Below are 144,179 nucleotides of genomic sequence, written 5' to 3' on the forward strand. Positions count from 1 at the left end.
TCACTCACATAGGGATCATGAGGATAAGTTTATTCCCATACATGAAAGGAACAAGAAGAAACCTTAGTAACTGGTACAATGGGACGAACCCTCTGCCATGTACCTCAAGGTGGTTTGTGGATTGTAGATGTAATTAGAAGCCTAAAGAAGTCCATTGTATTGCTAGCAGGATTCGTGAATCTTGTTTTGTAAATGAGATGTTGGGATTCATGCTGTCTCACCTGATTAACTAATTCCATTGTCTTATCAAATATTTCAAGTGTTTGTGTATCTTCAGATGCTACACAGCCACGAAACGTCTGCAGTAACTTATCGGCAGTGAATTTACTGTTCTTTCTACTGTTTTTAATGTTGGTTGATCAGTTGCTGTTTTGAGTAATGTCCGTCAGATGACTAAATAAGAAAACAAAACTGTAGGATAAAGTGTTCATGGAGACACTGTTCTTTGTATAAACACGTGTTCACATCTAGATTGATTAATAAATGAGAGACTGGCTCATTGGTCATGGAAATGCTTGTAAGCATTAGCAGCATTGGGAAGCAATACAAAATCAGTTCTTTTGCAGTGTCAAGAGGTTGTGAACTGATGACTGTAAGTGAACATGTCTTGATACATGAAATTCTTCCCATCAGAGGTGACCCAAGTTTGCAGCCAAATAATCAGATTATTTATACAACTCAGAATTAAAGAGTACATGTTCTATGCTAATCTAAAGTCAATTGATTCTTAGAGGGCTGCCACAGTGTTATTAAAATTCTGAGCATCTTCTGAAGCATGCTTTATGAGAAATTCTCGAGGCATATCTTATCATTTCTCTATCCCTACAACTTATTGGACAACTCACTAATCACTTCCTTTCCCCAATATGTAACACTAAGTTGCCCTGACAGTCCAAAGAGTTTCAACAGTGCATTAATGAATTAGGGTCTCCTTCATGAGTATAACACACAAAACATTCACATAAGGTGTACAAAAATTTTCGCTACCAGTCACAATAAACGGTTATTTATTTGTCACACGACCAGTTTCGGGCTTGTGCCCATCCTCAGGTGTTTATACATTCATGCACATGTTTAATATAATAGAGGGAAACATTCCACGTGGGAAAAATATATATAAAAAACAAATATGCTGTGACTTACCCAACGAGAAAGCACTGGTAGACAGACACAATAAAACAAAAACACACACACACACACACACACACACACACACACAAATTTCAAGCTTTCGCAACCCAAGGTTGCTTCAACAGGAAAGAGGGAAAGACGAAAGGATATGTGTGTGTGTGTGTGTGTGTGTGTGTGTGTGTGTGTGTGGGCTTGTGTATACCTGTCCCTTTTGTCCTTTTTTTTCCCCCTAAGGTAAGTCTTTCCGCTCCTGGGATTGGAATGACTCCTTACCCTCTCCCTTAAAACCCACATCCTTTCGTCTTTCCCTCTCCTCCATCTTTCCTGATGAAGCAATCTTGGGTTGCGAAAACTTGACATGTGTGTGTGTGTGTGTGTTTTTTATTGTGTCTATCTACCAGCACTTTCTCATTAGGTAAGTCACAGCATCTTTGTTTTTTTACAAGTGCATGTTTAGATACAAGTTGGACAATTGCAAGTGGTGAGGCAGCATTTGTCGAAAATATAGCTGTACTTGTATAAAGATGAAGCATCGTTATTATAGTTACGTTGTGGTGATAGTTTTTCCACTTAGTTGCAGACTTGTTGCATTATAAAACTGAAATATGGACATAAATATGATAACAAGTGTGGTACTAAGTGGAAAAACTGTCACCACAGTGTAACTATAATAATGATGCTTCATCTTTATGTAAGTATAGCTGTATTTTTGACAAATGCTGCCTCGCCACTTACAGTTGTCCCACTTTTATCTGTTTAGTCACCAACAAATATTTTTTTTTTTTTTGTATTTATACAGATTGCCAACAATATAAACATGTACATCAATGCATAAACACCTGAGGATGGGCACAATCCCGAAACTTGGTTGTGTGACAAATAAATAACCTTTTATTCTGACTGGTAGCAGAAATTTTTCTACACTCTATAAAGGAACAGTCACGTAGTTCAACAGCTTCCACTACGCATAAAATTCACATTTATATAACTATGTGAGACTGCCGAAAAAGTCTTTTGGGATGTTATTCAACTCCTGTGTCACATTGGTTTGAATATCAGTTATGTCCTTTTAGTACTGACCCTTCATGTGAATTTCTGCACTTTTAGTTTTGTGATAGGTTCGTATTCACAGAACACTGTCTTGTTGGCCATTATGCTTTCTCCAGAAAAGAACTGTTTTCATTTCAATTAAATCCCAGCAGGTGTCAACAGTTTGTCATTTACCTTTACACACATTTTTCTCTTCTTCAAAACATTCTTTAGAATGTCTCGAACACTTGATTTAGAGAATTTTGCTCCACTGCAGTTTATGAGAACAAAGTTGACACACTACGGCTGCACGAACACTACTTAACACTGGTCAAATGCATATCTATTGTTTACAGTTGTCAGTTCAATGTGCCACTGTATAAAAGAATAAAATCGGCCTCTGAATTCTTTGGGTGGACAGTGTCAGCTGATTTACCGAAACTACTTTTTAAGAGAAGTCTGCAATAACTCTGTTACGGGCTGTATAATAATGTTAGTCTATATAACAGAAACATAAATTAATTTTAAGTGTAATTAAATAATCTGAAATCTCGACATGTCTTTCCAGAACATGACACAAATTCATTGCAGCTATTCAGTAAGTGCAGCACATGTGATATGACAGTGCACACCTGAGAGATCGACAACTTCTTAATGCTTTTGGAAAAGCATGTTGCTTAAATCACAACAGCATACAATGAGTAAAAATTGTGCTGCACTTGCTGGTGACAAAGGATAAAGGGTGCAGTGATTAAATCTGGACAAATGAAACTTTTTTTAAAAGCAAATTTAATAAAACAAAATACGAGCAAAAATGAGAAGCCTTCTACATATAAGTAGTGATATCTTTCAAGAGTAACATTAGTGGGTGTAACGCCCTTCAGCCACAATGACCACGTCCAATCTCGTCATGAAGCACTCGTATGCACTCTTTGAAACAGCGCTGTCCGTATTTGCAAATGCTGCAACGACAGTGGTGCGTAGTGATGTGACATTGGGGCGCCTCATCTTATTGGTAACTCTTTCGACTATGCACCAAACATAGTAGTCGAGGGGGCTCAAATCCAGGCTATTCGGGAGCCAGAACTCCTCTAACCAGTACATGTCAACGTTATCTCTGAGCCACTTTTGAACTAAATGGCTCATGTGAGTTCCTCTTCTACCATCTGATGCATTGTTCGCTTACTGACATTCAATACCGATGCCAATTTCCTCAGCGATTGCCCCAGGTCCTCCAAAATCAGTGCCCGAGCCTTTTCAATGACTGCCGCAGTTCGTGACACGTGTTTGCTCAAATGAGGTTTCCTCACCAGATTTGCGGACCCTTCTCCAGATTTCTCCAGGGCATTATACTTGGCCACAATATCATAAAAAGTTTATCTCGGGTACTATGATGTATCATGCAGCGTAACTTGCTGTGACAGTGCGAGAGAGAGAGAGAGACAAAGATATTGTTTATTACTCTGTGGTGGTGGTCAGTGCTCACCTAATTATTCTTAGCAGATAGAGCTTTTGTTCTTCTTAAGAGTAAATTTTACTAGAGAGAGCCATTCTTGTGGTGTAAAAATCGGCACCATTGCGAGTTTTTGATTCACATTGTAAAATATATGTGTGTATGGAAGGAAATCAGTTAATAGAACAATAAAATATTGTTCATTTCAAGAAGGTACGTGTTATTATACACCCAGCGTATACTTCTATTGTGATTTAATAATAAATACCAGCTTGAGAACAGTTCCAACGGGAGCGTTCAGTTCTAGTGAAATAGTTCGATGTTTTCTTCGGAAAAGAAGTCACTTCATGGATCATTCAAAATCCACAATAGTGCCTGGACATTTCTCAGAACTGAAAGCAATCCGATTGCTATGCAACAGAGCCCCGAAAAATATTTCTCCGTACTTTCAGCTCAACACGGTATCTGCAGCATCTGGAGCAGATTTCTACAACAGCGGAAGCGTGTAATTGCTATCAGTTTCACACATCGCCCTGTGTAAGCTGTATGTATTTACCCACAAAAGTGAACATACAGTCCCTCACACACATAGAAAGACAATACGAGGTGGTGTGGTAAACATTTCAGTATAAAGGTCCTGTAGAGCTAAACAGTAATTAGCCTAATAGTAGAAGTGGTAAACAAAAAAAAAATTTCTAGTTTTTTCAAAGGAGCCTTTATAGTACCTAAAGACTCAAATTATTTCAGTGGGCGAACACTCAGCATGAAGACTTTCAATAATCGTGGCTCTTCATTTGTACTCCGCACTTGCGCATAACATGTTGGCCTTTTGAGGTTCTGACTGTTTACAAGATGCCTACAGCTTTGAAGAATACCAATCGCAACCTCCAGTGGAACTACGATATGGCGAGAAATTCAAATTTAAATTTGTCCAGATTTAAATGCTGCATCCTGTATATATTGAAAATCAATATGCTAACTACTGCTGTCCTGAAGGAGAAGGAAATCTTTCATGATCTATTGGCAAATGATGTGAGCTCTGGGGTTTAACAGTTTATTGCAGTACTTATAACTTAAGCTTTAACATAAAAGTAATATTTCATGATTACAGTAGATAATTTGCTTTCGATGTTTAGATTGTGGTGATGAAATAAGTTGGAAGTGAGACATTAAGAAACACAAAATTCTGTCTTAGTAATTTTATATAACTGGCTTCCACTTGTTTTACAGCACCCTCTCACACAGATTTAACAGCAATTAAATAATGATGCCACTGGTTGATCAAAAATACTGTGAATTTTTATGTAGGATTTCTTTTCTCTGCAATGTAAATAATATACAGGAGAGGCCCTGCCAAGCCAAGTGACAAAATGAAAAGTAGTAGTGGTTTCCATGATAATCCACAATCATCTCCATTGCATCGCCACAATGAGCTTGTATCTTGCGCTGATACTGGTATTTCAGTTAATTCATTTATGTCCCTTCTGTCGTCACTTAGTTGTATATCACCTTTCAGTATACAGTTTGTAGACTGGTTATTTAAATGGCTCAGAGCATTGCTAACCAGCTGCTTGCTGTCAAATATTTTTAACTTTTCTTCATCTGGCGGTAAAGATGGAGGAATGCTGTTGGCCGTTAACCTGCGAGAGAGATCAGCTTCAGCATGTGTGCTATGGATCTCTGCTGTCAGTGTCAGTGAGTCATCTTTTACATTATGTTTGATATTTTCTGCCTGGAGTTTCTCTATTATGAAAGAACCAGGTTTAATTGGAATCTTCACTATTCTCAATGCATATATTTCATTTTCCTTATGAATTTTATTGATTCTTTTCAGCTCAGCAATCTGCAACAGGCAACACAGATTACAAAATAAATTGCCAATTATAATTCGGAAAAAAAACCACTTCAAATACTCACTGAGCAATTAAAATCCAGGGACAGTGATTGTAACGTGTCCCCTTGTTGAAGTTCTTTTTCAACATAATGCTCCTCTTTCTTAGAGTGTAAGGGGAAATCGTTGTCACTATCATCACTTTGATGGAAAATGAATTCAGTTTCCTCAAAATCATTTGGAGCAACACTTTTTCTGGAAATCAGAGAAGTCAGCCATTTTTTAATTAAAGTTAAAAATCTTACACCAAACATAATTAGAACAACAACTCTGAGGTCCATGTCCATCAAAACATAAATAGTTTACTTAAGGAATGTGTTGTAATATCTGCAATTGCTAAGCGTGCCATTGCTTTAGCTTAGTTTTTGTCTGACACTTCAGTAGCTAATGTATCTTGCTACAGGTCCAGTCATTTACTGGAAGTATTTAAAACTAAAATATCTCACCCATACTACATATACAAGGCGTAAAAAATAAATAAAAATAAACTATGTATAAAAATTTTACTGTTTAGAGATGGTAAAAAGAAATCCATTTTTCATGCACAAGTGTCACAGGAGCTCTATTTCCCCGCTAGATTCCATGAAAGTTTTGAGGCTAGTGATGTTCCGAGATAGTGTTCAAACTCCTGTGTGATGAACATTACTTTAGAGATGTTGTTGAAAATGTCAAAGGTCATCCATTCACATTAATTCACAAATGCCAAGTGTGTGGTAGTGATTGTCTGATATGCTCCGAACAATGTGGTGTTTCAGAAATGATGGCTGCAACTTCAGCTAAATGGGCATCCATCTCTTCTGAAGTCTCTATAGATGAGTTATGCACCTGATATTTCATTCATGTATTTAACCTGATCTGATTAGGGCCATCAGGCCCTGTCTTACACCAGACCAGGTTTTCACACGTACAGTGCATTTTTTTTACATCTCTATTACCTAAGAAATAACAATTTTAATATGGCACACAGTATTTAAATGCTTTGAGTCCCTAAAGCAGCAGTACGGATGAATTATACTGACTGTCACAAAATAGATGTTTTGTTTTCTGATCCTGGCAGCCAGACAGTGGTCACACGCATGTGTGTGTGTGCATTATCTTATTTCACAAGAAGGCCTTCCAGCCAAAAGCTTACCTGTTTAGTAGTATTTGTTCCTGTCTGTGATTCAACATCTCTGCTCTATGGTGAGTAGTAATCTATCCTTTTCATAACATTGAATCCAGTATGAAATAATGACAGTTCCAGCTTACATATTTTCAGAATCAAATGCTAATACTTCACTAGGCACTCGCCACACAATACTCATAATATGTTGAACAGCCTAAATGCTTAATAAGACCTCCAAAATTCTGGTAAATTCGTGAGGCAAACTAATGTGCACCACTCACTCGCACCATTTCCCATACAAAAAGATATCCATAGAGATGTTGCTGACCTAAAATGATATTCATCACATGGCAGTCTGAACACTGTCTCTGAACATTGTCGACATCAAAACCATCATAGGAATAGTAAGGAAATGGTGCAGACATTTTTGTCACATAAACACTCTAATAATATGAAAAAGAATGATAAAGTACCTCAAAAGTTAGGATAAGACACAGAGTGCTGTTAATGGGAGAGGGACAAACAGACAAGGTACAAGATCATTCTGAGTGTGGGTGTGCACACATCAGTTGCAAATGATAATCCTCCAGCACCCTGCAATTGTCAGCGATTTTAAAGCTTGTGATTACAGTCAAACTGGTGAGTCACATTTATATTGTCAGGAACATGAATAGGAAAGATTAGCAAAATTAAAAGATAGAAATCAAGCTTGCACTGTTGGTGAAATAATTTATGTCAATGATGAGGCTGGATTGTGAAGTGGCAATTAAGAAGTCTTACAGAAGTAGGGAACCTTAGAAAAATGGAACGTAATCTGAATGATAAAAAGCTACTCTGGATGATACTACAAGCAGCCAGAGCCATGTAGAGTGGAGTCACAAATATGACATTAACAGTAGTGGCAGTATATTCTGGTAAGAATGATACACGCATATTTGACATTCTCCAGGGAACTATTAGTCTTAAATGAATTACCTGACAACACCAACTGTAGCATTGGCCCTACTTTGTCACGTAAGAATAAACAGCTATGTTCTTGCCCATAATGTCAATCAATGTTATTTTAGCGTTTAGCATGATACCAAGCAGAGGAAATGCCTTCAAAAACAAGATGTGACAGTTAGGTGTTAACTCTGAGTTTACATGATGACCTGTTGAAGAGAAGAGCAAAAGCTGATCAAAATTATCAAGGGAGGTACTTTCAACATGCACTATTAAGTTCACAGACTGAGTACAGAAGGAGATAAAACTGATGGTGAATGGAGAAAAATAAAGCACAAACATGCAAAGATAGATGGAAGAATCCTACCACCAAATAAATATAGACAGTCATAATACCAAAAAGAACAAGGAAAGGAGTTTTCAAATCTGATCATCACCTTCTCCAAATTAAAGTAAAATTTATACCCAATAGACAAATCAAGAGAACCAACAGACCTTTCAGAACAGATCCAGAGTACCTACAAATAAACAAGAAAGTAATAATAGAAGAAATTACGAAAATCAATAGCAACAACTGGACAGAACTGTCAGAAAAAATAAAAGAACTGATAAAATTGGGGCAGCCACCGAGAAAAAGGAAACACTGATGGTGGAACATGACATGCGACAGGGCCATAGAAGACAGAATACAAGCCTGGAAAAAATTTAACAGCCATAAAACACAAGAAAAATGGGAGGACTTCAACAGGATACAGAAAAACACTTCAAAAATAATCCGAAGAGAAAAAAGAGGTTACGAAAACAGCAGGTTGAAGGAGATAGAAAAAGACTTCACCAGAAACAACACACGAAATTTTTACAGAGTATTCCGAGAAAATATGACAGGATATCAGCCACCAAGCTTATGCTTCAAAAGACAAGATGGAACACTGGAGGCAAATCCGAAGAAAAAGTGTGAAATATTAGCCAGATACTTTGACACGTTACTTAACTGTGATAAACCAAAACAGAGATTACAGTTTACAAAACCAGAACCCAACCGGGACTCCGAACCCCCAACATATGAAGAAATCGTGAAAATAATAAAATCATTGAAAAATAACAGAGCACCAGGTGAAGATGGACTGATTGCAGAAATCTGGAAATTAGACCATTAAAACATTACACCCAAAATTCATAGTATAATCAAAAACATCTGGGAAACAGAAAAGATACCAGAAGAATGGAAGTCAGCCCTAATACACCCCCTCCACAAGAAAGGAGACAAAACAGACCCTAATAACTATAGAGGAATTTCGTTACTGCCGGTGGCATACAAAATTCTATCAAAAGCTCTGTTAAAACGCCTAGAACCTCAGATAGATCCACAGATTGGAGAATACCAAGGAGGTTCAGGAAGGGAAGATCATGCAGAAAGCAGATCTGGTGTCTGAGAACATTATTAACAACGAGAAAGTCCAGAAACACCACAGTAACATTTGTTGATTTCAAGAAGGCTTATGATTCCATAGACAGAGAAACACTTTTTTAATACACTAGAAGAAATGAAGGTAGACAATAAGACCAGAAAACTAATTCAGGAAACATTAACAAATACAAAGTCAAAAGTGAAGTTCATGGGCGATATCTCAGAATCTTTCGAAATCAAGCCAGGAGTGAGACAGGGAGATGGCCTGTCACCCATTTTATTTAACGCTGTTTTAGAGAAAATAATCAGGACGTGGGACAAAGGAGTCAATGGGGTAAAGATGGGTAGAGAGAAAAATAGAACCGTCAACATAAAATGTCTGGCCTTTGCCGATAATATAGCCATCATTACAAATGACAAAAAAGAAGCCAGAGAAGCCCTAGAGATATTGCATGAAATCGCAGCCAGAACAGGACTACAAATATCATATGAAAAAACCCAGTAAGTGGACACAAAATCTACAGACAGAAGCCCATTGATAACAAAGTATGGAAAGATAACACAAGTAGAAAGTTTCAAATACCTGGGAGAGATCATACAGAAAACATGACTGAATTCAACAGCCAATGAAGAAAGGGTTACAAAACTACAAAAAGCATACAGGCTTACATGGAACCATTACAATAAAAGAAATATTTCCGTCAGTGCCAAATTAAGGCATTACAAAACAGTAGTCTTACCTGAGGCCTTGTATGCCTCAGAAACAACAGTAATCAGAGGAAGAACTAAAATCAAGGAAATGGAAAAGCAAGAGAGGAAAATTCTGAGAAAGATCTATGGGCCAGTTCAGAGACAGGGGATCTGAATAAAGAGACCAACAAAGGAATTGTACAAACAGGCAGAGACAATTACAGACAATATCAGAAAAAGAAGGGCAAAATTCTATGGGCACATTCATAGGATGAATGAAAATAGGCTGACGAAGAAGATTTTTAACATAGTGGTGACGAATAAGGTGAAAACTAACTGGGTAAAGGAAACCATGGAAGACCTCAGAAATCTAAACATCTCCACAGAAGAAATATCAAACAGAGGAAAATACAGAGAAAAAATCAACAAACAGAAATTCGAAGAAACACCAAAAGAGAAGAAATCAGGAAAGAAGTGGACAGAAGAGAGGAAGAAGAAACACAGTGAATTTATGAGAGGTTTTTGGGAAGAGAAAAGAAAGAGACAGAAAAAAGTGCCATGAATTTGAAATGTACCAATTTATGTACCATTTTGTCATTGTGAATATTGATTGTGTTTTAACGCTCTCCTTTATGGGGAATTAACGATGATGATGATGATAATAATAATAATAATAATAATACCAAAAAGAATAATAAATTTTTGTTCCTCAGAACACAGTGACCAAATGTTAAAATCTCTAACCTTTTCTTCCTATTGAATTTCCCGGTTTTATTAATATTAACTACTGTGATTCATAACATAACAACACTGAACTTTTTTGGGGTTCTAATTTTAATTTCTCACCATTTTGCAAAAGTTGTATGTTTGAGTACTGTCTGGCCCTCCAGTGGCTTTCCAGCCAACAGTACTTTTCCATAGTAACAAATAAAATTGTGTTTGAATGCACTAAGGCTACAAACAAGCAAATTTTTGGAAGGTAATTACACAGTTACTAAATCAGGGCTCTGATTTCTCTGGAAAATCTGGAATTCTCAGGGAACTACATTTTACAATGAAATGAATACCCCTTGCTGCATACAGGCGTTGATATAAGTCAACGAGGACAGTTGAAAATGTGTGCCCCGACCGGGACTCGAACCCGGGATCTCCTGCTTACAGGGTAGATGCTCTATCCATCTGAGCTTCCAAGGACGCAGAGGATAGTGTGACTGCAGGGACTTATCTCTGGCACGCCTCCTGTGAGACCCACATTTGCAACTTATTGTCCCGCACTATATTCATAGTTCCCCTGCACATTATACGCATTACTCGCGGCTTTACAGCCGTTTCCCGTAAGAGTTTGGGCATTGTTTGTGGATCCGCACAGAAGAGGATGGTGTATACCTGTCCGTTTTTCCCCCTGAAGTAAGTCTTTACGCTCCCGGGATTGGAATGACTCCTTACTCTCTCCCTTAAAACCCACATCCTTTCGTCTTTCCCTCTCCTCCCCTCTTTCCTGATGAAGCAACCTTGGGTTGCGAAAGCTTGAAATTTGTGTGTGTGTGTGCGCGCTTGTGTGTTTATTGTCTCTATCAACAAATCAACGCTTTCGTCTGGTAAGTTACAGCATCTAGACACACACACACACACACACACACACACACACACACACACACACACACACAGGGTGGTCCATTGATAGTGACCAGACCAAATATCTCACAAAATAAGTGTCAAACGAAAAAACTAAACTACAAAGAATGAAACTAGTCTAGCTTAAAGGGGAAATTCAGATGGCGCTGTTGTTGGCCCGCTAGATGGCGCCGCCATAGGTCAAATGGATATCAATTGAGTGGGTTTTTTTTTTTTTTTTTTTTTTTTTTTTTTTATAGGAATCCCCATTTTTTATTACATATTTGTGTAGTAGGTAAAGAAATATTAAGGTTTTTGTTGGACCACTTTTTTCGCTTTGTGATAGACGTCGCTGTAATAGTCACAAACGTATAAGTACGTGGTATCACGTAACATTCCACCAGTGCAGACGGTATTTGCTTTGTGATACAGTACCTGTGTTAAAATGGACAGTTTACCAATTGCGGAAAAGGTCGAAATCATGTTGATGTATGGCTATTGTGATCAAAATGCCCAACGGGCGTGTGCTATGTATGTTGCTCGATATCCTGGACGACATCACCCAAGTGTCCAGAGCGTTTGCTGGATAGTTACGTTATCTAAGGAAACAGAAGCATTCAGTCACATGTGAAACGTCAACCATGACCTGCAACAAATGATGATGCCCAAGTAGGTGTTTTAGCTGCTGTCGCAGCTAATCTGCACATCAGTAGCAGACAAATTGCGCGAGAATCGGGAATCTCAAAAATGTCGGTGTTGAGATTGCACCAATACCATATTTCTATGCACCAGGAATTGCATGGCGACGACTGTAACATCGTGTACAGTTCTGCCACTGGGCAAAAGAGAAATTACAGGACGATGACAGATTTTTTGCACGCGTTCTATTTAGCGACGAAGCATCATTCATTCACCAACAGCGGTAACGTAAACCGGCATAATATGCACTATTGGGCAATGGAAAATCCAAGATGGCTGCGACAAGTGGAACACCAGCGATCATGGCGGGTTAATGTATGGTGCGGCATTATGGGAGGAAGGATAATTGGCCCCCATTTTATCAACGGCAATCTAAATGGTGCAATGTATAACATGATGGATGTCTGGCAGCTGGCCGGGGTGACTGAACGGTTCTAGGTGCTACAGTCTGGAACCGTGCGACCACTACGGTCGCAGGTTCAAATCCTGCCTCGGGCATGGATGTGTGTGATGTCCTTAGGTTAGTTAGGTTTAAGTAGTTCTAAGTTCTTGGAGACTGATGACCTCAGAAGTTAAGTCCCATAGTGCTCAGAGCCATTTGAACCATTTTGATGTCCGGCACATAGCTCGCGTGCGGTTGAAGCAGTATTGAATAGCTTATTTCATGACAGGTGGATTGGTCGTCGAAGCGCCATACCACGGTTCGCACGTTCACCAGATCTGACGTCCCCAGATTTCTTACTCTGGGGAAAGTTGAAGGATATTTGCTATTGTGATCCACCGACAACGCCTGACAACATGCATCAGCGTACTGTCAACGCATGTGCGAACATTAAGGAAGGCGAACTACTCGCTGTTGAGAGGAAAGTCGTTACACGTATTGCCAAATGCACTGAGGTTGACGGACATCATTTTGAGCATTTATTGCATTAATGAGGTATTTACAGGTACTCACACTGTAAACATGCATTCTCAGAAATGATAAGTTCACAAAAGTACATGTATCACATTGAACAATCGAAATCAAATGTTCAAATGTACCTCCGTTCCGTATTTTAATTTAAAAAACCTACCTGTTACCAACTGTTCGTTTAAAATTGTGAGCCATATGTGTGTGACTATTACGAGGTGCATTCAAGTTCTAGGGCCTCCGATTTTTTTTCTCCGGACTGAAAAGAGATAGAAACATGCACATTGTTTTAAAATGAGGCTGCATTCGTTGTCAATACGTCCCAGATATGGCAGCACCGTACGGCAGATGGAATTTTACCGCCAGCGGCGAGAATGAGAACTGTTTTAAATACTTAAAATGGCGACGTTTTCCTTACTTGAACAGTGTGCAATCATTCGTTTTTCTGAGTTTGTGTGGTGTGAAACCAATTGAAATTCATCGACAGTTGAAGGAGACATGTGGTGATTGAGTTATGGATGTGTCGAAAGTGCGTTCGTGGGTGCGACAGTTTAATGAAGGCAGAACATCGTGTGACAACAAACCGAAACAACTTCGCGCTTGCACAAGCCGGTCTGACGACATGATCGAGAAAGTGGAGAGAATTGTTTTGGGGGATCGCCGAATGACTGTTGAACAGATCGCCTTCAGAGTTGGCATTTCTGTGGGTTCTGTGCACACAGTCCTGCATGACGACCTGAAGATGCGAAAAGTGTCATCCAGGGGGGTGCCACGAATGCTGACGGACGACCACATGGCTGCCCGTGTGGCATGTTGCCAAGCAATGTTGACGCGTAACGACAGCATGAATGGGACTTTCTTTTCATCGGTTGTGACAATGGATGAGACGTGGATGCCATTTTTCAATCCAGAAACAAAGTGCCAGTCAGCTCAATGGAAGCACACAGATTCACCGCCACCAAAAAAATTTCGGGTAACCGCCAGTGCTGAAAAAATGATGGTGTCCGTGTTCTGGGACAGCGAGGGTGTAATCCTTACCCATTGCGTTCCAAAGGGCACTACGGTAACAGGTGCATCCTACGAAAATGTTTTGAAGAACAAATTCCTTCCTGCACTGCAACAAAAACGTCCGGGAAGGGCTGCACGTGTGCTGTTTCACCAAGACAACGCACCCGCACATCGAGCTAACGTTACGCAACAGTTTCTTTGTAATAACAACTTTGAAGTGATTCCTCATGCTCCCTACTCACCTGACCTGGGTCCTAGTGACTTTTGGCTTTTTCCAACAATGAAAGACACCAGCCGTGCTGCTATTGCCTCAGCGATTTTCCAGTGGTCAAAACAGACTCCTAAAGAAGCCATCGCCGCTGCCATGGAATCATGGCATCAGCGTTGTGAAAAATGTGTACGTCTGCAGGACGATTACATCGAGAAGTAACGCCAGTTTCATCGATTTCGGGTGAGTAGTTAATTAGAAAAAAAAATCGAAGGCCTTAGAACTTGAATGCACCTCGTACAGCGCCATCTATCACAAAGCGAAAAAAGTGGTCCAACTAAAACACTTATATTTCTTTACGTACTACACAAATATGTAATAAAAAATGGGGGTTCCTATTTTTAAAAAAAATGCAGTTGATATCCGTTTGACCTATGGCAGCGCCATCTAGCGGGCCAACCATAGCACCATCTGGTTTCCCCCTTCAAGCTAGACAAGTTCCATTCTTTGTAGTTTTTTCGTTTGACACTTATTTCGTGAGATATTTGGCCCAGTCACGATCAATGGACCACCCTGTATATATATTTTACCTGGAAAAAATCAAAGAAATATCATGGAATTCCATGTTTTTAACCTAGCATTGGAATTTAATTATATTGAGTTTAATAAATTATAAATTTTAAAATACATAGTATTTAATAGTGAGTTAATTATATGAATATTATTCTGTAAAAAATTATGGATATTTAGAAACTGCAGTCAAATTACTGTTTATAGCTAGTATATCTCAGCCGCCTCAACCACAATTAATTTATCAGGAACTTCTTATGACACTCTCTTGCTCACATACCTGGAATTCTCAGGGAATGTTTCTTCGAATCTGAGTAGTTATCCTGTAAATGGAATTCGGTAGTCTTATTTTTTTCTTTGCACCTGGGAAATACTCCACGAAATAATCATTTTTGAGTTTGTCCTAGATTGAACTTTTTTTGTAGTTTATGCAAAAGTGACCAAATGATCACATTGATTTCATAATCTTACATCCTTTGAGGCATAATTTCTTGCTTTCTGTAAAATTGGATTTTGAAGCTCTGGGACTGACATGTTTTTCAGATATCCTGCCCACCAGACCTTCAGCAATATTTCTCCTCAACTCCAGAAGAGGAATCTTTCCGTACAGCTGTCTTTTTGAATCTTCTTCTTGGCCCATAAGCAGATGCAAGTCTGCCAGCATGGTTCACATCTCCCGTATTATAATTCTAGTCCTTTATATTGCAGCACTGAATGTTAGTTTTACTGCCATGTTTCTGCTTTCTGCATACAAACATAGCTCTTTCATGGTAACTGGAAATCAGACAGACAGTTTTGACATCTTTCCACAAAAATATCCCTGCGTTAGATGATGACATCCTATAATCAAAGTCATCTCTTGATTCCTTTAAAAGGTGAAGCTTTTCCCATTTATCACCATTATGCCAGAAGATAAAATCTTCTCTACTTCTAGCCTTGACATAGGGCAAAGTGAGTAAAAATGTTGACTAAGTCCAGTCTCTTGTTTGTTATATATATATATACCCTGTCTTCTAATGTGTAATTCTCAAATTCCCTCTCTGGAGATTTATTTACTTTTCAATAATTGTCAAATGTAAACATGAAGCCTTTCTGGTCTGCAATACACCACTTTGCAACCACACTATACTGGTTTCATTGTGTTGCATTGTTTCAATGAAATTCTCCCTTTGAGGAAAATGACTGATTCAGTTCTCTCCCACTTCCTGTTAATTTTGGTCTACCACACCTTTCTGCTTTTGTCATCTGACTGATCTTTGAGAAGAGCTGCAACAATTTTGTCATCTGGTTATGAATCCCCATTAATGCATGAGTACAAAATAAATGACCAGTCTTTGGAAGCGGTAACATACATCAAGTATCTGAGTGTCAGACTATCGAAATTTCTCAAATGGAACGACCTGATTACACAAGTAACAGGTAAGACTAACTCTGGATTGTGGTTTATTGATAGAATCCTGAAGCGATGCAGTCCTTCAACAAAGGAAACTGCTTACAATACTTTAGTTCATCCAATCTTAGATTATTGTTAGTATGTATGGGACCCTTAGCAGTTAGGTCTGATTCAAGAGATTGAGAAGGTCCAAAGAAGAGCAGCAAGATTCGTGGCTCGTACATTTAGCCATCACGAGAGCATTGCAAATCTCATAGAAAGTCTGAAGTGGGGCACAGTACAGTTGCAGATAGACGATGCATTAAACGGAAGGGGCAGGTGGCTAAATTCCAAAATCTGATCTTCGCCGAGGATGTAGAGCATGTATTATTACCACCAACTTTCAAATCGCACAATGTTCACCATTCAAAGATAAGGGAAATGGCTCGTACTGAGGCATTCAGGCAGTTGTTTTTCCCTCGCGTGATCCGCGAGTGGAACAGAGGAGAGGGAAATATGAATTTGGCACGAATAGTGCCCTCCACAACACACAGCTTGGTGGCTAGCAGAGTATATTTGTAGATGTAGATCAAGACACAAAAAGTGGCACTTTTCTGTGAATCAACATTTACAACAATGAGAATCACGCCAACAGTAAAAAGAGCCATACATTGGTGCAACTAGATTGACAAAGCCAGTAAAATACAATGAAAACATCAAAGAAAGGAACAAACTATTTTTGTGTAGCAGTACATAAAATGTGCACACACACCAGGCAGTTTTCTGTTTATTTCACAAAAATTTCTGTTTATTTCGCAAATAAAAATTACAGATTTAACAAAAGAGGAGCGCAAGAGGAAAACAGGAAGTAATCATCATTTCTATGCTAGTAAACACAACAAATATGGTCTCTTCAAAGCACATGTTCAGCTTTCATAAAAATATACAAACATGCTTTCTGAACAATTACAAAGTTCTAGAAGGCAGCAAAATGCTTCCAATTCAACGTAAATATGTACCATCAACCCATGATGTGGGAAGTGGGTGTGCAATTCGAATAAACAAGGATCAAAAGAGATTGTATTTAGAAGTACCAATAGGCAACAAACAGTTGAAGCATTACTAAGAAACTGACGAGTCTCTAATTATGCTGTCACGAAATCTGACCCATACAAGAAACAGCAGCAAAAGTACAGCATAACTACTGCTAAAATAAACTGTGTCAGTGATGTGAAATACTAATTATGTGGAAGCTTTGCGGAAAAGGAAAACTGAGCATTCTCGCACTTATTCAAAATGCTTTTTATGGTGCCTCGTGAACTAATATCTTTCATTTAAATTTCTTATCACAATTAAGGTTTTCCCTTTTATGGCTAAAATGAAGTGCTGCTTTACAACTGTTTTGGATGACTACATATAAATGGTAGATTTATAAGAGAGAGAGAGAGAGAGAGAGCACAAGCAAAAACTGGATGAGAATATGGAGGAAAACTGAAAGCAAACCACATTTAAAAAAAAAAAAAAAAAAAGAGAGAGAGAGAGAAGAAGAAGAAGAAGAAGAAGAAGAAAAAACAAATCAAGCATGTCCAGATGAGAGATTGAACCATGCTCCTTTTGAATGAGAATCCAGTTCCTTTACAGCTGCTTCCCTCCACATTGTAGTAATATCAATCTGCGAAAATATAGGTAGATATTCTTCATTAAAATGACTGAGATGGTGGGCCACAGATGGTATGTACATGGACACTGTGCCCTTCCAGTAGTGACTGCTTGGTAGTGCCCATTTCACGTGTATGTGTTACTGTGGTTCTTGACACGTAGTTTGAAGGTCACTTTTGGTGTTGTGTTGACTATGTGGTGGATTGGGGAGTGAAGGTATACTGAGTGATCAATGAATAAATAATGTTCTTGGTGGCACAATGCATTTTTCATGGAAGTGAACCAGAATCTTTTCACCCACAGATGGCACGGTAGCAGTCAAGGAACAGGCATCCATTGCTGCTAAAACTGTTTTACTGACAGGTAAATCAAGAAAAGAATATACACAGGCAATATTGGAATGTAAACAGGATAGTGCTGCATATCACTAAAGAACCACAACTGATTTTTACTGGCAGTACTGTGCATATCTGTCAACTCCTGGATAAACAAAAGCTGACACACAACATATCTGATGTTATTGGAATTTGATGGAGCAGATGGTTGAGGTGATTAGATGACATGAGGTAGAATCTAATAACATTTCAGAAAACACACGAGGTTGTTCCCCCTCCCCCTATCTGAAATCTGGTCCTTAGGTTGACACATTGTGAGAAGAACAAGCAGTTGGCACATATCTGAATTAACCACTGCAGAAGTTAAATCAGGTCTTTGACTGTGTTGGCACAGCTTGAACTTGTTAAGCAATATCAAACTTAATTCAGGATTGCAATCTGAATAGAACATAAGCACACATGCAGTCTTCTAGTAGGAAAATGCTACTTTGCTAAGTTTAACACGTGTTGTTTCTGTTGTTTGAAGACTTGTTTGACGCAGCTCTTCGTAATAGCTTATCTTGTGCAAGCCATTTCATATACAGCTCCTTATATTTGTTTCAACCCATTTGCTATATTCAAGCCTTGGTTTCCCTCTACAATTTTTACTGCCATGGCAGCAATTTACCAAAACAAAGGAGAGAGCAGGTTTATAAGCAGCAGGTTTCTAATTACCTGACTCAATCTGCCTGGCATATGCATGAATAGCAACAAGCAGTATTGTGACAGTTTGTTGTTAATACAGTATACAGATATGACTTGACTGTCTTTTATTAAAGTATACCTCAATGTACTCCACATCCCTGAAGATTCTCCTACTGGACTGGACCTACACAACATGATAATGTATGAACACTATAACAAAGTAACTATTCCTTAATGCCACAAAATGTGTTCTATCAACGTATCTCTTCTTTTGGTCAAATGGTGCCAAGAAACAGCTTTCTCACCAATTCAATTCATTACTTCTTCATTAATTACCTGGTGTACTCACAAACACAATCTTCTACAGCACCACATTTCAAAAGCTATTTCATTCTCGACTCTTGTTTAGCGCCCATATTTAGATTTTATTGAGTGTAGAAAGTTCTTGTTAAAGAATTTCTTCCACTTATTTTCCTCCATCTTTACGACATGAAACTTTCAATAGTAAAGCGTATGTACACTTTACAATTAATACATAATATTTAAACAGCACAATCATCTTGTTGTCAAAAGCTGATTTAGTGGTGTTGCCAAACATATTTCATGCTAATTTAGACAAACACTGAACTTCGTACAGCTGATCCAAGTTGAGTGTTATAACACACAGAAAATTAGTGAACTAGGTTCATTTTCTGAACTAAGATAAAAACTTATCCCCGGTCAGTGTCTCATCTCGTGACCCATTTTTTACTTATGTTCGTCCTAGAACATGTTTTTCATGACACTATCCATTCCGTTCCAACTGCTCTTTCCAACTTATTGAGTCATCAGCAAACCTAGAAGTTTACTTATTCTCCATAAACTTAAATTCTCTTTCCAAATTTTTCGATATTTTCCTTTATGGTACACTTAATGAACAGCCTGAATAACAAGTAAGAGGCTACAAATTTAATGCAAAGAAATATGAGTTGGACAACAACAAAAAATGTCGTAAACATGGCACTGGTGGGGAGCAAATAATAGTGGAAAGTTACAAGTATCTTGGGGGCTATAATACAAGAAAATAAATGACAAAGAGAAAGGTGAACAGACAATGGAAGCTAATATCTTTACGAGAAGTATGAGAAAAATGATATGGAACTAAAGAGTTTATCAGAAAAGTAAAGAGGTGATCTACTGAATGTTTTATATACTAATTCTACTGTACACTGCAGACACCTGTGTCATGAAAGGAAAGAGAGAAAAGGTTGGGTGAGAGGACGTTTTTGAGAAGTCAAATGTGTGTAACAAAAATGGAAGCGATGAGAAATAATAGGGTTATGGAAACAATGATTGAGGAAAGAAGATTTTACCATTTTAAACATTAGAAAAGACTGTAGGAGACAAGGATCCCTAAGAAGATGGAGAGCCAGAGGGCAAAGGCCGAGTGGCTAAAAGAAGTGGAAGAGAGGAGAAGACAGGGCCAGAATAGTGACTGAGATGTGATGGGAAGGCCACAGAAGACATAGTGGCCTCTGTTCCCAGTAGATGCTGCCAGTGGTGGGAAACTGCAGTACTGCTTCATGTTCCTCGGGAACCTAAACTGACCTTTCCACAAATCCACTTCTCCTATGTAACATGTGTTAATGTTTCTTAACCATGACTTGTTGAATTGACTGTTTTGTAAAAATCAAACCTGTCAGCACCTGTCTTCTTTGGGATTGAAATTATGACATTCTTCTTGAAGGCTGATTGTATTTCACCTATCTCTTACATTCAGAATACAAGGTGGAATAATGCTGTCGTGCTTTGTTTTCCAAAGGATCCTAATAATTTTAAAGGAACATGATCTCCTGCAGGTACCTTGTTTCAATTTAAGTCTTCAGTGCTTTGGCAAATTATCATTGTATCCCATTATCCACTTCCACTCTTCCTTCCATCAGTTTCTTTGCTTCGCTTATCCCTTCTATATATCCTATCTACCTTTTAGCCTCGTGTTTTTTGCTTGATACCGATCTTTGATTTGAGCTCTTCATGTTCACACATCTGCTTCTCCAAAGACTACTTTAATTTCCCAGTAAGCAGCAGCTACATGTCCTGTAGTCCCGAATGGTTCTCCAGCTCTGCATTACTTTTCTAGTCACTCCCATTTTCCCAATCTGCACATTTTTATATTTTCTTCTTTCATCAATAAATTTTAATATCTCCCATATTATCCAAGGACTGCCTAGATTTTTCCTCTGCTGCCATCACCATGTCATTTTCTATTTTATTCCTTTCCCCAGTTTCAATTAGTCACTGTCTAGTCCTCTGTTTGAAACTCTCAACAGTCCTTGATTGTTTGAAAGTATCCAGATTCCATTACTTAATTTCCTACCTTTTTCACCGTAAGATATTTACATTCCGGGAAACAGTCGTTATGGTTTAATTCAGTTTGAAGCACATGTATGGACACACTGATGAACCGAAACATCATGATCATCTGCTCAATAGCACCTTCGGGATGCAGTACAGCAACAAGGGATGGATTCAAAAAGTAATGGTAGGTTTCCGCAGGTGTTTGGCACTAATGTCTATTCACAGGTCGTGCAATTTCCATGTTTTGTGGGCGCGGATGTGTTCCATCTAGATTCAGATCAGGTTTATTTGGTGGCTAAGACAGCAACACAAGTTCACAAACATGCTCCTCACACCATGCAGAATTCTGTCCTTATGTCAAGGACAGTTACCCTGCTAGAAGACGTCATCGCAGTCGGGGAAGATATTAAGTATGAAGAGAGTGCCAGTGGTCCACAATAAGCCCAGGTAGTCACAGCCATCACAGTGCTTCCAATTACTCCTCCAGGTCACATGCAAGCCTGAGTGAATGTGGTCCATAGCGTAACAGAGACCCTGCTAGCCAGCATCTGTCGCATGGTGAACATTTTGAGCAGCTGTTTCCTCAGATGATGCCATATCCAACACAACTGCCGATCTGGTGTAACAACAAGGAACTTGATTCTTCTGATCAGGTAACACATTTCCATTGATACGTAGTCCAGTCTTAATAATTAATTATGTTACAGTTTCACTTTCTTCAACCATTTTCATTAAATACTCACAGCAGCAGCACACCAACAGCTTCACCATTTCAGAGAGGCTAGATTCCAGGTGACGGGCCATAACAATCTATCCTTTGTCAAAGTCACTTATGTGGATGGATTTTCCCACCTGTGACCATAGTGTCACTATAATGATTTCCCATTATCTCTGCATCACTCATATACTTTCCTTGCAGCACCACATGCCCATAATACCACAATGTGGTATTCAGTCTCAAAGTGTAAAGTTTTGGCTCATCACTGTACTTGCTACATATCCCACATCTTAAACCTTCATCACACAGGCTGCTTGTGTCCTTAACACTAACTTCCACATGTTATGCCCATTTCTGACATATCAGAAATGTGTTTTAACTTCTCACAAATGACCAACACAGGGTATATAGAGGGCACAAATAAATTCATTTTTCATCAGACACATATGTTACATTGTAAGTCCCAATATCCTTAACAATTTGCATCAAAGACATCACCAACATGTTTTAAAATGCCACAACAACCCAACCTAACATAACTGTGAATTGGTATGAAGTGTATTGGCAAAGCTAAGATGAAAATCAGCAGGTGGAATTGCCAGCTAGCCCATCATCTGAGAGTGAAATAACGTGCTTGCAAATGGGTGTTTCACAAATATGTATTGGGACATTACTGTTGTGGGGTGTTCTTCATGAAAGCTGCATGGAAACAACACAGCGTATTTTATGATTAGCAGAATGTTCAGAGCAGCACGGAGACATTTAATTAGGGGTTTATACAGACCTACTAGATGTGAATAATTGCCAGAAGGCACAAAGTAGTTTGTACAAACCAAGCAGTCCTCTCCTAAAAATTTCATTATAGTTTCCTCCCCTGTAAAATAATCTGGATATAAAATAGTTCTTCACTATAACAGGGGATTATTCAGGAAAAGACAAAATGAGAATGCTAATTAGGGGCGACACATGTAATGTTAGAATCTTAAGGCAGAGTGGAAAATTTGGCAATCTAATGGTAGAAATGGAAAGGAAAATTTTAGGAATTAGTGAGATGTGAGGGGCAGATGGGGATTTTTGGAGCGAGTGTCATAAGATTATTCACCACAAATCAGAAATGGTCCAGCATAGGTAGGAGTAAACAACAATCAGGGAAATGAACAACACAGTAAAGGGTTATCCACAGCAAACACTAGAAACGATGGTGAAACTGAATGAACATCATTGTCCAACAAGTATTGTAATCAATATAATAGAGGGAAACATTCCACGTGGGAAAAATTATATATAAAAACAAAGATGAGGTGACTTACCGAACGAAAGCGCTGGCAGGTCGATAGACACACAAACAAACACAAACATACACACAAAATTCAAGCTTTCGCAACAAACTGTTGCCTCATCAGGAAAGAGGGAAGGAGAGGGAAAGACGAAAGGAAGTGGGTTTTAAGGGAGAGGGTAAGGAGTCATTCCAATCCCGGGAGCGGAAAGACTTACCTTAGGGGGAAAAAAGGACAGGTATACACTCGCACACACACACATATCCATCCACACATACAGACACAAGCAGACACATATGTCTTTTGGTATGCAGTGTTATCTTCTTCAGTCACTCTTACACTCTTCATCAAATCATGTGGGTCTTATTGATTTTCTCTCCATCCCTAGTGTTTCCTTAGCTGAAATGTCTATAGCTCTTTTTACAGTCTGCCATTTTTGTTCTCTGTCATTACTGTCTTGCATTGTTCCCTGTCCTTGTTCTAGGGCCTGAGAAACTTTCTGACAGTATGATTCACAAGTTTCTGTTAAATGTTGTGCTGCAATATTGCACCGTTCTGTCCTAGTACGTCTTTCTTTCTGAGCATTTGATATCCTCGCTCTTAGCTTGGCCATTACAAGAAAATTATCTGAATCCACATTAGGACCATAAAAGGTTTGAACATCCAAGTTAGATTTATGCCTCTGTTCTATCAGTACATGATCAATTTAATTAATGGTTCCACCATCAGGTGACTATCATGTGCTCTTAGGTATCTCTTTATGGGGAAACCTAGTAGATCCCACTATCATATTCCGGGAGGCTGTGAAGAGGATAATTTTTATTCCTTTATCATTAGTGGATCCATGTTTCCTATGGGCTCCAATTATGGGCTGGAACATGTCTTCTCTTCCAAGTTGTGCATTAAAATCGCGCAGCATGATCTTGATGTCATTCCTTGGATACTTATAATAAGCTTTTTGAAGGGCATCATAGAAATCATCTTTTAGGTCTCCAATAGACTCTTCTTTTGGTGCATGTCCATTAATTATACTATAGTTAAAGAATCTTCCTTTAATTCTAATTACTGATAGCCTTGGATTAATGGGTGTAAAATTCATCACCGAATGTTTCAGATCTTTATGAACAAGGAAACCTGTACCCATCTCATGTCTGTTATCATCACAGCTATAGAACATAGTGCCCTCATTCTTTTCCGGTACCCTACTCCCTGTCCATCGCGTTTCTTGAATGGCACAGTGCTCTCCTTGAGCTTCCCCTGCTGGGCTATATAAAGAGCAAACATTCCAGGTACCAATACAAAGACCAGTTTTCAACTTTTTAACCATTCATTGTCCAAAATCCCTGCCTTGTCATTGTATAGTAATCCGTGTGGCTTCTGATCTTTAGGTTTTTTTAACTTCTCTCTCTTTTTTTTTTTTTTTTTTTTTTTTTTTTTTACAGGAAGGGGGTGTTAGCATCAAGCCCAAGCTAAACCCCCAACCTGGAGGACCAGGATTTGTCTTAGGTTCACTCCACTAGGGAAGCTGGCTTCACTATGTGTCTAGAGCCCTCCCTGCCCTTTGTTGTGGGGCACACTTCATCTGGCTCCTCAGTCGAGACCATTCTGACTTGGGTGACCCTGCCAGTAGCTATGCTACTGCTAGCACAGCTCTCGACTTCACGAAAGCATGCAAGCCCTCTCGCCCAGCACTGAAGCTGCCTACTACAAGGCGGTATCCCCTGGGAGGGCTATGCTGTGCTGTAAAAATGTAGTTTTCCCCCTGTCTGCAGTTTTAGCTACAATAGCAGGATATGTAAACCTTAGACAAATTTTTTCTCCCATATATACTCTCTCTTCTTATATATAATTACAAACAAAACTGTATACTTTAGTTTTCTTCCTTGCCATTGGTTTAACAGAAAAAGTATAGTTATGGATTACAAGCAGAAAACTACTATGGAATCTTAACCATCCGAAACTTTGTAATCCTACCCGTTTGCAGATTAAAACTTATGAAAATAGTGTCCATATCCAGTTGCTGGAGAGGTCTCACTCATACCCTGTATATCAACCATCCCAACCGATTTACCCATTCATTTTAAGTGACTTCAATTACCAAACAAGGTTTAGTTTGTAGTAACAGTAAAAAAAAGCATCAAGGTCCGAGGGTGAGGGGGGAGGAGGTTGACACAGAGAAGGAGAAGAGGAGATGCCCAGAGATAGGGGGAGATGGTGATGCAAAGATGAGGAGGAGGAGGAGATGGATAGCATTGGAGGGGGGGGGGGGGTTACTTTGGGATCTGTGCCCAATTACCATGCATATTAAACAATTGTGACTCATTGCCAGGTTCCCTTCTGTAATATAAAGGCTGGGTGTCATAATTCTTGCTAATTTACAGAGAGCATGAAGGAACTTTAACAGTAGGTCATAAGAGTGAACTCAGGCAGTGGTGAGAAAGAAAACTGAAATTAAATTTGAAACACTATATTTTTCTCAAACCACATCTTTTACAGTAAATGTTCAAAATTGCTGCCTCCAACATCATTTTGAACTTCACAGAGCACCACTGCTAAAATTTTTATTATTTGCTATCTTGCATGTTGTCATCATTTTAATGGCCAGCAGTGTGTTAGTATACACATTTGTGTTTGGTGTATATATGATTACAATACTTATATTTAAAAACAAAGATGAGGTGACTTACCGAACGAAAGCGCTGGCAGGTCGATAGACACACAAACAAACACAAACATACACACAAAATTCAAGCTTTCGCAACAAACTGTTGCCTCATCAGGAAAGAGGGAAGGAGAGGGAAAGACGAAAGGAAGTGGGTTTTAAGGGAGAGGGTAAGGAGTCATTCCAATCCCGGGAGCGGAAAGACTTTCCTTAGGGGGAAAAAAGGACAGGTATACACTCGCGCACACACACATACAGACACAAGCAGACATATTGCAGCACAACATTTAACAGAAACTTGCGAATCATACTGTCAGAAAGTTTCTCAGGCCCTACAACAAGGACAGGGAACAATGCAAGACAGTAATTACAGAGAACAAAAATGGCAGACTGTAAAAGAGCTATAGACATTTCAGCTAAGGAAACACTAGGGATGGAGAGAAAATCAATAAGACCCACATGATTTGATGAAGAGTGTAAGAGTGACTGAAGAAAATAACACTGCATACCAAAAGACATTACAGGCGAACTGCACGAGAAGCTTGTTGGAGGATTATCGAGAGAAAAGGAGGACCAAAAAGATGACATCACCGAGGGGGGGGGGGGGGGGGGGGGAAGGAGAATGGACCAAGGCTTAAATAGGATGTGTGCTATTGTTCAAGAAGAAGAATGAAAAAAGTACGTTCTTTATAAAAGTAAACAATGCTAGAAGACAATTTGCTCCAATAACCAGCTTGATTAGAGATGAAGAAGGAAACATAATAAGTAAGAGTAAACAGACTCTGGGAAGATGGTGAAGATACTTTAATGACCTGCTGAATCGCGCGAGAGAGAGAGAGAGAGAGAGAGAGAGAGAGAGAGAGAGAGAGAGAGGGAGGATATCTCTAAGGACTGTAAGCAAGGATTGGATTGATGAACAGCTACTGGATTGTGTTGCTCAGGCAACAGAGAGCATTGAGGTGCTTCCAGCACTTCTGCTTAAACTCACGAAGATGAGGAAGACAAGTCAATCGAATGTTGAAAACCAGTCCTAAGATACTCAGCAACACCAGTACTGGAGCAGCAGTACGAAATGAAGAAGTTGTCTGCAAACAGAGAAGATGAGATGGAGGGCCCTGCTGCTGCTGCTGCTGCTGCTGGACCGTTAATGGCCACTAAAAATAGACAGACACTCAATAAAGAGTCCTGTGGGACTCCATTCTCCTGGATATGGATCGAACTATGAAGGCACCAACTTGGACATGGAAAGTACGGACCAGCAGGAAGTTTTGGATAAAAATCGGGAGTGGGCCCCAGAGACCCCACTCATACAATGTGGCAAGGATATGATGTCGCCAGGTCATGTCATATGCTTTACGCATGTCAAAAAAGACGGCAACCAGGTGTTGGCATGTGGAAAAGGCTGTTCAGATGGCAGACTCGAGGGATTATCAGTGGTAGAGCAACCCTTGAGGAAGCCGCTCTGATGTGGAGCCAGTAGGCCACGTGACTCCTGGACCAACCCAACCGCTGACATACCAGACGTTCCAGCAGCTTACAAAGAATGTTGGTGAGGCTGATGGGCCGATAGCTATCCACATCAAGCGAGTTTTTACCAGGTCTGAGCACCGGAATGATGGTGCTCTCCTGCCAATGCAATGGAAAGATGCCAACGCACCAGATCCGGTTGAAGATGATGAGCAGATATTGCTTGTAGTCAGATGAGAGATGTTTAATCATCTGGCTGTGGATCCGATCAGGCCCAGAGGAGCTGTGTCGGGGCAATGTGCAAGGGCACTGAGGAGCTCCCTTTCTGTAAATGGGGCGTCATACGATTAACTGTGGCTTGTAGTGAATGAGACGACATTCCCTTCCAGCCACCATTTCAGAGTGCGAAAGGCTGGGGGTAATTCTCCGACACAGAGGCTCAAGCAAAGTGCTCAGCAATCGCGTCTGTGTCGGTAGATAACACGCCATTTATGGTAATACCGGAACACCTCTTGGGGTCTGGTACTCGAAAAAACACCCTTCAGGAGCGCACAGGGAGGAAGAAGAAAAAAAGAGGACCCTCGAATGCCGAAGTGGAGGAACACGAGGAGAATGGAGACAAAGAAACGAAAAAGGAGTCAAAAAGAAAGTTGAGACTGTTTGCAGGTCAGTGACAGAATGCGGAACATTCCAATTAATACCCCAGAAATGTTCCCCAAAGGAGGCAGAAAAAGAATGGCAAGAGGATAAACATACAGCATGGAATGGAAAAAGTGCTGGAAAGGCTGGGGCCCCATGGTAGCCAAGCACGAACCTGCCAAAGAGTGGCGAGCCCCTTGGGCAGTGCATCGGTAGAGAGCATGCCATTGATCTTAACGCCAGGGACACCTTCTGGGGTCTGGTACCCAAAAAGACGTCTGATCTTCGTCCAGAGTTGCAAAGGTGATGTACAGCACTCAATACCCAATGGTCGAGACGTATCTCTCCCAACGCTCCTGCCTGCGTCATTTGGTAAGTTGGTGCCCGGCCATGGAGCCGTTTAAAGGCAATAAGGTGCTCCAGGGAATGGTGCTGCTTATGTCACTGTGGAACTCGCCGACACTCCTTAATTGCTTCAGCAACTTCTGGTGACCACCAAGGGACTGCCTTACTCCTCAGGCACCCTAAAGAGCATGGGATCGCATTTTCTGTCACAGAAATATTTGTTGTAGTCACCTATTCAACCATCACATTGATGTTACCATGTGGGGAGATTCAACGGTGATAGCAGAGGTGAAAGTTTCCCAGTCCGCCTTGCTTAAAGCTCATGTGGGCAAGCGTCTGTGGGCTTGACGCTGGGGCAATCAATAGCTGAGTAACTACCATGAGCCACACTGAAATGTGTGGTGGCCCCAATATTTAAGAGGCAGAGGTCGAACTGAGACAGTAAAGTTTCGACATCTCTGCCTCGGCCAGTAAGCACAGTGTCTTGTACTCCATGATTTTCCTTCCTTTCTGGAGAATCCTGCAGCCTGGTGAACAAGGCGAATGGTGCTCTCCACAGTTGACACAGTTGGGAGGCAAGGTACATGGAGTATTGGGATGTGATGGGCGTCCACAATCTTGACATGTGATGCTGGAAGTACAGCGGGAAAACATATGGCCAAACTTCCAGCACTTAAAGCACCGCATCGGGGGAGGGATATAGGGCTTTACATCACACCAGTAGACCATCACCTTGGCCATCTTGGGCAATGTATCACCCTCAAAGGCCAAGAAGAAGGCACCAGTGGCAACCTGATCATCCTTCAGACTCCAGTGGACATGCCAGATGAAATGTACACCTCGTCGCTCTAAATTGGCACGCAGCTCATCGTCAGATTGCAAAAGAAGGTCCCTGTGAACTATGATACCCTGGACCGTAATTAGCTCTTATGGGGCATGATGGTTACAAAAATATCCCCCAGCTTGTCACAAGCAAGTAGCGCCCGTGACTGGGCAGAGGATGCTGTTTTGATCAAGACTGACCCAGATCTCATTTTAGACAAGCCCTCCACCTCCCCAAACTTGTCCTCTAAATGCTCAACAAAAAACTGAGGCTCAATCATCACGAAAGATTCCCCATCAGCTCTCGAACATACAAGATACTGAGGCGAATAAGATCTGCTGCCATTCTTAGCCTGATGTTCCTCCCATGGTGTTGCCAGGGAGGGGAACGATTTGGGGTCATACTTCTGTTCACTGAATTGAGGTCGTGAACACTTAGAGACAGCTGGTTTTTCACCACCAGCAAGATATGATGGACTACGCTTCATCGCATGTCATCCACTCTGATGCCACCCACTCTGACCAGGGGTCCTCCCCACGGGCACCACCCAGCACAGCAAAGGCCACCTGGCAGAGTGTCCATTGCCTCAAGTACAGATGCCCCAGGGGGATGGGCACAGGCATCAGCAGAGCGATCCCTGTGTGGTCAGGGGCTACAACCAACAGGATACAAGGTGGTTCCCAAAACAACGGATTGGCTACGGTGCTGGATGTCAGGTGCAAAGAAGTCCACGTTCATCGTCGACGCATAAAGCGATACTGCATAGTGCGTGATGGAAAACACCCAGGAAGGTGTCCTCACCCAAGAGATGGAGAATGGGCGGGACTGCAATGTGACGAAGAGAAAGTGGGCTTAAGATCTCAATGCACAACGGACACAATGCACCATGTAAGGCGCCCTTCCCCAATTGGCTCGCTCTTCGGGAAAATTTTGAAAAATGGAGGTCAAACTCTACAGGCGACCATCACATAAAGGCTGAAACAGGTGAAACTACTTTTAGTCGCTCTTACAACAGACAGGAATACCTCGGGCCTATTCATACCCCTGGACCTGCAGGGAGGTGGGTGGGGGGGATACGACCCAATGTACACAAACTTTTGGATAACCTATAACCTAAGTTATGACTCATTTCTTGCACTGCATTGTGTCCTACTGCAAGCTTAGCAGCAATTTCCTTCACCGGACATGCCTCTCTTCTCTAATGAGCTCACCAACTCTCTTCTTGTTACATTCTGTGGTGGCAGTTTGTGGGCAACCACTACAAAGCTGATCTTGGATATTTGTTTTTCCATCTCTGAAATTCCTCACCATTTCCTAAAGCCACTAGCTCCCATGCAGACATCTCCACATGCACGTTAAAGTCAGATGTGAATTTCAGCAGCAGCTTTCCCTCTTTAACAAGAAATTTAGTGGCAGCACACTATTGAAACAAAGGATTGATGTCTGCTATTTTGGAAGTACTGCCTGTTGTCATGTGACGGAAAGTCTGTAGATTGTCCTGCAGTCTTTTTTTTTTTTAATTATTGCTGGAATTTCAATTTTAAGAATGCTTTGCTCACGGCTTTCGGAACTCCCTTATCATGGTCACCATGTGATGTAGAGGAGGAAGGAAGGTTAGTATTTAAAGTCATGTTGATGATGCACTCATTAGAGATTAAGTATGTACTGGAATTGGGGACAGCTGATGAAAGGATATCTGCAGTTTACATTTTGAAGGGATCATTCCAATATTAGCCTCAAACAATTTAAGAAAACTTGTGAAAACCTAAATATGGATGACCAGGCAAATGTGAGTCCAGTATCTCACTGCACAACATCTCTGGGTACCATGAGATGTAGCAATCTCAAATAGTGTCCTGCATGCAGCATGTAATGGTGACAGCTTCAAGTCTGCAAATATTGGAAGGAAGACTCTTTCCCATAGGATCTAACCTCTACCTGTTCTAATACAGTAGCAAATTTATACTTGTAAATTTGGTTCTGTAGGTTCCTCTGTGTTGTCTACTAACAGGACCTCTCTACTTTGGAAGCAGTAACTAAACTAAAACTTCACACAATCTCATGTCATGCACTTGGTACCTCCAACATTATGTAATTTTGCATCACAGATGACGTGCTGAATTGTCCCTTATTTACATCCTCCAAACTTACAGTGGAATGCGCTCCTGTTTGTAATACAGTGCGTGACCAAAAATTTTCAAACATCCATTATTTTTCATTCCTGAGGCTGACTGTTGTGGCCGATCAGTTCTAAGTGCTTCAGTCTGGAACCGCGCGACCGCTACGGTCGCAGGTTCAAATCCTGCCTCGAGCACAGATGTGTGCTATGTCCTTAGGTTAGTTAGATTAAAGTAGGTCTTATTATAGGGGACTGATGACCTCAGACGTTAAGCCCCATAGTCCTCAGAGCCATTTTCATTCCTGAGGATTGTATAGCTAGTAGCAGGTAGGAAATTCTTTTACTACTATTTCAGTGCTTTAGCTTTTGCGAAAGATTATAGGTAATCACTGATATACTGCAGATACAACTAAGGAAGAATGGACCAAATTCTAACATACAGCAGTTGCTGATGCATCTGAAAATTGGTATAACAGTTCCACTCCCCAGATTTCACTACCATTGCAAAAACCTCTAACGATTATTGCTCACTTTGACCATCCGAGTGTCAGACCAAACACTGTGAATCTTCACACCATGAGATCATCTCCACTGCTACAGAAAACTGCTTGCATTCACCAATTGGTGATGTGCATTTGTCACTGGACTCAGTTGCTATTGGACAGCAGCAACACGACGTCATTGAAACGAAGAACGTTGTATTGGGCAGCATACTCATGAACTGGGTGGTCCAGCTGTTTCTTGACCACAATATATTGGTGGCATTCATGTGTACAGACACCCTGTTGGTTTTCATGCTCACATACAATGAAACACAGTGGTTGCAGCTTAGTTTGTTGATCATGTGACTGGTTTCACAGGTAGCCTTGCTTTTGATGGGACAGGTGATACTTGTGACTGGACTGGAGTAGGAGGTGGTGGAACGGTGTATAGGGCAGGTCTTTCATCTAGATCATATTACAGGAATATGAGCCATGAGGCAAGGGATTGTGTGGGGATGGACAAGGGTATTGTGGAGGTTTAGTGGACGATGGGACGCCTGTGTGGGAGCAGTGGGAAGGATAGGGAGTAGGACATTCCTCATTTCAGTTCACAATGAGAGGTAGCCACAACCCTGATGGAAATATGATTTGGTTGCTCCAGTCCTGGGTGGTACTGAGTCAGGAGGGGAATGCTCCTCTGTGGTCAAACAGTGGGACTTTGGAAGGCGGTGCATGACTGGAGTGATAAGGCATATGAGAGCTGCTTCTGCACAAGACTGGGAGGGTAATTATGGTCAATGACGGCCTCAGTGAGACCTTTAGTATATTTAAAGAGGGCCTGCTCATCACTTCAGATGTGATGGCCACGAGTGGCTAAGCTGTATGGGAAGTTTTCGTTGGTTGGTTTAAAAGAGGGGAAAGGGACCAAACTGCTATGTCATTGGACCCTTGTTCCGCATAAAACAATGCCACAATGGTGAGAATAAAACAAGTGAGACTGACAACACAAAACGAAGAGAAAAGAAAAGCCACAAGAACGATGGAAGGGCCACAAACACTTAACTGGACAAAAGGGGACAAGAAAACCACAGAAACGCAAGAAACAGGTAGAAGAGATTAAAACGACAAATCAGATTACCATGGTTGGCTGACCATAAGAGTAAAAAAGGACAAGCCAGCCACTCTGCAACACATTAAAATGTCCACCTAAAAGCACTAGGGTGGAGGACACAGAGGGACAAAGGACATGCGCTAAAACTAAGGTAAATTGATACAACCCGCCCTCACGAATAAAACTTAAAACTAAATCAGCCGATGAGGCATTGTCAGACAAAATTAGGGGCAACGAGTCCGCTAACTGAAGAATTCGTCACAGGGCAGTCAAAGTAGGACAGTGCACCACAATGTGGGCCACTGCATCGACACAGGTGGGTATTCACAGTGCAGGAGGTAGCCGTGGGTCACCCAAGCATGGCCAATGCAGAGCCGACAGAGAACCACAGAGTCCCTGCGATAGGCCTGCATGGAGGACTGCCACACATTTGTAGACTCCTTAATGGCATGCAGTATGTTGTGCGAACCGAGACTATGCCATACCATCTCCCAAAGCCGAAAAACCTAGCAGCATAAAAATGAACAAAGGTCAGTTATTGGAATACCAATCTCCATAAGCGGTTTCCGTGTAGACTGTTTGGCCAACCTGTCAGCAAGTTTGTTGCCTGGGATTCAGATGTGTCCTGGAGTCCACACAAACACCATTGAATGACTGCACTGTTCCGGGGCACGATGGGCTCCTGGATGGTTGCTACCAAAGGATGACCAGGCTAGCACTGGTCAATAGCTTGTGGGCTGCTCAGGGAGTCAGTACACACAAGAAACGACTCCCCACGGCGTGAACGGATGTGCTCAAGAGCATCAGATATAGCCACCAGCACTGCAGTGAAAACACTGCAGCCATCAGGCAAGGAATGCCGTTCAATATGTCCTCCATGGACATATGCGAAGCCAACATGACCATCAGCCATCGAGTCATAGGTGTAAACCACATCATGGCCTCCGTACATGTCAAAAATCAAGAGGAAGTGACAGCGGAGAGCTGCGAGGTGAACTGAGTGCTTTGGGTTGTGAAAGGTCCAGGCGAAGCCACGGCCTAGGTGTACACAAATGGACCTCAAGTATAGGTGGTAAAGGCAGGGACTCCAGTTCAGATAGAAGGGATTGGACGCGTACTGCAATTGTAAGCCCTGACCTGGGCCGATAATGCGGGAGATGAACTGCCATGGGTGGGAAAAGGAGATGGTAATTCCGATGCTCAGGAGAACTACGAATGTGTAAAACATAACTGGCAAGCAGTTGCGCATGCCTGACCTGCAATGGAGGGACTCCAGCCTCCACCAGGATGCTAGTCACTGGACTCATCCTAAAAGAAAGCTCCCATCGCTAGTTGAAAGCCACAGTAGTGCACTGAGTCGAGTAAACACAATGCTGAAGACACTGTCAAACCTTAAACCAGACTCCCATAGTCAAGGTGGGATTGAACAAGGGCTCTTTAGAGCTGCAGTAGTGTAGAGTCATCTGCACCCCGGTTGGTGATGATCAGGCAGCAGAGGGCATTGAGGTGCTGCCAGCACTTCTCCTTAAGCTGATGAAGGTGAGGAAGCCAAGTAAATTGGGCATGGAAAACCAGTCCTAAAAATCGATACATCTCCACTACAGTGAGGGGATCATCATGAAGGTAAAGTTCTGGTTCCGGATGAACGGTAGGACGCTGACAGAAGTGCGTAACCCAGGACTTTTGCACCCGAAAACTGCAAGCCGTTGGCTAGAGCCCATGACTGCACCTTGTGGATGGCTCCCTGTAGGTGCCGCTCAGCAACACCAGTACTAGTGGAGCAGTACAAAATTCAGAAGTTGTCTGCATACAGAGAGGGTGAAACGAATGGCCCTACAGCTGCTGCTAGACCGTTAATGGCCACTAAAAATAGAGTTAAACTCAATACAGAGCCCTGCAGGACTCCATTCTCCTGGATATCAGGGGAACTATGGGAGGCACCAACTTGGACACGGAAAGTACGAAGCGACAGGAAATACTGGATAAAAATTGGGGGCGGACCTCGGAAACTCCACTCGCACAATGTGGCAAGGATGTGATGTGGCCACATGGTGTCATACACTTTTTGTAAATCAAAAAAGACTGCAACAAGGTGTTGGCATGTGGAAAAGGCTGTTTGGATGGCACACTCGAGGGGGGACAAGATTATCAGTGGTAGAGTGACCAGGAGCCCTGGCACTGAGCCAGTGGACCATGTGACTCCAGGACCCAACCCAACTGCCAACACACCACACATTAGAGCAGCTTACAAACAACGTTGGTGAGGCTGACTGGCCTATAGCTATCCAAATCAAGCAGGTTTTTGACGGGTTAGGATCATACCTGTCAGCAATGTATTCGATCTTGCCCTTCTTAGAGACTGCTGGTGCCGTACAGTCACCAGCAAGAGATGACTTAGCCCACTTTATTGCATGATTTTGTGTGTGTGTGTGTGTGTGTGTGTGTGTGTGTGTGTGTGCCTTCTGACCGAAAACTTATGAGTTTAGTAGTCTTTTTGTTGTGCCTGTCTGCGGCTCAACATGTCCACTACATGATGAGTAGCAATCTGTCCTTTTTAGGATATTGTCATTGTACGATGTAGAAATCATTTTCATGCAAGACATTGCTTATCCTCACCACCTGGAGTGGATCGTATTCTATTAAGAAACCCATATCTCCTGACATGTAATTTGAGAGCTGTCCTCAGGTGTTTGGAATTTGTTCTGCATTTTATCTTTATTCAGTGGAGGAGAAAGTGAGGTAAGTTTAAATCTATTTGTTTACTTTCAGAGTATTTCCATTGTTCCTATTATGCATATAGAGTTAACCAGGAATTACCAGTCACAACCTCTGTAGTAGTGCAAGAGAAATTAACCTACACAATGGTGTAGAAGAAGAGAAGAGTTGAAAAATGGGCAAAGGGGTATAGGAAAATATAAGAATCGTATTTCAGTGAAAATGAAAGGTCTCTTAGACAGTGCATTGTTTCTCTTTAAATGATAACCTATCCTGTTGTGCATGATATATGGGACAGACACACACAAGGGAGGACTCAAACCTCTGACTGGGGAGAGGGGGGGAGCCGCTCAAACTGTGGATATGTGCCTGAGACCACGCGAATCTGACATTCAAAACAGAGTCTAGTCACCTGTGAATGGATAAATTCGGATCCTGTACGGTTTTCAAGGGAATCTTATACAGTTCTTCCTGCAAAATAGTGGCAAGTTCAGGTAAGGATGAAGGAGATGTACAGTGATCACACGCCCTTCTCTCCAAAGTACACCAAAAAGGCTCAATAATATTGAGATCTGGTGACCAGGGGAGTTGCGAAAATTCGTCCTCGGGCTCACAAAACCAGTCCTTGACAACACGAACTGTGTTAGCAGGGGCCTTGTTGTTATCCAACTGGGAACAAGCATTGTATCACAGGATGGACCTGATCAGCCAAAACGATCACATACTCCGTGGCAGTAAAGTGACCTTGCAGAGTAACTATGGGGCTCATGGAATACCATGATAGGGCTGTGCAAATCACTCAACCCCCACCATGTTTCACTCTTTGAGCATAAACGTGGCCAGAAGTTGAAAACAGCGTGAAACAAGACTGAGCCAGCTAAATGACATTCTTCCATCGCTCCATAATCCAGCTCTTATGGCTTTGACACCACATTTTCCTGTCACACGCATTTCCAACGCTGATGAGGGGTTGGTTGGTTGGATTCAAAGGGAGGGAAAGGGACCAAACTATGAAGTCATTAGTTCCTTGTCCCCAATAAAACAACGCCACAAGTGTGAGAATAAAACAAACGAGACTGACAACTCAAAACGAAATGAAAGGAAAAGTCACAAGAACGATGAATGGCAACAAACATGTAAATGGACAAAAGGGGACAAGAAAACCACAGAAACGCAAGAAGAGAGATGAAGAGATTAAAACAACAAAGCAGATTACCATGGCTGACTGACCATGAGAATAAAAAAAGGAGAAGCCAGCCACTCTGCAACAAATTAAAACCTCCACCCTAGAAGCACTAGGGTGGGGGACACAGAGGGACTTGCGCTCATACTTAGATCAGATGATAACACCCTCCCTCACGAATATAACATAAAACTAATCAGCCGATGAGGCGTGGTCAGATAAAATTAGTGGCAACGAATCTCCGGTAACCCAAGATTTCGTCGCTGGGCAGTCAAAATGGGACAGTGCACCAGAATATGGGCCACTGTCAACCGGGCACTGCACCGACACTCAGGCGGGTCTCCACGGCACAGAAGGTAACTGTGAGGTCGCCCAATCGTGCCCAATGCAGAGCTGGCAGAGAACAACTGATTCCCTGCGAGAGGTCCATATGGAATACATCCGCACATTCGTAGTCTCCTTAATGACATGCAGTTTGTTGTGTGTACTGTTATGCCATTCCATCTCCCATAGCCAAAAACCCTACGGCGTAAGCCAGCACGCAGGTCAGGTTCAGAGATGCCCATCTCCAGAAGCGGTTTCCACATAACCTGTTTGGCCAGCCTGTCGGCAAGTTCATTGCCTAGGATGCCGATGTGTCCTTGGGTCCACACAAACACCACTGAACGATGGGACCAGTCCAGGGCATAGATGGAGTCCTGGATGGACGCTACCAGAGGATGGTGAGGGTAGGACTGGTCGATAGCTTGTAGGCTGCTCAAGGAGTCAGTACACAGAAGAAACGATTCCCCGGGGCGTAAACGGATATACTGAAATGCATGAGAGATGGCCACCAGCTCTGAAGTGAATACACTGCAGCCATCGAGCAAGGAATGCTGTTCAAAATGGCCTCTGTGTACGTAGGCGAAGAGACATGACCATCAAGCATAGAGCTGTCGGTGTAAGCCACTTCAGGGCCCCGGAACGCGTCAAGATTCTTGAGGAAGTGACAGCGGAGAGCAGCAGGAGTAACTGAGTCCTTAGGTCATACGAAAGGTCCAGACAAATTTGTGGCCTAGGTGTACACCATGGAGGTGTATGCGGACAGACCTGGATGGGTGGTGGTAAAGGGAACGACTCCAGTTCAGACATAAGGGATTGCACGCAAACGGCAATCGTTAGCCCTGACCTGGGCCGCCAATGTGGGAGGTGAACTGCTGTGGGTGGAAAAAGGAGACGGTAATTCGGATGCTCAGGAGACCTATGAGTGTGTGCAATGTAATAGGCGAGCAGTTGTGCACATCAGATCTGCAATGGAGGGACTCTGGTCTCCTGAAGGACGCTGGCCACTGGACTCGTCCTAAAAGCTCCTGTCACTAGACGAACACCACAGTGGTGCACTGGGTTGAGTACACGCAACACTGAGGGCGCCGCCAAACCATAAATCGGCCTCCCATAACAAAGGCTGGATTGCACAAGGGCTTTGTAGAGCCGCAGCAGAGTAGAGCGATCTGCACCCCAGTTGGCACTCAGGCAGCAGAGGGCATTTAGGTGCTGACAGCACTTCCACTTAAGCTGATGAAGGTGAGGAAGCCACGTCAATCTGGTTTCGAAAACCAGTTCTAAGAATTGATATGTCTCCACTACAGTGAGTGGATCGTCATGAAGGTAAAGTTCTGGTTCTGGCCGAACAGTACGACACCGACAGAAGTGCATGACACATGACTTAGCAGTCAAAAACTAGAAGCCATGGGCGAGAGCCGATGACTGCACCTTTTGGGTGGCTCCCTGTAGGTGCCGCTCAGTAACAGTGCTGGTGGCCACTAAAAATAGTAATACACTCAATACGAGCCCTGCGGGATCCCATTCTCCTGGATATGGGGACAACTATGGGAGGCACCAACTTGGGCATGGAAAGTACGGAGTGACATGAAATTCTGGATAAAAATTGGGAGCGGGAGACTCCACTCATACAATGTGGCAAGGATATGATGTCGCCAGGTCTTGTTGTATGATTTACGTAAGTCAAAAAAGACGGCAACCAGGTGTTGGCATCTGGAAAATGCTGTTCGGAAGGCAGACTCGAGGGACAAAAGATTATCAGTGGTAGAGTGCCCCTGGCGGAAGCTGCCCTGATATGGAGCCAGTAGGCCACATGACTCCAGGACCCAACACAACCGCCAACACACCATACGTTCTAGAACCGTACAAACAACGTTCGTGAGGCTGCTGGGCCAATAGCAATCCATATCAAGCAGGTTTTTGTCAGATTTGAGCACCAGAATGATGGTGCTCTCCTGCCATTGCGATGGAATGATGCCATCGCACCAGACCCAATTGAAGATGACGAGGAGATGGCACTTGTAGTCAGACGAGAGATGTTTAATCATTTGACTGTGGATCCGATCTGGCCCAGGAGCTGTGTCGGGGCAATGTGCAAGTGCGCTAAGGAGCTCCCACTCCATAAGTGGGGCGTTATAGGATACACTTTGGCGTGTAGTGAACAAGAGGACTTTCCTTTCCATTTGCCATTTGTGGGTGCAAAAGGCTTGGGGGTAGTTCTCTGAAGCAGAGGCTGGAGCATAGTGCTTAGCAAACTGCTCGGCAATCACGTTTGCATCGGTACATAGCACACCACTGATGCAAATGCTAGGGATTCCTGTGGGGGTCCTGTACCTAAAAAGACATCTGGTCTTTGTCCATACTTGGGAAGGTGACATATGGCACCCAGTAGTCGACACGTACATCTCCCAACACTCCTGTTTCCGTAGTTTTATAAGCTGGTGTACATGGGCACGGAGCTGCATAAGGGCTATCAGATGCTCTAGGGAAGGGTGTCCCTTATGTCAGTGTGGAGCTCGCCAGTGCTCTGTAATTGCCTCAGTGACTTCCGGCCACCACCAAGGGACTGTCTTTCGCCGGGGGTACCCTAAAGAGTGAGGGATCGCGTTTTCTGCCGCAGAAACGATTGTGGTAGTCACCTGCTCAACCATCACATCAATGTTACCATGTGGGGGCAGAGTCAACGGTGACATCAGATGTGAAAGTTTCCCAGTCTGCCTTGTTTAAAGCTCATCTGGGCAGGCGTCCATGGGCCTGGCGTTGGTGCAGTGACAGGAAGATGGGGAAGTAGTCACTACCACACAGGTCGTCATGTGCTCTCCAGTGGATAGCTGGGAGAAGTCTTAGGCTGCAAATTCATAAATCAATGGCCGAGGAACTACCTCGAGCCACACTGAAATGTGTGGCGGCCCCAGTATTTAAGAGGCAGAGGTCGAACTGAGACAGTAAAGTTTCGACATCTCTGCCTCGGCCACTAAGCACAGTGTCATCCCACAAGGGGTTATGGGCATTAAAATCTCCCAAAAGTAGGAACGGTTTAGGGAGTTGATCAATCAGTGCAGCTAATACATTCAGGGGTATTGCACCATCTGGAGGAAGATATACATTGCACACAGTTTATTTCCTGCGTCGTCCGTATTCTGACAGCCACGGCTTCAAGAGGGGTTTGAAGGGGCACAGGTTCACTACAGACTAAGTTTAGGACACAAACGCAAACTCCACCTGACATTCGATTATAGTCGCTACGGTCTCTGTAATATCCCTTATAGCCGCGGAGGGCAGGGGTCCGCATTGCTAGGTACCAGGTTTCCTGGATTGCAATGCAGAAAGCAGGTGTAATGCATAACAGTTGCTGTAGCTCAGCCAGGCGGTGGAAAAGACTGCCGCAATTCCACTGGAGGATGACATCATTGTGCGACTGGGAAGGCATGGAACATTCAATGAGGTAGTTTACGCCTCAGGGTCACCTGCTGCCACCAACGTTTTGCCTGAGCAGTCTATATCCATTGTGTCTGAGCGTCTGGCGAGATCTAGGTCCTCAGCGGACGTCAGAATCTCCACACCATCCTCAGACGCAGAACTTGTAGGTAACGGTGGTGTGGGTGGCACCACAAGTTCCTCGTTCTTGGGGGTCTTCTCTTTCGGTTTCTTGCACTGTTCCTTGGGTTTCCCTGGCTGGGAGGACTTTGCTGAATCAGTCTCCAGGACTGAGGATGAGCATGAAGCCCTATGACCAGCTGCTTTTGGGCTCTTCAGCCGCTGGCGGGTGTCATTTTTCCCACTAGCAAAAACCTGGGAAGGGAGTGACCCAAGGGACCCCTTCCTAGTGAGAGGGGCCAAAAGCAGCTGGTCGTAGGGCTTCACGCTCATCCTCAGTCCTGGAGACTGATTCAGCGAAGTCCTCCCAGTCACGGAAACCCAAAGGAACAGTGCAAGAAATCAAAAGAAGACCCTCAACAACAAGGAACTTGCGGTGGCACCCTCACTTACGCATCTCTGGCTTCTGAAATCTCTGATGGTTGGGGGGAAAGGGGGGGGGGGAGCGGTTGTTGCTCTCAAAGTAGGTGGTGCGAAAGCAAGATTGAGGGAAGTGCCCCCCCCCCCCCCACCTTCAAGGAGGCAGCTGTAGTCTCCCGGTTCTGAGAGGTGACAGGAATTGGAGGAACTAATGGGGCGAGAACTGTTCTCGTAGCGGTGGCTTATGAGGTGGTCATAGCCACAGGATGTAGGTGCACAAATTTCTTCTTAGTCTCAGTATAGGTCAGTCATTCCAGGGTCTTATATTCCATGATTTTCCTCTCTTTCTGTAAAATCCTGCAATCTGGTGAGCAAGGTGAATATGCTCTACCCAGTTGACACAGATTGGAGGTGGGGTGTAAGTACAGCAGGAAGACATATGGCCGAAGTTCCAGCACTTAAAGCACCGCGTCAGGAGAGGGATATATGGCTTAACATCACAACGATAGACCATCACACTGACCTTCTCGGGTAATGTGCCTCGAAGGCCAAGATGAAGGCATCGGTGGCAACCTGGTTATCCCTCGGACCCCAATGGACGCGCCAGATGAAATGAACACCTTGCCTCTCCAAATTGGTGTGCAGCTCGTGGTCAGACTGCAAAAGAAGGTCCCTGTGGAATATAATACCCTGCACCATATTTAAGCTCTTAAGAGGTGTGATGGTAACAGAAAAATCCCCTACCTTGCCACAAGCGAGTAATGCCCGTGACTGTTTTTATCAAAACTGACCCATAGCGCATTTTGGACAAGCCCTCAACCTCCCCAAACTTGTCCTCCAAATGCTCCACATAAAACTGAGGCTTTATGGACATGGAAGATTCCCCATCAACTCTTGTACATATGAGGTACCAGGGTGAATAAGCTTCACTGCTGTCCTTAGCCTGGCGTTCCTCCCTTGGTGTGGCTAGGGGCGGGGGGAATGACTTGGGGTCATATGTCTTAGCATTTAAGTTAGACTTTGCCCACTTCGAGACTGATGGCAGTGGACCACCATCAAGAGATGACGTACTATGCTTCATGGCGTGGCTGCCCCGATGCCACCCACTCCGACCAGGGGTCCTCCCCCAGCGCCACCCAGCCGCAGAAGGCCACCTGGCGGGATGGCCATTGCCAGGAGTCCCAATGCCCCAGGGTGATGGGCATCTACTCCTGGCATACGTGGGGAGTTAACAGTGCAGGCATCAGCATAGCGATCCCTGTGTTGTTAGGTGGCTACAACCAAACAGGGTACATGGCAGCCCCACCACAACAGACTGGTTGCTGTGCTGGATATGAGGTACAAAGAAGTCCATGGTCATCATCGGCACAGAAAGTGACACTGCATAGTGCATGGTGGAAAACACACCCAGGAAGGTGTCCTCACCGACGAGATGGAGAATGAGTGGGACTGCAATGCGACAACGAGAAAGTGGGCTAAAGATCTCAATGCACGATGGACACTATGCACCATGTGAGGTGCCCTTCACCAATTGGCTTGCTCTTCAGGAAAATTTTGAAAAATGGAGGTCAAACCCTACAGGGGACCATCACATAAAGGCCTAAATGTGTGAGACGCCTTTTAGTCACTCTTATGACAGGCAGGAATACCTTGGGCCTATTCTTACCCCCGGACCTGCAGGGGGGACTGGTGAGTGGTTTTGGGACTAGTTCACCAAACAGTTCCTTGCTTATGGAACTCCCTTTGTGTTGTTTTGGTGCTGGCAGGGGTTGCAAGTGCGACATTTAGTTCTGAATTGAGTTTTGCAGCTGCCTCCCTCTTATTTTACAACACTGTCCTGTGCGATGACCGTCTGTGGCACTCACTAAACACACACTTTCATCCCCATTGTGACTTAGAGGATGAAGGTTTTCCACTTTCCTTTTATACAGTATAAATCTTTTATTCGATGTCTCTCAGAATACCACCCACCCACAAGTACCAACAAATTGCTCGCATTGAGTTCACTTGGCTATGACATAATGCATCCACAACTACACAGGATACTGTTTTGACCACGACTCTCACTTGCAACGTGTTGAGGATGGCATGCACAGGTGTCATTCAAGATCATATATGAGGTTCATTCAAATGAAACCTGGTCAGTGTGTCTGCCTTTGCCTTACACGTAAGGTGACACCACGTAACTGAAGTTATGGTGGTGCTATCTATTGGTAGAGAGACTGATGCATGCAATCCATTTGATGTTGCATAGCACCAGTGTGGTTTCACACCAAAGAGAAGGTGGTCACACAAGTTATTGTACACTACCTAACATGCTGGCGATTAAGCAGGCACAACAAAGAGTGATTCAATTTTTGGCGGCGGTGGGAGTTGGAGGCTGTGAAATGTATCGATGGATGAAGGCTGTGTACGGTGAGTACAGTCTGAGTCGTTCAAGTGTTGTGGAGTGGCGCAAACAATTCCTCGAGGGGCACAGGTCACTTGAAGACAATTCTCGTCCTGGATAGGCTCATCATGTCAGCACACCAGAAATGGTTGCGGAAGTGAATGCTATACTCTTGGACAACCACAGAATCAGCATGGACAAGATCCATCACAGTTGTTGGGTATTAGTGTGGGCACCATCGACACCATAATGCGTCAACACTTGAATTTTCGAAAAATCTGTGTGCAGTGGGTTCCCCACCAATTGACCACTGAACATCGCAATACTCGAATGGTGCTGTCTTTGAGTCATCTGCAATGTTATCATGAGGAGGAATACAGCTTTCTGTCGCATATTGTCACAGGTGACGAAACATCGTGTCACCATTTTGAACCGGAAAGCAAGCGTCAGAGCAAGCAGTGGAAACATGGAACTTCACCACATCCAAAGAAATCAAAGGCCACGCACAGCAATTCTTGTTAGGTCATGATGTCCTCCTATTTGACCACAAGGGCTCACTGCGTGTCGAGCTCCTGGAACGGGGAACCACCATCAGTGCCCAGCGTTATCAAGTCACTTTACAGAACCTTAGACAAGCCATCAAGTCGAAACGCCGAGGCACGTTGTCCAATGGCGTTATTCTCCTGCATGATAATGTCTGCTCATACACAGCCAATGCGGTGAATATGACATTGCAGCAGTTTTGCTGGGAAACTGCTGGAACATCCACCATACAGTCCCGACCTTTCACCGTGTGACTTTCAAGTGTTTGGACCACTACAACAAGCTATTCACGGACATCAATTCGCAATGGACGATGAAATGTGTGACTGGGTCCAGGCCTGGATCTGACAGCAGCTTACTAGCTTCTTCAAGGATGGAATCGACCGGCTAGTGTCATGGGATAAATGTGCAAACAGTTTTGGTGACTATTTTTTAGTATGTGTACTGTGCATAACTAATTTTTGAGTTAATAAATTTGTTATCATTACTTTACACTAGTGATCGGGTTTAATTTGAATACCCCTTATAGAACAGCACAGCCTGCAGACTCAGTTAGCATCTGCATTTACATCTGACCGTGTATTTTTTGCAACTTTTTTGTATTTTTGTCCAACACCTGTGTACCGTATGCCTAAAAATCTTCAGACAATCCATATAATTTGTATTGTGCGTTGTGGGATCATTCATCTGTGGATATATTTGTGCAGGGTAATGCATAAATATCACACACATTCCTTGTCAGAATGCATAGACATATAGAACTGAGTGAATTCAAACAGGACTCAAGTTCCCGCATTTTCACAATACTCCTAATTTTTCAGGTCCACTACAGAAATTTCCGTGAAGTATTAAATTGAATCCTCACCCTGATAGTATAAAAATTTAACAGATAGGGACAAATGAATTACAAAGTGTACTGTACAAATTGATTATCAAATAAACTTTTACCTCTTGCAAAGGACTTGTATTACAATTTAGGGGAGGGGGGGGGGGGGGGGGGGTGATGAGGCGATTGTATGGTGGTAATTGGGGAAGAATAGCTTTTTGGAGAGATGATGCTGTCCATGTGAAATTCATTCCACCAATTGGCAATACTGTACTAATTTGTAAATTTTTGCTGTGTATTTTTAACGAGAAGACAGCAGCTGCAATCTCTCTGACTTGTTTTGGAAAGAAAGTGCTACATTATTGCAGCACTGGTTCTGAGATTATCAATAGAGGTGGCTGAGATTAGAATGAACAGCAACAATTTTAACAGAGACCAGGGGTACACACTGAGTAGGGCATGAGGATGGCCTTGGATGTCAAAAGGAAGCAACAATGGATGCTTAACAGTTGAAGAGAGGCAGGAGATGCAGTTTCAAATGTGGTGCCAGCCCCTTGTGCCAGTCATACACTGAACGACCAAGCCAGCCTCCTGCCTTCCACTCAACTAAAACGTCCAAGAACGGTAGCTTGCCATCCTTCTCCATCACTATGGTAAATTTGGCTCTGAATTCTGCAGTATTGTATCCATCTTGCTTCCTAAGGTACTCTGATGACACCTTCTTCATGGCGAAAATACATTGCAGCAGTTCTTGGATCAATTAATGGTGTCCATCCCCAGATTAAATTTACCACAGAAATGGAGAAGGATGGCAGGCTATTGTTTTTGGATGTTTTAGTTGAGTGGAAGGCAGGCTTGGTCATTCAGTGTACAGGAAATCAACACATACTGATCAATACTTTAACGCTGATAGTCTTCACCACCCTGTGAACAAGAATGCCATCCTGAACATGTTAATACACTAAACCAAAGTTATTTCTGATGGCAACCGCCTACAGTCTGAATTGCAGCACTTGAGATGCATGTTCAGAGAAAATGGTTATAGCAAAAGAGACACCGCAAAAGCGTTCAGGTGTCACAGGAGAAGGATGCCTTGTGAATCAGCAAAAGAAGCCAAGCCGGCAGCTTTCCTGCTTTACTGTGGGGCAGCAAGCAGGAAGTTAGGACGTGTACTCCAGAGACATGGACTGACAGCAGTGTTCTGGCCCGCCCCCACGATATGAGATTTTGTGCCCTGTTAAAGGCTACATAGCTCTTTGTGTGTATGGTGTCCCTTGCGAGTGCAGCGGCATCTATATAGGCCAGACAATTAGCACAGTTGCAGAGTGTTGTATTGAGCACAAAGACATATTAAACAAATGGAGTTTGACAAGTCAGCCACAGCTCAGCATTGCCTGGGAAACGGACACAAAATACTGTTTGAGAACGCGATTCTTGACTCGTGCATCAACATACTGGGATTCCATTATAAAATAAGCAGCTGGGATTTGAACAAACAGCAACAATTTTAACAGAGACCACGGGTACACACTGAGTAGGATGTGGGGGCAGGCTTTGGATGTTGAAAGGCAGCAACGACAGATGCTTAACACTTGTAGGTAGACAGGAGTGGCAGTTTCAAATGTAGCGCTGGCCCCTCGCACCTACAGATGTCACTCGGTCCCACAGTGGGCCGGAATGCTACGAGATAGCCATTGAAAGCTTGAGAATTTATTCAAATTGATGTGGCTTGAAAACTGAGAACATCTTATTCAGATGTGCTAGGTTCACACAGCTGCCTATAAAACTTGCACATGTTCAACTATGGAGCCATTGTTGCAATTTCACTACAGCATTGTAGGATCTCAAACACTGGTGAGTTGATGCCAAAGCAAATGTGCTATTTGACAGAAGGCATCCAATTTTTGCTGACTGAGGACTAGAGTGAGACTGAGTTAGAGTGCTTTAAAGTATTTAACAGAACAATAACTGCAATTCAGAACAGATCTCACATGAACCAGAACATTTCACCTGACAAATTTCCTGTCAGGGAATGCCTTAAATTAGAGCTCACTCTCTCGAAAAATGTGCAGGTGTTTTGGTGGCAAATATAGTAGAGATACTAATACAGTGTAGGTAATTAATATAACAGCTGCCTTCAAGTTCTAGGTGAAAGAGCAGATTAAAAACACCAAGACAGATCAACCCTTGTATATATTGAGTTTTTTTTTTTTTTTTATGTGTGAATTAAGTGATACTCCATCCAAATATCAAAATGGCTGTGCTTCCTTTGTTAGCCTCTTTCACTCAACAATATCACTGACATATTTGACGTGTCTGATGATCATGATTTGTGATTTCGTGTTTAATTTCTGAACATTAAATTTAGTACAGATCAACTTCTTTGAGGACTTCTATGTTATTGCTGCAATTTAACTGTCCGCTAGCATCATTAAATTGTCTGGAAAAGCTAAGCAAGAGATATTAATGTCCTGTTTGTTCATCCAAGCAGAACAGGTTTCCAAAGATTTTGATTTTTTAATTTTTTTCCTATTCCCTAAGGACTTTTTCTAAGATGAAACTGAAAATGTATTGTGGCAATCTATCTCCTAGGCAAACAATTGTTTTAACTTCAAAAGGTTCAGATATTTCCCCATCTTAATTTCACTTTGTACACTGTGTCCATGAGCATTCCGTTAATGATGCTTACTGCCTTTGGGTCTAGATCCTGGCCTTTTAGTGTATCAAAGAGGTTTGTAACTGTTTCCAGATGACTGTCTTTTCTTTCCTCCATTCCTTTTATATTAGTTTCCTGGATTCTTTTTGTGTCAATTTATGAAGGTGTGTCCTTTTATATTAGTTTCCTGGATTCTTTTTGTGTCAATTTCATGAAGGTGTGTACTCCTGCAGTGTGCTCGTTTGGAGAAAATCTAACTTTGATGTGGGTAAGATAGTGATCCAAGTCACAATTTGCACCTTTACAGATTTATACACTGTGAACTTATTTCTGAGAATGGCATGTGACAGCAACGTGATGGATTTCATACTCATCTAACAATTGTATGGGTTACCTCCAGGTCTTCTGTTTTTGAAAATTTTTACTCAGTAGGTCAATGTGATTACAAATTTCTTTTACTGACATAATGCAATGAATCTTGTGCCATTCTTGTTAGTGGGACATTGCTGACGCCACCCCCCCCCCCCCCTCTTTTTGTATACTTTATCTTCACCAAGCTGTTTAAACATCAACTAGTGGGATTTTTATATTACTTTATTATAAATCATACTTAAACCAATCTACAGATTACTTTACTTCTTTTTATAATAATAAAGTGTACTCAACTTGTGCTCTATTTACTACAAGGATACATTTAATTTCCCCCCCATGAACCATGGACCTTGCCGTTGGTGGGGAGGCTTGCGTGCCTCAGCGATACAGATAGCCGTACCGTAGGTGCAACCACAACGGAGGGGTATCTGTTGAGAGGCCAGACAAACGTGTGGTTCCTGAAGAGGGGCAGCAGCCTTTTCAGTAGTTGCAAGGGCAACAGTCTGGATGATTGACTGATCTGGCCTTGTAACAATAACCAAAACGGCCTTGCTGTGCTGGTACTGCGAACGGCTGAAAGCAAGGGGAAACTACAGCCGTAATTTTTCCCGAGGGCATGCAGCTTTACTTTAGCATGGAGAGCTGCATCAGACCAGTCTCAGGACTGAAGACCACAACAACAACAACATTTAATTTGTTTTGTGCCCAATTTTATATAAATATGGTTCAATTAAATAACTTTTTTCAATTACAGAAATAGCTAAACCTATGCAAAAAATTCAAAAATGTAGTTCAAGGAGGGGATGGGGGCACAGATTTGACAGTTGTGCTAAGGGTGCATGACCACCTAAGTTTAGTTCTGATGTCGTGTGTTTATAGCAAGTGATTCAGCAGTCACCCATGAAACCCAACAATTTCACAGCATTTACACCGTTAGCTATCCTTTGTCACTGAGGCTACATACCAATTTTTACATTTTGTCTCCACTTTTCTTCCATTTTGTTGATAACAAACCATTCCTTTGCCCTATCAAATGAAAAATCTGCTGGTTCTTGGGCCTTTCTAGTATTCATGCCTTTTACATACAAAGTTGCATTCTCCACAAACTACAAGAACTGTCCACAAGAGCTTATATCATTTATGGAACCAGAAACAGGAATAGGAGGGGGGGGGGGGGGGCCATGGCTGATCACTGTGGCACGCCATGTTTTCACTTCTGTTGACATGATGGTGCTCCTTGGGCAGATACACTCTGCTGCTTTTTTTTTTCCTAAACAAGATTTGAAGGTTGCCAGTACAGTGCCTCCAATTCCATATTGACTGACAAGGGAATGTACAGACTCCCCCTCACCAGTTCGATTCATACTGACAAGATATGTATGGCACAACTAGGAAAATTGGAAATTTGTGGTAAGTTCCTGTGGGACCAAACTGCTGTCCCTAGGCTTACACCCTACTTAATCTAACTTAAACAAACTTATGCTAAGGACAAAACACACACACACACACACACACACACACACACACACACACACACACACACACACACACGCCCGAGGGACGACTCAAACCTCCGATGGGGGGAGCCGCACGAACCATGGCAAGGCGCCTCAGACTGCACGGCTACCCCGCACGGCACAGCTAGGACTTAAACATATGTAAACAGAAAGACACAACTCTCAACCATTTTCAAGAAAATCATGCTTGAAAATTTTATGTGTGCTCACATACTTCGTATTGTCGCTACTGTTCAAGCAGTCAGCAGCTGAGTGAGTAAGTGCTTAATTTCAAAAGTACGAAGTCTGGATCAAATCACCCTGCCAGCACATTTTTTCCCCATTCCTACATAATACTAACAGAATTATTGTGACTGTGCCAATTATCAATATTTAATGGTTCACTTATTATTTTCGTAACCTTTATCTTGAAAAAAAGGAGAAATATGTCATAAGGAGATTGGAAATTAAAAACAGGATACCCAAGAACTTTCAATAAAATCAGTGTCATCATTTTATTTATATTATTGCACCTCTACATTTGTGACAAGTATCATGTTTAACCTATGAAGCACTGCACAAATTAAGATGATACTGATCATAAAAACATGCAAAACAAAAATTGTTGTGACATACAGTATTAGTAGGGAACACCTAATTTTTACTTGTGCATGGTTCTTGGTAATCACACAATGTCAGTGCTAAAGATTCTTTTTCTTCAAAGCTGTGCTTTACACTAGTACAAAGATCTTGTGCTACCGTAGCTGCAACTTTGCCTCTCTGGAAACCATGCTATGCATCTGTAAAGATTTTATTAATTTCAAAGTAATTTGATATTTGATCTTTCACTGCCTGTCACCATACCTGGGTAACGCTTTGTATAAAATGGCACTGTGTTTCAGAAAGTCCAGAAATACACCAACAGAGAAATACTTATTAATTACAGTAATTAGTGGTTCAGCAGCTCTTGAGGATATTAGTGGACATTCAACATATGTCTTGACTACCAGAAGGCTTACAATACAACATAATACAACACTATCTTTACTTTTTCCAGTTTTTTTTCCCCTCAATTCACCAAGGTGCACTTTTTGTCATTTCTTACAGCAGCTGCAGGATCTACGAGGGTTTGAACTTTAACGGTGGCCACTATTTATTTACAGCTTGTACAAATTAGATACGTGTTTTGAAGTTTTATTGACCTTCAGAGTACTCACCAGCATTGTGTATAACCCGTTGCCAGTGATGTGGAAGTCGTAGGATACTCTTAGCAGTACCAGTTGTTTTGACAGTTCGAGCAGCGCGGTCTACTGCCCGACGAATTTGTAGCAGTTCTGAAGCAATTGCTGTGAAGTGTTTCCTTCACTTTACAAATCGAGCTGAACTTACAATGACTTCAGTCAGGAGAGTGCAGTAGGTGGTATTGCACTTAGCAGCCCCATCAGTCAAACAAATCAGTAACAGTTTGCACTGTACTTGCTTGAGTATTGTCCTGCAAAATGACGGTCAAGTCCTGCAGAAAGTATCATCATGCTGTTCATTTTTGGCACACAACCTACGACCAGCTTAGAGACAGAAGTTATCACACTTTCTGCAGGACAGTGCTCAAGCACGTACAGTGCAAGCTGTTACTTATTTGTTTGATTGATGAGGCTGCTCTCGTAAGTTTTATTCGATTTCTAAACTGAAGGAAACACTTCATGGCATTCACTTCAGAACTGCTACAAATTCGTCGGGCAATACACTGCGCTGCTCGAACAGTCAACAAAACTTGCACTGCTAAGAGTATCCTACGACTTCCACATCACTGGCAACAGATTGTACACAATGCTGGTGACTACTTTGAAGCTCAGTAAATCTTTGAAACACATATCTATTTTATACAAGCTGTAAATAAATAGTTGCCACTATTAAAGTTCCAATCTTCGTATATTGAGGTCTGGGGTTGCACTTACAGTGCTTATCACAATGTCAATAAAATAATTGTTAAAGAAATCCTGGCTACACAAACTGAGAAAGAAGTAGGTTTCTTTGTGTGTTCACTGATCATGCCCCCAGCTGCCTTACATGGGTTGTGAGCTCCTTCAATGAACAAATCAATGTCCTCCTTAGCTTCTTCAACATCCCTTTTATAAATTCTTCCTGCCTGTAAATATCTGCTGTGAAACATTTCGAAAAATCCTCAAAACCCAATACATCACCGAGCACTGTGAGGTTGCACAGTAGGGGTGAAAGACCAAATCCATGTCTTACACCCTCTCTAATCTAAGCATTTCGTTCTTGGCCTCCCAGTCTCTTTGTTCCCTCTTTGTTCTTGTATATATTGTATATTACCCATTTTTCCCTGTAACTTACCTCTATCTCTCTCGAAATTTTGAACATCCTGCATCACTTTACATTGTCTAAAACTTTTCCAAGTCAACAAATTCTATGAACAGTCTTGATTTGTCTTCACTCTTGCTTTCATTATAAACTGCAACATCAGAAGTGACTTTTTAGTGCCTTAACCTTTCCTGAAGCCAAACCAATTATCATCCAACATATCCTCAGTTTTCTTCTCTGTTCTTCTGTATATTATTCTTATCAGTAATTTGAATGCATGAGACATTAAGCTGATTGTGTCATAATTCTCACACTTGTCGGCTCTTGCAGTTTTCAGAATAGTGTGGGTGATTTTTATTTCCAAAAGTCTGATGGTATATCTCCAGTTTCATACATTCTGTATACCACCGTAAATAGTTGTTTTGTTGCCACTTCCCCCAATCATTTTAGAAATTTCGATCGAATGTTATCAATCCCTTCTGTCTTCTTTGCTCTTAAGTCTTCCAGAGCTCTTTTATATTCTGATTCTGCATCCCCCCTCTCTTCCCCATCAATTCCTGTTTCTTGTTCTATACACCATCAGACAAGTCTTCCCCCTCATAGAGGCCTTCAATGTGCTCTTCGCACCTGTCCCCTCTCCCCTCTACCACCTCTACTTTTAAGAGTGGAATTCCCATTGCACTTTTAATGTTACTGATCTTGCTTTTAATTCCACCAAAGGTTGTTTTGACTTTTCTATATGATAAGTCTGTCCTTCCAATAGTCATTTTCTTTTCGCTTTCTTCACATTTAGACTATATAAAACCTAAAATACAAAGTCAGTAGGTTTAGATGAAGTACCGCCTTGTTTCAAACTGACAAGGATCGGCATAAACCGAGGAGGGTGGTCCGATCTGCTCCTCAGGACACACCGCTCAGGACACACACGATATTGAGGGACAGTGAACAGTGTGCGGCCAAGCACAATACGTGGGATGACTAAGAAACTTTCAGAGTTTCCTATCAAACAAGAGCCCCAGGAATTTTGTAGTTTCAGTGAATGGAAGAGCAACATGCCCAAGACAAAGATGGCGGAAGAAACCCATTGCACCGCCAGAAACTCATACAAACAGTTTTGCAGTGGAAAAACGAAAGCCACTGTTGATGCTCCACGAGTAAAGACAATCGAGAAATCAGTGAAGACACCACTCAGAGAGACAATTCCTTTGAGAACTGCAATAAATCACAGAGTCATCAACGAAAAGGGAGGCTGAGATGCCCGGCAGGATACAGTCAATAATAGGATTAATGGCTATAGAAAAGAGAAAGACACTCAGCATGGAGCCTTGAGGCACACCCTTCTCCTGGATACAAGTGTCTGATAAGGCAAAACCCATAAGGACTTTGAAAACTCTATCTTTATAAATTCCTGAAAGAAATAGGGCAGGCAGCCTCGGAAGCACCGTGTGTATAGAGTATGGAGAATACCAGTTCTCCAGCAGGTGTCGTAGGCTTGCTCTCTCCAAATCAACAGACATGGCCACGGTCTGGTATTCCACAGAAAACTGTTCGTGACATGGGTTTACAAAGTGATGAGATGGTCAACTGCAGAACAGAACACACAAAATCCACATTATGCAGCAGAGATTGTGAGACTAAAACCTCTGTACCAGCCAGCCATGGATCATGTTCCATCATCACACTCTCTCTGGTGAGAGAAATTGTGTGGTAGCTAGAAAGAACGTGTTTGTCCTTACCAGGCTTAGGTATGGGTATGACAGTGGCTTCATGGGAGTGTCTGGAAAACATGCCACCTCAGGCGGAAGGTCAAAGCGGACCAGAAGGGAAAGTGGGAGGTCCAAGTGGTTGCAAGCAGGCAATTTCATTTGCTGGAGGCAGAAAACAACCAGACGCTGTGATTCCAAGATTAGCCGCAATTTCTCCTTGTCAGATCTAATGCTCCATCATAATGGGGAATGAGTAGGAGGGAACAAATAAAGGGCAGTCACCTCGGCAGCTGCTGAGTGTGTCAATCTTGGAAAACTCCCTGCTACAGGGCATAAAGACTTGAGAATCCTGTTCCATGAAATCTATGGAGATGTCTGCATTCTCCCTGGGTTGGCCTGCCAACTCCAGGGCAGAAATATGTTGGGCAGTGTGCACTGGCGAAATGGAGGTCGGCCGGATGAGTGTATCACATGGTGAAACCACTGAAGAGAATCTCCGTGTTGGGGAAGGAGAAGACCGTTTGCACTTGTTCAATTTCTTGGAGCCTTTACAGTTGGCAGATGAAGACTCAAATGTATGTTTGCTGGAGGGATGAACAAAATCTTCATGGGAATGTTCCTTTTGTCCTTTCTGGTATCATGATTGTGTAGCAGGTGATTTCGCCACCAGGGGTGAAGATTTGGTGGCTTCTTGTGCAGCTTTAGGAGAATGAGACGGGGATTCTACTGTGGTGCTGGGAAATTTCACAATTGCAGCATTGGAGGTTCGTTGTTTGGTTTAAAAAGTGGAGAAAGGGACCAAACTGTGAGGTCATGAGTTCCTTGTTCCCAGTAGAACAATTACCCAAGGGAAAGAAGAAAACAATGATGATGTACGGCACAATAACAGGAGAAAGGAAGAACCAGAAGAACAACAGAAGGGCAACAAACACTACAATGGACAAAACAGGACAAGAAAACCATAGAGAGATGCCAGAAACAGGGAGAACAGATTAAAAACATGAAATAAGATTACCATGGCAGGCTGACCATGAGAATAAAAAAGGAGAAGCCAGCCACTCTGCAACACATTAAAACCTCCACCCTAAAAGCTCTAGGTTGGAGGACACAGAGCGATAAACGACACGCTCTAAAACTCAGATCAAATGATGAAACCCACACTCATGAATAAAATGTAAAACTAAAGCTGCTGTTACGCCATTGTCACCCAACACCAAAGGCAGGGTGCTGGGAAAGTTAAAAGACCGCGGCAGAGCAGCTAAAAGTGGGTAGTCCAGCAAGAGGTGGAGGACTGTCATCTGGGAGCCACAGTGACACTGAGGTGGATCCTTGCGACGGAGGAGGTAACCATGTGTGAGCCACGTATGGCCAATGTGGAGCCGACAAATGACAACTGATTCCCTGTGAGAAGCCCGCAGCGAAGACTTCCACACATTTGCAGTCTCCTTAATGACACGCAGTTTTTTGTGCATACTGTCATACCACTCCATCTCCCAAAGCCGAAAAACCCTGCGGTGTAAGACAGAACGCAGGTCACTTGCAGAGATGCCCATCTCCAGGAGCGATTTCCATGTAGCCTGTCAGCAAGTTCGTTGCCTGGGATTCAGTCGTGTAATGGGGTCTACACAAACACCACTGAATGACTGGACTCTTCCAGGGCAGAGATGAACTCCTGGATGTTCGCCACCAAAGGTTGGCAAGGGTAGCACTGGTCAGTAGCTTGCAAGCTGCTCAGGGAGTCAGAACAGAGAAGAAACCAATGACCAGAACAGGAACGGATGTACTGAAGTGCACAATACATTGCCACAAGCTCTGCAGTGAATACACTGCAGCTAGCAGGCATGGAATGCTGTTCAATATGACCTCTGTGGACATAGGTGAAGCCAACATTAACATCAGTAATCGAGTCGTCAGTGTAAACAACTTCAGAGGCCCGAATCACGTCAAGAATCAAGAGGAAGTGAGCGAAGAGCGGCGGGGTTAATGGAGTCCTTACGGCCATGCAAAAGGTCCAGATGAAGCTTCGGCTGAGGTGTACACCATGGAGGTGTACATGAATGGACATAAAGTAGAAGTGGTAAAAGGAAGAACTGCAGTTCAGGGAGAAGGGATTCCACGTAAACTGCAATCATGAGCCCTGACCTCAGCTGCCGATGCAGGAGATTAACTACAGTGGGTGGGAAAAGGAGACTGTAGCTCAGATGCTCAGGAGAACTACGAATGCGTGCAACATAACTGGCGAGCATTTGCGTCCATCGGATCCACAATGAAGGGACTTGGGCCTCCACCAGGATGCTGGTCACCGGACTCTTCCTAAAAGCTCCCGTTGCTAGGCGAACACCACAGTGGTGCACTGGGTCGAGCAAACGCAACGCTGAGGGCGCCGCCGAACCATAAACCAGACTCCCATAGTCAAGGCGGGATTGAACAAGGGCTCTGTAGAGCTGCAGCAGCGTAGAGCGATCTGCACCCCAGTTGGTGTTGCTCAGGAGGCGGAGGGAACTGAGGTGCTACCAGCACTTCCACTTAAGCTGACGAAGGTGAGGAAGCCAAGTCACTCAGACGTCGAAAGCCGGTCCTAAGAATTTACATATCTCCAGTACAGTGAGTGGATCATAATCAAGGTCAAGTTCTGGCTCTGGATGAATGGTATGATGCCGACAGGAGTGCATAACACATGACATTGCAGCTGAAAACTGGAAACCATGGCTAGAGCCCATACTGCACCTAGTGGATGGCTTCCTGCAGGCGCTGCTCATCAACACCAGTACTGGTGGAGCAGTACGAAATGCAGAAGCTGCCTGCATACAGAGAGGGTGAGATGGATGGCCCTACAGCTGCTGCTAGACCATTAATGGCCACTAAAAATAGAGACACACACATCCACACTCAATACAGAGCCCTGCAAAACCCCATTCTCCTGGTAATGGGGGAGGGGGACTATGGGAGGCACCAACCTGGACACAGAAAGTACGAAGTGACAGGAAATTTTGGATAAAAATCGGAACGGGAGACCCCACTCATACCGGGTGATCAAAAAGTCAGTATAAATTTAAAAACTTAATAAACCACTGAATAATATAAATAGAGAGGTAAAAATTGACACACATGATTGGAATGACATGGGGTTTTATTAGAACCTCCCCATATTGCTAGACAGGTAAAAGATCTCTTGCGTGCGTCGTTTGGTGATGATCGTGTACTCAGCCGCCACTTTCGTCATGCTTGGCCTCCCAGGTCCCCAGACCTCAGTCCGTGCGATTATTGGTTTTGGGGTTACCTGAAGTCGCAAGTGTATCATGATCGACCGACATCTCTAGGGTTGCTGAAAGACAACATCTGACGCCCATGCCTCACCATAATTCCGGACATGCTTTACAGTGCTGTTAACAACATTATTCCTCAACTACAGCTATTGTTGAGGAATGATGGTGGACATATTGAGCATTTACTGTGAAGAACATCATCTTCGCTTTGTCTTACTTTGTTATGCTAATTATTGTTATTCTGATCAGATGAAGCGCCATCTTTCGGACATTTTTTGAACTTCTGTATTTTTTTGGTTCTAATAAAACCCCATGTCATTCCAAGCACGTGTGTCAATTTGTACCTCTCTATCTACATTACTCCGTCATTTATTCAGTTTTCAAATTTATACTGACTTTTTGATCACCTGGTACATTGTGGCAAGGATATGATGTTGCCAGATCGTGTCGTACGCTTTACATAAGTCAAAAAAGACAGCAATGACGTGTTGGCGTCTGGAAAAGGCTGTTTGGATGTCAGATTTGAGGGACACATGATTACCAGTGATAGAGCGACCCTGGCAGAAGCTGGCCTGACACGGAGCCAGTAGGCCATGTGGCTCCAGGACCCAACCCAACTGCCAACACACTATACGTTCCAGCAGCTTACAGATAACGTTGGTGAGGCTGATGGGCCAATACCTTTCCACATCGAGCAGATTTTTACTGGATTTTAGCACCAGAATGAAGGTGCTCTCCTGCTATTGCAATGGAAAGGCACCATCGCACCAGATCCAGTTGAAGATAATGAGGAGATATCGGTTGTAGTCAGACGAGAGATGTTTAATCATCTGACTGTGGATTTCATCCGGCCCAAGAGCTGTGTTGGGGCAATGTGCAAGGGCGCTGAGGAGCTCCCACTCTGTTAATGGGGCATTACAAGGTTCACTGTGGCGTGTAGTGAATGAGAGGACTGCCATCTGCCATTTGAGGGTGCGAAAGGCTGGGGGGGGTAGTTTTCTTATGCAGAGGTTCGAGCACAGCGCTCAGAAAAGTGCCCAGCAATCATGTTTTGTTTTGTTTTAGGGTGCAAAAAACAACTGATGTCATACGCGCCCAAGTCAAAACTATAGAACACAAACACAGAGATAAGGGAAACGACTATATGTCAGACCCAATGGACAGAATAGGAGACAGCTAAACAAGGCATGTGAAAGAGAGAGAGAGAGAGAGAGAGAGAGAGAGAGAGAGAGAGAGAGAGAGAGAGAGAGAGAGAAACAACCATAAAAAAATTGAGATCCAAAGCTAAAAATGAAATGGCCTTCGCTATATTGCTTCGGCAGATAAAAAGTAAAATGCGGTCAACAGCATGCACGCCATTCGCTAAAATGGCTGATAAATCAGATGGCGAACGCAAGCTGGAACATAAAAAAAAGGGCATTCCAGCAGGCAGTGGCAGACAGTTAAAATTTGGGCAAAATGCGTACAAATTGGTGAGGCAGCGCCACTAAGCAAATGATGATGGCTAAAAAGGCAGTGCCAAGTTAAAATAATCTCCTCCCGACGGGAGGGCTGAGAGGAGGTCATATAAGGTGCTGGGTGAGGCTTAATAAGCCAAAGCTTATTCCTGTGAAGGGAGGACCATTGGTGATAACAAAGGCACACCACCTCCTGACGGACTGCAATGCAGAGATCATCGGAGGGAATAAAGGTACTCGTGGGCTGAGGGACGAGGACTGCAGCCTTGGCAGCAGCGTCAGCAGCCTCATTTCCTGGCAGATCAACATGACCCAGGGACTCACAGAAACACGACACTGGTTTCACCAAGAGTGAATAAGTAACAGTTTTCCTGGACCTGCTGCACTAAGGGATGAGCAGTGTACAGTGCACACAGACGTTGGAGGGTGCTGAGTGAGTATGAGCAGAGGACACAATTGGGAAGGCTGTGTCACCGGATGTATTCCAGGGCCTGATACAAGGCGAAAAGCTCGGCTGTAAATACTGAGGATTGTGCCAGAAGCCGATATCGAGAGATTCGGGTGCCAATGACGAAGGCACACCCAACCCCAAGGTCAGTCCAAGAGCCATCAGTGTTTACAAACGATCTAAAGAATCATCAAAGGAGGAGACATTGGAAGGGTGGCCATTATTGGCAGACAAACAGCATGTATATCTGCTGCGGAGAAAGTCACGGCGGTACGACAGTGGTAGTTCTGCAGCTTCAGCATACAGACTCTCAACCAGGCTGGTGTAAAAGGCGCCCGTGGCCAAACAGATGCCATGATGATGGATAGTGTGGAGACAGCGCAAAAAGGATAGGTGTGCAGATGCATAAACAAAGCCCCCATAGTCAAGTTTCGAATGGACAAACCGAGGAGGGTGGTTCGATCGGCACCCCAGAAAGTACCATTAAGGACACACAGGACATTCAGAGACTGTGTACAATGGGCTGCCAAGTAAGAGACAGGGGAGGATCAAGAGAGTCTCCTATCAAGCATGAGCCCTAGGAATTTCGTAGTGTCAATGAATGGAAGGGCAACAGGCCCAAGGTGTATAGATGGTGGGAGAAACCATTTGCGCCACCAGAAATTCATAGACGGTTTTGTCAGTAGAAAAGCGAAAGCCATTGGCGATGCTCCAGGAGTGAAGACGATCAAGACAGTACTGAAAATGCCGCTCAGTGAGACAGGTCCATGGAGAACTGCAACAGATGGCAAAATCATCGACAAAATGGGGCTGGAGATGCCAGGCTGGAGATAGGTCATTATAGGGTTAATGGTGATAGCAAAGAGGATGACGCTCAGGACAGAACCCCGAGGCATTTTCCTGAATAAAGGTGTCCAACAAGGCAGAAGCCACACATACTTTGAAAACTCGGTCTTGTAAAAATGCCTGAAGAAAATAGGGCAGGCACCCACAGAAGCTCCACGTGTGAAGAGTATGGAGGATACCAGTTCTCCAGCAGGTGTCATAGGCCTTCTCCAAATCGAAAAACACGGCCACAGTCTGGGAAAACCATTCATGACATGGGTGGACAAAGTAATGAGATGGTCAACTGCAGAATGCTGTGCTCGAAATCTATACTGTGTAGTCATGAGTAAATGGCGAGACTCGAGCCACAACAACAGCCGGGCATGAATCATACATTCCTTCACCTTGCAAACGCAGCTCGTAAGAGAGATGGGGCAGTAGCTAGAAAGAAGGTTTTTGTCCTTACCTGGCTTAGGTATGGGTATGACGGTGGCTTCACGCCAGAGTCCAGGAAATGTGCCCTCAGCCCAGATGCAGTTGTATGTGTTAAGCAGAAAGCGCTTGCCCACAAGAGAGATGTGTTGCAACATCCAAATGTTGATAGCGTCGAGCCCCGGGTCGGAGGACCGGGATGAACTGAGAGCACGATCCAGCTCCCTCATAGTGAAGGCGGCATTGTAGCACTCATGATTCGAAGAGGAGAAGGATATTGCCCAAGCCTCCTTCACTCGTTTCCGATGGATGAAGGCAGGGTGATGGTGGGAAGAGCTCGAAACTTCTGCAAAATGGCGGCCCAAGGTGTTGGAGATAGCAACAGGATCCACGATGACATCAGCACCAACTGTCAGGCCAGAAACGGGGGAATGGATCTGGGTTCCAGAGAGCTGTCGGAGGTTAGTCCACACAACAGAGGAAGGCATGGAACTGTTAAAAGAAGTTGTGAATGAAACCCAACTAGCTCTTTTGCTATCCCGAGGAAGTCAACCACACTTTGCGAGCATCTGTTTATAATTAATGCAGTTTTCCAGCGTAGGGTGATGGTTAAAAATGTGGAGAGCACGTCTCCATGAGCAAATTGCGCCACGGCATGCCTCAGTCCACCAATGAATTGGGACACGACGTAGTAAAGGAATGGAACATTCTGCAGCAGTAAGGACAACGTTGGTGAGATAGTCCACCTGGTCATCACAACTGAGGAAATCTTGTTCTGTGAAGGTCACCCGGGGGGAGTAAAGCTGCAGTCAGCCCTAGTAAGCTGCCATGTGGGCATGCATGTGGATGGGTTAGGAGTCTGCAGACAGAGAGCACACAGGAAATGGTTGCTCGAGTAGATGTCAGAAAGAACGGACCACTCAAGATGATGGGCAAGCTGGGCAGTGCAAAAGATTAGGTCCAAATGGGACTAGATGTGCGAGGAGTCAGCAAGGAAAGTGGGTGCTCCAGTGTTAAGGCAGAAGAGGTTGAGTTGGTTAAGAATGTCAGATAAGAGGGCACCTCTCTCGCAGGCCCTGGGAGAACCCCAAAGGAGATGATGCGCATTAAAGTTACCGAGTAGCAAAAACGGTGGAGGTAGCTGCCCAATAAGCTAAAGGAAGTCTGCCCTGGAGACATCGAAGGATGGAGGTACATAAATGGTACAGAGGGAGAAAGTCAGGTGGGGAAGGAAAAAGCGAACAGCAACAGCTTGAAGAGTGGTAGTCAGGGAGATGGGTTGACTATGAAGGTCATCCCGTACAGGCAGTATGACGCCCCCATGAGATGGGATGCTGGCCTCAGGGGGAAGGTCCAAACGAATCAGTAAGTAATGTGGAAGCCCAAAGTGGTCTCGAGGGCACAATTTCGTTTCCTGAAGGCAGAGTACAAGGGGATGCTGCGATGCTAGAAGCAGCCGTAAATCCTCTTTTTGGGAGCGTAGCCCACGAACATTCCACTGGAGGACAGTCATGAGGAGAAAGATGTGGGGATGTCAACTCGGTGGCCACCGAGTAACAGATGGTGGAGAGTCGCTACTACAGGGCACAGAAGCAGGAGGATCCTGCTCCATGGGGTCCACAGAAGCATTGGCGTGCTTGTGCAGTCGATCTGTGGAGTCTGACGCTGAAAAACGGTTGGTGGCACGCACCGGCAAGACAGAGACCGGCCAGGCTAAGTGACCATGTGGCGTCACCGCCAAGCAGGATCTTCAAGTGAGTGAAGAAGACCGTTTGTCTTTAGTGGACTTCTTCGAGCCCTTCTGGTAAGAGGAAGACTTGGGTGTTGTTTCTGGAGGGATGGAAAAAGTCTTCTCGGGAGTACTCCCTCTGTCCTTTCCTGCCTGCCAGCTGTGTAGAGGGTAGCTTCGCCCCCTTACGCGAGAGTGACCATTTGTTGCACAGCGGGATGGGGGGACAGCAATGCTACCTTGACACTGGGTGACTTCAAAACCTCAGAGGCAAATTTGAGGTTGCGTGTCTGCGTAGCCATGTCCTTCATGGAGTGAGGGGTAACAACAACTGAACTATAAGTGCCAGATGGGAGAACACAGGGTTTGCGACTAGCCAGTAACTTGTGAGCTACTGGGTAAGGCACTTTTTCCTTTACCTGAATCTCTTGAGCAGCCCACTCATCTAGGTACATAGGACAATCCCAGGAGGAGGCACCGTGGCCACCATTGCAGTCGATACAGCGGGTAGAAGGAGGTGGACATTCGTCCTCGTGTGCACCCCTGCCACAGGTTATGCATTTGGCTGGGTGTCACCACAACGTTCTAGTGGGATTGAACCAATGACACTGGTAGCAGCACATCGGATTTGGTGAGGAAAAGAGTGCAGGTGGGCACCGAGGAGGAATCGACCTTTTTCATTACATGATGGACAGCAATGGCACCCTGATCAGAGAGGTAAGATTGTATTTTTGCCTCAGTTAGACTGCCAAGCATCCTGATGTAAATTACACCACGGGAAAAATTTAAAGTTCTATGTGCCTCGACACTAACAGGGTAGCCATGAAGAAGCAAGTAGGTGCTGTGCTTGAGAATCAGAAGCCACCTCCAGAAGCAAAGTGCCATTCCATAAACGAGAGTAGGATTTCACAGGGCCAGCAATGACAACAACACCTTTCTGAATAGTAAACAGATTGACCATGGCGAAGGACTGGCCGTCTTCAGTACATAATACCACACAGAAGAACTGCGGTGCAGCGGAAAGGGTCTTCGAATCAGTAGCCTCATTACGTTTACGTTTCATTGACATCAATGGAGAGGATGATTGACTCATCACGAAGAAATCCCCCATGATTGCCAGCGTCTCCAATGGCAGCCTCCTTCCAAATGGGAGCCCCCTTCACAACCACCTGCATTAGGTGGTTGTTCACACCTCAGGTCACTCCTCCCAAACACCTGACGGAGGGACCAATGGGCAATCTGGGAAGGTTACAGATCAGGCAATCACCCCTCCCTGCGCCTGCCCTGTACCAGGGAGTACATGCGAACCCTACCTGTCGACCCAGTGCTGGGAATTACTCATTACCCAGTCAACTTTTAAGCATCAGACACATGGGCCAGCCTTCAGGAACGCACAGGGAGGAAGAAGAAAAAAATGAGGATCCTCAAACATCGAAGTAGAGGAACAAGAGGAGAAGGGAAACACAAAAGGAAGAAGGAGCCAAAAAGAAAGTTGAGTCTGTTTGCAGGTCAGTGACAGAAAGCAGAACATTCCCAATAATACCCCAGAAATGTTCCCCAAGGGAGGAGAAAAAGAATGGCAAGAGGATAAACATATAGCATGGAATGGAAAAAGTGCTGGAAAGGCTGGGGCCCCATGGTAACCAAGCACGAACCCGCCAAAGAGTGGCAAGCCCCATGGGCAGTGCGTCAGTAGAGAGCATGCCATTGATCTTAACGCCAGGAACACCTTCTGGGTTCTGGTACCCAAAAAGACATCTGATCTTCATCCAGACTTTGGAAGGTAATGTGTGGCACCCAATGGTTGACACATACCTCTCCCAACACTCCTGTTTCCACCGTTTTATAAGTAGGGGAACATGGGCACAGAGCTGCTCTAGGGAAGGCTGCCACTTATGTCGCTCTACAGCTCACCGATAGCTCTTTAATCGCCTCAGCGACTTCCGGCGACCACCAACAGACTGTCTTTTACCGGGAGCACCCTAGAGAATAGGTATCACGTTTTCCACCGCAGAAATTATTGTTTTAGTGACCTGCTCAACCACAACATCGATTGCACCATGTGGGGGAGATTCAATGGTGACAGCTGAGGTGAAGGCTACTCAGTCTGCCTTGTTTAAAGCCCATCAGGGTAGGCGTCCGTGGGCATGACGCCGGGGGCGTGACAGGAAGATGGGGAAGTGGTCACTTCTATACAGGTCGTTAAGTGCTCTCCAGTGGATAGATGGGAAAGTCATGAGCTGCAAACCGATAAATCAATGGCCAAGTATCTACCATGAGCCACATTGAAATGTGTGATGGCCCCAGTATTTAAGAGGCAGAGGTCGAACCGAGACAGTAAAGTTTTGACATCTTTGCGTCGGCCAGTAAGCGTGGTGCTACCCCACAAGGGGTTATGGGCGTTAAAATCTCCCAAAAGTAGGAAAGTGCAGCTAATACATTCAGGGGTACTGCACCATCTGGAGGAAGATATACATTGCAGACATTTATTTCCTGCGTCATCCTTATTCTGACAGCCACAGCTTCAAGAGGAAGGGGCACAGGTTCACTACATATTGAGTTCAGGACATAAACGCAAACGCCACCTGATTCAATATTATATTTGCTACGGTTCTTGTAATATCCCCTGTAGCCGTGAGGGCAGAGGTCCACATTGCCAGGAACCAGGTTTCCTGGAGGGCAGTGCAGAAAGCAGATGTAAAGCTAAACAGTTGCCATAGCTCAGCCAGGTGGTGGAAAAAACCGCTGCAATTTCACTGGAGGATTACGTGATCACGAGACTGGGAAGGCATGAAACACTCAATAAGGCAGACTACACCTCAGGGAAACCTGCTGACACCAACATATTTCCTGAACAGGCTATATCCATTGTGTTGGAGGGTCTAGCGAGATCTAGGTCCTCAGCGGATGCCAGAATCTTCACCCCATCTTCAGACGCAGATCTTGTAGGCAGCGGTGGTGTAGGTGCCACCACAATTCCCTTGGTCTTGGGGGTCTCTTATGGATTTCTCTCACTGATCCTTGGTTTTCTCTGGCTGGGAGGGCTTCACTGATTCAGTTTCCGGCTTTCGGGCACTTCAGCCACTGGCAGGTGTCATCTTTCCTACTAGCAGAAACCTGGCAAGGGAGTGACCCAAGGGACCCCTTCCTAGTGAGAGAACCCAAGAGGACTTACACTTCTCCGGCTGAGAAGTGGGGACTGGTGTCCTTGATGGCTGGGGGGACTGTGATCCCGAAGTAGGTGGTGCACGAGCAACAGGAAGGGAAGTGCCCCCCACCATCAAGGAGGCCGGTGTAGTCTTCCGGCTCTGAGAACTGACTGGAACTTGCAGAACTGATGGGGGCTACAACTGTTCTTGTAGTGGCGGCATAAGAGGATTTCACAGCCACAGGATGTAGGTGTTCAAATTTCCTCTTGGCCTCAGTGTAGGTCAGTCGATCCAGGGTCTTTTATTCCACGATTTTCCTTTCTCGCTGTAAAATCCTGCAGTCTCGTGAGAAAGGGGAATGATGCTCTCTGCAGTTGACACAGATGGGAGGCTGGGCACATGGAGTACCGGGATGGGATGGACATCCACAATTTCGACGTGTGATGCTGGAAGTACGACGAGAAGACGTGCCTTAACTTCTAGCACTTTACAGAGCGAGGTGGCGCAGTGGTTAGACACTGGACTCGCATTCGGGAGGACGACTGTTCAATCCCGCGTCCGGCCATCCTGATTTAGGTTTTCCGTGATTTCCCTAAATCACTCCAGGCAAATGCCGGGATGGTTCCTCTGAAAGGGCACGGCCGACTTCCTTCCCCATCCTTCCCTAATCCGATGAGACCGATGACCACGCTGTCTGGTCTCCTTCCCCAAAACAACCAACCAACCTTCTAGCACTTAAAGTACCACATTGGGGGAGGGATATATGGCTTGACATCACAGCGGCAGACCATTACCTTGACCTTCTCGGGTAATGTGTCACCCTCGAAGACCAAGATGAAGGCACCGGTGGCAACCTGGTTATCCCTCGGACCCTGATGGATACGCTGGACGAAATGAACTCCTTGTTGCTCTAAGTTGGCAAGCAGCTCATCGTCAGACTGCAAAAGAAGGCCCCCGTGTAATATAATACCCTGGACCATATTTAAGCTCTTATAAGACGTGATGATAACAGAAACATCCTCCAACTTGTCACAAGCGATAAATTCCCATGACTGGGCAGAGTGTGCCATTTTTATCAAGACTGTCCCTGACCGCATTTTGGACAAGCCATCCATCTCCCCAAACTTGTCCTTCACCCACCTTAGGTGATTGTTCACACCTCAGGTCAGACCTCCCAAACTCCAGAGGGACCAATTAGCAATTGGGAAGATAACAGCTCAGGCAATCACCCCTCCCTGGACCTGGGTTGTACCAGGTGGCATATCTGAACCCTATGTGTCGATTCATGGCTCGTAATTGTGTGTTACCCAGTCACCTGTTATGCGTCAATCACGAAGGACCGGTCTTCAGGAGCACACAGGGAGAAAGAAGGAATAAAGACTTCAAACGCTGACGAGGAGATGAAGAATAAAGAAAGAGGGGAAAAAAGCAGACTAAGGACTGTTCCGATGCCAGGCTCGGAAAATTCAGAATGCAATCCCGAAAATATCCAAGACATGTTCCCAAAGGGAGAGGAAAAAGAAGAACAGGAGGATAGGCATGCAGTAACGGAAAGGAAAGAGGTTGGTTGGTTGATTGGAATTGAAGGGACCAGACAGCAAGGTCATCAGTCCCTGGTTTCAAATGTGGTCCATTGACATCTCAGAAAAATCAAAACGATAAACGGTAAAATGCTAAAAAACATAAAAGTGCAGTCATGTTGTCAATGGTGTAAACAAAATGAGGGAAGTCAGCACGTGAGCAACCCCAAGGCTATGCTAGACACAGGAAATACCCCATCTCTGATGCAGTACAGGCAAGACCACCTGCTATTCAAAAGCATTCAACCGCTAGAATGTAGAAGTGCGCATTGTAAAAGGAGACTAACCAATTCTAAAAAGTGATAAAAACAGAGTAAAAGGGAAAGAAAAGATCTTGGCCAGGGAGGGGAGTCAGGAATCTCCAAACACAGCTTACATTTGGAGACACCCCAACCCTCACCACCCTGCCCCTACTCTAGAGGGAGATTAAAAACCTTAAAACTGAGAATAAAAACCACTTTCAAGGAGGAAACTGAGAACCAGTTCGACCATCCGGGAATCGTCTGCCAATATTAAAGGTAAAGTGCGGGGAAGACTGTACTTAGTACACAGAGCCAAAAGAAGGGGACATTCCACCAAAATGTGGGCTACTGACTGGAAGGCTCCACAACCACAAAGTGGGGGTGGCTCATTACACCAAAGAAAACCATGGGACAGCCTGGTATGGCCGATGCGGAAATGACACAGGGTGGGGTTGAGTCCTTTTGGGAGAGGCGCGAGGAAGAACGCCAAGGGACAGGTGTCACCTTAGTCACACAAAGTTTATTAGACAGGGAGGTAGCCTCCCAAAAGTTGGTCCACGATTGTGCGAAGTGGGATTCGATATGAAGCCGTAAATCCACCGCAGGAGGCGTTACTGAGAAGGGGGCTAAGTGACTGCTCCCCCAACCAAACAATCAGCAAGCTAATTACCTGAGATACCCACATGGCCAGGGACCCAAAGGAAAACAACGGAACCAGCAGCATGATGAAGTTCGGCGAGACAGTCACAGATGGCAAAGACCAAGGGATGGTGGGAAAAACACCGGTCAATAGACTGAAGACCACTAATTGAGTCCGTACATAGCAAAACGTGGTGGAGTTGGGACTGTTTAATAAAGGTAAGGGGAAATTGCCATCAAACACCCCACATGTAATTGGCATGTGATTTTCCATGCCAACAGAGGACGTGAAGGCATATCCCACACGATCAGCAGATTTAAAGCCATCAGTGTAAAAAACAACAGCAACTCGAAACTCCCATAAAATTCGGTGGAAAAAACAATGGAATACCATCGGGGGAATGGAATCTTTTGGACCTTGGCAGAGATCGATCCGAATCCGGGGCCGAGGAACTAACCAAGGGGGGGTGTTGGGGAGGAAACATGGGAGACAGGACAAAGAAGGAAGCTGAAAATCACGGCGAAGAGACGTAAGGTGGAGCCCAACCAGTAAACCCACCCGAGGGCGAGAATCGGATGGGCGACGTCCTTGGTCTGGGAACAGGATAGCATAGGAAGGATGAGTGGGAGAGGAATGGGCAGCGACTGCATAAGAAACCAGAAGCTGGGACCGCCGAACAAAAATGGGAAGGGGGAATATCCCAGCTTCAACCAGGAGACTATCAACAGGGCTAGTAGGGAAGGCACCAGTGGCCAAACGGATACCACGATGGTGGACTGGATCCAGGAGGTGGACTGTGGAAGGAGCAGCTGAACCATAAACTTGACAACTATAGTCCATGCGAGACAGCACTAAAGGCCGAAAAGGCAGAGAAGGATGGAGTGGTCTGCACCCCAAAAGGTGTGGGCAAGAAAGCAAAGAACATTGATTTTACGGAAACATCCATGAACAAATGAACAACAGGTCAGAATCATGTTGCAAAGGTGGGGACAGGACCTCTGGCTACACCAGAGGCTCCTTGACCCAGGACTTACGTTTCTTCTTCTTTTCTGTTTGAGATCGAGGAGGGCTGTGCGGGACGGCTGTGTGGCAAAAAGAAGCCAGCTGCAGCAAGATCTGGAACAGAAAGAGATCAGGCGACCTGGGGGCTCACAGACTGTGGTTCTCGTGGTCGTCGTGCAGCAGCAGACCTTTGGCCTGGAAGGTGCCGGGAAGGGGTATCCCGGTAGGGGCACCCTTGACCGGCAGATACCAAAGAAGTGGGACACTCCTCCAGCTGGGGAGGGGGAGCGGTGCCCAGAGGGGAGGGTGTGGGAGTCGCAGGGGAGTGGGGGGAGGAGAGGGGTTAGGGACTGGGGTAAGGAAGGGGGAGGAAGGGATGAAGATGTAACTAAAGCATAGCTAGAAGTCATGGACAGAGGATGAATACGTGCATACTTCTTACGAGCCTCAGTGTAGGTTAGATGATCAAGGGACTTATACTCCTGTATCTTCTTTTCCTTCTCATAAACGGGGTAATCCGGTGTATGTGGAGAATGATTGCCACGACAATTCACACACACAGGAGGGGAAACACAGGAACTCTCCTCATGGAGTGGACATCCACAGTCACCACAGAGCTGCAAACAGCGGGAAGACATGTGTCCAAAACGCAAACACTTAAAACACCTCATAGGTGGTAGGATGTACGGCTTCACATCACATCGATAAACAATAATCTTGTCCTTCTCAGGGAGGGTATCCCCTTCAAAGGCCAGGATAAAGGCACCAGTATCAATGCAAATATCCTCCGGACTCTTCTGAACATGCCGAACAAAGTTAACACCCCGCCGTCCGAGGTTGTCCCACTTGAACCATATTCAAAGTTTGGTGGTGGTGGTGGTGGGGGGGGGGGGGGGGACAAATTTTGCCAAGATGGTTACACGCACAAAGGGCCGCAGACTGGGCAGCTGAAGCAGTTTTTATCAACAAAGAACCCGACTGCATCTTACTCAGAGAGTCCACATTGATAAACTTGTCTTCAATGTGTTCCACAAAAAATAAACGTTTGGTATTGGTGAAAGTATCCCCATTAGTCCTGGTGCAAACCAGATAGCGGAGGAAAGGTTTCGCCCCTAGCCGATGAGCCTGACCCTCTTCCCAGGGGGTAGCAATGGAAGGGCAGGCCAAAGGGGCACAAGAAGCAGCACTAAAAGAATCATTTCCATGCAAAGAGACGGCCGTACTGATGAGGGGCTCTTCCCATGGGCATCACCCAGCCACAGCAAGAGCCATCTGGCACGGTGGACATTGCCAGGAGTTCCGATGCTCCAGGACGACAAGCAACCACTCCTAGGCTTACATGAGGAGGTTACAGCTCAGGTATCAGAAGTGTGATCCCTGCGTTTTCAGGGGGCTCAACCGAAAAGGTACATAGCGACCCCCACCACATGGGCTGGCTACCGTGCTGGCTATGCACCCTAGCACCAGACAACAACGTGAAAGAAAAGGTGGAATGTACTAGGAGGGCACACGTCGGAGACACTAGGTAAGGTGCTCTTCCCCAAATGGCTCACACTACGGAGGAGAAATTTTGTAATGGAGGTCAAACCCCAGAGGGGGACCAAGGAATGCCAAAAGGAGGAGATGATTACGCAACAAAGTCGGAGTGTAAAACCAACAGAACCAGGAGGACAGCAGGGCCAACATAAACAAGGACACCAAGAGAGGGAGAGAAGAGGACGAAGGGGAAGGAGCAAGGAGAGGAAAGGAGGAGAAGGGCAAGGAAATGCAGCCCGGGAAAGAAGGAAGGCTGCAATAGCTCGGGGCGCTGTGCTTGCCACGCACATACTCACAAAAGGACCACCAGCCCCGCGCTGCGTGTGCATGGGGGGGGAGGGGGGGGGGAGAATGGTGTGCTTTAGTGTTGGCTCTACACATCGCAAGTATGTCCTCTAATCAGTGCGCCGAGAAAAATAATACTTCCACTTTCTACCACCAGATAAAAATATGGTGCTGAAACCAGTAACAATGTGAAATGCTTTCTGTTTTGATTCAGTATGCCATTTATCACTTGGTGAGACATGTTTATTTCTTTTGTGTAGTGTTGGTGTAAAGCATTGGTAGTCAACATGGTCCCTGCCGCCTGCTAGTGGCCATTCCTGCTTTTATGGTTGGCAGTTGGTGCTAGTGGTTTTAGAAATATTTTTATTTGGTTTTCACAAAATTTTGACAAAATATTTGACAAGCAATTATTATTATAGTTTTAACTTGCTGTAACTCTGCTTTATAAATTTTCTAACTTAAAGTTACTTCCCTGCTTTATAAATCACCATTATTGTGAAAGCTGTGTGTAGTTCAAAAATTTTACTACTAACACAGATACAGACGTGGGCAGTAGGTAGAAAATGCTGACTACTATTGGAGTGAAATGTAAAGAAGGTTGGATTTTTTTTAATACAATACGGAATGGCTGTCAAGAAGGAAGGCGATGCACTGCTGGTAAAAGTTGTTTTATCAGAACAGCAGCAATAGCAGAACTCCACTGCAGGAACATCGCCAACAAAAACAGATGTTAAGAGCCCCATGTCAATAAATCGGCTAAAGAATATGATCAAGAAATTCAAAGAAACAGGTGAATTAGATGGAGCAGCAGGAAGAGTGAGGCAGCCTATTCCCATGGTAGTATTTGATGAAGTTGCTGTAGCTATAGCACAGTGCTCAAGCTGTTTCATGGGAATTCTCTCTCCCCTAACCGAAGGTTCAAAAGATTTTGCAGCACATTTTACAGTGGTATCTGTTGTAGACTGGCAAGACAGCCAATCCACAATGACGGGTAGCCGAAAGGCACGCGTTTAAGCTCACGCAGGATGGCGTGAGGTCTGGAACAGGTCAAGGTAATGAATATAGCAAGTAAAGTTCGTAGCTTCTTGAATACTTAACTTCAATCCATAATTGGTGAACATCTGTCTGATGGTACATGCATCACAAGATAAATAGCAATTGATAATGGCGCCTTGCTAGGCCGTAGCAAATGACGTAGCTGAAGGCTATGCTAACCATCGTCTCGGCAAATGAGAGCGTAATTTGTCAGTGAACCATTGCTAGCAAAGTCGGCTGTACAACTGCGGCGAGTGCTAGGAAGTCTCTCTAGACCTGCCGTGTGGCGGAGCTCAGTCTGCAATCACTGACAGTGGCGACACGCGGGTCCAACGTATACTACCGGACCGCGGCTGATTTAAAGGCTACCACCTAGCAAGTATGGTGTCTGGCGGTGACACCACAGTATCCCTGCAAGATTCAGAATGCACACCAACTGAAACCCCAAGATAGGCTACAATGCTGTACTTTACCGCTCACTTTTTGGCATGGATGGAAACGGATGACATGTGCGCAGGGAATATGCTTCGGATGGATGAGGCACATTTTAGTCTCCATGGTGCCGTGAACACATAGAGCTGTTGCACATGGAGTCCTACTCCACTCCATTACAGACATCTACTGCACTCAGCTTACGTGACTGTGGTGAGGTTTGACATGCTCCTTCATCCTCAGTCAGTTTTTCGTCGAGGAGATGACACCTCACACACCTGTTAGGTGTACAGTGACGCCTGCATGTTATAAGGACCTCCTCGTGCAACATGTGATTCTTGCAAGATTGGGCGACACTACATGTCATTTGTAGGTGAAAGATTTGTTTTGATAAATCTTCAGTAATGACTGCATCATCTGCAGGCAATTTCAAGATGCATGGCCTTCCACATTCCTGACGTAAATGCATGTGACTTTTGGTTGTGGAGATATGTGAAAGACTGATGTATCCAGACTCTTCCTGACCTGCAGGATAGCATATGACGATATCGGTTATGCTGTGAGCAACTGCCAACTATGCCACATTACAGAGGGTGAGTTGGGAGACCATTTGAACACATGTTGTGACAATATCCTAATAAATGTTCCAGAAGCATTGTTATTGCATGTCTGGTCTTTCCTCTCCTTTTTGTACACCCACACCACATTTTGACTGCTTACCATGCATTTTCACCTGATGCAAAAACTGGAACCACTATTTTTTCCAGCATACTCCTTGTGCATACCAACTAATGGATATACCTATGATGTTTCAGTGTCTCGTGCTGTATACAGCCTGAACTGCAGCACTGTGAACACTGTCAGTTAGATCGCCGGGAAAGCCTGAAGAGTTACATCAAAAGTCTCTACTGTCAGTTTAATTACTTAATTTGAATATGGAGAAGAGTTATACCTCTGCTAAAGAAACACAATTCAAATGACACAGAAAACTACTGTACCACTCTTTTTCCTGTTGTCACCATTGTCAAAAATAAAAGGATCAACTATGAAAGACAGATTAATGAATTACTTGAATAAATAAAAGCTTTTAAGGGAATCACAGTTTGGCTTCTGAAGTGCTAGAAGTACAGAATTGGCCATATTATAATTCAAAAAAGTAATACTTGATGCTTTTGATAAAGGTAAGCTATTACAGACTTATTTTTAGAGCTAAGATATTTGATGCTGTTGGCCACAAGATTCTACTAAATAAACTACAAGCACTAGGAATAAGAGTCGTAGCATGTAGGGTACAATAATATATACCTCAAATTAGTTTAAACCTTTAATGGAACACTTATCAGAAACAAAATACTTTAATATAGGAGCCCCTCAGGGTAGCATATTAGGGCATATTCTGTTCCTGATATACATAAATGACTTTCCCAAAACACACACACACACACACACACACACACACACACACACACACACACACACACACACACACACACCACCTCATGCACGTATGAACACTACCACCAACCAACCGGAATTCCCAATATTGTTAGTCAAGGGGGGAAAATTCTCTTTGCTGACGACAGGAAGATTAGTTACTGAGAAAGCAAGACAACTCCTTGCAGAAGAAGCAAATGAAACCCTCAGGGAAGTTTTCAACTGGTAAGGGAAGGAAGGAAGATTGGGTTTAAAGTCCCGTCGACACCGAAGTCTGTAAATACGGAACACAAGGTCGGATTGTCACAGGATGGGGAATGAAATCGCTCATGCCCTTTCAAGCAAACAATCATGGCATTTGACTGGAGCATTTAGGGAAATCACAGAAAACCTAAATCTGGAGGGCTGGACGCAGGTTTGAACAGTCGTCCTCCCGAAGGAGAGTCCAGTGTGCTAACCACTGCACCACCTCACTCTACGTTTGCAATTGGTCAATGAGCAATACAGCCACAGTGAACATAAAGAAAACAAATGCCATGCATCTCAGATTGAAGAGAAAAAATGATGGTCTTCAATCAAATGTAGATGACACCTCTGTAGACTGTGAACAAGTACAAAATTTCTGTTCTATTCCTATACTGATTTTCAGTTGAAGTTTTGTGAGCATGCAATGATACTTGCACATGGAATGTCATTAGCCTATTGTGCCTTTACTGTCCTGTCATTAGTACGTAACAGCCAGTGTCTTTTAGTAGCACATTACATGTACACTCAATTCTTAGCCATGGGATTCTTTTCTGGGGAACAAATGCACAAAATATGAACAGTTTTCAAACTACAGAGAAGAGTCACAATGATAACAACCTAAAATAGTCGAGCTTATTGTAAATGTCTGTTCTAAACAGTGGGGACTTCAACTAAACCACATGAGTACATTTACCTATCAATTGTACACGTAAAATGAGGATGAAAATTACTGCACAAACAACTCTGTTCATGACTTGGAACAAAAGAAGACCGAGTTCATGTTTGTCAACAAAGAACAAACAAACTCCAAACAGCATTTTTAACAAGCAATAGAACTATACAATAAATTGCCAAAGGAGATTAAAGACATTACTAAAACAAACTTATCTGTTAAGAAACACATCTTTGCATTGAAGGATCAGACTACTCAGATAACAGAGTAGGGGTTTGGTAAGAAATATAACACATCGTGTAGCACTAATGTTTTTCATTGTTTAATAACTTCTGTGTAAAATACTATTGTACACTAGAGATAAACTGAATGAGGCAACACCGTTTTAAACAGACTGGCCTTGTATTTGGTAGGGTGGAAGCTCCAGTCTTCACCCAGCCACTACAATTTTGCTTCACTGTGGTTTTCCTTCAGGCAAATACCGGGATAGTTTCCTGGTATAAAGCCACAGCCAAATACCCATCCTATCCTTGTCAAAATAAAGCTCTATTATTTAAATGCCTGTAAACACAAACCGTGTTATTTTTTGTTGTTCTGAAATTGTGATACCAAAACATGACCAATATCCTTGTAGAAGTGATCTACAGATGAATTAAAAAGCACCATGTTTCTTGTTTCTTTCATTACATTTTACCTGTTTTGTGACATGGTCGAAGGTTTTTCCTCCTTTTTGTCTTCTATTAATAGATACAGTCAAATTTCAGTTTTATTGGTTTTATTTAACACTACAGTAGATAGTGCTGTTTGGAATTCAATGTTTCCTTATTTATACTGCTGTCTGTCAATACATAAGTAAAATGTCTGGAAATGGCTGGGTGCTTCATGACCACAGCTCTGTGGTCAGAGATCATTGGTTCAACTATTGTCATCTCATAGACCCAAATATAGAGGTTAAAACAAAATATTGAACCTTCTTCCTGACAAACTATTAACAGTGGCTCAGTCTGGATCCTGTAATGGCTTCTCTTCTGGGAATGCAATATACAATCTCATGAACTCACTCATAGTAGAAACACGGAATAGAATTACCCTGTTAAGAGTGCGGGTTTACTAAGTCCTCTCTTATCTTCCTTTCTTCACTTCATCCAGCTCTTTTATTCTTCTCCTTACTATTTTCTTCCATCTTTCCACTGTACCTTCAATAGCCGTTGTCAGAACTCCTTACCTTTAAGTACATGTACCACCCAGTTCACTTTCCTTTCATTAACCAAATTTAAGAGAATTCTTTTTTCCTTTACCATTTGTTACTTTATTTTATCCATGTTTTTTTCCTCACTTCTTCAGCATCCAGCTTCCTCAACTCTACAGAAAAATATTCCGTGCAAAGCATCTAATCAATAGTTTATTTAACTCAAGCCCCACTATTTGATAATAAGCATTGCTGTGGAACCTAAAATGGTATGGAATTTAATATCTTTCCTTTGTATAGATGGAGTTATATCTTACAAAAAAGATGGTCACATTAGCAAACGATAGAGCACGAATATAAAATAAATTGACAGTGGGTGAACATTAAATATGGCATAATCACAAGGTTCAGTGCTCTGTCCACCCCCTTTCTTGGTGTACCAGGAACATTAAAGGCATCTTCAGAAACTTTTATGTTTGCAGATGACAAGTATATGGATAACAAGTCTAACGCATCAATATCAGGCACAGTCTGGAGACTAATGGAATGGCTTACGACTGGTTCAGAGCCAATAGGTTAAGTCAATCTTACGAATCTCATACTATATCAACAAAAATATTCAATTTTTGAAATTATAACGTAATTGGACAGATAAAAAATCTACTCACCAAGTGACAGCATGAAAACACAAATATAAAGGTACTGAAGCCTGCGAGCTTTTGGAGCCAGTGGCTCCTCCTCCTGGCAGAAGGAGTTGACGGGGAAAGAAGTGGGGTGAAGGGTAAGGACTATATCCTTTTCCTAAACCTCAGCAGTCATTTCATCCCTCTTCCTTCCCCTTCAACCCTTCTGCCAAAACAAGGAGCCACTGATTTTGAAAGCTTGCAAACTTTAATATCTCTATACATGTGTTCTCCTCCTGCCCCTTGATGAGTAGATTTTTTTATCTGGTCAATTGCAGTAAATCTCATACTATACAGATTCAAGAGGATAAAAATTATTTAAAGGTACCAAAAGTCAATGGGCATACATTGGATGGACGTGTGAAGGTCCTAAGCACTAGATAGATAATAATCCAAGATGGTACAAGCATGTGGATAAGTTAACAAAAAAGCTCTGTTCTGCTTGCTTCACACTCTTAAATCTCACTGTGGTAGTCTGCAGATGGAACTGCTAGCATACCTGACAGTTTCACTCAGTTCTATCCTATGGCATCATCTTCTGGGGTATTGTAGCTGTGGTGAGGAAAGTATTTATTCTACAAAACTGTTCAATGAGACTATTGTGTACAGTCGATAACTGAATACTTGCATAAGGCTCTTCAGCAACTAATGACTCTCAACACTTACCTGCCAGCATGCAGATCCCTAATGGTATTTGTGATTAATAATGAGAGTGAACCTAGAATGAAATCGGCAATTTAAAACCACAAAACTAGAAGCAGAAATAATTTCTGCATGGACTATTCTTCCTTCTCAAAGGTTTAGAACAGTTTTATATTTTGGTGAAAAAGACTGACAGGTTGGCAACAAACATCGGGTGATGCACTGAAAAATCACCAAATATTTAAACATAAAGTAAAATAATATCTCATTAGCCAATCGTAAAATTTATCAGAATATTTGGCCTCAGCATGCACATTGCACGTAGCTCTAATATTTGTATCAGGTGTGTGTGTGTGTGTGTGTGTGTGTGTGTGTGTGTGGGGGGGGGGGGGGGGGGGGGGGGGGGGGGTGCGCGCGTGCGTTTACATAGATGCTTTATTTGAAGTATTAAACAGCAGCTGAGTAGTAGAAGAGGAGAAATAGTTCCCCCCCCCCCCCTTCCCAGTTTATTTGGCATGATCAAAATAAATGGGACACCACATTGATGGGCATTCACTAATTAAAGCGACAAATTGATGCAGGAAAAACCTCTCCAGATAATCGTCACCAATATTAATACGTTTTTTTGTACCTGGTGAAAAGAAGTATCTCTCATTTTGTTTGAGCCACTTTCCCATACATTCTTTTATCTCCTCATTGGGCTGATTCAAAATGGTAAACCAAAGTTTGATACCACATTAAAATATTGTTTAGAAAAGCATCACCTTCCCTTTAGTAGTGTTCTTTCAAGCCTCCATACACTCTGAGTCTTGTTTCCTTGTGGTGTACTAACTCTTTCATGACCCACTTTCCACTCATTTTGCTGTACTTGAGCTTGTTACTGATAATGTTATGTAGAGTGTGAACACTTACTGCAACTGCTTTTTTTCCCTGTATGTTCAGATGTAATATGTTCGCCTCAAAGGATAATGTCGTCTGTGTAGGTTTCAAGCAAAGGAGCTGACACTTCAACTGAAAGGCCAGCACACTACTTGTCGGTCACCAAGATTTGACCATTTTTGAACTGTTCACCCACTTCTGTTTTTCATACAACTTTCATCATACTATAAAATCATTCAAGAAAATATTTTTGCCAGTTTTTCACTTTCAGAGAGCACAAACCAGATCACTAATATGGGAACTTCAATACAACACAATACTGTTAAATGCAACACTGAGTTTATAAACAAAATAACTTTTAGCTGTCAGCTGTTCTCAGCTCATCCCAGTGATACCAATCTGAAGTCATGAAAGAACAAAACTCCTTGTACAAACTGTTAAATTTCCACATAAATTTGTCTCTATAATTACTGAATGTCCCTTATATGTAAAGCAATCTAGAAGTAAATTACATAATTATCAGTTTGACTGCATCAGCACTAATTACAATTTGTAGTTGGTTTACTTTACAGAAGTAGCCAGAACCAGCAGTACTGCTTGTTAATGTGTAACTTAACTCATTCCACATCCTTCACAGCTCTAGTTCATGAGGAAACAGATGGAACACAATGTATGAATGAATCAATAAGAAGTATATGATGGACACTATATAATTATTTCACCTGTAAACATTGGTGGAAATTTAACACTGTTCAACCCACAACATTACCTGCACTGGGACATGAAACATGTTGCTTCTGCACACGCACAGTTATTTTCCAATCACAAACAGCAATTGTCCAAAGCAGTCAATGGTTTATGTAATATTAAAACTTAATATAAATGCTCACACACTTGTCTGATATGACAGTGAAGCATTCATCAGCATTACAAACATTCAAGTGTGTGCACAATCAGTGTGTGCAAAGATTTCATTAAATCCATATTAAAAGAATATTGGTAACATGCTTCAGTTCGGAAAGTCACTCTGAAATAGCTGTGGGCCCACTTCAGCAAGACAGGGATGGGGAAAGATAGCTAAATTGTGAACAGCTATTCCCTGATACACTAATGGTTCCCTGCCTTCATAGCCCAAAGTGAATTTTCGATGGCACATATACAATTTTTAATAAGACCTCACTTTTTAGTAATTAATAAAATAGTGAGTGGGTGCTAATTTAAAATAAGAGCTGCACTCTTCTTAGAAAATTATATACACTGGTAAAATATGGTGTACTTAAATACATAACTTACATACAACACCAGCTTTATAGCTGATGGCTTCTTCCTTTAATTAGAGCATCAGAGCACAATTCCATACCATTGGTCAGGTTTGATATCACATGTATGCCACAACCTAATTTCTAGTTACAAATTGTTGCTATTTGTTAATGCTGTTGACTTCACAACAAAGTCAAAGTTTGCAGGTGGATGGAGCCTAGTTTCCACAGTAAGTTTCCTTCACTGATATCAACTTGGATTCCAATATGCCACTGCACCCAGGCAGATGATATATTCTTTCCCTGTTATTCCACAATCTGTACAACAGAAACCAACTAAATTGTGCTCGTAAATGTTAAGACACCGACCTTGTATTTGGGAGGATGGAGCTGCTCTGCCTGGCCATCCTAATTTGGGTTTCTATGTTTTTCCCAAATCACTAAGGCAAATGCTGGGATGGTTCCTTACGCAAGGCCACAGCCAACCACCTGTCCTATCCTCAAAGAATGTTATGGGTCATTCCATGTCAGTTCAACCAGGGGCTCCAGCTCAGTCTCAGATTTGACTGAAATTCAGTACACTAATTCTACCACGTGTGGAACACTCATGTACAAAGTATTAGTTTCCCCTGCCAATTAGTTCCAGAATTACGGCTTGTGAAAGAAGGTGGCATAAACGGAAATTGCAACCCGCATCTGCCAATCTATCTTCAGACCCAACTTAAGGTCTTAATAACTTAAATCATCTTGTGATGCAGTTTTTCTTGTTGTATTTGGTGATGTGGCTATTGTTCCACAACACAATTTTGTAAAAACATATTGTAAACTGTTCTGCATCTTCTTATCCTCTCCCACAACTGTTTAATCACTAAGCAACATGGACTCGCATTCGGGAGGACGACGGTTCAATCCCGCGTCCGGCCATCCTGATTTAGGTTTTCCGTGATTTCCCTAAATCATTCCAGGCAAATGCCGGGATGGTTCCTCTGAAAGGGCACGGCCGACTTCCTTCCCTAATCCGATGAGACCGATGACCACGTTGTCTGGTCTCCTTCCCCAAAACAACCAACCAACCAACTAAGCAACAATATATAGACAGATTAACACAACCTATTATTAATGTTTACTGCACCTTAACTGCTAAAAACCAGTAGATTTTGCTTGGAACAGAAGTTCTCCCACACTTTAGCTACTGTACTCCGTACATTGAGTGCCAAATTGTACTGTCTTCCTGAGACTGTGGTAGGAACTGGAACGGTCATAAGAATATGTTCAAAAGAAATCCAACACCTGTCTGCCAAATGTGGCCAATGAAATGATCTTGCTGGTCCTGCTGGTGCCGTGAAGTTCACAAATACATCACCTTTTGCTTCACAGCACTCTGCAACACATCTTAAGTACCATTTGTCATCATGAACAGCAATAACATAGCAACCTGGTTGTATGTTGCTGCTTTTGCTCCTGAATCCTGAGTCAGACACACTGTGAAGACACATGTCGTGCATGACAGTCTGCTCATCTGCACATTGTCAGAGGCAGCTGGAGAGAATTGATGATGGCTCCTTGTGCCTGCAACAGTTTTAACATGTTCTAGTCTGCTTTTCAGCAACTCTTCAACTGATTTCACCTCATATTTCGAAACACAGAATGATTGTATGCCAGAGATATTTTTCTGTACCCAGCTAAATAATTGAAGTGGTGTTAGAATGTGACCTTCTGTAGGTTACTGTAGACTACCTCGTGATGCCATGAGCTTAATGGTAGTACCAATACCACCACACATATTTTTACCATGACTTATTGCGAAAAAATTCCATTCTGTGTGAATCTGAAAATCATGGTAATGCATGCATAAATTTTTGAGATTTTTACAGTTTTTGTACTGAATAGCTGCCCTATCACTGAAGTATTTTGCAAGATGTATGTGAGGCAGCTTGTTTTTCACATATGCCATGACAGTGTGAATGTGGGCATGAACTGCAATGGCATCATGAACTAAACAGTCACTAAAAACGCACAGGTTCATGACAGACACATCACCTGATTCACCCCTATAGTAAATCGCAAATGGCTGGAGAGTTGCTTGACTGTTGTCCCAATGATATCCTTGGATGGCATCTTTAACTATAAATGCATAATTTTCAGAAAAGTCTAGTATTACTATGATTTCATCTTGTTTCAAATAATCCTTACCAAACTGGAGATAATACGTTTGTGCTGTTGCTGTGAAGCTGTGTGTGGTCAGTTTGTCCATTTTTTGACAACACATTTCAACAAAATCTTCCACCGTACATTGCTTTGTTTCAAGACTAGTACGATCCATGTGTGTCCATTGTTTATAAGAAACAAGTTTATCGTCATCCATAAAGAGTTCACCATACAGTTTGTTATTCATGTGTTCTGCAAGATTTGCCTTACCAGGACACTTTTCACACCTGTGTACCATGCACTGGTAGGAACTGATGTCACACACTAGCAGCTTCTTTGCACCTTTGTAATACAGATCAGAATTCTTTATAGCAGCAAACATCAGCTTAGCATTTTGATGGGTCTCACATACACAAACATTGTGTGTGCCCCTTGCACTTACAGGCACAACTCATTTTGGCCAAAGATTGAAAAAAGATGATAAACCTACTTTGGTATTGGGATACTTTTCCTTGAATTCTACATATAGTTCTGATATGTTGCATAGCAACAGTCTTTTTTGCATCTGTACACCTACATTTCCCATTTTCACTGTTACATAGTATTTTTTTCAAGGCATTATTTGGCTGTAGTCATTATTTTCATAAAACTCCGTCACTAGCACCTTTATTTCTGAACTCAATTGCTTACCCTGAGCCTGCTGAAGGTGTGGAAGCACTCCTTAGGTTGCTTTTGTTTTCCTAGCTTGCTTTACCATATATGTAGAAACATTGAATTCCTTTCCAGTGTAGTCAATAGACCAGCTGGAAGGTGCAACGGTAAGAATAGCTACTTTTTTCTGGCATGTGGATGTGACACATTTTTCTTTCAAATCATGCACAATTTTGTCCAAATCAGAGCATTTCTGGCATGATTTCTGTTCCTTTGGAGCAGATAGTTCTTCCTCTTCCAACATCAGTGTGTCAGCTATATTGTGTTTTAATTCCATTCAAACTTCTTGTAGTTTTTTTCTACCATAGTCTCTTTTCCCAACTTTGTGTGTCTTCATGGGAGACAAATCAAGAGCAGTCACTGAAGTATTTAATTGCTTATCTGCTGTGGTTGTAGATGGCTCATACTCTTCGTCACTGTCATGTAAATTATCAGAATATTTTTCATTTTTTAGCAGTGTAACACACCTGGAACATAACTTTTGTCCTGGTTTCATGTTAAGACCCATGCACTGATTCACTTTCAATACTGATTTTATATCAATTTCTCTGAGGCTACACTTCACTGTCTTCTTATGAATCCAAAATGGATCAAAGAACTTCTTTGAAGGAAAGTATACTTATCTAGAAACACTTTTATATGATGATAACAAACACCAAAGTTTCCTGGAACTATACTTCTTGTGCCCACAGGGTGTATCCCGGATCTCCATAGCAACAAATCTTGGTCCGATTCATCCAGATCATACAGTACAAAGTGGATGCCACATTTTGTTCCATATGCTGTTTTATGATATTCAGATGCTTGTGCTCTACCAATACTGCAACTTGTTTGAACAAAAGCACCACAAGTACACTCTTCTGTTGCCATACTGACTTTCCACAACAGTACTGACCAGTCTGAACTAGAATCTTAAAAACATGAGTAACCTGTAATTGTAGCTTGTTTCCTTTGTTGTTCCTGCCTCACAATGACTCATTCTGTCCCTGAAAACTACCATTGTTTAATTTTCTGTTGCCTAATGGTTTCCAACAATTGCTGCAGCTTTATCTGAAACAAGCTGTCTGCATCATCACTATTACTTGCTAAATTGTGTTAAAAGAAACGTAACCAAATACATCGCTGTCAACTTTTGTTGTACACAAATGCCTTGCAATAACAAGTTAAAATTCTGCCACATATTATATTATGGTCTACTTATGCAGTGTTTGAAATTTGGCTTGGATATCACTTGTCCCTTTTGTGCTACCACACTTAGAAAATCCATGATTTTCAGGTAATTTTTCAAATTTTTGTATTTTCATATGCTTTTAACTCTGTGTGACTGATATAGGCAAGATGAGTTCTGTATGTGTGTGTTTCGGCCACATTAAGCTTACCACAAAAAAATTTATAGCCTACCCTTTTTGAGTGAATTATATTTGGCATAGAAGGCACCTACAATATGTACCTTTTAACGTACTGCATTTTTTAATGACAATTGGGAATTTTTTATTTTCCCTCAGAAATATGTTGTTGGTGTTTTGATCCATAGAGTGTGTTCTCCACGTGGATGTTACTGGGCTGTAAAAATTTCACTGGGCTGTGCGGAATAGTTTCAAAGTTATTAAGACCTGAAGTTGGGTCTGAAGATAGATTGCCAGATGCAGGTTGCAATTTCTGGGTCATGTCACCTTCTTTCACACGCCATAATTCTGGAACTATTTGGCAGGGGAGCTTAAAATTTTGTACATGAGTGTTCCACACTTGGTAGCATTGGTGTGCTACCAAATCTGTGACTATCAACTGGAACATTTTCTCAAATTTGTTGAATTGACATGGAATGACCCTTACGTATTCTGTGAGGTGTACATTTGATCTATTTATCTATATTGTACTGTCCTGACAATCCCTACATCATTATGAGATAATAATTGGATGAATTAAGACAATGACAACAAATGAGCAGTTTTCTCCTCTACATTTGAACACACAATTCCTCAGAGAGGGCCAAAAAGTGAAGCAGACAGGAAAAATTCTTCCCACTGACATATCTCAAGAACTACGTAGGCCCTAGAGCTGTGTATTTTCAGGCCTATCCAGTAAATTACAGTATTAAAGTGGAAGGAGAATCCTGACTATCTCTAAAAAGAATTGTCCTCCTCAGAGGATAGGCAGGGATCTGCTCCTGCCTTGGTGTAGGATGTCAAATCTTACATTTCTACAATGCACATCCATGTCTCAATGCATCATTAATTCCTTATGATCATTTAAATTTTGTTCCACTGATTGCTGAATAATAGTGTAAAATACAATGACTCAGGTACAGAATATATTATGCACTTGTTTCATGATGAACTGACAATTGGTATTGACTGTTAGCTCACTACGCTCAGGATTCAAATTAGGAACGGAGCTATTACCACATTAATCTATGTCTAGCCCAGTTCATTTTGGAATACATCTAGTTTTTGAAAACAAATCTGGTCTAATTGATACCAAGATTATGCCCAATAATACAAGGATCTGCCCCCTGAGACTTCAAAACCTCTTCTATTTGAGTGTCTTGTTCGGTTACCTCCCTTGTCTGTGCAGACAAGAATATTACACTTCACTCATAACTACTGAAATACGAGCAAAACATGTGGATGCTGTTTTATTTCCTTTACCTGAAACTATTGTGCTGTGTGTAACTGCCCCTAATAAGTAGCAACATATGAATGTAAGAATGTCAAAGACCTCCATAATGCTACTACACGGGAACATCTCTTTTGATAATTTAGATCTGACAAGCCAGTATTGGGTGCAAAATACCATATACAGATTGAACAACCAGCCATACAGTTAAAGTACGTGAATTGCTTTCGAACAGCAACGTAGCAGATACCATTGGAGTTTGAGCTGAAGCGAATTATACGGATAAATCATTCAAAATAAATATCATGCAACGGTGACTTAAGGCTGTTTCCTGGTATTCATGATACTTTTGACATATGTTGTAAATTGTTTCTGACACGATTTCTCTACAACGCAGATTTGTATGAAAAAGTATTTGCTATACCTATTTTCTCTTTAACATTGGATAAAAAACGTTATACATAGTAACTTGGTGACTGCAGAAAACGCAGTAACAACATCAAATACATGTTGGACGCCTGTCACAGAACACTTTCCGTCCCTATCCTTTTCCACTGAGTTTCTCTCGGTATATAACCATCGCAAGATAAATGACAAGCGTTATGCAGAAATGCCTCGACGGGAAAAGTCATGACATCGATATGCTATCAAATGTCAAATAGTAAACAATGGGCAAACGAAGTAACGACGCACGTCACTGCCGTAAGTATAAATAGCTAAAGGTAGAGGAAATACAAAGAAATCCTTCACAATGTTAATAATATTTCATTTACCACGCCACTCACCTTTGTCTTCGAAGCTCAGTTCCTGACTTCTGTTTATAATAACTCTGTTTCATTATACATTAACAACTAAACTTAGGTAGGCGTCCCTGCAACAAACCTTCAGTACCTTGTATATTACTACTATCCCCTATGCATACAGCACTCTTTATAGAACACTCATAGATGCTCCATCATCGCTTCTTTTCGCTTCCAATCTCTCTCGGTCATACTTTGACTCTGATGCGGACCTAGTAAAAACAAGCTTTTTTGAAGCTTTCACGACCAGCGAAGTAAAATGTTTTTGAAATTCCGCTACGATGATCTTATAACACACGAGTTTTTACTGCGTGTAGAAATGAGTATTTATTTATTTATTTCTTGTTTCACCATATGCCAAAAAAATCGTAATCCGACAAAATAAAGTTCTGAAGGTTAAGGTCTCTCGAACGGCTCTGGCAACAATGTTGTGTACATATCTGCAAGGATCTGTCAGCTAATTAACCAAGGCGATGACGCAAAACGTTTTTTAGAGGAGCTTCCAAATAATATGGCTGCGAATGAAATTTTCACTGACGTTAATAAATGGTTTAAAGCTAATTCACTGTCTTTGACTTCACTTTGAAAAGACCCACTATAAACAGTTCAGAACCTGTAAGAGATTTCCTTCCCGTATATGTATAACATATGAAGACGAAGATTGAACAGGTTGACAGCGTTAAATTTCTGGGTTTATAACTCGATAATATAATCAGTTGGGTTGGTTGGTTTTGGGGAAGGAGACCAGACAGCGTGGTCATCGGTCTCATCGGATTAGGGAAGGATGGGGAAGGAAGTCGGCCGTGCCCTTTCAGAGGAACCATCCCGGCATTTGCCTGGAGCGATTTAGGGAAATCACGGAAAACCTAAATCAGGATGGCCGGACGCGGGATTGAACCGTCGTCCTCCCGAATGCGAGTCCAGTGTCTAACCACTGCGCCACCCCGCTCGGTAAATCAGTTGGGAAGGGTATTTCACAGAACTGCTGAAGCGTCTAAACAAGTCTGTATTTCTACGGTATATTGATAAGTTTCACTTATGGACCGTCTGACAGCAACTGAATAAAACACAATTTTAGTGCCATACGCGTTTCGCCTTTATTTTCTGCAAGGCATCATGTTTAAAAACATTTGACAGTCGGCAACAGAAACCAAAACATTGCATTAAAACAAGCGTTCAGTGCATAGTGCTGTGGAATGTGGAAAAAACAGCAAATTGGCGCTCATAGGAAGAAGAACAACAACAAAAATGCAACAGGAGCGTAATATGTAAGAAACTGTCTACGCAACCTGCCACTGATGATGCCTTGCAGAAAATAAAGGCGAAACGCGTATGGCATTAAAATTGTGTTTTATTCAGTTGCTGTCAGACGGTCCATAAGTGAAACTTATCAATATACCGTAGTATTACGCGCAACTGAGGAGGACAGGACCACAAAAGTTGAAGAAGTCTGTATTTGCAGTGAGGATAATGTCAGTTTTAGGAGACATAATTATAAAAAAGAAATTTCATACTTTGCTTGCTTTTATTCTATTATGCCATACGGGATCATATTCTGGGGTAGCTCATGAAACCGAGCATAAGTTTTGAGCGTGCAAAAGCGTGTAATAAGAATCATTTGTAATGTAAATTCAAGAACATCACGTACAAACCTGTTCATGGAACTTAGCATTTATTACATAATGAAATTTGTTGCAAGTAATATATCTCTATTTCCAGTTAATAGCTCAATACATAGTATCAATACTTGGAATAAGAACAATCTACATAAAGACTTAGAATCACTTACCTATTCCAAAAAGGGGTCCAAATTCAGGAACACACATTTTCAATAAAGTGCCAGCAACAACTAAAAACTTGGTTTCACATAAACCACAGTTCAAATAGAGTTAGAAATACTTTTTGATAGGAAAATCCACCTGCTCTATAGATGAACATCTTAACAGAGACTGTTAGACCAGCTTAAGTCAAAATGTCCGTTAGATTTCAGTTTTGACAGCGCTTGGTCACAACAATCAAAATTATGTATTTTGTGTTTGACAAATTTATTAAAAGTGCATAACTATTCTGACAGTGTATTAATTCTGTAAATACTAGCAGTTCCAGTTTACTATAATAAATTAAGCTATTTTAACGATCTCCTGACAAATGATCAGTCAGGTTAGGAGTATTATACTCAAATGTTTTATGTTTTTACATTATACTTTCTGAAATGTTCTACACTCACGAGAATCATCTCATTTTTGGGTCTATGGAACAAAAACTGGATTTAATCTTATCTAATATTTATCTACGTCTTATTCCAGACAGGCACCAAACTAATCCCACCATTACCCTGATTTGATTTGTAAACATAAACTGATTTCATCTACTTTCATGTACAGGTTACAAATTCACAACATTGAACACAATATATAAACTTCAGTCTGTCCCATGTTTATACTGCATAAATAAATAGTTATGCCAACCGTTGCAGTTTTCAGAGAAACTTCGATTTTTGAAACGAAGAGAAATTTCAGAGCAACCACTGCTTTTGACGTACATGAGGAACTAGTGGAATTGTAAATCAGCATATTAGTGGCAATTTAATATCATTTCTGTTTTGCAAACGATTAAGGTCTTTCTTATTTTTTAGCCAGCAGAATTTAATTAAAATGACGATTCGAAAAGTGTAACATATAACCATGATCAGTCATGATGGGGAGAGGAGTCATAAATGACAGTGCAGAATATAATGGTGATACCCTTTCAGTTAGAATACCAGATACCAGTGATAGTTTGCGTTTGTATGAAAGCTGGTAATTCAGTCCCTGTAATACGAACGACGATCATCATTCCTAGTAGATTTTATATCTTCTTCAGCTATAGACCAGGGTAAAGCGTCATATGTAATCATGGACAGATCACATAGAAAAGGGCTAGTTGCACATCTCCGGTTAACAGCTGATTAAGCTCTATTCTCGGAATAGCGAGAGAAACGCACTGTACGAACCCGAAATAACGCATAACCGGGGAATAAACCTGAGAGAACTTAAGATGGGTTCACACTTATGGGAACGTCGCCGTCACGTCAAAAAATTTTCCTCTGTAGTTCAAATGGTGGCATTCGCACACGCCGTCAACGGAATGTCATCGACACGTCACGTCAACGTTTCCGAGGCCCACGAGGAAGACAAGACGCGGCGCGTACGTCACGAAGGCAGGGCCTGAATTACAGTCGTGTGAAGTTAGCACCCCTTTTTCGAGAAATATACATTTTTTTCACAGTTCTTGTTAGATGTGCCATAGTTCTAGAGTTCTTTCCACAAAATTTCAATAGTTCTGCAAAATGTAACGAAGAAAACAACAATACTCGAAAAAATTTTCGTATCGAAAATATTCTCTGACAATTTCCGCAAAATGTAAATAAGTACAAGAGTTCTGAGCACAGTTCTGAACAGAGCTCCAAGAGTTCTTTCGAAAATCCGACTAACATTTTTTTGTGCAGCTAATAGTTTACGAGATAATTGCAATTTAAGAGAAAATCTTTTCACTTACTGTGAAGTTGGCACCCGTTTTTTCACAAATGTATACTTTTTTCAGATTTCTTGATAGATATGCCATAGTTCTAGAGTTCTTTGTACAAAATTTCAATAGTTCTGCAGAATTTAGCGACGAAAACAATATTCGAAAAAATTTTCGTATCGAAAACATTCTTCGTCAATTTTCGCAAATTGTAAATAAGTACAACAGTTCTGAGCACAGTTCTGAACAGAACTCCAAAAGTTCTATCGAAAACCCAAGTAACATTTTTTTGTGCAGCTAATAGTTTACGAGATAATTGCAATTTAAAGAGAAAATCTTTTCACTTACTGTGAAGTTGGCACCCTTTTTTTCACAAATGTATACTTTTTTCAGATTTATTGATAGATATGCCATAGTTCTAGAGTTCTTTGCACAAAATTTCAATAGTTCTGCAGAATTTAGCGACGAAAACAATATTCGAAAAAATTTTCGTATCGAAAACATTTTTTGTCAATTTTCGCAAATTGTAAATAAGTAAAACAGTTCTGAGCACAGTTCTGAACAGAACTCCAAGAGTTCTATCGAAAACCCAAGTAACATTTTTTTTGTGCAGCTAATAGTTTACGAGATAATTGCAATTTAAGGAGAAAATCTTTTCACTTACTGTGAAGTTGGCAACCTTTCTTTCACAAATGTATACTTTTTTCAGATTTCTTGATAGATATGCCATAGTTCTAGAGTTCTTTGTACAAAATTTCAATAGTTCTGCAGAATTTAGCGACGAAAACAATATTCGAAAAAATTTTCGTATCGAAAACATTTTTTGTCAATTTTCGCAAATTGTAAATAAGTACAACAGTTCTGGGCACAGTTCTGAACAGAACTCCAAGAGTTCTATCGATAACCCAAGTAACATTTTTTTGTGCAGCTAATAGTTTACGAGATAATTGCAATTTAAAGAGAAAATCTTTTCACTTACTGTGAAGTTGGCACCCTTTTTTTCACAAATGTATACTTTTTTCAGATTTCTTGATAGATATGCCATAGTTCTAGAGTTCTTTGTACAAAATTTCAATAGTTCTGCAGAATTTAGCGACGAAAACAATATTCGAAAAAATTTTCATATCGAAAACATTCTTCGTCAATTTTCGCAAATTGTAAATAAGTAAAAAAGTTCTGAGTACAGTTCTGAACAGAGCTCCAAGAGTTCTATCGAAAACCCAAGTAACATTTTTTTGTGCAGCTAACAGCTTACGAGATAATTGCAATTTAAGAAGAAAATCTTTTCACTTACTGTGAAGTTGGCACCCTTTTTTCAGAAATGTATATTTCTTTCACAGTTCTTGACAGGTATGCCATAGTTCTAGAGTTCTTTGCACAAAATTTCAATAGTTCTGCAGAATTTAGCGAAGAAAACAACAATACTCGAAAAAATGTTTCTATCGAAAACATTTTTAGTCAGTTTTCGCAAAAATTAAACTTTTACAACAGTTCTGAGGACAGTTCTGAGCAGAACCCCAAGAGCTCTATCGAAAATCCTAATAACATTTTTCTATGGCGATAATAGTTTGTGATAAATTGATTTAATATGGGACACACTTTCTCTACAGAAAATATAAATATATTCGTACAACAGTTCTGATGACAGTTCTGATGACAGTTCTGGACACCACGTGAAGAGTTCTATCGAAATTCCTAGTAGAATTTTTTAGTGCAGGTAATAGTTTAAGAGGTAATTGCTACTTAATTAAGAACCCCATAAGAGCTCCTACTGTGAAGCTGCCACCCTTTTTTTCAGAAATATATATTTTTTTCAGAGTTCTTGATAGATAAGTCATAGTTATAGAGTTCTCTGTACAAAATTTCAATAGTTATGCAGAATTTAGCGAAGAAAACAACATTGTATAATATAGCTGATTCAGGAACCCTTTCCTTCTGATACAATTCTTACTGTTGCCACAATAAATCACTTGTGCATAGATTCCAACGGTACTGATCATTACAAAAATACAACCATTGACCAGCGGCGCACATTTCTTGCAGCGTTGTACAAAGCATTCGGCTTATCCGCTGTGAAAATACTACGCTTAACGCTATTTTAAAATTTACTGTGGATGGCTCCCGTTTATCTACAATGTCAGCATCTATCGAATTATCTTCATGCAAACGTGATGCCTGGATCACACACGTCCCCTTTTTAGGTACGGAGGAAACTAGAGTTCAGTCTTGTGGAAGCCAAAAAAGGAAATGTGGGCATCCCTTCTTTTACTGATAGCAAACTCTAGAGAAATCTCCACGCTTGTTTTTCTTCATCATGCCAACAAAAGAAAAATTCTCCCTTCATAGCTCTATTATCATTCCAGTACTAGTAAACCAGTTGTCCGCTTTCACATTTCGACCTGACTGATATATAGGTTTATACAGTCACAGAACAACATCAAAATGTTTATTGCTCAGTTGGTAAATCCTTCTGGTTGCAACACAGCGTATATTTCCAAATTGTACAGGTAAAATACTTAAGAATCCACACTTAAGAATCCATACTCGTTTGTTTTGATTGATACATATTGGCGAAAACTGTACCTTCCACAGAATCCTTCCAGCTTCTTGTCTACTGTAACATTTTCTCCAAGGGAGTAAGATTTGTGGTAGTTGCGTACAAACACAGTAAATATTTCCCAAATAGCTGTTAGGTTGTCTAATTGTCTCCTTTCATCACGAATAGCGCGACTGTAAAATCTAAGGCTCTCCAGAATAAATTTGAAACGTTTTATGTTCATTTGCGAGGTGAAATTTTTCAATGCCATCACCATCAGTTCCACACAGATCTTCCAGGCTTTATCTGTTACTTTTGTTAACAACAATTAAAAACAAGAGACTCATGAAGGCTTTCAATTCAATATCATCCATTGATTTTACCCCTCTCTCACGTTGAAATGAGGCTTTGATGCTCTCAAAATTCTGATTGGAATACAAAACTACAATAGACAAATATCGTTATCTATGAGGTAATTACAGCATCACAAATGCTGCTTTGGCTGCACCTATTGGTACAGGTAAATTTCGAATAATATTATGCTCTTCGAACAATATGCTTTGGATTTCTTCAACACTATCTAGTACTTCCCACTTACAATAATAAAATTTCTATAAAATAACGCAACCACGCGCAGTGTATTGATCTGAAATTTGATGTTCAGACAGCGGACACTGACTATTAAACAGTTCAAACAGAATTTAAGTGCAGTTTACATTCTGGATTAGCTTTGTACTACTTACTACGGTGATAAACAAATAAATTAATCGCTGAAATGAAATATGAAAGGGCACAGAGGATAAAAACGAGCAATCGGCTCATATCTCATCAAGAGAGCATTAGCGTCGATACTGAATCTTACAACAATGAAAGGCACACATGAAGTGTACACTTTTAGAATCAGGAAGAACCAGATGAATTTTATTACGTAAAAAAGTAATTGTTTTGGGCTCTCATGACATCCAGGACCCACTAACAGCTAAAAATATGCCCAGGACCCTCATGGATGACAGTTATGTGGCAACATCACCAGCCGCTAGGATACATAAAAACATGTGCTGTGTGTAACGAATAAATTTGAAATTGCTGTTGTTAATATTGTTGCAAACATTTGTTCTAGTTAGAAAGGAAGTGTGGAAGTTTGATGAGTTACACTACAGCGAGAGTTAAAAGTCTTTACAATGTATAGAAATGTAAGTATATTTACTGAATATATCGTACAAACGAACTAAGTAGTATGTTTAAATCCTAATTCAATACATGACTGATAGAGGTGTTATAATGTTGAGGGGATACAGTATCAAAGTTAATAAGAAGTTCGAAATTTGTAAATAAGAACCTCGTTTATTTGGTCCTCAGTAATCCGGATTTCCGGTTTATCCGGATTCATATTTTGTGTCCCTTGGTATTTTTCTCTTCTTTTCTTATAACACGAAGATGTGTAGTCGGTGAGGTACATAGGCTGCTTATCACTAGGCCGGTAATTTAGTCTAGTACTGAGTGATAAGGAACTCGGAGTGTGTGAATGACATTGTTTCTCAAGTATTGTACATTAATATAACGGTGTATTTATGCCCATCAAGTAAGTTGCATAGTAACCACGCCAACAGCACTCCACCACAGCTCATTGTACCTCTGGTGCGATTCTCGACAGGTGTGACACCATCTGGTTAGTGGCGCGTGTGAATGTATCTGCTCTCTCAGCCATCTGTTTGTTTTGCACTGACGAGCCTTCTCTCCTTGAATCATCTAAGCGTGCACATCCCACGCTTCCACCTACAGTTACTACAGTCAGTCTTAAGAAGGTGTACTGGCATTTGTATAGTGCTGAACATTTAGACTTTTTGTATTTAGTAGAATATGCATCCGGGTTTTCGATTTTCGGTTTTCCAAAATAAAAGTGAGAATTTACGATCGTACTCATAGCTGTACTTCCAACAGTACTTTAACTCCTGCGTTCCCAATTTCGTAGAAGTTGTCCTACGAAAATTGCAGAAGCAGCACTCCTGGACGAAAGGATATTGTGACGATATTCTTTCGTCACAGCCTGGGGTTAGAGACCCGGTCCGGCACACAGTTTTTATCTGCCAGTAAGTTTCACATCGGCGCACACCCACTGCAGAGTGAACACACAATCTATTTCATAATCTACTGGCACCATAAAAATGTTATGAGGGTTTTTAAAAGAACTCTTTCGGTGCTATCCAGGACTGTCAGCAAAAGGGTTGTGCCAATTTATTATAATGTAGACCAAGTGGGTCTCTCGAAAATGCTATTATCTCATTAACTGTTATCCCCACAAAAAATGTTATTACAGTTGTCTCTAGAACTCTTAGGGTCGTATTAAGAAATGCATCAGATCATTTGTACGAATTTATTACTTTTACATGACAAAAGTGAGTCCCACATTAATTATCTCATATAATGTCATCGTCACAAATAATGTTATTATAGTTTTTGGTAGAACTCTGTGGGTGATATTCAGAACTGTCATCAGAACTATTCTACGAATTTTGCTATATTAGATAAAGTGAGTATCAGATTAAAACAATTATTGTATAAACTATTATCGCCACAAAAATGTTCTTATCATTTTCAATGCAACTCTTCCGGTGCTATCCAGAACTGCCAACAGAACTGTTATACAAGTTTATTTTTTCCAAACTGACAAATAATTTTTTACCATACCAAAATTTTGCCGAGTTAATGTTTTCTTCCCGAAATTCTGTAGAACTATTCGTGTTTTGAGCAGGGAAATCTAAAACTATTGCATATAAATCAAGAACTGTGAAAAAAATTTATATTTATCGTAAAAGGGGTTCAAACTTCACGGGAAATTCTCATAAGCATTCCTTAATAAAGGCAGTTACTACGTAAACAATTACCTGCACAGAATATGTTACTAGTATTTTCGATAGAACTCTTACAATGCTATCCAGAGCTGGCATCAGAGTATACGAACAGACATAATTTTTTTTTTAGTAAGAGTGTCCCAAATTAATCAATTACCATACAAACTATTATAACCACAAAAAATGTTATTATGATTATCGATAGAAGTCTTGAGGTGTTAACCAGAACTGTTCATCAAAACTGTTGAACGAATTTACTTTTTCTGTGGAGAAAGTGGGTCTAACATCAAAGCAGTTACCGTATAAAGCACCATCGCAACAAAAAGATATTATTAGGATTTTCGATAGAGCTCTTGGTGTTCTACTCAGAACTGTTGTACGAATTTACTTTTTGCGAAAATTGACAAAGAATGTATTCGATAAGAAAAATTTTTCGAGTATTGTTGTTTTTCTCGCTAAATTCTGCAGGACTATTCCAATTTTGTACAAATAACTCTAGAACTATGACATTTCTATCAAGAACTCTGAAAAAATATATCTTTCTGAAGAAAAGGATTCCAGCTTCACAGTAAGTGAAGAGATTCCCTCCTTAAATTGCAATTATCTCGTAACATGTTAGCTGCACAAAAAATTGTAATTGGGATATTCGATAGAACTATTGGGGTTCTGTCCAGAACTGTCATCAGAACTGTTGTACGAATATATTTCTATTTTCCGTAAAGAAAGTGTGTCCCATATTAAATCAATTTATCTCAAACCATTATCGCCATAGAAAAATGTTGTTGGGATTTTCGATAGAGCTCTTGGGGTTCTGTTCAGAACTGTCCTCAGAACTGTTTTACAAGTTTAATTTTTTCGAAAATTTACAAAAAATGTTTTCGATACGAAAAATTTTTCGAATATTGTTTTCACGCTAAATTCTGCAGAACTATTGAAATTTTGTACAAAGAACTCTAGAACTATGGCATATCTATCAAGAAATCTGAAAAAAGTATACATTTGTGAAAAAAAGGGTGCCAACTTCACAGTAAGTGAAAAGATTTTCTCTTTAAATTGCAATTATCTCGTAAACTATTAGCTGCACAAAAAAATGTTACTTGGGTTATCGATAGAACTCTTGGAGTTCTGTTCAGAACTGTGCTCAGAACTGTTGTACTTATTTACAATTTGCGAAAATTGACAAAAAATGTTTTCGATACGAAAATTTTTTCGAATATTGTTTATGTCTCTAAATTCTGCAGAACTATTGAAATTTTGTACAAAGAACTCTAGAACTATGGCATATCTATCAAGAAATCTGAAAAAAGTATACATTTGTGAAAGAAAGGTTGCCAACTTCACAGTAAGTGAAAAGATTTTCTCCTTAAATTGCAATTATCTCGTAAACTATTAGCTGCACAAAAAAAATGTTACTTGGGTTTTCGATAGAACTCTTGGAGTTCTGTTCAGAACTGTGCTCAGAACTGTTGTACTTATTTACAATTTGCGAAAATTGACGAAGAATGTTTTCGATACGAAAATTTTTTCGAATATTGTTTTCGTCGCTAAATTCTGCAGAACTATTGAAATTTTGTACAAAGAACTCTAGAACTATGACTTATCTATCAAGAGCTCTAAAAAAAATATATATTTCTGAAAAAAAGGGTGCCAGCTTCACAGTAGGAGCTCTTATGGAATTCTTAATTAAGTTGCAATTACCTCTTAAACTATTACCTGCACAAAAAAATTTCAGTAGGATTTTCGATAGAACTCTTCACGTGGTGTCCAGAACTGTCATCAGAACTGTTGTACGAATATATTTATATTTTCCGTAAAGAAAGTGTGTCCCATATTAAATCAATTTATCTCAAACCATTATAGCCGTAGAAAAATGTTGTTGGGGTTTTCGATATAGCTCTTGGGGTTCTGTTCAGAACTGTCCTCAGAACTGTTGTACAAGTTTAATTTTTGCGAAAATTGACAATAATGGTTTTCGATACGAAAAATTTTTCGAATATAGTTGTTTTCTTCGCTAAATTCTGCAGAACTATTGAAATTTTGTACAAAGAACTCTAGAACTATGCCATATCTATCAAGAACTCTGAAAAAATATATATTTCAGAAAAAAAGGGTGCCAACTTCACAGTAAGCGAAAAGATTTTCTCATTAAAATGCAATTATCTCGTAAACTGTTATCTGCACAAAAAAATGTTACTTGGATTTTCGAAAGAACTCTTGGAGTTCTGTTCAGAACTGTGCTCAGAACTGTTGTACTTATTTACAATTTGCGAAAATTGCCAAAGAACATTTTCGATACGAAAATTTTTTCGAGTATTGTTGTTTTCGTCGCTAAATTCTGCAGAACTGTTGAAATTTTGTACAAAGAACTCTAGACCTACGCTACATCTGTCAAGAACTGTGAAAAAATGTATATTTCTCGAAAAAGGGGTGCTAACTTCACACGACTCTGAATTACCTCGTTCGCTCAACTCAGCCGATAAAATGGGTTTCTAAATCTGTTAACTCGCGACTGGGTTTGTGCGTACTAATGAGAGTGGCGTCTTCTACTGGAATCTGCTATTATGAGGTTTGTACTAATTAGTAGTTAAACAACAAAATTTAATATCAATTCTCGACATGAATGGTGTAACGGCTTGTTTATAGCATTTAGTCTCTCCTGATTCACAGACCCTATGTCATACAAGATGTGGTGCCTTATTCAACAGACAATCACTTTGGTCTGATTTTAATTTTATTATACCCCAGAACAGCAGTAATAAATTATCTGTAGGCTTTTGGACTTCCTATTATTGTTGTTGTGGGGTCTTCAGTCCTGAGACTGGTTTGATGCAGCTCTCCATGCTACTCTATCCTGTGCTAGCTTCTTCACTCCCAGTACCTACTGCAGCCTACATCCTTCTGAATCTGCATAGTGTATTCATCTCCTCTTAGTCTCCCTCTACGATTTATACCCTCCACACTGCCCTCTAGTACTAAACTGGTGATCCCTCGATGTCTCAGAACATGTCCTACCAACCGATCCCTTCTAGACAAGTTGTGCCACGAGCTTCTCTTCTCCCCAATTCTATTCAATACCTCCTCATTACTTATGTGATCTACCCATCTGATCTTCAGCATTGTCTGTAGCACCACATTTCGAAAGCTTCTATTCTCTTCTTGTCAAAACTGTTTGTCATCCACGTTTCATTCCATACAAATACTTTCAGAAACGACTTCCTGACATTTAAATCTATAATCGATGTTAACAAATTTTTCTTTTCAGAAACGCTTTCCTTGTCATTGCCAGTCTACGTTTTATATCCTCACAGCTTCGACCATCATCAGTTATTTTGCTCCCCAAATAGCAAAACTCATTTACTACTTTAAGTGTCTCATTTCCTAATCTAATTCTCTCAGCATCACCAGACTTAATTCGACAAAATTCCATTATCCTTGTTTTGCTTTTGTTGATGTTCATCTTATACCCTCCTTTCAAGACACTGTCCATTCTGTTCAACTGCCCTTCCAAGTCCTTTGCTGTTTCTGACGGAATTACAATGTCATCGGAAATCCTCAAAGTTTTTATTTCTTCTTCATGAATTTTAATTCCTACTCCAAACTTTTTCTTTTGTTTCCTTTACTGCTTGCTCAATATACAGATTGAATAGCATTGGGGACAGGCTACAACCCTGTCTCACTCCCTTCCCAACCACTGCTTCCCTTTCATGCCCCTCAACTCTTATAACTGCCATCTGGATTCTGTACAAATTGTAAATAACCTTTTGCTCCCTGTATTTTACCCCTGCCACCTTTAGAATTTGAAAGAGAGTATTCCAGTCAACATTGTCAAAAGCTTTCTCTAAGTCTACAAATGCTAGAAACGTAGGTTTGCCTTTCCTTAATCTTTCTTCTAAGATAAGTCGTAGGGTCAGTATTGCATCACATGTTCCAACATTTCTGCAGAATCCAAACTGATCTTCCCCGAGGTCAGCTTCTACCAGTTTTTCTGTTCGTCTGTAAAGAATTCACGTTAGTATTTTGCAGCTGTGACTTATTAAACTGATAATTCGGTAATTTTCACATCTGTCAACACCTGCTTTCTTTGGGATTGGAATTATTATATTCTTCTTGAAGTCTGAGGGAATTTCGCCTGTTTCATACATCTTGCTCAACAGATGGTAGTGTCTTGTCAGGACTGGCTCTCCCAAGGCTGTCAGTAGTTCTAATGGAATGTTGCCTACTCCTGGGGCCTTGTTTCGACTTAGGTCTTTCAGTGCTCTGTCAAACTCTTCACACAGTATCATATCTCCTATCGCATCTTCATCTACATCCTCTTCCATTTCCATAATATTGTCCTCAAGAACATCGCCCTTGTATAGACCCTCTATATACTCCTTCCACCTTTCTGCTTTCCCTTGTTTGCTTAGAACTGGGTTTCCATCTGAGCTCTTGATATTCATAAAAGTGGTTCTCTTTTCTCCAAAGGTGTCTTTAATTTTCCTGTAGGCAATATCTATCTTACCCCTCGTGAGATAAGCCTCTACATCCATACATTTGTCCTCTAGCCATGCCTGCTTAGCCATTTTGCACTTCCTGTCGATCTCATTTTTGAGACATTTGTATTCCTTTTTGCCTGCTTCACTTACTGCATTTTTGTATTTTCTCCTTTCATCAATTAAATTCAGTATCTCTTCTGTTACCCAAGGATTTCTACTAGCCCTCGTCTTTTTACCTACTTGATCCTCTGCTGCCTTCACTGTTTCATTCCTCAGAGCTACCCATTCTTATTCTACTGTATTTCTTTCCCCCATTCCTGTCAATTGTTCACTTATGCTCTCCCCTTCGGCCATAGATAACTAATAGATGGGCAAGCAGTGCAGCGGCTATACATCTGGCGTGGCTGCAATATAGAATCACGTTACTGTTGGCAGAACGTCGGCGGGAGTTCAAGGCAACATTCTGATTCCTGATTTCACTTCCAGTATTTCTCAGTGGATTTCCTGCTAACTTCACCACATTAAACGTAGCTTATGTAAACACAGCTAGAAGTGATAAATTATTGCGTAACCACTGTACAAATTTAGTTTTACAGCCATTACTTCACAATGAACTTTGTGAACTGCTGAAACACTTTCGATGTTCGGCAATATATTCACCGTGAATATTTCAGTGTTACCAATTATGAGATGCATCCTCTACTAACAATACGCGTTATGCACTGCATAAAATGTAAATATTGTGTGTGTGTGTTTTAGTGTCTTGGTTGTAGAAAATGTTACAGACTTCATAAATCGGCATAAACAACGAAACCTGTAACGTAAACACACGTGTTCACATCGAATGTAACGAACTCAATTGTGTCGTTCACCCACAAAACGTAAAGCAGTTTCATTTGAAAGCTCTTTTTTGGTTTAAACAGTTTGTTTCGTGGATGTATCAAATAAGATAGAATTTATATCTACAAAATCAGTACCTACTTACATGAATACTTGTTCCACAGATCATGAATACAATACTTCGCAATGTCAGTTTAATGAACGGTAGACCTGTCATTACATGACAATTCTTCCAGTCACTTACTTATATCTAAAACATCGTCTACTGAGTAGGGGCTGTCATTCATAGATTCTTTTAGTTTGATTTGAAATGCGGGTTGGCTATCTGTCAGGCTTTTAATGCTTTTTGGTAAATGGCCAAAGATTTTTGTAGCAGCATATTATTTATCCCATACATTGCAGCTTATTAGCTGGAAACTAACATAGGCCATACAACTACCTTTTTGCAAATGGTATTCAGTATCTGTTTCTGATATTCGTATGTTTTGTAACTGGGAAGTAAAAAATAAGACTAAACCCTGATGAGAAAGGAAACCCCAAACTTGTTTTTGCAAATTATTCTTTATTATTTAAAATAATGGCAGCATAAATCACCCCTTTTTGTACCAAAGTCAGACTTAATCCAGGATAGTAAAATCATTTCTTCTTGTGTAGTAGCAATGCACATTGCCATTGCTTTTGGAGTGGGAAGGGTTATTGGTAATAAATCTCTCTCTCTCTCTCTCTCACACACACAAATATATATATATATATATATATATATATATATATATATATATATATATATATATATATATATATATATATACAGGGTGTTACAAAAAGGTACGGCCAAACTTTCAGGAAACATTCCTCACACACAAAGAAAGAAAATATGTTATGTGGACATGTGTCTGGAAACGCTTACTTTCCATGTTAGAGCTCATTTTATTACTTCTCTTCAAATCACATTAATCATGGAATGGAAACACACAGCAACAGAACGTACCAGCGTGACTTCAAACACTTTGTTACAGGAAACGTTCAAAATGTCCTCCGTTAGCGAAGATACATGCATCCACCCTCCGTTGCATGGAGTCCCTGATGCGCTGGTGCAGCCCTGGAGAATGGCGTATTGTATCACAGCCGTCCACAATACGAGCACGAAGAGTCTCTACATTTGGTACCGGGGTTGTGTAGACAAGAGCTTTCAAATGCCCCCATAAATGAAAGTCAAGAGGGTTGAGGTCAGGTGAGCGTGGAGGCCATGGAATTGGTCTGCCTCTACCAATCCATGGGTCACCGAATCTGTTGTTGAGAAGCGTATGAATACTTCGACTGAAATGTGCAGGAGCTCCATCGTGCATGAACCACATGTTGTGTCGTACTTGTAAATGCACATGTTCTAGCAGCACAGGTAGAGTATCCCGTATGAAATCATGATAACGTGCTCCATTGAGCGTAGGTGGAAGAATATGGGGCCCAATCAAGGCATCACCAACAATGCCTGCCCAAACGTTCACACAAAATCTGTGCTGATGACGTGATTGCACAATTGTGTGCGGATTCTCGTCAGCCCACACATGTTGATTGTGAAAATTTACAATTTGATCACGTTGGAATGAAGCCTCATCCGTAAAGAGAACATTTGCACTGAAATGAGGATTGACACATTGTTGGATGAACCATTTGCAGAAGTGTACCTGTGGAGGCCAATCAGCTGCTGATAGTGCCCGCACACGCTGTGCATGGTACGGAAACAAATGGTTCTCCCGTAGCACTCTCCATACAGTGACGTGGTCAACGTTACCTTGTACAGCAGCAACTTCTCTGACGCTGACATTAGGGTTATCGCGAACTGCACGAAGAATTGCCTCATCCATTGCAGGCGTCCTCGTCGTTCTAGGTCTTCCCCAGTCGCGAGTCATAGACTGGAATGTTCCGTGCTCCCTAAGACGCCAATCAATTGCTTCGAACGTCTTCCTGTCGTTCTGGAAATCTGTCTCGATACAAACGTACCGGGCCACGGCTATTGCCCCGTGCTAATCCATACATCAAATGGGCATCTGCTAACGCCGCATTTGTAAACATTGCACTAGCTGCAAAACCACATTCGTGATGAACACTAACCTGTTGATGCTACGTACTGATGTGCTTGATGCTAGTACTGTAGAGCAATGAGTCGCATGTCAACACAAGCGCCGAAGTCAACATTACCTTCCTTCAATTGGGCCAACTGGCGGTGAATCGAGGAAGCACAGTACATACTGACGAAACTAAAATGAGCTCTAACATGGAAATTAAGCGTTTCCGGACACATGTCCACATAACATCTTTTCTTTATTTGTGTGTGAGGAATGTTTCCTGAAAGTTTGGCCGTACCTTTTTGTAACACCCTGTATATTATTATTATTATTATAACGATTGTTCCCCTTTAGGAAAGCGATTGAACTTGAATTCATAATTTCATCTTCGGATGTTTTTCTTCTTTGCTTCCCAAAACCTCCTCATCCTCTCGGAATGCTCCTTCTTCCGGTCCTCTGTCCATTTTTTACCAGGCTGATGCGATGTTTTTTCCCCAAACTTCACACTTGTGATTTTATGCCGGCACTCGGTGCGATCTTCGAGATTTTTTATGTTGATCTGCTGTAGATCCCTCTGGACTTCTTTCAGCCATTCCGTGCCACATTTACTCCTTGTTATAATATTGAAAAATTTCTTTCCATCCTGTAGATGTGTGTATATATAGATATAGATGTATATATCCCTAGCTCCTTGCAATTCAAGACACTAACATGAAATTCCAACTATCTGTTTAAACTGGCACAGCCCAAATAGCAAACAATTAAGTTATTCTTTCTCCTGCAAAGTATGTTAAGAGTTCTATTCTTAATTGTCTATGGCAATCTGTTACTAGACTAGGAATATCACATCTTGAATGACAAAGGTATGAGCATAATATAATTCACATAAATTTTTCATAAAACATTTATTTTGAAACACAATACAGTATTTACAACAAACTCAGCACTGAACAAATTTCTATTTTTTTTAAAAAGTAGACTAACACTACACACGAACCATTTAGTGTCCCTTAAATAATATTGTTTTTGTAAGCAAGCTCCTTACACATCCTTTCTGAAAGGTTTCTATTACAGTCTTCCCCAAATGGTGATTTCTGATCTTGAAGTACTCAAATAAAATGGATTTTATAAGAGTTGTACGATGGTTTTCTGTGGGGCCAATGCTCATTATATGTTCATTGATAGATGTAAATACATTGCTGTCAATTTCTGCCATAGCAGATGACAAGAGCACAAGCATTACATTCTTTTTGACAGCATACCCTTTGCCTGCTGCAAACGATAGGCTTGTTCTGCTACTTTACAGATTTGAACAACATCCCTGGAAGGTGTTACTAAACCTCCCATATTCTTTCTCGTCAGGAGTTCATTTTCGCTTTCTAATAAGCCATGTAAAGAATTTGCACATTCAGTACAATATATGGTTTTCTTCAACTTATGTACTATAAATCCTGCAATGTACACAACAACATTTGTCACATACTTTGACAGTTGTTTGAAACAAATAGAAGGGATACTGTAACAGTGATCATGAGACACGTTTTCAACATCAGGAATTTCAGCTCGGAAATTTATACATGAAACAAATGGGTTTGTTTGTACTTTACCCAGTGCTGAAGATACATTCAGAATAGAACACTCTTCAGTGTCTAAACAAGTTCCAAACTCTGAACCCCTTACTTGCTGATGCATAAGTAACCTTTTGTAAGCAGCTTTGAACTGAGTGGCTGTAGGGTTATTGTTATCACCACCATACCTCCTGATTGAACTAAAAAATGTCTCGATGTGATCTTGTAACAACTTGTGTGTCAGTAAGAATTTAAGTTGTGGATTAGGACTGCTTATCAGAGAATTGTATAACCGTTTGAGACTTTGAATTTACACAATATAACCAAGGAAACCAGTCTTTCTGTTTGTAAACAAAACAGAGGGGCCATTTGCATCCAGTCTTAAATTCTTTATATATTCTTCAGCTTCATCCAGAAAAGACAAAATGTGGCTAGCAGTCTGCAATGACAGAGGTGCTTTATAACCTTTCGCTAACAGATTTCTACTGTTGAAGCAATCAAAAACATTGTTCATAATCCTTATGAACCTAACTGTTGGATCACAGTCTTTAAAATCGTCTAGCTGCAAATCTTTTCCAAGAAATTCAAGGGCATTAGCTACACTATTACTCAATGTCTGTGCCGCAATTCTGACATTCATCTTATGGCGATACCACTCAACATGCTTCATTCTTACTTTTGTAACAAGATGAAGTGTCTCCACACATTGCGAATCATGTAACTTGAGTGCATTATCCCATTTAATAGGATTTCTATCGCCATCAAAAATTGTCCCTTACCAGCTAAGGTATTGCGTACTAACTTTAGCATGTGACATGGGTCAAGGAAAATACATATTTCACCATTACACAATGGGTGCTTAAAGAAAGATTTTATGTTAGGTAAAGAAAAAGAAACACCTAGCTTTTCTATCATTGCAGTGATGTGTTCCATCAAAAGTTACTGATATCACCTCAACACCAGCATCAAAAGTAAACTTTAGAGCCTCATTCAATAGGTTAGATTTTTCTAGTGCAGTTAGTTCATTGACTAGAAAGTAACCAATTGGCAGTTTCCAGGAACTGTTAACAGCAGTTACCATAAATGTTAGTGCCTCATTTGCAACAGGAAGGTTGTCATCATCAAGCTCTGCCCCATAATCTACATATCCAACAAATTTATTTTGACGAAATTCAATGTGTTTCCTTATTGCAATTTCGTCAAATGGCATAGCACACAGCAATTTCTTGCCCTTGTTCATAAGCTCTTGACTCTTTATTCTGAGAGCAAATGCTGCTTCTTTGCTGAAACCGGGATTTCCATCAATCACACTATACCACCTTCTCAGTGTCCGTGGATGTGGCAGAGATGTATTGAAATTTCTCCTTATGTAACTGTAAGCCTTGCTGCTGTAGAAATTAAGAGTTGAAGCAAAGGTCCGAAGAGCTGCTGGGTACTTTTCTCTTGTTTGGCCTCTGCTGACACGCTTTAACAACTCTGAGGAACCTGGTGGCAGCATCTGAAAGCAATATGATACTCTCAGTAAAGGACTGCAAGAGCTAGGCTACAAACTGTCATTCACTCAACATGTTCTGAATATCACATCATGCAGAAGACTCTACATTGATAAGGAATGAGAAAACATCACATAATTAGCAGTTACAAACTAAATTTGTGCATAGAAGGAACAAAATATCATAACTGTTTCTACTATTTGTGCTCATGTATGGTAGATCTAATATAGTTAAGTTTCCAAGAGTGTCTCCACTTTAATAAACGTTACTGCTTTCTCATTTATACTAAATTATGGTGCTTTCTCCTACTTTATTTTATCCATTGCGGTTATTGAACACCACAACTGTTTTTGTAAATTACACTGTAGGAAATAATGCAACCAGTCACAAGTTTCTTTTAGTAGTGATTTGTATTGTACCATTACTAGTTTTGAGTCTGAGCCCATTGTCAGATGGTAGCATTGATTTCTTGCAAGTTTTATGTATGTGTCCCAAAATATAACAAAGTTCTAAGAGAGGAAATGTAAAGGAGAGAATTTCATGATGTAAGTGCAATGTGTACAGTCTATATACAATCTAATACCTTTCAAGAAATACGTAATTTCAAAATTTTAGGACACACACGTAAAACCGCAAGGAATTAGTGGTATTGCATGGCAATGGGTTCCAGGCTGAAACTAGCAATGTTACAATAACAATCACTTCTAAGAAACTTGTGGCTAGTTGCAGTACGTTCCACAGTGTAATTTTATCCTATTATTTACATGAACATGTTGATATTTTTCAAAACAATGCCTACATTTGTGTGAATAGAGACTTTCTTACAATCAACTATGCCACTTGTCATGGAACCATAAGACAGGTACAATACTGGAATCTACACCACCTGATATTTATAATAAGAATGGCAATTTGGTATGTCTTTAATGTCATATGTCAAGAAATTATAAGTACTACTTGAAGTACATAGTTCTATCTTACCTTCAGTAAATTACCCATGGATTCACTTATAAGATTATTCTTTTGAAGGTCACTTATTAATGATTCCAAATTTAAAATTTTCTCCCTCATCCTGTGGGCTGATCGCTGCAAATTACTTAATTTACTGGCTTTCTTCTTCAGCTGCTTTTTTGAAACACTTGCCATTTTACTAGCTATGCCACGAACAGCGAAATCATCTTCCTTAACATCTCCCATGTATCTAAAACATTTGCTTGTCCGAGCTTTTACTTCAGAAGCTTGTATAGCGGTTGCAAACAAAATACCAGTCCACTGAACGAAAACGTACATGAAAGAATTTCCCCTCAGTCTAAAGCATAATACGACAATGTTACTTTAAAAAACGCTGTTACATTTTTACAGCCACTGCTTAACACTCTCCTTCTTACGTTAACATATTAACACAAAGTAGATATCTAGACTTACGGGAAGTTTCTGGACGTGAAATTTCGTCTAATGAATCTCTCTTAGTCGGAGTTTTACGAAGCTTGGGTCTCTTTGCTTGCAGATGCTCAGGGAAATCGAATTTTGTTGGCACGGCGTCACTGTGAAGCCAATTCCCACCACTCTTTTCTTTGTCGAAACAGTTTTCTTCAAAGTGCTTCGAACAGATGCGTGTGTGCGCAGTAGGCTTGAAATCTTTTCGTTTCACTGCCTGTATCCACATCTGCCTGCGCCCTTCATCCTTTGGAAACCTATACGAAAGAGAAAAAGCAGCTTTGTAGCTTACCATTTCAAGAAATATATACGATTGCAATGTGTGCCTGGAAACACACACAGCACTTCAAACCGCCAATTTACGTAACTGTGACGTTCTGGGTAAGGATATGATACACACAATAGTTTATCAGTATTCAAGAAATGCCGCTAAATTAAACTAATAATACTTACGCGTGAAATTTAATATTATTTCCCTTCACAAAACGCTCGGTACAACCACAAGCACAACAGGATACCACCATTGTTTTGCCAATAGTCACGTGGTATAGCAGTAGAGATGTTGGTGCCAGAAATTTACGTCATGACCAGTCTACCAATATCTATGGTCGAAGGCTTTCCCTGAAACTGTGTACAACCTCTGGTTCTTTCAGTTTATCCAGGTCCCATCTCCTTAAATTCTCACCTTTTTGCAGTTTCTTCAGTTTTAATCTACAGTTCATAACCAATAGATTGTGGTCAGAGTCCATATCTGCCCCTGGAAATGTCTTACAATTTAAAACCTGGTTCCTAAATCTCTGTCTTACCATTATGTAATCTATCTGAAACATTTTAGTATCTCCAGGGTTCTTCCATGTATACAACCTTCTTTCATGATTCTTGAACCATTATTATCCTATTATTATAAGACTAAAAACAGTAAGACTCCTTAATAGTGGCTTCCAGTAGAAGATGCAATTCTCCTTTGTACATACCTGTCTAGCTACGAGATAAACAGGTGTAGAAACGCAATTTGTCTGCTGAGTTAAGCGAACTAGGCCTGCCTTCGTGACGTACGCGCCGCAGCTTTTCTTTCTGGTGGGCCTCGAATGTTTCTCGGGAGGAATGTTTTGATGGGCGATAGTGTAGCCTAGTTGGCGAGCTACTGTTACATTAAATACACAGTATGAACTCATATGGAAGTATTCCCCACTGAGTGCTATTTTATTTATAAAAGGAAGCCGTACTTTGTCTTGTCAATCTTGTATCTGAGGAACTGAAGCATGTAACGGACAGGTCAGACTATTTATCTGTTTTCTAAAATAATGTTGTTTATTTGTAGTAATGCTAATTCTATTTGAGTACGTCGTGAATTCCGTCATGTTATTTATGTAAATCAGGCACAGTAAATTGACGAATCGTACCAAAATAGCCTTGTTTCACTGGCATGTGTTACAACTGCTACAGTGGCGAAAAGGACTGTTTAGTTTTACTAGGCAGACAGTGTCGTAATAGACGTAACCAAACCGAAAATCACACCAGTTTTGTACCAATAGCTTTTTCTGTTTTTGACGAAACATAGATTTTCCAGTTGAAAAACGTTTTGATAAAACAGTAGTGTTCAAGTTTCATCAATAGCAGAAAATATTGGTCCACTCTGTTTTCTGTTGAGAATGTCCCTTTTTGTAAATAACACAGAAGTGTCAGAACAACTTGCTACTTTCGGGCGAAAATATTAGTATCACAGGCTTATTACTGCTTGAGAGCTAGAACATTGTACCCCACTTGCCACTATTCACCGAAGCCAGAGAAGTATTTGTTCTTACTCAAGTTAAATTTAACACAGTAAAATTAATAAGAAAATCTGTTTTTAAAGAATTTGTAGCAGATAGCTGTTATTTTCTCAGTTGTTAGTATTATCCACATAGCTACATCTGTATTTATCATAGAGTAATCATCTCTGTGTTAGAAGAACATATGTAGTTGTCTTTCAGCTAACAGGAATCTTTAGTTATTGAATCTACATAATCATAACAATGGAAGGAGTGGCTGACATATTACATTTTTAAATTTCTCTTGAATTGTCTCATGTCATTTTTTCCTTTCTTTCAGATATGACTGTTCCACCAATGAAGCAGCTACTACACACACTCAAATATTTTGCTTCTTGTGATTTCTTTCTGTCCATTGGAGACTTCATTGGTATTGGCAAGGGGACAGACAACATAAGTACTAAAAGTGGACGACATGCACAAGACAGAATTTTTTAATTATTTCAGTTCTCTGATATAATTAAAAGAAAAGAAAATAAACAATGCAGATTGATTAATATATTTTTATTCTGAAATCATTTGGATTAATTTTTGTTTTCCGATACTAATTTTGAGCTTTATGATCCTTATTTAATCAATACAGTTCCTTCTCCCTTCTCTGTTTCTTGTCTAGCTACTTTCGAAGCAGCACCATCTGCAACTCTGCTAATTCTTTCACATTTGAGAACAAGTATTATTATTCTGAAAATAAAACTGACAGTTCTAAGCAGAGATAGCAAGAAAAGAAGGAAGAATACCGTGAAGATGTCAAGCCTTTGGTTACTTCCCTTTCCTTCCCAGATTACACATAGCTGCTAGGGATGATCGCACAAGCCAAAATTGTGTGTGAAATACTTACTGTTCCTCAAACATTTACTGAGAGATGCAACTGGTTGCAGTTTGATATGTCTCATAGGTACATTTCTACCCGAGGATTATAAAAAAAATAATGGTTGCCTGTTGTAATAGTTGGCAATTTATCCTTCATATGTGCCCAGTATAATTAAGAATCACCACAAGATAGAAACAGAATTTAAAAGTGCAAAGAACTGCAAAACTGGATGCAGAGTTAGTGTCCAATAATTCAGCAAGGGCATTTGCTGTATACCATCCATTGGTGCTGTAGTGAATTAATCATTTTAAGATGAAAATACAACAGCAAGCTATCCAGTAAATAAACAACTCTCAGAATTTTCAGTCAGATCAATCTCAATGATATCTGTATTGTCACAGTTTGTTGGAGAGACTGAAAAGACCAATTGTTTCTCAAAGACTACATTTCCCAGTTACTTTTGTATTATACCTCGACTTACATTTCACCATCTGCCACACAGCTACATCTGATGGAATACTATCACGTAGAATTGTTGTATCTGAGTGTAACTGACTTTGGCATCCTTCTGTTGATAACTTTATCCAGTTGTGTATTTCATTGTACACTGATTGGAACTTACATTCCACATATGGGCGCCACTGATCTGTACATAATATTTACGTATTTCTTTCTTTAAAATAATAATAATCGTTCATCTGCTATAGCAGCTTTTTCGATCTATGTGACGTTGTTCGCGAACGAGAACTGTTGTGTATTTTTTCCTATTCTTTATTCGGTAATCCAGAAAGATCTCTTACTGTCCAAATAACAAATACCTGATCGTTTAACTAATTTCAAGATACAGTGATATTCATATAGTTACCCTACCGATTTAGTTAAATGTTTTGCACTAATATTTTCAATGAATGAGACTGCAGCAGTTCTCGTGTTTTCTACTTCACTCTTGAACTCATTTACAGCATCTACTAGCCTCAGAGTATCCTCATGCGAAACGTTTTACGTTCTAGAACTCTTATCACTCACGTTTGACGTGCTATTTCTGCAGACGATAACTAAGTAAATATGAAATGATGTACGCGAAATTACGCAGAGTGCCCTTCAGCTGTTGCCAACTTAACTGGGCATGAACGCTGTTCCACAAACAACTAACAGGGGAATAAAATAGCGACGTACAGCGTGCACTCCAAGTTAACCCGTGGTTAGCCTATTTCTTGATTAGCTAGCGCTGAATTTATCACGACGTTGTACAACCAGGCCTAGGGCTGGGATAGTGCATAGTGGTTTGCAGTGACCAAGTCTCGAGAGCTTCTGTAAAAAGTTGAATGTTCTTGTCTCATAATGCTTGTACTGAAAGAGAATGTGATTGATATTATGGCTTGGAGGAACCCTGTAGGCAAAGCCACCATGTTTGAGTTTTCCAGTCTTCTATTAATGTATCTTTCCTTCAAAGTTGGTTACATATCTGTAACTGTTTTTGGAGTGCTGTTTCAGGAAGTTCCTCTATCATTTGATAGTGGATTCCATCCTTGCCGTCCTTTTCATACGAAAATGGCAATACGAGAGGATGACTGTGATCCCTGTATATCAGAGGACAAAATGGCTGCTCGGCTAAAGAAGCTGACAGTATTATGTTGACAAAGTCTTCTAGCCAGACATCATTTAACTGACGATTAGTTGACTACTTGTGTTTAAAAAAAAATTAATTTTTTCCATTCATCAGCAGTACAGACACTGTTAGTTAAAGATTTACAAAAGCTTTTACAACTGCTGTTTTCAACGTCCTTTAACTGTCGTCGAACTCTCACAGCTGTTTCTGATATGAAATGAAGTTTTCTAGCGTCTGTTGTTTCCCAAAGATACTACACACAAATTTTCGCTGTGCTGCAGCTCTAGAGCACTCTGGTGTCCACCACATAGAGTAATGTGTCGACGCCAAGTGCCTGCAACACTGGCCACCCATGGAATGGACCAGTATAGCAGGCTCCAGAGTGAGTACGGACTAACTTTGGCGGTGCCCCAGTGTATGCAAACTCTCATCAGTGGTCAGTAGGCAGCCTCACATGCGCCACCAGAGGTCGTGGTATCAACGGTTCTACTTTCATCCATACACCACATGGTGGGACATAGTAAGCAATGTATCATGCAGAAGCATGTGCGGTATTCACATAGAGTGAGCCACTCCTTGTAGCAGGTCAGGCACTGTCCACCATCCACTGATCACTGACACGTCGACCCCTAGAAGTCCTCATGTTGCTGGCATCCCAGACGATTGTGTGCTCTCTGATGGTGCTCTCCCAGCCTTACTCGAGTAGCTGTTGGTGATTAACTTTCATGGCAAGGTCGAACTTCCATATTACATAGAGATACTAAGTTGTGTTCGAAATGGAACAGTTTTTTGGTTTAAATTATGTATTTTGGGCCTCAGAAGTGACCAGTAAAATGGTTACTTTGTGTGTCTTAAGAATCTTTTTGGTTGACAGTTAGACTTATAATAAAATCTTTATAAGTGGCTTGGAACTTTTTCTTTCTTTCCGTAGCCAATTTACATATCTGTGGTAACGAGGAACTTAAATTTCGTTTTTTATGCTCACATGTGCAGGCTTGCTCCATTAGGCTGCGTGTACTGTTCATTTTGTAGATTGTTGCAGTACATCAAGCATGGTAGAACAAATGGATACTTCCAACCGCATGTTAGTTCTGCTTCAGCAGGTGCAGCAGATTAATCAGCTTCTTGTCGAACAACTGGAGTCACTGTCAGGCGTGCCTCTGGAGGTCTCCCAGCATCTCATCAGGATTGACACCTCGGTCAAGAACTTCCAGATAGCACCCCCACCACTCCAACAGTTTGACAAGAAGGTGGAACCTTGGGCCAATTACGTGTTGCATATGGAGCAACACTTCATGGCCCATGGCATCATTGGGGCCAGTGTGCCTACCTCCTGGCGTATGTGGGGCCTGAGATCTAATGCCTCATACAGCAACTACACCTGAAGGTAGGACCCCATGCTCTTCCTACAACACTCTGAATGTCAGTCTTTCTGAACACTTTGATGCACAGATCCATGTGGCCACTGGCTGACAAAAATTTTTTAGGTGTTACAAAACCACCGGGCAGTCTTACTAGGAATGGATTGCGCATCTTCGAGGTTTATCCCAGGACTGATGTGTCCTATGTGGTTTCCCTGGTGCATGACATGATTGCTCAATCACCAGATGACAATCTCCGTAACAGTCTGTTAAAGGTAAAAGATCCCTCTTTGGACACACGTCTTATGGTTGTACGGGTATTCGATCAGTCATTACATACCAGTGCTTCTCTCCAGGATCCACCCACTGTGTATGCCACCTGACCAACACGCCGGTCCCACCCTCCTCTGTGCATATCCACATGCTCGGAGGCACTGACTGCAGGTGCTGACTTTTGCAGTTAGTCACTGCCCACTCCCACTGCCGTCATGTCGACATTGTTTCTCCCAGCATCCATGAAATCAGTGTCTCCACTGGCTGCCACAAGCATCACCTGTGGTAAGAGGGGACATATTGTTAAGGTCTGCCAGTCCTCCACCAAGATGTTGGATGATTCCACACATTTAGATCTGTCTGATACTGGGGAGGACGAATCAGCTGGCATCTTTCGCACCATTCAGGTGATCTTTCCTCATTTCACGAAATCCATTTCCGTCTGACTGTAAATTAAAAACGTGCTCCTCCACTTTCAGGTCGATACCGGCTCATCTGTAACTACCATTGACTGGGGGTCATATGTGTGGATACGATCGGTGCCCTTATGCCCATTCGACATCCCTCTTCACAGTTATAGCAATGATATTATTCCGATATGAGACCAGTATTCTTCTTCTGTCTAGCACCACTCCACTTCATCGTCGGCTCAAAATTTGGTCATTAATACTTCTGGTACCAAAAAACTCTTAGGCATGGACCTTTTCAATGTTTTGTTCTGCTCTCTCTCTATCCAGGCAATCACAGACAGTTCCTGCTAACAGGAATTGCTGACACAGTTTGGCTCTGTCTTCGAGCAATCCAATATGGGCATCGTTGGTCTGAAGCCCATGTGACCCTCCTTCCCATGGCAACACCAAAGTTTTTTAACGCACACAATGTACCCTTTAGCCTTAGTGTTGCACTCTGCCAGGAGCTGTAGTGGCTTCAGAATGCGAATGTCCTCACTCCAGTTCCTCACAGTCAATGAGCATCGCCGATTGTGATCATGGAAAAACTTAGTGGCATGTTGCGCATTTGTGGCAATTTCAAGTATACTGGCAATGTCCAGTCAGTAATCGACATGTACCTCATTCCCAAAGTCGACTGCGTTCTCTCTTGTCTGGCAGACATGTCTTCGTCAAAATTGTCCTCAAGGATGCCTGTCTGCAGCTACTGTAGAATGCCAATCCTTGGCAGCTTCTCGTCATTTGTTTCGACTGTTTCGGCATAGCAGGTTCCGACTGGTCTCTCCAACACACCCGCCATATTTCAGGGATTTCTGGAACAATTAACGTATGAGGTACCAGGCACAGCCAACTATGTAGATGACAACCTGGTGGCAGGCAAAGATGACCATGACCTTTCTAACAATTTTCGTTCTCTGTCTACAGTGTTCCAGAACGCCAACCTTCAGGACAACAAGGACAAATGCTGTTTTTTTGTCAATCAAGTAGAATACTTAAGCCATGTGTTCAATGCAGTGGGGATCAGGTCGATGCCCCAATATGTCGACGCAATCAACATCTTCCTCCTCCCTCCAACATTAGTCAGTTAAAAATCAGCCCTGGGGCAGTTAAACTATTATCACAGTTTGATTCCTCATGTGACAGCCATGCCAAACCCTTACACTGACTACTTCACAAGAATGTAAAATGACACTAGTCATCCAACTGTGACAAGGCTTTCCAGGTGAGAGAGGACAAGCTACTCTCTCATCTATTTTTCGCATGCGGAAAATTGTTAAAGATTTTATTACAACCTGATGCACCCTGAGCGAGACTCCTGAAAGTTAATGGCCTGAGCAGACGCTGATGGAGCCTGGTAGGGCGCTAAAAGCATGATGTATTCTTATGATTCTTGGTTCATAGAAACGGCTTGTTGGAATTTGAAAGCAATTGGTGGCGAGCCCATCCCTTAGTAAATCTTGCGGGACAGGTCCACAGCCATACAGAGCAGAGAGGGCAGGCCTCGTCGGGACAGGGCTCCAGCAGAACAATGCCGTGATACCGGCCGTGGCGCCAGCGGAAGCCTGGGCAGAGCAACATGTCTACACAGTGGAGTCATAAACTAGGCGTTGTGTGCAGAGCCACGTGTAATAAAAATTGAATTGTTTTTGTGTTTGCTGATATTGCAAGAAGGCCAGTGAGCCACTTCCATTGGCCGTCCTTGTCGTATAAAAAAACTCCAGCATCTGAGAAACGTTTAGAGATGGAATCTTTATTAGACCTCATAGCTAGGACTAACAAGCCCCAAGGCACAGGCGATGTAGATAAAGATCTTTGAGATTGCGTCTGTTCGACTGTTGCCATGCGAAAAGACATGACATCTTTTCTCCTTCCGTGAAAACTTAAAAAAGTCAGGAATTGGCGGTTTCTTTTTTTTCAGAGACACAGGTTTCTTAACTCTTGCCCTGGTTCGACATGAATTTGCGCTGTCGTGAGGGAGGGAAGATTTAGCGCCTCTAAAGCCTTATGGTTGGCTCAAGACAGTGAAGGCAGTGACGTTCGTGCTCTTAGCGAGAAAACAGAATTTTTTTCGGGATAGGTGGGAAGCTCTCAGGTGCAGGACTTTGGTCTGGTAGGCACATCTGGTCGAAACTGGCATGTGTGGTTGGTACTTGGGGCCTGTCCTGAGACTGACTTTACTTGCAAGTAGTTTAGACTGGGGAGTCTGTGGTGAATTTCTTACTGTACTGACAGAGTGACCTCAAACATCTCGGACTTCTCGTTTGCACACTTATTCCTTTTTAGTTTACCAGTCTTGACATTTGGTATCCTTGTGTGCTCTGTCGTATAAGTAAGCCAAGTTGGTGCTTGGTACAACCAGCGAAAGGGTGTGTCACACACTGAAATCTACCATGATTTCAGGGCTCTTGTAGAGAGTAAATTGCGATCCGTCTACCTGATCGCTAGACCATGAGATTATTGCATCTGTTGTGTGGCCGCGATCGATTCACGGGTGCCGACTCTGCATCTCACCTCCTCTGCTACACACATCTCGCCAGCTGCAAGTCATATCGCTGCAGGAAGTAACAAGGTAATGGACTGCCACTCTGGCATCTGCATCTATGTAGAGACACTTCAGTAGATTTGATCAGTCACAGTCTGCCCAGCGCCAGATCAATTCAGCTTGTGTTATCCACATTTTTAGGGCCAGAGTACTTGACTACCTAACCACCTACTTAAACTGTCTTTGCCAACCAAGCGCTACTCAGTGGAGTGTTTAATAACCTGTTAATTGTTTATGGAATTCAATCTATAGCTTGTTTAGTATGATTTATGTCTTGTTTGGTAGGATAAATGTTGTTAGTACACAAAAATTTTGCCAACATTCGCAGTCAGTTAAGTAGTCCCAGCCACTAGGGAAGGCTCTGCTGCATTCCATGAACATGGTAGCATATGGTCCACCCACAGCTCTGATCTTAACTGCCGACACTTCCAATTACTGCCAGTGTTCTGTCCTGTTCCGGTTTGTGGATGGTGTGGAGAGACACATAGCCTCTGTGTCCAAGCCTTTGTCAAATGCTCAGAGGAACTATAATCAACTTGAAAAAGAATCATTGGCAATTATGTCCACTTCTATCCCTACATAAAACGCTTGCTATCTTCATCTGTGGGCCTTGTCTAGTTAAAACTGTGACATTCACTACCACTCCACTCTCATCATTCTAATACTTATTTACTTTCCCACTTCACTTGGGTAGGGCTTGGCATGTATTTCCACTTAGACGCTGCAGAGGAAGAAACGATCACCAACCTGCCACTGGATGCCATACTAGTCGCCCGGAACATGGCCACTGACCCTATTCTGTGGGAAGTTCTTCACTGGAAGCGCGCCAGATGGCCGACCGACCGCCAACAGTTGCATCACCTGGAGCTGCAAGCTACCTGGTGCCGCTGAAACGTGTTGTCCGCTTTCCAGGGTGTCCTTCTACTCCAGGGCGACAATGGACGGACAAGGGTCATCATTCCATGGCACTCTGGCAGTTGGTTCTCGCTCTCTTACATAAAGGACGCGGGAGGGTGATGCTCAGTAGGAGACAGGGTTACCAACATCTCTATTGGCGGCGCATGGACATGGACATCACCACGATGGTCATTTCTTGTCACACGTGTCAGACTAAGCAACAGCCACCCTAGCTAGTTCTTTTCTTGCCCCAATGCCTCAACTCTTCAATCGATATCGTTTCCACACTGATTTTGTGGGACCATTTCCTGGCTTATACTGGTCGACACCAGTGCTGGGTTTCCAAAGGTCTTGAAAGTGCGCCAGTATTGAACTTCCTTACATGGCCCCATTCCATACCATGTCTAATAGCGAAGTGGAGCAGTTCGTTCCTACATTTAAAATGAAGATGTACAAACATTCTCCACAACCTGTTGGAGACTGCCTTACTGCTCTTTTTGGCATCTTATGGGTCTGCTCCTCAAGATGGTTCTACACCGGCACAGTGCTTGCATGGACATTCCCACCAGTCTTTACTTTCATTACTGGATCCATCCCCATCTCTAGCCCCCCCCCCCCCCCAGGTGAAAGACCCAGCATCACTGGGCACCAGACTTAATCTCCCATCTGCTCGGGTGGTCCATAGCGGAGGTTACCTGCCTCACAGGCTCAGTGTGTCGGAAATACAGAGTGTTCCACTCAAACCTCTTTGATTTCAAGGACCCAGGAGGGAAAAACCACAGTGGATACGACAGTGAAAAATGCACCACATTGTAGGGCATCTCAAAGAATTTATATTCCCACGTCAGAAGTGCCAAGTATCGTCGCCAGAGTGCAGCATGGTCGCATGAAGTGAAACTGGCGACCCCAGAGCAGTGTGCACAAGCAGTAGTGTGGTTTGCAGAAACAAATTCGCCGATTACTGTGCAAAGAAATTATCGTCATATGTATGAATGTGACCCACCTTATGTGAAAAAAATTAAGGAATAGTGTAGGAAGTTTCTGGCAACTGTTCTCAACATTCTGGCAGTGCACATTATGGAGTTTAAGAAGAGACAGTAGAAGACATCAGACAAACGTTTCCCAGAAACCCATGTAAGTCAATTCGTCAAGCATCTAGACAACTTGATGTACCTTGATCAACAGTACATCGTGTAGTTCACCAGCGCCTTAGTAAGTGTGTTTACAAAGTGCAAATTCTGCACCATCTGACGCCGAACGACAAACCATGCTGACAACAATTTACTGCGGATATACTGCAGCGTATTGATATGGATGCCAGCTTCCTGGTAAGATGCTTGTTCTCAGATGAGCCAACCTTTCATCTATCAGGAAGGGTTAATAGGCATAATGTTCGGATTTGGGGTTCATAAAATCCGCACGTTGTCATTGAACATGTTCGTGATAGCCCAAAACTAAAAGTCTGGTGCGGTCTAATGCACGACAGGATTGTTGGATCGTTCTTCTTTGCCGATCAGACAGCGAATGGGTCAGTGTATCTGGACATGTTACAACAATTTGTGTACCCTCAGATACAAGACTTGTAACCCAACATCATTTTTCAACAAGATGGAGCTCCGCTACATTGGTCAACGGATGTTTGCAAGTTCCTGGATAGGAAATTCCCCAATCGTTGGATGAGATGCGGAGGACCCATTGCCTGGCCACCACATTCACCTGATATTACGCTGCTTGATTTCTTCATGTGAAGGACCGCATGTATGCGACCAAAGTGGACGATATTCCTATGTTGCAACATCGTATCATTAATGAGATTGCAACAATAACAGAGGAAATGTTGCAAAGAACTCGGCAAGAAACTGAATATAGACTTGATATTCTTTGTGCTACAAATGGTAGACATGTAGAGGTGTATTGATGATAAATAAATAAATTCTTTGAGATGCTCTACAATGTGCTGCATTTTTCATTGCCGTATCTACTGTGGTTTTTTTCCTGGGTCTTTGAAATCAGGGAGGTTTGTGTGGTACATCCTTTATATTAAGATGCTGTGGCCCCACTGTGGAGAGACCTCTACTTTCAGTGACTTAACTTTTCCTTGTGTTGCAGATAGCAGCCTTCCCAATCACCAGGAACCAGAGATGCTCCCTCCACCTGGGCCTGACACTGCTGGTTGGGGCTCAGCCTTCTCAACTGATCATCCATCAGTGCCACCAACTCCCATGGACATGGACCCCAGCATGCCAGCCCCCCACCCACTTACACAGGCCTGGCAGAACCGCAACACCATCCACCCATAGAACAGACCTGGAAAGTGGGCCCCAGACTGAGTAGGGATTAGCTTTGTGTATGCACACTCTCATCGTTGGCCACTAGGCAGCCTCACATGCACCACCAGAAGTATCATTATCTACGGTTTTTTTCCACACGCCATGACAGGGCACAGTCAGAAATGTATAATGCAGTGGGCATACTACATAGGCCTGTGCCAAGGCACCGAGTGAGCCACTCCTGGTAGTAGCCGAAGCACTGTCCACCCTTTGCCAGTCGACCCCTGGACGTCTTCACGTCATCACCATTCCAGACAGATACATTGTATCTGATGATGCTTTTCCAGTCTTAATCAAGTAATAGTTTTGTTGATTAACTTCTGTGTCAAGGTCGAACTTCCATCTTGCGTAGTGATATTAAGTTGCGTTTGAAATGGGCCATTTTTGTGATTTAAATTCTTTATTGTGGGCCTTAGAAGTAAAATGGTTACTTTGCATGTCTTAAGAATCATTTTGGTTAGACTTGTAATAAAATCCTTATAAATGACTTGGATTTTTTTTCTGTACATAGCCAGTGGACATAACAAATAGGGCCATTTCTTCAAAGTGAGGACTTCTTCTTTCCACAGAATGGATGCTGTAGCAGTTTCTTTGATAATCAAAAGTAGCTATTGATAGGCACCTTTCGAACCAACAGGTTGTTAGAAGACTAAAGCTTTTCCTGGACTTTAGCAGTGTACAGTGACCAGCCTGCTTCTTTAATATGCCACCCACTGGTTGGATAAATAACACTAACTGGATTCGTAAGGGATGTATCACAATTTCCTGACGAAAAAGATATGGGCCAAGAGAGTCTTTTTTGGCTGTCCACTCTGTTACATGGTGAAAGTCAGCAGAGCACAAAGTCAAATCAATAGGTGATAGTCGTATGTGTAGGTTATGTAGCGCTGCAGTGGTGTGCATTGAAGTCTGCACAAAGGAGAAATAGTGTTTGAATCAGACCAAGACTCTGATTCAGGACAAGGTTTCGTAATTCACACTGATAAGGTTCATATATGGCGACAATAGTAAATGCTCCATCAGGAGAGTAAATTAGAGAAACAACTAGTTTGAAGTCCATCATCCTGATACTGAGATCATAATTCTTAAACTGAATTGTATTCATAATTGCGGGGAGTATGAATGACTTATCTGGATAATATAAGAATTTGACATATATGTAACCCATTTTCTCAGAACTATCCAAGGTAATAAAACAAAAATTTGCCAGAAAGTAGAGTCATATCTCATATATTCATTGCTCTACCCTCAAGTGTTCATCTTTGATCGGTCTTGAAAAATTTATTTAATATTTTTATTATCAAACTGTGAATGCTATCTCTGCCATTGTAGACCCATGTAAACATAATAGCACTGCCAATAAGAGGCAAAAATTTCAGAGCTTTAGCTGAAGTGGTTTGTGAAATAATGGGGAACATAAGCAAAAAAGTAGTTAATCAGAAATTGCACTTGATAGTTGAACTAAAGGAAAATTCACTGTTTAATGAAGAATCAGCCTAAACCTCTCCATTTTTGTAATCTTTATCTTCTTGAGGATCAACCAGATGCTGTCTCTTTCTCCATCTGAGGGTTCTTGCTGCTTCTGTTGTCATTTTGCCCATAATTTTTGCCAGTTCTTGCGGGATTGCTTCTGTATTATAATCACATGCAATTCCACATTGCTTCACAACCTTTATTCCGCCCACATTTCCATCACCGGAGATGATCACGGCATCATTGACCACAGTCTTCAGTGTTTTCGAGCCTGAAAATGCGTTTTGTGCCTCCTGGTCAATACAACAGTGTTGAAAGACTCATTTCCTTTTGAGTCTTTCCTGTGAGGCATTTCTTCAGAAGATGTGGATGTGTTAGGTCTCCATATACTCGCTTTATTACTGCCCTGACAGCTTCAGGGAGGTGTTTCTATATTAAGATTCGGTTCTTGCTACCTCAAATTTTCAGCATTTACACTGACCAGTTGAACACCAGTTGTGCAGTGACTTTTTACCACTTGTCTTGTGGGAAAATGTTTCCCATAATGCTTTTCTTATTCCTTCTACATTGTCTATATTCTTTCTAATGGCTTGGCTATAGTATTCACTTAGCTGATTGATTACTTTGTCAGACAAATATCCTGTAATATTCTTGCCATCTTCAAGCTTTTTGTTAGAGAAGTTCTGCCTGATTTTACGTAGTCGAGTATCCATTCGTTTCTGAACACGACAGAGTCTAACTATTCCTGCTGTCAGTTATTGATATGAAAGAACAGGAATCGCCATCGCCAACGAATTTAGCACAGTGAATGCCACAATGTTCTTGAGAACAGTGAAAGATCTTCACAACTGAGGCACTTTCATTCCTCCACTGGATCCGTCATATGTTTTCTTATAGTTGTGCTCATGCAGTTGCTTCTTTTCGTTATTGGTTTTTGCATCCATGGCGACGTTTTGACAGTACTTTAACACGAAGAACCTTCCAGGTACCAATATTTATGGCAGCTGCATAAGAAGTTTTAGATTAATGGTACCTTTTCTGACATGATCCGTCAAACACTATGTGTCGTTGTTACCATCACGTTCTTCAACTGCATCCACTGTTGCGGATTTCATTGATTCTTCTGTCTCAGAAAGGTTATTATTTCTGCGTGTTCCAGACGTCCAAAATTCTTTCTTACTCTCACAACTCGAAAAAAAGAATTGCAAACTAAGAAGTAAACCATTTTTTTCAAGACATATTCAGAAATTATTATTTCTCTTCCACACAACTTACAGTGTACAGTTTGATTAAACGTTATTTTTGGTACACTTACACCTAATATTAAACTGATATCGCTGGCAGTGGTTTCCCTGTAAACTTCATTTCTGTTCATAAGCTTCTTCTTGGAAACACTTGGTGGTGAAGAAATCTATTATGTGTTGCTTGGCCTAACATCGTTCTCAGGATGTGTACTTCAAATGGGACATGTTCTGTGGGATCTATTTGCCTTATTTCGTCATCTCTTAAATATTTCGTTCGGTAGAGTCATGTTAAAGCAAGAAACACAACTCAATGTGGACAAAGCCCAAACATACACAACGGAAGGTGTAACGCACTTTATAAAACGTGATTGATACCCTGCATTATACCACAAACAGGAAGTGATATCACAGCAACCAATAGAGCCAGCCTATGCAGCAAAATGTTTACTATAAATTAAAATGAATCACCGCCTTCTAGAGCAAACAATTCCTGAGATATCTTTTCGTAACTGAACGAGAGCTCATGGTGCCACGGTCATCCAAAATCAACTGAACATACCAGTACATCAAATTGAAGAGAAAGTTCCAAAAAACAATTTTCTACAAAAAATAAAACTTTATATTTTGTACCCACACCACCTAACATAGGGAAACCTCATTTTCCATCCTCTCTGTCATGTCTGTGCATTGCATAGTCTTTGAAGTACACTCGCTGGGACAGCTTAAACATAGTTCCGTGAATTTAAGCTTCCGATATGTGATTGCTAGTAATTTCTCTATAAATACTTTCTTTGTTCGAATAGCTGATCGTGCTTTCCAGTGGAGAACTTTAAAAGTCATTGTCAGATTTGCAGGAGTCTTCAACAGCATTCAGTATAAGAGCCTGTGACATTGCCATATCTGTTCATTTTTTTTAAGGAAAGAAAGTTCTGCAGTATTAAAGCACAAAAGCTGTTATGAGCTGCTTTTCGGCCTGGCTGAGAGATGGTCAGAGGATAGATTGCTCTGTATTGAGCTTTATGGTTCCTGAAAGTCGTATAACATGGCAGAATATATGTGCTTACATGGACTGCAAGTGACTGTGTTATTTGTATAAGACCTGGGAGCTGGATCCGATATAACTGCTTACTTTGGCCCTGGGTGGAGTATTTTCCTGTTATTTGCAAACCCTCTGGCCCCATAACCTTTAGGCCAGTCAGAAGGACAGAGCGCTCAAAACGGAGGAATAACAGCAGCAACTTGCGCAAATGATGGACGTTGTGACAGAGCATCAAACACATAAGAAATACAGTGGGCTTCACTGTGCTTAACTTCCATGTGCTGTTGGTAAGCTGGCAGCGTGATTTCCACTGCAAGCAAACATCTGAGGACTCCACTATTGGAGCACTGAAAAGCCTCATGGACTCCTATACATTTAGCACAACAAGCATTGCTGCATCAGTGTGCAGTTAAATGGAAATATCGAAGACAGTTTTGGCATTGCAAAACTGACTGGACATGCACTGCACCTGGGCAGCACATACGGCACAAGTATATATTTGGGAAGGTATTGAGATTTAAATGTTAAGACACATTTAGATCTGGGAATGTAGTTCACCTCTCACTGTCCAATGTTTTCCTTGGGAAATCTTCTCACATCTGTGAATAAAAATTGACTTTATTTCTGCAGGGATGTCTTTATCAGATAATCCAACATCAAGTTCTCAAACGTCGCCCCACCTCCTTGTGAGAAAATTAGCAATGTAATCCTCTGCACTTCTCTGCCAGAAGACCCCAAGCAACCGTAACTTTTTTTCTGGCTGCCCAGATTTTGTCTATTTTATACCTGTTTCTATCAGAAGTGAAGATCCTAAGAATTTCATGCCGCAAATTGTTACTTCCTTTAAAAAACATTCTGTCCAGGACCATTCGACGCAACTTTCCCATATTACCAATTCTGTTTCCTAAAAATAAAACATGTGGATTCATATCTGCTGATTGATATTTATTGTCCTTGGTAGCATATTTCCTGTCACTAGGGAATGGTATACAGGAGTGACTGGTGATGCCACTGAACTGTTTAAGTTCTTACTACTTGACTGTTTTGGAATACACTGCCATTTTCAATGGCCATTTACAGAATTAGCACACGAGTTACCATCTTTGGCTACGATGTCCACAGTGTAGGTGGCATCTGCAACATCAGCCATATTAACATCCACTACAACAGTATTACAATGAAGGTCACTTGGCTTTACCTTTTTTGGCGTGTTTTCGCCAGAACGTGGCACCTACCGTGACAACAGTGAGCAATGTCTTTTCACTTGTCCCTGAGTGTTGTGCATCCGAGGCTACTATGAGACAGTTAACCTAAGAATGATGTTCCAGTTCCACCTGATCATTCTGAGAAGAGTGATCTTGTAAGCACATTATAGTGGTACCCAAATAATGTGGATCTATAATTTGCACTGTTGACAGCGAATGCATCATAACTGGCTCAATGTTATGGCCTGTATGCAAAGCCATAGACGACCCTTGATTGGATATTAACTGGAATCATGTAATTAGTTTCCATTTTAACTATAGGCCCTGAGAGCTATCTTCCAGCGACTTACAGGATCACTTATAATGAACAATGTGTGAGCTGAAAAAATATACACAGGGAACCTAAACAAAACACAGAAAAACACACTACTGATACAGTAGGGAATGCATACTGCTCTGCGCTAATCTCACTACGATGTTTACTCTTCCATGTCTCAGCAATGAGTGTTTGCTTATACTATTAGACAGATAGGCCCATATTACACTGCACAAGATTTTTGTCAAACATAGTTTAGAAAATTTTTGACAATATATTGGCCTATTTTAATACAAATCATAGTGTGGCCCTAGTTTTATAGGATATTTGTCAAAGACCTTTGACAGTATGATGCAAGCATTATGTATAAAATCTATTTCTGGATGGCCCACACTTCACTGCTACTCTTTTATGGCAATTACTTTTCTTTGTACATTGAAACAGAGAAGCTTAGTAGTGGGTTCACAGACTTTAATGAATAGTATTCAGAGGAGAAACCCGTAACCCCATGAAAGGAAGGCAGCAAGAAGAATAACTGCTGTATTTGTCACAGATGTAGAGCTTAAATTTCGTCATGGTTATCATCAGGTTTACTGCTACTGTCTCAAATTTTTCTCTGCTTGGTGTTGCAATCCACAATGAAAAATAAAAACAAGAAATCAAAGATCTCCCAGTTCATGAAGATATGCAAGATCTACTCTCAAGGCTGCTGATCTGCAAGTGCTGAACTTCCACAGAGATAGAATTTCATCTTTAAAAACAATTAGAAGTACTCATAGACACCAACATCTTCCCACCACTACTAGGCAGCAGCAAATAGGCATACTATCTGTCACTTTGATGAACAGAACTATTGCATATATGGGTAAACTAACCTCTCCAAAAGAATGGCCATGTACACTTGGATTTACATTTATAGATTATTAAATGTTTCAGAGATACTGAGGAAACTTACGTTGTACACAAATTTCAGTATAGGAGAAATTTTAATTCACCACACACTGCACCAAACAACATGTGGCTAATAGTGGAGCAATTATGTTCTTCTTTACATGCACTGCTAAGATTCGTCTGTTATAAGACGTTTTATTGTTACAACAGGAGAGATAACAGTATAGCCTTGTCACATTTTTTGTTGAGATTATTTTGCAATTGACTCATTCAATGGATAAATTTTATTTAATAGTTTGTCGTTTTAATTCTAAAACAGTGTAAATTCAGTATTTATTTCTGTGTGTGAATATTTTATGTTTCTAGAGATCTATATTTTAGAGAAGTTTCTAGCGTAAAGATTTAAGGGGTAGTTATTGCATAAAAGTCCATTCACTATTCATGAGTCAGGAGTTAAAAAATTCTCTATGAATGAAACAAGTATCTAGGTACAGATGTGTATCCAAATGATCTTCATTATCGTCGCCTTGTCCCATGTCACGTCCCAGGTCAGCGTTGATCTTCTGGATCCTTCTCCTCCATAGTACTCTATCCATTGCCTCTTCCTTCTTCCATCCTTTCTCCCTTAGGTCCCAGGATATCTTATCCTTCCACCTCATCTTCAGTCTTCCTCTCCTTCTCGCTCCTTCAATCTTTATATCTTCAACTCTGTTTCCAATATACTCTTCCCCTTTTCTCTGTAAGTGTCAATACCACCTTAGTTTGCTCTCTTGTATCTTTTTCCCCATGGGTCCCACTTTCACAGCTCCTCTAAAAAACTAATCCTGTCCTTCCTTGTTACCCCACGCATCCACCTCAGCACCCTCATTTCCGCCATTTCCATCTTCCTTTCCTGGGCTACTGTGATTGGTCATGTCTCTGCCCCGTATATCATAACAGGCCTTACCACCGACTTGTACACTGTCCCTTTCAACCCAATGTTCACCTTCTTGTCACACAACACTCCACTCATTTTCCTCCAGTTGTTCCAGCCGCAATTTATTCGGTGTCGTATATCACTTTCCAGTCCTCTGTCCCTCTGTATGTATGACCCATGGTATTTAAATTTGCAGACCGATTTCAGCTCATCATCCTGGATCTTGCAAGACCTCATCTGCCCATCCTTCAGTGCTAAATATTCTTTGTCCCGCTAATTTTCATCCCTCTTTTTTCTAGTGCCTTCCTCCAATCCTCCTGCTTTTTCTCAATCGATGCTCTGCTCACAAAGAACCACATCATCCGCAAACATCATATTCCACGGTGCTTCCTTCTTCACGTCTTTCATCAGCACATCCATAATCAGGTCAAAGAGGTAGGGACTAAGTGCAGACCCTTGAAGTAACCCTACTTTTACTGGAAACTCCTTTGTCACTGCCACACTACTTCTCACCTGCGTCATTGCTGTTTGTACATTCCTTCACTAACTTCACATACTTCTCTGGAACGCACTGCTCTCTCATGCTTCTCCATATTTCGTCCCTTGGGACTGTCATATGCTTTCTCCAAATCAATGAAAGCCATATGTAGATTGGCTTGTAGCTCCCCTTGTCTCTCCACTATTTGCCTTAAAGCATGTATTGCATCAGTCGTTCCTCTTACAGGCATGAACCCAAACCGTTCTTCACACACCACAGTCTCCTTGCATAATGTTGCTCCTATAACTCTTTCCCAAATTTTCATTGTGTGTGCCATCAGTTTAATACCTCTATAGTTACTGCAGTCCTGTACATCACCTTTCCCCTTAAATATTGGGATCAGTACACTAGTTCTCCACTCGTCTGGCATCTCCTCCTGTCGCCAACTCTTCTTCATTAAATCCCAAAGGAGCTCAATTCCTTTTTTACCGAGACACTTCCATACCTCAACGGGGATCTGGTCTGAGCCAACTGCCTTCCCATTTTTCATCTTTTCAACTGCCTGATCGACTTCATTTCTACTTACATCCACCTTTAATCCTTCGTTTTCCCCTTCTTCCCCAGTTTTCACCCTTACATTCACCAATTTCTCAAAATAATTCAACCACCTTTGGATTATTTTTCCATGGTCATGCATAATTATTCCTGTTTCATCTTTCATCTATTTTATTGCTGTTAGATCCTTAGAAGCTTTATCTCTTGATTTGCCTATCCATATCAGTTGTTTCATATTGTGATTTTTCTGTAGTTGTTCGTATGCCTCCCTTACTGATTCAGCTTTAGCTTTATCCATGGCTCGTTCTGCCTCCTTTTTTGCACTTTTGTATGCTTACCCATCCTCAGCACTTCCAGAGATATCCCACTTCCTCTTAGCATCTTTCTTTTCCTTCACGGCCTTCTGCCTCTCTTCATTCCACCACAATGCTTCCTTATCTTTGGGCACCCCTCTCCCAGATGCTAACCCAAACACTTCCTCCCCGGTCTTCCTTATAACAGCACTATTCATTTTCCACCACTCCTGCACACTCTCTGCCAATTTTACCTTTCCCAGTACTTTTTCACTAAACTCCTCTCTCAAATTCTTATCCTTTAATCTCCACCACTTAATTTTCCTTTCACATTGATTTATGTGCCTCTGCCTTTTTCATCTCACAATCCGCTACAATCAACTTATGTTGTGTTGCTATTCCTTCACCGTATATGACCTTAGTATTTCGCACCTCCCCACTATTTTTCCTTCTACATAATATGTAATCAATTTGGCTTTTATTTTCGCCACTCCTGTATGTTATTAGTTTTTCTCTTTTTCTTTGGAAGTAGGTATTCGTAATCACTAGATCAAAAGCCACTGCAAACTCCACTATCTTTTTTCCTTCCTCATTTCTCTCGCCATACCCCCATCCTCCATGCCACCTCTCTTCCCCACCTTTCCTTCCGCCAACATGGCCATTTAGATCCCTTCCGACTATCACTAGATTCTGTTAGATTAAAGAAGATCAAGTAGATGGGTACCAGTTATCATTGGAGCCTACATTCTATCTTTTGAAATGAAGAAAAGTTCCATTTACTTACGTCAGATTAGTAAGGCCTATGTATAGTGTGAAGATCGTTTGCTGTTCCATAAATTGCACAGTTGTTGGTAACGACAACTTTTTAGACATTTTTGGCTACTGTGAAACACATTCACACTGCAAATTACTGACATGTATAATTGAAAATGAATGGCAGTTTGATGGCCGACTGCAGAAGGTGTGTTGGGTTTGACTGCCTGACACTGGTCATGCATAACCTAAAATGCATTGCTGGCAGAAGAATATGTAGTGGGTTATTTGTGAACACATCACAATGTGGAAAGATATATCTAGGCTGGCTGCGCCTCCTTGGGGTGAGCGAACTATCGGCAGTCAACAATATGAGCACCTCTGATCGCAGTAGCAGCCAACTGAGTTGCCCCTGATGGCCTGTCATTGTTGCTGCTGTCATCTGGAGCTATTTATACAACAATATGTACTCATTTTCATAACATACTTTGTACACTGGCTTCGTTTAGTGGACTAATGGCACCTACGAGCCCATGTTTTAGCTATTCATGGTGGTGCCCTATCATGCTGGTGGGCAGTATGCCCTGGCACAGTGATAGACGACGTTATTTTTGTCCTTCTTTGCTCAATAAAAGCTTATTTAATGAAAATTCCTTCACCAACTTATGTTATTATTTAAACACAGTGTAGACATCAGCTCTGTTCTGCTATTGTAAGACCTAAATCATTATTTGCTTCCAGAAATCTGGCCTCACTCCGGGAAGAGCACTCTATGTAAAAAATATCGACATCAACCTGGAAAATTTGTAATTTGCCACACAAACAAAGAAAAAAAATAAAGATTAAGAAGAAAGAAAAGCACGAAATCCACTGGTATGACATGAGTGAGCGAGGCGCAAAGTAAGTTAACTTCCCATGTAGCAAATGAGAAGACTTTGGCGACAGCGTAACACCACAGTCTAACATAACAGTCGCGACACTTCGTTCAATTTTGTTGCCTACCGCGCCAGCAACGCCCCAAGCGGCCAGTAACTGAAACTGTGAGTTCGGCGCGATCGTGAAAGCGAGTAGTGGTTGTTTATTTTGATTTATGCAATGGTTTTTACAAGCGGGAGCGTATGTAGCGCAATAAATTGCTGCAATTGCTGCAACAAAGGAAGAAGACACCACATCTGTCTTTTTTAGGTTTCCTAAGGATCCTGAGAGGGATATACCATTACGTTGCTAAACTGTATCGTCAGGATTCTCTTGCAAACTACATGTGTATTAATGTTTCGTTTTAGGAGCAGAAAATGGCTAGTTAATAGCAGACGAGAAGACCTCATGAAAAAAGACCCAGTTTACCTGTATAATAATATTAGGTTTTGTTCGCTATTTCGAACAAAACTGGTTCATGAATGCAGACAATAATAAACTCGTGTGGAACGCAGTACCCAAACTGTTTGACATCCCAAATAAGCCACATCGACTGACGATGAAGAGGAAACTGCCACAAAGATTCAACAATCCATCTAAAGCTGTAAAACAGTCTTATGACACAGAAGCAACCAGTTCAGCTCTCCATGCATCAGTGCCACAATAGCGTGAATCGTCAATATGGACCTGCTTCGACGATGAAGTGGTTCGATTAAGTGCAGTTATTCGTGTCTTACAAAAGCGTAATGTTTGGTATGTATTTCATTCACTGCTGTTGTTAGTCACTTAATTTTCCTTGATTCCTTCGTGTGATTACATTATTTTGTTGGCACCTTGTTCACTGACAGATTGAAAATTATTCAAATATCTGGTTTTGTGTGAAATGTAATGAGGTCATTATAATGTTTTCAACATATTTCATCCCCATATTTGGCAGTTGCTTGTCCCACCTAGAATAATATAACGATGAAGGTCATACTTGTGGCAACAGGCGACAATGACAAACACAGTAGGCCTGCAGAACGATAAATGAGCTGTCGATCGCTTTTGCATGTGGAGGTACATGTCTGTGCTTCTTACGTGTTAATCTGTGTGTTTATATTCTTTTGATATCAACGAGGTAAGCTGCAATTCTATTCAAAGTCACAAGCGTTTCTTCACGAATGTGTTGTACTGTTGTAGCTTGCCACTCGATTCATGGTTTTTGTCTACACTTGCGCTTATTTTAGAATCAATTTTAGAATACTACGTAAACCCTTGGAGGCAAGAAAATAGCTCAAATATTTCGTAAATTACGTAGGAAATGGTTGCAAAACAAACCTTATGCTGACGACGAGTCTGATGTTCACCTTACTCGTCGCTTGGAGCGCTAGTGTCGCTCCATCCGTCAAACTGTAACAACTTTTACAGCAGTGAGTATCGCGACTGTTATGTTAAGACTGTGGTAACACTGGAAATCACGTTATAGGTAGTTCACAGGGATTACCACATCCTGTTGAAGGTGTGAGTTTTAACTTTGAAGTCTAAATTTTTTGCGAGAAGGAAGGTCTGTGTTCAGTGTTATTTTCGTGAGGTACGTTTAGCCACGTACTACTTATTACAATCTTGAGAAAGACTCACGAAGTAGTTAGGCTATAATATTTTAATTTTTTATTGCAACGAAAAGCCCACATTAACATTGAATCAATAACAGAACTATTATATATAATCAAAGAATAAACAATCTGTCCCTCGTGCGCGCCGCCACAGAATAATGCTATCCTTCACTGTGCATCTACGGATGTTGTGCTGGCGACTCCCACATACGTAATGGTGCTGTGAACTGTGGTATTGACTCAGCAGCAGGGCTAAGGCTATTCGGATTTCTAAGAGACGAAAATCTGAACGCAAAATGGTTGAAGAATTGTTGGAAAGAGAATAGGAAACGTAGTATACATTTACATTTGGGGAGGCAAGTAAGTTTATTTATTTCGAGTCAAAAACATTACAACAATATTTACAATATATACAATATAACAAATCAGGTCAAATCATAAAAGAACAAACTAAACGGTATTAGCCCAAAATTGTGCAACGGCAGCAGCATTGTCTGAAACATCAACAAGCTCTTGTGTGGAACATGATACAGGACATCTAGGACAGTTAATTAAATGTTTGGTTGTCTGTTCTTCTCCGCAGTCACACAAGGTGGAAGATTCCTTCATGAAGCCCCATTTAAACAGATTGTCCTTAGTTCGTCCGACGCCACTCCTGAGCCGATTTAGAGACTTCCACACTGTCCAGACTTGATTTCCACCAGGAGGAAGGGTCTCAGAAGGAGTCATCCAATCGTTACTGTCAGATTTTGCTGTCCACTGAGATAGTCTGGCTGCTCCAGTCCGACCGGTGAGGGGTGTAGTAGTTCTCATGAAGCTCCTCCTAGATTTGAGTCTACTAATTGGTAGCTGGTATCCATGTAGCAGGTGATCGGTGTTATGATCTGCTTTATGTCTCTCAAGTTTGGCTGCGACTTCACGCCTTATGTCTGGAGGAGCAATACCTGCTAGTTTATGGAGTTTATCAATAGGTGTAGCTTTGAGGCATCCCGTTACTGTCCTGCAGGTTTCGTTCAGGGCCACATCAACCTGCTTTGCATGAGATGACTTGTACCATACAGGACATGCGTATTCAGCTGCGGAATAACACAAGGCCAAGGCTGATGTTCTTAGTAGTTTGGGATCTGCACCCCAAACGCTGCCAGTGAGCTTCCGCAGGATGTTGTTACGAGCAGCAACTTTCTGCTTGGTGTTAGTGCAGTGTTTTCTGTAGGTCAACGTTCGATCTAAGGTGACACCCAGATATTTGGGGTAGAAACAATGGGCAAGTAAGTTGATCGGTTAAAATTATAGTAGATAAAATATCATATTTTCACTTAGAATATAATGTATATATTTTATTTAATACTGTGATCTATGTATTCAAGCTGCAAGTGAACTTTAGAAATGTTATAAACTGCAGATTTAGTTTCATAGTCATGTGCATATGAAACGGTACACAGCTATGCTCTATGCAACTTAGTGCTATTGGAATGGCTTTTGGAAAGCTTCTTTGAAGTTAACTCTTATTTAAACATTTTGCGTTGTTTAGTAATGTAATTATTGAACTTTTTCAGCCACTGAAATATTAAGCGATGAAACTTGCAAAAAGTGAGAGGAGACGTGGAGCAAAACTGGAGATAAAATGGTAAAGTTGGATTTGCAAAACAAAATGCTAAAATAGAAGGTAACGATTTATATGAATATCTTGGCTGACATGAAGAAAATTCGTAAATCAAATCAGTGTCTACTAAATTCATTCTTTATAAAAACCCATAACTACTATTAGGGATGTAAGTATAAGCATTTCATTGTTAGAAAGGACAATTTGTAGATATTAGGAAGTTGCTTAAAAAGATGATGCTGTACGATGAAATAAATAATAAATGGGTCATTCCATGTCAGTTCAACAAATTTGAGAAAATGTTCCAGCTGATAGTCTCAGATTTGGCTGCAATTTCGCACACCAATGCTATCAAGTGTGGAACACTGATGTACAAAATTTTAAGCTCCCCTGCCAATTACCTAGTTCCAGAATTATGGCCTGTGAAAGGTGGTGGTGCGACTCGGAAATTGCAACCCGCATCTGGCAATCTACCTTCAGACCCAACTTCAGGGATTAATAAAGTTGGAACTATTCCACACAGTCCAGTGAAATTTTTACAACCCAGTAACATCAACTTAGAGAACACACTCTATGAATCAAAACACCAACAACATATTTCTGAGGGAAAATAAATTCCAAAATGTGATTTAAAAAATGTAGAGCATTAGAAGGTAGGTGCCCTCTAAGCCAAACATAATCACTCAGAAAGGGTATAAATTTTTTTGTGGTAAGCTTAATGAGGCCTAAACACACACAGAACTCATGCCAAGTCAGTTACAAAAACTGTGTTACATGCACACGAAAATACAAAAATTTGAAAAATTACTTGAAAAAACATCGATTTTCGAAGTGTGGTAGAACAAAGGGGACAAGTGGTATCCAAGCCAAATTTCACACACTGCACAAGTAGACGATACTGATATATATCTCAATGTTATTGCAAGACATTTGTGTACAATGGAAGTTGAGAGCGTTGTATTTGGTTACGTTTTTTTTAACACAATTTAGAAAGTAATAGTGATGGTGCAGACAGCTTGTTTAAGATAAAGCTGCAGCAATTGTTGGGAACCATTAGGTTAGTTAAACAATGGTGGTTTTCAGGGACAGAATGAGTCATTGTTAGGCTGGAACAACAAAGGAAACAAGCTACAATTACAGGTTACTCATGTTTTTAAGATTCTAGTTCAGACTGGTCAGTACTGTTGTGGAAAGTCAGTATGGAGGCGGAAGAGTGTACTAGTGGTGCTTTTATTCAAACAAGTTGCAGTATCGGCAGAGCACAAGCATCTGAATGTCATAAAACAATATATTGAACAAAATGTGGCATTGGCTTTGTACTGTATGATCTGGATGAATCGGACCAAGATTTGTTGCTATGAAGATCTGGGATACACCCTGTGGGCACAAGAAGTACAGTTCCAGGAAACTTTGGTGTTTGTTATCATCATATAAAAGTGTTTCTAGATAAGTATTCTTTCCTACAAAGAAGTTGTTTTGATACATTTTGGATTCATAAGAAGACAGTGAAGTGTAGCCTCAGAGAAACTGATATAAAATCAGTATTGAAAGTGAATCAGTGCATGGGTCTTAACATGAAACCAGGACAAAAGTTATGTTCCAGGTGTGTTACACTGCTAAAAAATGAAGAATATTCTGATAATTTACATGACAGTGACGAAGAGTATGAGCCATCTACAACCACAGCAGATAAGCAATTAAATACTTCAGTGACTGCTCTGGATTTGTCTCCCATGAAGACACACAAAGTTGGGAAAAGAGACAGGCCCAGCTATGGTAGAAGAAAACTACAAGAAGCTCGAATGGAATTAAAACACAATATAGCTGACACATTAATGTTGGAAGAGGAAGAACTATCTGCTCCAAAGGAACAGAAATCATGCCAGAAATGCTCTGAGTTGGACAAAATTGTGCATGATTTGAAAGAAAAATGTGCCACATCCACATGCCAGAAAAAGTAGCTATTCTTACCGTTGCACCTTCCAGCTTGTCTATTGACTACACTGGAAAGGAATTCAATGTTTCTACATATATGGTAAAGCAAGCTAGGAAAATAAAAGCAACCTAAGGAGTGCTTCCACACCTTCAGCAGGCTCAGGGTAAGCAATCGAGTTCAGACCCCACTGCGGGTCCGGGGTAAGAATAGGCCCGAGGTATTCCTGCCTGTCGTAAGAGATGACTAAAAGGAGTTTCAACCGTTTCTGCACTCCATGTGATGGTCCCCCTTGGGGTTTGACCTCCTTTTTTCAAAATTTTACAGAAGTACGAGCCTTTTGGGGAAGGACGCCTTACGTGGTGTATCACTGGTCCTCAGTGCACTAAGACCTTGGCACTCAGCATTGTAATGGTGTTGTCACCACACCCACTATTCCTCCAATTGGGCCTAAACACCTGATGGATTGCACACGTTCCGCCCATAGTGCGTCCCCATCTGCACCTGCGATCATGATGGACTTTCCATGGCACCAGAAATCCAGCACGGTAGCCAGCCTGTTTTGGTGGGGTCGTCATGTACCCTCTAGGTTGTAGCCCCCTGACAACACAGGGATCGTACTGCCGATACCTGAGCTGCATCCTCCCAACGTCGGCCAAGGAGTAGATGTCCGTCTCCTTGGGGCGTCAGGACTCTCGGCAACAGTCATCCTGCCAGGTGGCCCTTGCTGAGGCTGAGTGGCACCTGTGGGGAGAGCCCCTGGTCGGAGTGGGTGGTATCAAGGCGGACGTTTCGCAAATGAAACGTCAACATGTATCAGGTCGCTCTGCGGCCGAGTCTATTAAAAAGAAAGGTACTGTCTCTGGTTCTGGTTCTCCTGCCCTTTCCGCCTTGGCCACTCCCTGGGAGGAAGGACAGGCCTGCCGGCTTGGGGCGAAGTACTTCCCCCGCTATTTAGTCTGTTCCCGGACCGATGGGGGGACGTTCGCCACCTCCAAGCCCATGTTCTTTGTCCAGCACATCGAGGACATCTTCGGGGAAATCGAGGCTCTCAGTAAAATGCGTTCGGGGTCCATTCTTATAAAGACCGCCTCTGCCACATAGTCGGCGGCGTTCCAGACGTGCGACTGACTAGGAGACATCCCAGTGTCCATTGTCCCGCATCTGGCACTGAATAGGACACAGGGGGTTATTTTTCATCGGGACCTCCTGCTGCAATCTGATGAGGAGCTCAGGGCCAACCTGGAGCGCCGAGGTGTGCATTTCGTCCGGCGAGTTCAGCGTGGCCCCAAAGATCGTCGCATCGACGCTGGAGCCTTTATCCTCGCCTTCAAGGGGGATGTTCTCCCGGAGAAGGTAAAGGTGATGTGCTACCGGTGCGACGTGCGACCTTACGTCCCGCCTCCTATGCGCTGCTTTCGGTGTTTGCGCTTTGGGCACATGTCGTCACGGTGTGAGGCTGAGCCCCTTCGTGACGATTGTGGACGTCCTCTTCGTGAGGAACATACATGCACCCCACCACCTCAGTGCATCAATTGTCCTGGCATGCACTCACCTAGATCTTTAGACTGCCCCGCGTATCAGAAGGAGAAGAAGATTCAAGAATTAAAAACTTTGGATCGTCTCTCTTATTCTGAGGCCAGGAAGAAGTATGACCGCCTCCATCCCATGATGTTGACAACTTTGTTTGCCTCAGTCATGTCCACTCCTTCCACAGTATCCTCACCCCTATCCTGTCCCCCCTCCACCTCCTCACCCCATCCGGGGTCTGTGCCTCCGCCTCCCAAATCCCTCCCTTCCAAATCCTGCTCCCTTCCAAATCCTTCTCCCTTGCAGCCCCTGCCCCCTCTGCCCTAGGGGCCACCCTTCCTCCTCCTCCCCCTCCGCCGCCTGAGAAGCGATCCTCTTCTCAGGTGTCCATCGGGGAAATGTTCCGGACCCCAGCTTCCGAGGTCCGGCATTCCAAAACGGACCCTGCGTGTGAGGACCTTCTTCGGGTCCAGCCCACCATCCACGTGTCTCATCGGACTTCCAAGAAGGCCTCCAAGAAGAAATCTTTATCCCCCTCTCCACCCCGGCACGTTTTGACTGACGCTCCATCCGCGAGTCACTGCTCCCGGCCGTCCTCAGTTTCGCCGGGACGTTCTGCTGCCAGGCGCTCAGCTGGCCTCTCGTCGGCGAATGATGCTGCCCCTCCTACGCAACCCGGGAAAGCGGCCGCAGCTGGCGACGACTCGATGGAACAGGATCCGCCTCCCACCGGTTGTAGCGTTGTTCCCTCGAAACCTGGCCCTCCGCGACCGTCGAGGTGACCAGCTCTTCACCCGTTTCGTTCCCCCCTTTTTTCTGACTAGCGATGGCTTTGTTACATTGGAACATCAGAGGTATTCGATCTAATCGGGAGGAATTACAACTGCTCCTCTGCCTGCACTGTCCGCTCGTCCTTGGTCTCCAGGAAACCAAGTTGCGCCCAACTGATCGTATTGCTTTTACCCACTATACCTCGGAGCGGTCTGACCTCAGCCCTGCGGATGGTATTCCGGCTCATGGTGGGGTCATGTTGCTTGTTCGGGACGATGTCTTTTACCATCCCATCCCATTGACCACCCCACTCCAAGCAATAGCTGTCCGTATTACTCTTTCTGCATTTAATTATTCTGTTTGTACCGTCTACACTCCATCGTCATCCGCAGTTAGTCGGGCTGACATGATGCACGTGATTGTTCAGCTTCCTCCGCCATTTTTATTGTTTGGCAACTTCAATGCCCATCATCCCCTTTGGGCTCTCCTGCATCCTGTCAGAGGCTCACTCTTGGCGGATGTCTTCGACCATCTCAATCTTGTCTGCCTCAATACTGGCGCCCCGACTTTCCTCTCGGACTCCACTCATACCTACTCCCACTTGGACCTCTTGATCTGTTCTACCACTCTTGCCCGTCGGTTCGAGTGGTATGTCCTTTCTGACACCTATTCGAGCGACCACTTCCCCTGTGTCGTTCGTCTCCTACACCACACCCCATCCCCACGTCCTTCGAGCTGGAACATACCGAAAGCTGACTGGGGACTTTACTCCTCCCTGGAGACCTTTCTGGACCACGATTTTCTCAGTTGTGACAGTCAGGTCGAATACCTCACGGCTGTTATCATCAATGCTGTCGAACATCCCATTCCTCGTACTACCTCTTCTTCACGTCGCGTTTCCATCCCCTGGTGGAATGAGGCTTGTAGAGACGCTATCCGTGCTCGACGACGTGCTTTATACACCTTTCGCCGCCATCCTACGTTGGCGAATTGTATTGGATACAAACGACTCCGAGCGCAATGCCGTAGAGTCATCAAAGACAGCAAAAAAGCTTGTTGGGCCTCTTTCACCAGCTCCTTTAACAGTTTTACTCCCTCTTCTGTCGTCTGGGGTGGCCTGCGACGGCTTTCGGGCATTAAGGCCCACTCCTCGGTACCTGGCCTGACTTCAGGTAATGAGGTCCTTGTTGATCCTATGGATGTCTCCAACGCCTTCCGCCGCTTTTTCGCGGAGGTTTCAAGCTCCGCCCATTACCACCCTGCCTTCCTTCCCAGGAAAGAGGCAGAAGAGGCTCGGCGACCTTCCTTCCACTCACTGAATCTGGAACATTATAATGCCCCCTTTACTATGCGGGAACTCGAACATGCACTTGCACTGTCCCGGTCCTCTGCTACGGGGCCAGATGCCATTCACGTTCAGATGCTGGCACACCTTTCTCCGGCAGGCAAAAGCTTCCTTCTTCGTACCTACAATCGCGTCTGGACTGAAGGTCAAGTCCCCATGCGTTGGCGTGACGCCGTCGTTATTCCTATACCCAAACCCGGGAAGGATAGACACCTTCCTTCTAGTTACCGCCCCATTTCTCTTACAAGCTGTGTCTGTAAGGTGATGGAGCACATGGTTAAAGCTCGGTTAGTTTGGATTCTTGAATCTCGATGGCTACTTACCAATGTTCAATGTGGCTTTCGTCGCTGCCGCTCCGCTGTTGACCACCTTGTGACCTTGTCGACATTCATCATGAACAACTTTTTGCGAAAGCGCCAAACGGTAGCCGTGTTCTTCGATTTGGAGAAGGCTTATGATACCTGTTGGAGAGGAGGTATCCTCTGCACTATGCACAGGTGGGGTCTACACGGTCGCCTGCCCCTTTTTATTGATTCCTTTTTAACAGACCGAAAGTTTAGGGTACGTGTGGGTTCCGCCTTGTCCGACGTCTTCCTCCAGGAGAACGGAGTGCCTCAGGGCTCCGTCTTGAGTGTAGCCCTTTTTGCCATAGCGATCAATCCTATTATGGATTGTATTCCACCTAATGTCTCAGGCTCTCATTTTGTCGATGACTTCGCGATCTACTGCAGTGCCCAGAGAACATTCCTCCTGGAGCGCTGCCTTCAGCGTTGTCTAGACAGCCTATACTCATGGAGTGTGGCAAATGGCTTCCGGTTCTCTGAAGAGAAGACGGTTTGCATCAACTTTTGGCGATATAAAGCTTTCCTTCCACCATCCTTACATCTCAGTCCCGTTGTTCTCCCATTCGTGGAAACAACTAAGTTTCTAGGGCTCACACTGGACAGGAAACTTTGTTGGTCTCCGCACGTCTCTTATTTGACTGCCCGTTGTACATGTTCCCTTAATGTCCTCAGAGTTCTTAGTGGTTCATCTTGGGGAGCGGATCGCACTGTCCTGCTTCGCTTGTATCGGTCCATAGTCCGATTGAAGCTGGATTATGGGAGCCTCGTCTATTTGTCTGCTCGGCCATCCCTCTTACGCCGTCTCAACTCCTTCCACCATAGGGGGTTACGTCTTGCGACCGGAGCCTTCTACACTAGTGCCGTCGAGAGTCTTTATGCTGAAGCTGCCGAATTACCATTGACCTACCGGCGCTACGTACTGCTTTGTCGGTATGCCTGCCGGCTGTTGTCCATGCCCGACCACCCCTCTTATCAGTCCTTCTTCGCCAATTCTCTCGACCGTCAGTATGGGTTGTATGTGTCTGCCCTGCTGCCCCCTGGAGTCCACTTTCGTCACCTGCTTTGACAATTGGATTTTGTCCTCCCTACCACCTTCAGAGAGGGTGAGAGCCCGACTCCACCTTGGCTCCAGGCTCCGGTTCATATTTATCTCGACCTCAGCTCACTCCCGAAGGAGGGTACTCCAGCTGCAGTGTATTGCTCACAGTTTGTCGAACTTCGTGCGCGACTTGCCAGTCACACCTTTATTTACACTGATGGCTCCAAAACTGAAGATTGTGTCGGCTGTGCCTTTGTCGTCAGGGCCGTCACCTTTAAATACCGGCTCCTCGACCAATGTTCCAGCTTTACGGCTGAGCTTTTTGCTCTCCATCAGGCCGTTCAGTCTGCCAGCCGCCACCGCCATTCATCATATGTACTCTGCTCTGATTCACTCAGTGCTCTTCAGAGCCTTGGAGCTCCTTATCTGGCCCATCCCTTGGTACAACGGATCCAGCAGTCCCTCCATTCTTTTGCTGATGGTGGCTCTCCTGTCAGCTTTCTGTGGGTTCCCGGCCATGTAGGAGTGCCTGGGAATGAGGCTGCTGATGCTAAAGCCAAGGCTGCAGTCCTCCTGCCTCAGCCCGCCTCCCGTTGTGTCCCATCATCTGATGTTAGTGGGGTTGTTTGTAAGAGGCTTGTGTTATTGTGGTGGGCTGCTTGGTCCTCACTTCAAGGAAACAAGCTCCGGGAAGTAAAACCGTTCCCAACTGCTTGGACAACCTCCTCCCGACCATCTCGGCGAGAAGAGGTCCTTCTGACCAGGTTGCGGATTGGGCATTGCCGGTTTAGCCACCGCTACCTGCTCTCCAGTGACCCGGCCCCGCAGTGCCCTTGTGGTCATGTATTAACAGTGCGCCATGTTTTATTGTCGTGTCCCCGTTTTAGTCAGTCTCGTGTTGTCCTGTCTCTGCCATATACTTTACAGGATATTTTAGCTGATGACGCTCGAGCAGCTGCTCGTGTTCTTCGTTTTATTACTTTGACTGGCTTATCCAAAGACATCTAACTCTTTCACTTATTTTATCTGCATCTTTGTAAGAACTTTCTGGTGTTCCCCCCCTCCCCCCCTGAGTTTTACTGGATTCTATGTGCTCTAACAATTGTGACTGGGCGCTAATGACCTCAGTAGTTGAGCGCCCTTAAACCCCCCCCCCCCCCCCCAAAAAAAAAAGCAATTGAGTTCAGAAATAAAGGTGCTAATGTCGGAGTTTTATGAAAATAATGACTACAGCCGAATAATGCCTTGAAAAAAATACTATGTAACAGTGAAAATGGGAAATGTAGGTGTACAGATGCAAAAAAGACTGTTGCTATGCAACATATCAGAACTATATGTAGAATTCAAGGAAAAGTATCCCAATACCAAAGTAGGTTTATCATCTTTTTTCAACCTTTGGCCAAAATGAGTTGTGCCTGTAAGTGCAGGGGGCACACACAATGTTTGTGTATGTGAGACCCATCAAAATGCTAAGCTGATGTTTGCTGCTATAAAGGATTCTGGTCTGTATTACAATGGTGCAATGAAGCTGCTAGTGTGTGACATCGGTTCCTACCAGTGCATGGTACACAGGTGTGAAAAGTGTCCTGGAAAGGCAAATCTTGCAGAACACATGAATAACAAACTGTATGGTGAACTCTTTATGGATGACGATGAAATTGTTTTTTTTTTTATAAACAATGGACACACATGGATCACAGAAGTCTTGAAACAAAACAAAGTATGGTGGAAGATTTTGTTGAAATGTGTTGTCAAAAAATGGACAAACTGACCACACACAGCTTCACAGCAACAACACAATCGTCTTATCTCTAGTTTTGTAAGAATAATTTGAAACAAGATGAAATCATAGTAATACTAGACTTTTCTGAAAATTATGCATTTATAGTTAAAGATGCCATCCAAGGATATCATTGGGACAATAGTCAAGCGACTCTCCAGCCATTTGCGATTTACTATAGAGGTGAATCAGGTGATGTGTCTGTGCATTTTTAGTGACTGTTTAATTCATGATGCCATTGCAGTTCATGCCCACATTCGCACTGTCATGCATACATTTTTCAAAATATGTCAGTGATGGGACAGCTAGTCAGTACAAAAACTGTAAAAATCTCAAAAATTTATGCATGCATTACCATGATTTTCAGATTCACACAGAATGGAATTTTTTCGCAAGAAGTCATGGTAAAAATGTATGTGATGGTATTGGTGCTACCATTAAGCGCATGGCATCACGAGGTAGTCTGCAGCACCCTACAGAAGGTAACATTCTAACACCTCCTCAATTATGTAGATGGGTACAGAAAAATATCTCTGGCATACAATCATTCTATGTTTTGAAAGATGAGGTGAAATCAGTTGAAGAGTTGCTGAAAAGCAGACTAGAATATGTTAAAACTGTTGCAGGCACAAGGAGCCATCATCAATTCTCTGCAGCTGACTCTGACAATTTGCAGATGAGCACAATTTAGTTGGTTTCTGTTGTACAGATTTTGGAATAACAGGGAAAGGATATATCATCTGCCTGGGTGCAGTGGCATATTGGAATCCAAGTTGATATCAGTGAAGGAAACTTACTGTGGAAACTAGGCTCCATCCACCTGCAAACTTTAACTTTGTTGTGAAGTCAGCAGCATTAACAAATAGCAACAATTTGTAACCAGAAACTAGGTTGTGGCATACATGCGATATCAAACCTGACCAATGGTATGGAATTGTGCTCTGATGCTCTAATTAAAGGAAGAAGCCATCAGCTATAAAGCTGGTGTTGTATGTCAGTTCTATTTGTCGGTCAACACAGTGAGAAAGATTAAATTGTGTAAGGCAGGCAATACTGACCTTTTTGGGCAGTACCCCTCTGAACAAAAGTTCCAGCAGTAATTGTCTCAACACTATTTACTACCTGAGGCTAACGTAACGTTTATTCCCCACGATCACGTGCCGATGCTTTTTGTGGTAGTAGTGTTTCTATTTTTGGTCACACTTTAGATAGTGCTTGTAGCTCAACTACTACAAATGGCATAAGTAGGTAGTCTTTCTTTAAGCAAGGCTAATTTCAAGAGATTGTAGACCAATGAATCTGTTACCTGTTACTCATTCCAGAATGTTACTTCTGTTCCTATCTTAATAACTTTGGCAATAGTATTCCTCTTACAACCATATACTGGCTTCAGACTAATGTAAGTGTATGCCTATTGGCTCAGATACAGATTATGTTACTCATTGATGTTCTGTTATGTGCGGAACAGCCTCTGTGTGATGCAAACATTTGTTTTAAAATTGTTAGCCTAGTTATGAATGAGTAGGAAGTGAATGTACTGGCTCAAGCAAAAGTTGCAATTGCACCTATCTGCTGTGACCCATAACGTAATTGTGATGTGGTGTCTGGTGTCACGGTGAGGCTTGATATTTTTGAGTCTGTTCAAGTTTGTAGGTGGTGTGTTGTTATGGATGTGCTGGATGTTTGTAGTAGGACATTTGACGTGAGTTGAATTTTCCAGGTTGTTATTGGAAGAATTTGTGCTGTTTTGGTTGAGAGTTACTTTGATTTTGCATATTGTGGCTGGTGGCTTTATTTTTATGTTTGGAACTATTACTGCTATGAGATTCTTGTAGTCGGACATTTAATATTATTTTCTTCAGTTGAGTGTAAGATATAGAAATTTATGAGCAGGTCATCGCTTGTTGCAATGAGCGAAGATAGAATAATTGTGATACTGTTCCTACAGTTCGACTGATGTTGAGTAGTTTGGTTCTTTTAGGTTTGACTTTTGTGTGTGTGTGTGTGTGGGGGGGGGGGGGGGGGGGAGATTTGTGTTAACTACTTTTGTGAGTTTTTGTTGGTATGAGTTTGTTTATAGTTGAAATTTTATCTATTTATTTTGATCAAACATCAACTGATTACAATAAGTCAAAGCCTTACTTACTAGAGTCATATTATTGCAGGTATTATTATCTACTCAAATTTTTGTAAATTTAGCCGAGAGAACAATGCTGCCTACATGGACTGTACATAAAAATTATTTGCTATTGCAATCCATAGATTAATAAATTTACAGTTTGTAACACAGACTTCAGATCCGAGATTCATATATTTTTAGAAAAAAAGGTCTTCCATTATACTAGTGTTCTAAATCTAGAAACTCATCTATTGAATGCAAAGGATTGTTCAGGAGCCATAATTTTAATTTCCTTTTTAGTTCTGTTATGGACAGTGTGGAGATTAGGGTGGAAGCAATTGAGTAGTTTTATGCCTGCATAGTGGGAGTTTTTCTCATAAAGTGTGATTCTATGACAGATACTGTGGAGTCTCTCTCTGCCTGTAGTGTTGTGGTTGTGTATTTTTTTTATTAAGTGTTTTGTTACTGTGTACTGCCATAATGATTATCATAAGCACAAACAGATTATGAACAGTTAGTATTTTAAATTCATTAAACAAATAACTGCAGGATTCCCTAACACATTTCTTTCCCATAATTCTAATGCTTTCTTCTGTAGAATAAGTACTCTTTCCATATTACCTTTACAGCTGGATCCTCATACAGAGCTATTCCAGAACTTAGATTGTCTGTTCAGATAGTGAAAAATATATTCTCCTCAGAGTGGTGATGTTACACAAAGGTGTGTTTTCTGAGGGCATATATGGTAGTAGATAGCTTTTCACAAATATAGTTTACGCGGTCAGACCAATTTAACTGTGCATCAAGTGTCAGGCCATCTGTCTGTACGTGTGGATGGATATGTGCGTGTGTGCTAGTGTATACCTGTCCTTTTTTCCCCCTAAGGTAAGTCTTTCCGCTCCCGGGATTGGAATGACTCCTTACCCTCTCCCTTAAAACCCACTTCCTTTCGTCTTCCCCTCTCCTTCCCTCTTTCCTGATGAGGCAACAGTTTGTTGCGAAAGCTTGAATTTTGTGTGTATGTTTGTGTTTGTTTGTGTATCTATCGACCTGCCAGCGCTTTTGTTCGGTAAGTCACCTCATCTTTGTTTTTATATATATATATATATATATATATATATATATATATATATATATATATATATATATATATATATATATATATATATAAAAATACTAACAAAGAGATAGAGGGGCTGGCCAGTACTTACCTCAGCTCAGTACAGCCGATAGATACACATAAAACAGAACCGAAAATTTACGTTCCTAGCTTTCGGAACAAATGTTCCTTCATCGGGGAGGAGAGAGGGGAAAGAAAGGGAAGAAGGGAAAGGAGATTCAGTTACTCACAACCCAGGTTATGAAGCAACAGGGAAAGGAAAAGAGGGAGGGTAGCAAGGATGGAGGCATGGTTGTCAGAGGGAAGCCAAAGATATTATACTGTAAGTATTGTGCCAGCTTCAAACCAAAGAGGATGCATACAGAAGTAAAGAGGTATATAGTATAAAGATAAACACAACTATGTAGGATGAAAAGATACGTGAATGGCTAAAGAGGAAAGGGAAAGAGGAGAAGACTGAAGAGTAAATGGGATTGAGGTTGTTTAACATAGGTTCAGTCCAGGGGGATGGCGGGATGAAAGGATGTGTTGGAGTGCAAGTTCCCATCTCCGCAGTTCAGAGGGACTGGTGTTGGGTGGGAGAAGCCAAATGGCACATACGGTGTAGCAGGTTCCTAGGTCCCTAGAATTGTGCTGGAGGGCATGCTCCGCTACTGGGTATTGGGCATCTCCTAGGCGGACAGTTCGTCTGTGTCCGTTTATGCGCTCAGCCAGTTTAGTTGTTGTCATGCCGATGTAAAAGGCTGTGCAGTGCAGGCATGTCAGTTGATAAATGACATGTGTAGTTTCACACGTGGCCCTGGCTTCAATTGTGTATGTTTTACCAGTAGCGGGGCTGGAGTAGGTGGTTGTGGGGGGATGCATGGGGCAGGGTTTGCAGCGGGGTCGGTTACAGGGGTAGGAACCGCTGGGTGGAGAAGGTAGTCTGGGAATATTGTAGGGTTTAACAAGGATGTTACGGGGGTTAGGGGGGCGACGAAAGGCAACTCTGGGTGGTGTGGGGAGAATTTTGTCAAGGGATGATCTCATTTCAGGGGTTGACTTGAGAAAGTCATATCCCTGGCGGAGTAATTTGTTGATGTTTTCGAGGCCAGGATAATATTGGGTGACAAGGGGGATGCTTCTGTGTGATCTGGGGGGTAGGAACATTGTTGTTGGATGGGGAGGAATGTATTGCTCGGGAAATCTGTTTGTGGACAAGGTCTGCGGGACAGTTGCGGGAGAGGAAAGCATTGGTCAGGTTATTGGTGTAATTGTTGAGGTATTCGTCACTGGAGCAGATACGTTTGCCACGAATACCTAGGCTGTAGGGAAGGGAGCGTTTGATGTGGAAAGGATGGCAGCTATCAAAGTGAAGGTACTGTTGTTTGTTTGTGGGTTTGATATGGACAGAGGTGTGGATGTGAGCTTCAACAAGATGAAGGTAAACATCCAGGAAGGTGGCTTGGGTTTTGGAGAAGGACCAGGTGAAATTCAGATTCGAAAAGGAGTTGAGGTTATGGAGGAAATTAAGGAGTGTTTCTTCACCATGAGTCCAGACCACAAAGATGTCATCTATA

The 144,179-nt window shown here is 42.1% G+C and overlaps 1 protein-coding gene across 1 annotated transcript; it reads right to left on the minus strand.

Annotated features, from left to right (window-relative positions):
* Positions 1–4,653: 4,653 nt before the first annotated feature.
* LOC124616651 (lysM and putative peptidoglycan-binding domain-containing protein 3) lies at positions 4,654–84,546 on the minus strand (the record flags this gene model as incomplete). Its single annotated transcript, XM_047144980.1, has 4 exons — positions 4,654–5,456; positions 5,531–5,699; positions 67,977–68,058; positions 84,498–84,546. Coding segments are annotated over 4 exons (843 nt in total), but the record flags the coding sequence as incomplete, so codon positions are not given.
* Between the last annotated feature and the right edge of the window lie 59,633 nt (positions 84,547–144,179).

Source organism: Schistocerca americana, chromosome 5 (assembly GCF_021461395.2).
Source record: "Schistocerca americana isolate TAMUIC-IGC-003095 chromosome 5, iqSchAmer2.1, whole genome shotgun sequence".
Lineage (NCBI taxonomy): Eukaryota > Metazoa > Arthropoda > Insecta > Orthoptera > Acrididae > Schistocerca > Schistocerca americana.